General features: G+C 39.0%; 3 protein-coding genes across 5 annotated transcripts; all 3 read right to left on the bottom strand.

The window, feature by feature from the left end:
- Positions 1 to 1,121: 1,121 nt before the first annotated feature.
- LOC125411853 (uncharacterized) lies at positions 1,122 to 38,710 on the bottom strand. Its single transcript, XM_087896804.1, is given in 9 exon segments — positions 1,122 to 5,215; positions 5,218 to 6,201; positions 7,940 to 8,066; positions 10,564 to 10,655; positions 13,377 to 13,569; positions 31,810 to 32,801; positions 34,417 to 34,543; positions 34,657 to 34,752; positions 38,494 to 38,710. Coding segments are annotated over 8 exon segments (2,640 nt in total). The 5' UTR covers positions 34,687 to 34,752; positions 38,494 to 38,710; the 3' UTR covers positions 1,122 to 5,120.
- A 20,417-nt stretch (positions 38,711 to 59,127) lies between these two features.
- LOC125411828 (uncharacterized) lies at positions 59,128 to 73,647 on the bottom strand. Of its 3 annotated transcripts, XM_048452230.2 has the most exons (6): positions 73,415 to 73,551; positions 71,989 to 72,094; positions 71,527 to 71,617; positions 68,134 to 68,215; positions 62,911 to 63,037; positions 59,128 to 61,274 (listed from the first exon to the last, which is right to left on the bottom strand). In XM_048452230.2, the coding sequence occupies exons 4-6, from the start codon at positions 68,161 to 68,163 to the stop codon at positions 59,260 to 59,262; spliced, it is 2,172 nt and encodes a 723-aa protein (XP_048308187.1). In that variant the 5' UTR covers positions 68,164 to 68,215; positions 71,527 to 71,617; positions 71,989 to 72,094; positions 73,415 to 73,551; the 3' UTR covers positions 59,128 to 59,259. The 3 variants fall into 3 exon arrangements, with proteins under 3 accessions (XP_048308187.1, XP_048308188.1, XP_048308185.1); XM_048452231.3 differs by lacking the exon at positions 71,989 to 72,094 and having other exon boundaries at positions 73,415 to 73,572; XM_048452228.3 differs by lacking the exons at positions 71,527 to 71,617; positions 71,989 to 72,094 and having other exon boundaries at positions 73,415 to 73,647.
- Positions 73,648 to 90,404: 16,757 nt separating this feature from the next.
- On the bottom strand, positions 90,405 to 92,672 carry LOC125411854 (uncharacterized). The gene has a single exon (XM_085691232.2). It carries the CDS (start codon positions 92,604 to 92,606, stop codon positions 91,443 to 91,445), a length of 1,164 nt encoding a protein of 387 aa, XP_085547358.2. The 5' UTR covers positions 92,607 to 92,672; the 3' UTR covers positions 90,405 to 91,442.
- Between the last annotated feature and the right edge of the window lie 51,507 nt (positions 92,673 to 144,179).

Raw genomic sequence — 144,179 nt, forward strand, 5'->3', positions numbered from 1 at the left:
TCTTTTAATAGCCTGTTTTAAGGACTTCCTTACAAGAATGAAGGGTTTTTATCTCAGAGGAAGCTGATACACATTATCCACTTCTGGGAATGAACTCCAAGGACTTGCCATCTTACCAATGAATACTTGCCCAGCATGTTTTGTAGTGCTATTTCATTTGTATTATTTTTGTGTTTTGTTTTGTTTTTGAGACAGGGTTCTTCTGTATAACAGCCTACCTGTCCTGGATCTAACTCTTGGAGGACAGGTTGGCCTCAAACTCACAGAGATCTGCTTGTCTCTGCCTCCCAAGTGCTGGGATTAAATATGTGTGCCTCCACCACTCAGATCATTTGTGTTTTAATAAATAAAGCTTACCTGAAATTCAGAGAGTACAACAGCCACATTGATCAGCCTTACAGACCAGACAATGGTGATACATATCTTTAATCTCAATAGCCACACTAGTTTGCCATAGAAACCAGGCGATAGTGGTGGCCACCTTTATTCTCAACTGTAGAAAGGAATAAAAATGGAAGAGATAGCTCTCACTCACAATCTTATGCTGAGATTCCTGGAGGAGGAGGAGTGCCATGTTGGACTGAAATAGAGGAAAGAGGTCAGTGGCTGGCTGGCTGGTTTGCTCTCTAAACTTAAGGCAAGCTTTATTTATTAAAATACAAATAAAATATCACTATAATGTTCATTGCTGCTTTATTGACGTCTAGAAAACAGAATCAAGTTAGATTTCCATCACCTGACACATGGTTAAATGAAAATGTATGCCTTAGCTTCAAATTTTTGTTTTTCCATTCATGTAAGATTATATGTACAAGTCAGAAAGCCATCAATGGACCAGTAGTGGAGACATGCAGGAAGATGGCATGGATAGTAGAATAAAGGTGATATGAAATTAGAGTGCAATTCTGGGGGCAGAATGGCTCAAGTAAGTAGTGAAGTGACGAGGAGAATGGGCCGCGGAATGGTCAGTTCAAATGAGATTGCCATGAAGAAGCTACATAGGAACCTTCATTTTGAAACCAAGTTTTAAAAATATGAGAGGACAGTTATAATAGAATATAGTAGAACACAAATTATTGTTAGGGTCTGAGAGTCTGAAACAATGAAAACAGGTACAATAGTTCACGTAAAGCAAGATCTTTATTGAATTGAACAGCAAAAATTTTTGTCAAGTAGAAAAGTACAGACTCTGGAGCTGAGTGTGTTCCTGAACTTTCATTAAGGAAGTATTTAAACCCCCAAACCACAACATCTGGGCAAGTCACAGTTACAATTTACACCCACAAGGACATAGAAATTAGTGGTTTTCCCTATGTGCTTTATCATGATCAATGGACACAGAATGTAAGCTTTTCAGCCCAACCTATCAGATTCATTTGTTCTTTGTGTTGTTAGAAGCAATCTCAACATTTTAGAGAACCAAAGATATGTAAGCGATGATTTCTATGGTTTAAGGAGGAGATAGGTCAGCTATTGGAAAGTCCTAGCTCCTTTAGGGCTTGGACAGTTGAACTTTTTTTTTCCCCCCACCCTACAGGTAAAACAGATCCTGAAGTCAAAATATCAGTACTTAGTACAAGGTACTTTTACCTGTTAACCAACAATATAATATAGTGGGGAATTGGATAATATGTGCAAAAACTTGAATTTGGGATGGGGCAGGAATACAGAAGGAAGAGTGGGAGGATGTGATTATTTTAATAGGAATGGTCACCATAGACTCATATTTTGAATACTTGACTATAGGGAGTGGCACTATTAGGAGATGTGTTTAAGTCAGAGTTAAGCTTGTGCATATGTTTAGTAACATTATGCTATAAATGAATGGGACATTGGATAATGTATGCTAGATGTTAAACTGGGGATGGGGCAGGAATAAGTAAAGAAGAGTAAGGGGGTTAACCAAAAGGAAGGATGTATGAAGAAGTCTCTTGAAATCCCATTGTCTTACAGGTTAATAGTAAATATAATTTTAAAACTTTGAACGGAGGTGTCCCACATTTATAAATAATGCTGCTTGCAGATGCCAGGGCCATTAGAAGAAACTCCTTGTACCAGATACTGCTTATCTGCCTAGGAATTACTGGTCAGGGAGGCCTGAGAGACATCCGAAACAAAGCAGGTGCCAGTTCTTGCTTTGTCACCCGAAGTACATGGTGTTGCTGTAAACACCGAACACTTTGGCTTCATGATCAAGAAAGAGCAACTTGAACTTACCAGAAATTTCTCCAAACTGGCTCCCTTTCATAGAACTGTAAGGTCATGTGAGGGCTGATGGCAAAGAAAATAAGTTAATATTCTTACCCATGGACTGTACATCATACAATACCAAGCTATTGGGCAAAATGTGTATACTGGTGCAATACTGGCACAACTGTAAATTGGCATAACCCACCTCTCTCTCACTAGATTTAAGTCATGCTCCATAGAGATAAATTCATGCCTTTCACAAACCAAGACTTCGAAGTATAAGTCCAAAGACAGAAACTATTTATGTTTTATTAATGTTGATATTGTCAATCTGCCATCTAAATATTCATATCTATAATTATCATTTTTTCTACTCGCAACTTTGATGAAAGAAGTCTCCTCTTGCAGTATGTACTTGGTAATGCAGAGACTCATAACTGTTCAAGAAGTATTAAGAACAAGTAACTGTGTAAGATTAGGGCAATAAAAATTTCATCGCGACTGAAGGATGGTACCACAAGCCTCTTTTACCTCCATGGAGGTCTATTGACAGTAAATGAAAGCTATGTCATTTTATTATTTTGTGTTCAGCAAATACTTTTCTTCAGTAGTTCAAAATTCATGCCCTGAGGGATTTCTTTCTTTCTTCTTCTTCTTCTTTTTTTATTGCTTTGCTTTTTGAGATGGAATTTCTCTGTATAGTCCTCACCCTGTTGGGAATTGCACTGTGGACCAGGCTGAACTCAAGAGATCCACCTGCTTCTGACTCCACAGTGCTGAGATGAAAGTGATACACCACCAAGCCCAGAGTCTTGGAGATTTCTAAGCTGTTTTTGATAAGCCTATGATGTCACAGTCAGAGCCTATCTCTTTACAGTTTCTCACTTTCTTGCTATTTGTAAGGTTTCAGCTTAGTGTAAAGATTATTGAAAGTGAACAAAAGATGAAGACTGAATTAGAACATTGTCTTTCAAGCTGAAGTTGCATTGATGTTGGCAATTTCAGCACTAGGTAAAGGATTTATCAAATTCAATTTATTTGGTGTGTGTAATTTCCAATGAACAGAAGATATAGGGATTATATATGGTATCTCTTTACATGTTTTCTCAGAATTAAGAAATTTGTGGTATACTGGACAATTAGAGGTCTTTGCCACATTTTTTGAAAAAAATCAGCGGCATTTATTCCATTTATGTCATGCATTACTACCTCATTTCATTGCATTCATTCTTGCAATGAAAACCCTACACCCAATCAACAGTTATTTTCCTTTGTCTCTGTTCCCAGGCTCTGCCAAGTACTAACTTATTTTCCAACCCCACTTATTATAAATATTTTATATAAAAGAGAATAGAATACATGATGTATTGTTTCTGAATTTTCACTCAGCATGTCTTCAAGTTTTATTGATTTTATTACATATATTAAGATTTCATTTATTTTTCCTCTTTGGATAGTTATAATTCTGCTATGTATATTAACACACCCATTGTTTTTTGAATACTTGGAAGCATTCTTAGTAGTAGAATGCTAGGTCATATGGCAATTTGAAATTTTATTTTCTAAGAGACTTTCAATCTTTCTTATCATAACACTTTTATTTTGCAGGTTTAAGGATTCTAGTTCCTTGGCATTATCACTAATATTTGCTATTTTATATTTACTAATATGATTGCCCTTCTATTGAGTAGGTGATATCCCATTGCCATTCTGATTTATCCTTTTCTAATGACGTTGTTCATCTTCCATTTGTATTTTTTTAAAGTTACTAGATTTTGTCCTTATTATGATTTATTTTACTTTCTTCAAGACAGGTTTTATGTACACCTGGCAGTCCTGGATCTCACTATGTAGACCAGGATTGTCTTAGACTCATAGAAATCTTCTTACATCTGCCTCCTGAGTGCTGGGGAAAAAAAGTATGCACCACATAGTCCGTCTTTATTATGAATTCTTGAATGCAGAACATTTTTTTTGTTTTGTTCTTTGAGAAAAGATTTCACTATGTAACAGCCTTAGGTGTTGTGGAACTAGCTGTGTACACTAGGCTGGCCTTGAACTCACAGGTATCCACCTGTCTGTCTCCTGAATGCCAAGATTAAAGACGTGTGGCACCACAACACAGTAAAGATAAGTGACTTATTTACTGCATGTCTCAGGAGCTGGAGTCAAGGTAGTGCTTAAAGAGCACTGATGTCCTTCCAGAGGACTGGGATTCCATTCCTAACACACATAGAAGAGATCACAACTATCTGTAAATCCAGCTTTGTGTAATCTTATACCCTCTGCTGCATTCCTTGCCACCTGGCAAGCATGTAGTGTAGAGAAAGATCAGCAAAGGAACTCTTTACACATCTGGCAAAGCACCCATATATGTGAAAAAGGAATTCACATTGTTACTATTGCAAATTTTTTTAAAATACAAACTCTGTGATATCTCCTAAGATTTAAAACTTCATAACAGGTTTTCACAAGTTTCTTATCTCTATGTTTCTATTTATTGTAGTTTATCTTTTTGGTTGGACTTTCTTTGGACTGACAGCACCCAAACAATACTACAATGATGTATAATAAATTATGAAACCTTGACCTTTATGTTTGTTCCCAACTAGCTCTTATAATTTAAGTAACAGGTTTCTATTAACCTACATTTTGTCAACTGACTCTTTACCTCTCTTCCATTTTGTACATCTGATGCCTCCCATGTCTTTTTGGCATCTGCTGCCACACCAGATTCATCCCAAGTTCCTTTCTTTCCTGAGAAGTTCTGCCCATTTTCTCACACCTAGCCATTGGCTATTCAGCTCTTTATCAAACTAATCAGAAGGAACTTTGGCAGACACATCTTCACAGTATACAAAAAATTATCCCGTAACACATTATATATGCTGTTAGGTTTTATAGGCAGAGAACACCTATAAAATGCTATGTCACATTATGAGAATGGTATTTTTCTCTCCAATGTAAACTCTCTGATGTGCTTTAAGATTTGAAAGATAGATATAGGATATGCTAGTCATTGTATTTGTTGTTTCTCTCTAGTATGAATGTTCTGATGGGCTTTGAGGTGGGAGTACCTAGTAAAAGATTTGTCACATTCCTTACAACTGTATGGTCTCTCTCCAGTATGAATTCTCTGATGTGTTCTAAGATGTGACATGTCGATAAAGGATTTGTTACATTCCAGACATTTGTAAGGTCTCTCTCCAGTATGAACACTCTGATGTCTTCTTAGAGTAGAAATACGGAGAAAGGACATGTCACAGTGTTTGCATTTGTGAATTTTCTCTCCAGTATGAATTTTCTGATGTTTTCTGAGGTCTGAGCATGTAGTAAAACATTTGCCACACTCCTTACAAGTGTAAGGTCTTTCTCCAGTGTGGACTCTCTGATGTGTTCTAAGATATGAGTTATGGGTAAAGGATTTCTCACATTCCCTACATTTGTAAAGTTTCTCTCCAGTATGAATTTTCTGATGTGCTCTAAGAGTTGAAAGTCGGGTAAAATATTTGTCACATTCTTCACATCTGTAAGGCTTCTCTCCAGTTTGTATTCTCTGATGTACAGTGAGGCTTGAGGCAGCAGTGAAGTATTTCACACATTTCCTAGACTGGTGTGGTGTCTCTCCAGTGGAGAATTTTTGTTGCAAGAGACTGCAAGCAGAGGTGAAATAGTCATCATATTCTCCCTGCCTGTGTTCTGATCTTGCAACATAGAGTCTCTGATATTGAGTAATGTTGGGATACAAATTTAAGGATTTCTCACAGACTTTAGATTTGCAAGGTTCTTCTCCAATGTGCATGCTGTCATGTCTATCTGGGTTTGATGAGTCAACAGAGACATCCCCGTGATTATTGCATCTGTAGTTATTAGAGCTTTCTGTAGTTTCACTTGTTCTATAAAGTGCACATGAGGAGGGGTCATGAAGCATTTTTCCAAGGTCATTACACCGAAAAGACTCCTTTTCAGTCTTCACATGTTGATAGACAGGATCACATATGCAATAGTTTTCTGAAAATGAATACAATTCAGATTAATAGGGCTTGATCCAACACTAAACATGTGATAAATGGCTGTCTTCCTATGTTTTTTCTAAAGATAAGTGAATCAGAAACTAATTAGACATTTATCTTCCACCATAATTGAATGTATTCTCACAAAAACAGACAGAGAGGCTCCAAGGGTCTGAGATATAGCAGATACCTCATCCTTATCAAAAATGTCTAATGGCAGAAGATGGATCAGGAAAGTGAGGCATTAGCAATTAGCTGTGGGATGGAGCTCATTGACTGATTATATTAAGAATACATGTCTCTATTTTTAAATATTTCATGTCAGAAGATTCCTGAAGAATACTGTAAAGAAGGGCCAATTCCTTTAAATATTAAAGTCTTACTTAAAAATACCAAATGGTTTTTCTCTCTAGAAAAACATAATTCTTTCAAATAAATGAATGGAAAGCTAGTATTCTGCCAGACAGCAGAGGCTCAGATCATTTGAGGCAGGTTTGAAACGGGCAGCTATTGCTTATTTCTATCTTTCCCGGTGTTAGCTTCACATACTACTGTGTTTCCTAACTTTCTTCATGTGCTTATTTCCAAGTCTATTCAGCACACCGACTTCTGAGAAGGATGTCTGTGTATTCTCCGCTGGACAAAATATGTAATATGAAGATAGACATGCAAGGAAGGCAATTTCAGAATAATACTAATTCATGGATTCACATTAGGCTTATAATTTGTAAAATTATTCCAATCTGATATCAGCATAGTTAAATAAAATGCATTTTGTGCCCAGTGGTAACGGCGCACGCCTTTACCCCAGCACTTGGGAGGCAGAGGTAGGCGGATCTCTGTGAGTTGGAGGCTAGCCGATTTACAAGAGGTAGTTCTAGGATAGGCACCAAAGCTACAGAGAAACCCTGTCTCGAAATACAAAAATCAAAACAAACCAAAACCAAAACAAAACAAAAAATTACATTTTGTACTGGTATTAAGTCACCATAAATCAGGTGCAATAAGGCACAATACCTTGTAACAGTTACAACAGGCAGGATGCATCCTGGGACCAGAATATTCTACTAAGTTCAATGATGAGGCATTCTTTCAAATGGAATCGAATATAGCAAAAGCATTCCCAGCAATTGCTTTCTTTTTCACTGGAAGCCATTACTGTTGTCCTGCTTATTCACGAGCTCACCCTGGTTTTGACTACTCTCTCCTCTCCACATTCCAGGGCTATCTCATTTGCTCAGGACAGGTGACCAGGCCTATCTTGCATACAATAATCCACATGTTCTGTGAGGTAGCCAATGACCCATGCTAGAATTTTTAGAAAAAATAGAGACATCAAACAAAACACTGTGCTCAGTACATCAAGAGAACACAAAGTAGAAGAAACTAGGAATGATTTCTAATTGCTATTTCTTGCCAGAATCTTTTAGCATATTTAAGGAAAAATTTCAGATCGCCTATCCTGAGCTTTTTCTCACAAAACCATGAAAGTTACAATGATGGACTTGGAGTTTTAAGATATATATAGAAATATATATGGAATTTATTTTGGAAACACAGTAAGGTTTGCATGGTACCTTTAACATGGAAATGAAATGAGAGTCAAATTCCATGAAAAAGTTATTTCTAGTACCAAACTTTCCTGCCTTCCACTGTTTCTAGGACAGCTTAACAGAGTTTACAAGTCAGTATATACAAAGAATGATTTAGGAATTCTACAATAAAAATGCTCTCACCCACAAAGAGCAGGCTACTGTAATTCTCCAACATCACATCAATGTACAAAGCCCTCTGAGCAGAGTCTAGGCATTCCCACTCTTCCTGGGAGAAGTCCACAGTCACATCCCTGAATGTCAATGGACCCTGAAACACAAAGTACAGTTTGACCAGGTGATTCCAGAAAGAGGTTTTCCTTGAGATAAGGAGACTTGAGGAAATTAGGGATGTAGATAAGTGAAAACAATTACTCAAAGCGATGATTTCTGATATAGTCACGCATTATAATGAATGTTCCAAGTCCTTGAAATCAAGATGATGAAGTAGTTTCACAAGCACATCCATGAAAAGAGACACACATATAAAGTCTGGACACAGCTGTCTACCTGGTATGGATGTGGTGTTTATGACCCATAGTCTCACAGTATATATGTCTCAGAAGGAAAATAGTGATGAGGAAATATGTTTTAACTGCTGTACCTATAGATCATGCTAAAGTACTGACAGTGAATCAATCCTGTGCATTTTTCAGCCTCACATGATCGTATCCTAACATGCTCAGTTTGCATGTTTAAATTCCACTCCATCAACTCCATTCCATCCAAGAGAAAAGGAACGAATATGGAAGACAGAGTTCACAATCGAATCTATAGGTAAAGAGCTGTTTTTCGCCCGCAGTAACAATGAGTGTAACAGCAATGTATACTGTCAATTTTAACATTACAACATGAGATGAAGTAGTCTGTGGGATTACTTTTATAAAAATATCTGAGTTACCGGCAAACTGATAGAAAAATCTACAGCAGCCATATTTGATATAATCTAAAATTTTACTCAAGGATAGGCATAAGGCAACTTAAACAAATAATTTTAGAAGTTCTGGGGACTATTTCACCCCCAAAGAGTTATAAAAATTGGGGTAAGTCCAAAATAGTTTCTGAGTAGCAGCTAAGCATGGACACGTTAAGTATAGTAACTGTGGATACATTCAGAAGTGACATAGATTTCCGGTGAAAATGAATATATTAAATTCTTTGAGAATTACAGTCACTGTTCAGTGCTGTGCAAATATAACAGAACTCAAAGAATGGCTCAGGAGAAAACTTTAGCTACTGTATCTGAATTTTGTGGTTAGCAGCATGTTCCCTTTTAGTACTTATGCTGTATTGCCTATCATACTTTAGGTTAGTAGTGTTCATGATTCTTCCTTTATTTCTGTGAAAATGGAAAGTGTTAACATAACCTGTCAGAGTCATGAATGAGGAATAGAAATACAAACCAGAGCTCATTTCCTAAATCTCTATGTTAAAACACTGCAACTTCAAGGTAGGGGAGTAGAGCCATGACTCTCACAGGAACGGACTAGAGCAAGACAAGCACGGGGAAATGTTCTGCATCAAATATGATGGATTATGCACACCAATTAGTCAGTGCCCTCAATTCCTGATGAATTCCACATAATGCTACATAATGACTCCCAACCAAAAAGGCTGTATTTGTGTGTGTGTGTGTGTGTGTGTGTGTGTGTGTATGTGTGTGGTGGTGGTGGTGGGGGAGGTTAGAGAATAAAATATACTGATCTCTCAAGTTTGGGAAGTTACCCCTGAACATCCTAATCAAGTAGGTGATGTGATCAGTAATTCTCCTGAGACAAACAGTTATCAGGTGTCAACAAACACATGGGCATGTCATCACTGTTGTGATATTAAACACCAAAGAGAAATACAGGTAGAGTACAATCTGAATCTATGCTCAAGAATATCAGTTTCATGGCAACATCAATCCATGTTCTATACTGTCTAGTGTGCTTACATTTTTAGTAGTAAGATCCAAGTTTTACACTGCATTAAAAATCAAGATATGTCTCTTTTAATTCCACACATTGCTAAGATGTGACAGCTTTTCTTTGTGATTCAATACGTGCTTTTCATAACCATGATTCAAGGAAATGCAACAGACCTCACCAATGGAGCCTACATGCCACGGGAGTCCTACACACTAATATATAAAGATAAAGTTCAATGCTCTGTGGCAATTGGGCTTCAACACATATTTTGTTCATGCGTTAGAATGGATATATTTTCAAAATTAAAGATCAAAATTCATGTGTAATATTTATCCTCAAATAATTGGGGGAGAGTAAAATTGAGAGAAGTGCTACAGGAGATGTAGACATACTGAGTTACAGTGTACAGGTGTAGTCATAACAGAATACTATAGAGGATCCAGAAAGAATACTGTAAAGCCATGCCCACTAAATATTTAATAATGGAGACAAAAAGATAAATTAGAATAATATGTCCTTTTCACCAAATAGTGTAGGCAAAAGTGGATCCAAGTAGGTGAATGAAATTAGATTCTCATCTTTCATTCACAAGTTCACATAAATATATTCTATAATGTAAATACAAAATCCCTTGTGAGGCTGCAGAGGTTCTGATCCCAATGACTACTCTAACTGCATAACAGTACATTGAGTTGCATACTCTTTGGGTCTGATTAATTTCAGTGTGTAATTGTCTGCTTCTTTGTCAGCAACATTTTTCATAATAATGTTAAAAAATATAACCAGAAGCACAATTTAAAGGCTTCCAATGTCTGAAACAACATTTCTATAAAAAGGGAGGGGGATATGAGCACTGACCTGGGGCCTGTTTACTGGAGAATCAGCCATTTCTTTTTGTTTCTCTTTTTTGAGTTTCTCTTTCAGGAACAAAGAATAGATGGCTTGTTGACCTTTTATATAAGGAGGAAAAAAGAAAAGTTAATACTGAAAGCAGTTAAAGAAAAATGACAAACCACTTGAAACAACCCAAGAAACACTATATGACAAGGTGTTTTGTCAATGATTCCCAATTCAGGAGAGCAGGGAAGAACATTTGAAGCTTGCGGAGAAAAATCACTGTCAACCATATTGTTTTAGATAAAAATTCTACCTTAAAATTGATGGAGAGGTAAGTGCAGTTAATTACAAAGTAAAAGAATTAGAACTGTTATGAAGACATGACTAGTGATGTCAATGAAAAGGACAGCATCACTCACATGCACACTCAAATAAAATTTTACCTGACTCCATTTTCAATTCTTCTGTAGAACCAGTTCCTGTACCTATAATAGGACGATCCTGAGATCCTTCTCAGTGGACGTCTCCAGAATCATTTCTAGTGACACAGAATGTGGCACACTGATCTCATGTCCCACTCACACATTCACTTGAGTCCCTTGCAGTAATTACAATAGATTTAAAAATCAGTGGGAAGGAGGAACACCATACAATGGTGCTCACATAGGAGGTTTAGTGGAAGAAGTGAGACAAGGGGCAGAGAAGGGGAAAGAGAAGGGGGCAGAGACTGGTCCCTGGGGATTAGAGTGGAGGAAGAGAAAGAACGAGAGAGGAAGAGAGACAGAGAGAAAGAGAGAGAGAGAGAGAAAATAGAGGGGCAGAGAGAAAGAGAGAGGAAAAAGAGAAAGTGATAGTAAAAGGGAACATAGTGCATGGGCATAGGAGGTGTTCTTAGTGGCTGCAGCTGTGGACCTATCTTGTCAGGACATCAAGTACAGGCCAGTACATCTGAATACTAACAGGCACCCCTTCACCAATCCCTCCAAACACCTCGATCCTGAAATACTGTCTCATCACTCTTCACCTTCCTGGCCTCTTTGTTCTTAACAGGTGAGCAAGTTTGGGTGATCAGTTAACCCTGCACATGAGAAAGAGATTCCTCAGGAAGCACCTGGATTTCTAACATAGTACTGTGCTCAGTAGATGAAGAGAGGAATCTAGAAGTGTTTCCCCAATTGTCAGGCATGGTCAGAATACTGAAAACATTTAGGAATCATTTTCATTTAGTGTGACTTGAATCCACTTCCAGTCACAGGACAGTCAAATCTCAGCTGCAGAAATGAAACTGAAAGATTGGGATGAGACTATCACACACTAGTGACATCCTGAGTTTATCATAGACCCAATATGATAGAAGTCTCACACCTCTCAAAGGCACACATGCTTTCAGAGTAAGAGAAAGGCACTCTGAGGGAGAGCACTCTGAGGAGGAGCAAGGGAGACTACATGCAAACAATTCTCGCCCACAGAAATCAGACTACTACAATTCTGCAACATCCAGTCTCTGCACAAAGCCCCCAGAGCAGGGTCCAGGCACTGCCTCTCCTCCAGGGAGAAGTTCACAGTCACACCACTGGCTGTCTACTAGACGACAAAATAAAAAAAAAAAAAAACAACAGTTTGAACAGTTGTTTCAGTGAACAACTTTAATCTTAGCACTAGGGAGATAGAGGAGGGTGGAACTCTTGTGTTTTCCAGGCCATCTTGGTCTACTTGGTGAGTTTGTGCCAGACAGAGCAACCCATGAATTCAGGACTCAAACACAGCAAACACAGGAGTAATAAAAACAAAACAAAACAAAACAAAAAAAACCCCAAAAACAACCAGCTTGATTTTGAGCCCATGGACAGAGTGTTTTTCTTTGACCAGGAAGACATAAGATTTCTCTAGACATTTTTTTCTGATATAGATGAGTTATTGTAATTATTTGAAAGATGCTTTCTTTATTATGTTATACTATAATATTTTTTCATTGCTTTTTCTTTTTTCCCTCCTGATACAGGTTTAATCTCTGTAGATTCGGCTGTCCTTAAACTTCCTCAGTGGACCAGAGTAGGAAGAAATTCTCAGCTCCATCTGCCTGTCTCCCAAATGCTGGGATTAAATGGTTGTGCCAACACCACCACTACCACGTGGCGTATAACACCTTTTCTAGCTGTGGAAATACTGTGATCTAATAACATAAAATAGCATTCTGTCCTTTCCTGGCTATAAGTTGCACATTAAGAACTCAGTAGAAAAATACACATTTCTTTTTTTGAGACAGGGTCTCATCATGATACTCTGGCTGTCCTAGAACTCATTAGGTAGACTAGGCTGGCCTCAAACTCACTGAGAACCACCTGCCTCTGCCTCCCCAGCGGTGGGATTTATGGTGTATGTCATCAAATCTTTCAAAGATTCTTTTAAAAACAATCTATTTACATGACAAAGTGTCAGACGAAAATTTAATAATGGACAAAATGTTTTCTTTTAAATGTTAATGTTTTCAACCATATTCATGGAACTCGCAAAATAATATAATTTCTGATTAAATTACTTATCCTGACGTTCATTTCATAACAAATATATAAAAGGTTTCTGGGAGTCAAAATCCCTAGTTCTATGTCCCATTCTCTTTAATAGCTAAGAGATTTAGCAAGAAAGTTGGCGTGGAGGAATGTAAATTTGAAGAGTTTTTTTTTTCTTTCCAACACACAAAGAGAACCAACCGTCTTTGCAAACAAAACACATAAATTCAAATATTCTAGTAGGTCATTTTTATGAGATTATTTTGGTAGTCAGATCAATGAAAAAAATCAGGATCGTTCGAGTTTATGTGACCTAAAATTTACCGACGACGGTAAGACATCCACAGCCGACTTTCAGAGTCTTATGAGCAGCAGAGAAACTGCTTGCACCCCTGGTCCCTTCGCTCCTGGGTCCCAGCCCCGCGGCTCCTCTGAACCTCCTGAGAGATTCCAGGGTCGCCGCGCTGCTGTCCCAGGCCGCCTTGTGCTGCAACTGAGGCTCCGGAGATTTCAGATCCTGAAATACCTGCCAGGGTCTCCCTCACCCAGTTCCGGACCACGCAGCTTCCCACAGTGCAAGGCCCAGAGCACCAGCAGGGAAGCAGCACTAGGCACTTCCGGCTTTGACTCCTCAGTCCACTTCCGGGTCCTCTCCCTCACTAGTTTCCCAGATACTGTTTATGTCACTCCTCTAACTCCTCCCACTTGTCCATCATTCCACCTACACTCACCTAAATAATCTCTAGCACCCTCCCAACTGCTGTTTGTGCTAGAGTGTCTCCGCCCCATTGAACCGTCCCACCCACTCCGTCTCTGGCTGCCTTCCACACAGCTCCAGCTGTCAGGCTGCCCTGAACCCGATCTGCACAGCCTCCCCACATGCTCCCATGCTTCCTGCCAGAACTGGATCTAGGAAGACGTTGCACTCCGGTACCTGACCCCCATAGTGAGTTCTGAAACCTTCAGTTAAAAAAACAGGCAGCCTAACCTCGGCTTGTCTCCCAGCCTCCGATACTGAGCTCATTCTGAGCTGTACTGCTCTCACCACTAGATAATGGTTTTGTGATTTTGGTAACTCAGAAATACGTTAAGCTTCTGTGACACGAAAAGTGCTTTTTAGATAAAATATAGAAGTTTTATATTTATTCAAAAATGCAATGGTGAATTCAGAGAATATTGTGGTCTCTGATGCATAATAAAAGGAAGGTATTTGGTGCCAGCCCTACAAAAGTCAGTGGCTCTGGGAACACTGAGGAAGAGGAGTTGAAAGGGAATTATCAGGGAAAGAGGAGGAAGGGCTAAGACATGCCATTCTCTAGACTCCATACAGCTGTTGTAATCAGTAACCAACAGCAACTGTACTTACCTGCATTGACCTCACACTAGACCACAATCAGTCTAGGAAAGGGAAAGGCTCACAGGACCAACTCTTTACCTATCAAATGTTGGCTCTGTGTGGATTGTAGGAAAAGACTCACTGCCTTTAGTTGTCTGTAGTCCTCTGTTGAACCCACCAGACTCCAACACATCTCCAAACCCACAGTCCACAGTCTCACAGAAGTCCCTGGTTAATCACAGTTGGTCCCATACAAAATGAATAGAGAGAAACATAATAGGGAAATTCGTTGGAATTGCAGACCAGGATAGTGCAGAGGTAGGAGTGAGAATGGGCAGTGTTTGAGGTGTACACGCACAAACACAAACAAATGCAGAATGTGAGCATATACATACATCGGTGTGTGAGTATAAAAAAAGCTAATAATAGAATTTTTTTTTCAGCAGAGTTTCTCTGTGTAACCCTGGCAGTACTGGAAGTAGCTTGCTTCTTTCTCTTTTCTCGTTTTCTATCTTTCTTTCTTTCTTTCTTTCTTTCTTTCTTTCTTTCTTTCTTTCTTTTTTCTTTCTTTCCTTTTTTTTTTTTTTGTAAACTTCGTTGGCCTTGAAGTCCCAGAGATCAGCCAACCTCTTCATCAGGAGTACTGGTTTTAAAGATCAGTTGGTAGTTTGGTTTTGTTGTTGTTGTTTTTTCGAAACAAGTTTCTCTCTAGCTTTGGAGCCTTCCTAGAACTAGCTCTTGTAGACCAGGCTGGCCTGGAACTCACAGAGATCTGCTTGCCTCTGCCCCCCCACCCCGAGTGCTGGGATTAAAGGTGTGTGCCACCACTGCCTGGTGATCAGAATTTTTAAAAAATGGATGTATCAATCTGTAGTTTCTTTTTGGTGGTATCATTTACTGGTGGTTTTACGTATTAATTTATCTATCTATTTATTCATCGTTTTTTTCTCAAGATAGAGTTTCACTGTGTAACAGCCCTGGCTTGTCTGGAACTCACTTTGAGGTCAAGGCTGGCCTGGAACTCACTGAGATCCACCCACCTCTACAATACAGCAGGTACTATGATGCTCAGTTCATTATCTGGTTTAGCATCACCTAGTATTTAGAGTCAAGAACTTTTCCTATCTTGTGTCAAGAAGTATTTTGAGTAGCAGCTTTGCTGTTAGTTTTTCTTTGCAGTTCTGATAGAATCCTGTCAGTCTAGGCACAGGGTTGTTTAAAGGTGGCACTTTATAACTGCTTTATTTTCATTATTTCTTATAGTTATGTTTACCTTATTTCACGTTGTTTAAATTTGATATGTTAAAGTTTTTTATTTCAATTAGAGTTTCCAATTTAGTGTAACAGAAGTCTTTAAATTCAATAAACAAGAGATCCAGTTGATCACACACTTCTGTCAAGTAGACTGTGCAGTTACCTTGGGTAATTGTCAAGACATGGTAACAGGACAGGTCATAGTGACACCTTTTAATCCCAGCACTCAGGAGGCAGAGGCACAGACACATAGATCTATGTGAGTTTAAGACAAGCCTGGTCTACAGAATGAGTTCCAGGTCAGCAAAGATAACACAGCAGAGCCATGGTTCCAAAAACCACAAAAGAGAAAAACCTGATAAAGACAAGTTATGTAAAGTTTGGCAAGGTCAAGCAAGCCGTTTAACCAGAACTCAGGAGGCATGAGCAAAGGGAACTCGAGTTCAAGGCCAGCCAGATCTACATATTGAATCTCAGATGGCTATAAATAGAGACCTTGTCTCAAAATAATTAAATTGACCACTGAGTAAAACTCTAATGTGTATATGTTCCACACCTTTTTTAACCATTCTTCTATTGAGGGGCACCTAGGTTGTTTCCAGGTTCTGGCTATTACAAATAGTGCAGCTATGAACATAGTTGAACAAATGATTTTGTAGTATGCTAGGGAATCTATTGGGTATATTACCAAGAGTGGAATTGCTGGGTCCTGAGGGAGGTTGACTCCCAGTTTCCTGAGAAACCGCCACACTGATTTCCACAGTGGCTGCACAAGTTTGCATTCCCACCAACAATGGATGAGTGTTCCCCTCATTCCACATCCTCTCCAGCATAGGTTATCATTGGTGTTTTTGAGTTTGGCTATTCTGACAGGTGTAAGATGATATCTCAAAGACATCTTGAATTTTGCATGCAAATGGATGGAAATAGAAAACGCTTTACTGAGTGAGGTAACCCAGACCCAAAAAGAAGAACACGGTATGTATTCACTCATAAGTGGATTCTAACCATAATTAAAGGTCTTTGAGCCTATTATTCGTGATCCTAGAGAAGCTAAATAAGAAGGTGAACCTGATGAAGATTATTTAGCTATCCGCCAGGAGATAGGAAATAGACAAGAGTCCCAGGTAACCTCGGGTGCATGGGGGGGGGTGGGTGGGAGGGTTGTTGGAAGGGGAGAGGGTTAGAGAAAAGGGACTAGGGGAGGAATGGGGAAAGCTCGGTGGACTGGGATGGGGGGGAGGGAGGAAGGATGAATATGGGATCAGGGAAGAATATATTTCAACTAAGGGAGTCATTTTAGGGTTTACAGGAGACTTGATTATATATGGGATCCCAGGTCCAAGGAGAGATCCCCAGATTGTTCTCTGGACAGAGGAGAGGGTGCCTGAACCGGCTTTGGCCCATAACCATACTGATGAATATTTTGCTTATCACCATAGATCCTTCATCTGGCGATGGATGGAGATAGAGACAGAGACCCACATTGGAACACTGGACTTAACTCCCTAGGTCCAAACGAGAAGCAGAAGGAAAGAGAACGTGAGCAAAGAAGGCAAGACCAGAGGGAACCTTCATCCGACGATGGATGGCGATACAGACGGAGACCCCACATTGGAGCACCGGACTGAGCCCCCCAAGGTCCCAATGAGGAGCAGAAGGAGGAAGAAAATGAAAAAGTAAATCAGGACTGCGAGGGATGCGATCACCCACTGATACAAGGGGACTGATCTAATGAGAGTTTACCAAGGCCAGTTGGACTGGGACTGAACAAGGACGTGATCCAACCAGATCCTCTGAATGTGGCCGGATTCTCTGAATGTGGCTGGCCCCGAGTCTTTCTGAAAAGCCATTGACAATGACACTGGGACTTGTTTCCTCTGCATATACTGGATTTTGGGGATCCAGTCTGTTTGGATACTCACCTTCCTGGACCTGGAGGGAGGGGGGAGGAACTTGAACTTTCCACAGGGCAGGAAACCCTGACTGCTCTTAGGGATGTGAAGGCGTAAGTCACAGACAATCCCACACCAGTTTGGAATTATGATTAATATAATGGTTATTTATTCAAAGGGGAAAAAACTTACAGATTACCGTCCCAGACAACAGCCCCTCCGCGCGAACAGGAAAGGAGTCCAGGGGCCGGAAATGGAGCCGGAAGACAAAGAGAGAGTGGAGGACAGCCGCTGCTTTTTTTAAAGGGAGAGACCACGCCCCAATGGGCTGGTAACTCAGCGGCGATTGGCTGAAGGAGCTGAAGGAACTCCCACAGCAGGGATGGAGAGGGAGGAGGAGAGGGAGTGGGGGGAGTGGGAGGGTGGTGGGAGGAGGAGCAGAAATGGAAACTTTTATAATTTAATAAAATTACTTTCTCATAAAAAAATAAAAAATAATTAAATTGATTCCTGAGGAATAATTTTCATGATGCCAGAAGCACCATAGAAGCTTCCAAAGGAGGGAGTCAACAAACAGTCTTAGACAACTATGATGCCTATTGTGGAGGCCCAAAAATGTGAGCCTATTTCCACTTTGTCTGAAGGCCAGAGAGCTTTAGCTTGTTCAAAGTTTCTGGAAACAAGTATGGCTACATACCCTGACATACGGTGTTGTTACTTGATCTTTTTTACATTCAGATGGCCCAGTGAATCAGGTGGAGATTCACTCCACCCTGACCAATGGTCAGGAAATTCAAGCATACTTATGCTCCTTCTTTTGAAATAGGAGGTTTGACCTTGGGAATGGCTGTTTTCAGGATACTTGGTCTAGCATGGGTTCACTGCTTAAACAACAGAATGCTGATACTTGAGATGCTTCAAGTATTGAAGCAAGTCATTGTTCTAGTTGTCCTTTGTATCATGTTAAAGCTGTCTTTTGCCTTCTTTCCTCTGCCGGTTTGGGGTATAAAAGAGTATGGAAAATTAAACGCAAAGAGAGTTCAGTATTTATTGGAACTCTTTCCTAGTACTACCCTATGTTTTCTGTTTCATTTTCATCTGTGTCTTCTTGTCCTTTACCAACTCTTCTAATCCCCATGCTTTTACCCTGATAAGTGGTATTTTTATTGGAGCTGGTCTCTGACAGTCTATGAACCACATCAACTCTCATCCTAGCACAATAGTCCTAAGAATGTACCAGTGGCAAGCATACTGTGGTCAAAACGTCTCTTTCATTGTACTCAAGACCCTCTTAACAAATTTCAGACACCATGACTGTTGTTAGAAATTCAGTTTCCTACTGTTGCTGGTGAAGACATGAATCTTAGAGGATAACAACCACCACTTTACTAAACCATTATAATCCCTAACAAATAACTAAACATTTTCCTTGTACTTACAAGTAAGCTTAATCTTTGCCCCTCACCAAAGAAACATCTCATTTCAACAGAGATCACTGCAAAAATTAACAAATCATCAAAATGGAGAGGCCAGGCTCGATAATCATGTTTGAAAAGGGGCTATAAAGATTAAAGAAGCAGAAGATCAGGAAATTTGTTGTGAGATTGTATCTTCTAGTGTACTAGTCAGAGTTCTCTAGAGTAACAGCACTTATAAAATGAATATACATATATGTGTAAATATATAACTGTACATACATACACATACAAACACATATGTATATATAAAATGGAGATTTATTGGATGACTTACACGATGCTATCCAGGTCATCCAACAATGGGTGACTGTAGCAGAAAGTCCCAAAATCTAGTCGTTGCTTAGACTACAAGGCTGGATATCTTGGCTGGTCTTCACTATATGCTGGAATCCTAAAGAAAGAAGCTCCAATGCCAGTGAAGGAATGGCTGTGCTAGCAAGAAAATGAGACAACAAACAGGCAATGAACAAAATGATTCCTATCTTCATGTCATTATATAGACTTCCAACCAAAGTGGATCTGTGGTCCAGATTAAAGGTATATCTTCCAACCTCTCATTCCTGATCAAAGGTGTGCACCCTTCAGCCTCAAGTTTGGATTAATAGCATTTGTCTTCCTATCTCAAAGTTCTAGGCTATAAGAGGATTCAGTCACTTCAAAATAATCAAAAATTATCTTACAGGTCTTTCATCCATTTCTGGATTGTAGGTTATTCCAGAGGTAAGCCAGCTGACAGCCACGAATAACCATCACACCTAGTCATGCCAGAAGCTTTGTCTATAAAATCTTTTCAACACAACCTCCCAAACATGTGTTGGATAAAGATAAGAACAATGGGCATACCAAGGGGATAGGGAGAAATTCCCACAAGCCTTCAACCCTACACAAAGAACTACAGGCAACTGTAGGATGCGGGGAGCAGGAGAGTCTCCCCAAGGGAAGCATTCACCTACTGCTTCTTCAAAACCAAATAGTTAACATTGAAAATATGCATATAACCAACATATGTATTGAATATGTTATTTATAAACATATATGTATACATATAGACACATATGTTTGTAATAACACTTAAGAAAAAGATGCCATGAATTTGAAAGTTAGCAGGGAGGGTATATGGGAGGATTTAATTATAGGAAAGGCTTGGAGGCCCAAAAATGTGAGCCTATTCCACCTTGTCTGAAGGCTCAATTAAAGTTTAAGTGTTATTTCAGAGAAGAAGCAAAAGTTTTGGAACAACAGGGAAAAGCAAAAGGCCTTGAGACTTCCCCAGATCAAATTCTGGATGAAGGCACTTATTCTGACCCACAGGTTCAAGCTCTATATGAGGAACAAATCTTGTCCCTATGCCACAAAGCAGCCTTAAGTGCTTGGGACAGAATTCAAGAACTAAGAAAATGAATTGAGTTGTATGCCAAGGTTAAGCAGGGCCAGAGAGAACACTTTAGTGATTTTTACAAAGATTAACCAAGGCTGTACAAATAGGACTAATAGACCCAGATGCTAGATGAGTACTTATTGAATCTCTGGCTTTTGAAAATATCAACGTAGAATGCAAAAAGATGCTTGGGCCTTTAAAGGTTAGATCAGCACCTGTGGATCAATGGATCCTACATACAATGAACATTGAGACATTTGGCTATAATACTGAATCTTCGGTAGGAGAAGCAATTCCCAAAGGAATGAGGAGACATCAAAATGTCAAATGTTTAAATTGTAGTAGATTAGGACATCTGAGAAGGGATTGCAGAAAAGAAATTCCTAAGAATAATATCTCCTTTGGGCATGGCAAGAATGGGAGGATTCAGCCTTCAAGTATATGTAGAAGATGTGGCAAAGACTGACATTGGACCAATGAATGCAGATCAACAAAAGACAGACAAGGCAACCTGATACCATCAGGAAACTCCTTAAGGAGCCTCTCACAGGCCCTCATTGCCAAAAGAGGTCCAATCATTCTTAGTCACTGTGGAGGATATGTCTCACCAGGAAAATTAAAAAATCCAGACCCCTCTGTAAAAGACCATGCTGTTCTATACAATGGCATACGCATGGAGGATAAGGCAAAAATTCCAATAGGAAATAGGAAATGTATATTCTGGCAGACTTCTATAAATGATCAAAGATCAAGGCTAAGAGTACATATAAACGGCATTGTAATCATTGGTTTGATAGACACAGGTGCGAATGTGAGTATCATTATTCCAGAATCTTGGCATCCAAATTGGCCTCTTCAAAAGGTAGATGTTCAATTACTAGGAATTGGAACCATATCTCAAGTTAAAGCACGAGATGGGTTGGCTGCATTGGGCCAGAAGGTCAAAGAGGGAAACTGAGGCCATATGAGGTTAATAGAGCAGTAAATTTATTGGGTCGTGACCTGCTGCAACAATGGAATACCCAGATTTACATTCCTGCAGTCCCAGGAATTCATAATTCTGGGAAGGATATTATAAGATACTATACACAAAGGTCATCAGCCATTCAGGCTATACAAGAACATAAAGCAACTAGCAAATCTTTACAGGTACCAACAGCTTTACCTTTAAAATGGTTAACTGAGAAACAAATATGGATTAGGCAGTGACCTCTAGCTTATGAAAAGTTTTTTTTATTGATTATTATTATTTATTTATTTATTAAAAATTTCCACCTCCTCCCTACCTCATCCTCCCTCTCTAGTCCTAAGAGCAGTCAGGGTTCCCTGCCCCGAATGAAGTCCAAGGTCTTCCCACCTCCATCCAGGTCTGTAAAGGTGAGAATCCAAACAAACCAGGCTCCCACAAAGTCAGTCCACACAGTAGAATCAAAACACAGTGTTATTGTCCTTAGCTTCTCAGTCAGCCTTCATTGCCATCCACATTCAGAGTGCTCAATTTGATCACATGCTCCATCATTCCCAGACCAGCTGGCCTTGGTGAGCTCCCATTAGATAAGTCCCACCGTCTCAGTGGATGGACTCACCCCTCATGGTCCTGACTTCGTTGCTCATGTTCTCCCTCCTTCTGCTCCTCATTTGGACCTTGGGAGCTCAGTCCAGTGCTCCAATGTGGGTCTCTGTCTCTATCTCCATCCATCACCAGATGAAGGTTCTATGGTGATATGCAAGATATTCATCAGTGTGGCTCTGGGACAAGGCCAGTTCAGGCACCCTCTCCTCTGATGCCCAAGGAACAAGCTGGGGACCTCTCCTTGTACCTGGGAACACCTCTAGAGTCAAGTCTCTTGCAAACCCTAAAATGGCTCCCTTAATTAAGATATATTACTTCCCTGCTCCCATATCCACCCTTCCTCCATCCCACCCATCTTATTCCCCCAAGCTCTCCTGAATCTTCCCCTTCTCCCTTCTCTCTACCCATCTCCCCTTACATTCACCCCCACCCCTGTGCATCCAAGTTTTGCCTGGCAATCTTGTCTACTTCTAATATCCAGGAGGATAACTATATGATTTTCTTTGGGTTCACCTTCTTATTTAGCTTCTCTAGGATCACGAATTATAGGCTCAATATCCTTTAATTATGGATAGAATCCACTTATGCATGAGTACATACCATATTCCTCTTTTTGGGTTTTTGGGTCTGGGTTACCTTACTCAGTAAAGCATTTTCTATTTCCATCCATTTGCATGCAAAATTCAAGATGTCATTGTTTTTTACCGCTGAGTAAAACTCTAATGTGTATATGTTCCACACCTTCTTTAACCATTCGTCTGTTGAGGGGCACCTAGGTTATTTCCAGGTTCTGGCTATTACAAATAGTGCTGCTATGAACATAGCTGAACAAATGCTTTTGTAGTATGATAGGGCATCTCTTGGGTATATTCCCAAGAGTGGAACTGCTGGGTCCTGAGGTAGGTAGATCCTAAATTTCCTGAGAAACCGCCACACTGATTTCCAAAGTGGCTGCACAAGTTTGCATCCCCACCAACAATGGATGAGTGTTCCCCTTACTCCACATCCTCTCCAGCAAAAGCTATCATTGGTATTTTTGATTTTAGCTATTCTAACAGGTGTGAGATGGTGCCTCAAAGTTGTTTTGATTTGAATTTCCCTGATTGCTAAGGAGGTTGAGCATGACCTTAAATGTCTTTTGGCCATTTGAACTTCTTCTGTTGAGAATTCTCTGTTCAGTTCAGTATCCCATTTTTTAATTGGGTTAATTAGAGTTTTAGTGTCTTGTTTCTTGAGTTCTTTGTATATTTTGGAGATCAGACCTTTGTCTGATGAGGGGTTGGTGAAGATCTCCCAATCAGTAGGTTGCCTTTTTGTCTTAATGACATTGTCTTTTGCCTTACATAAGCTTCTCAGTTTCAGGAGGCCCCATTTATTCACTGTTGCTCTTATTGTCTGTGCTACTGGGGTTCTACCTAGGAAGTGGTCTCCTGTGCCCATGTCTTGTAGACTACTTCCCACCTTCTCTTCTATCAGGTTCAATGTGGTCAGATTAATATTGAGGTCCTTAATCCATTTGGACTTGAGTTTTGTGTATGGTGATAGATATGTATCTATTTCCATTCATCTACAGGTTGACATCCAGTTATGCTAGCACCATTTGTTAAAGATGCTTTCTTTCTTTCATTGTATAATTTTCGCTCTTTTGTCAAAAATCAGGTGTTCATAGGTTTGTGGATTAATATCTGGGTCTTTGATTTGATTCCATTGGTCAACATCTCTTTTTTTGTGACAATACCAAGCATCTTTTCATTACTGTAGCTCTGTAATAGAGTTTGAAATTAGGGATGGTAATGCCTCCAGATGTACTTTTATTGTATAGGATTGTTTTGGCTATCGTGGGTTTTTGTTTTTCCATATAAACTTGATTATTGTTCTCTCAAGGTCTGTGAAGAATTTTGTTGGGATTTTGATGGGGATTGCATTGAATCTATAGATTCCTTTTTGTAGAACTGCCATTTTTACTATGTTGATCCTCCCAATCCAAGAGCAAGGGAGATTCTTCCATTTTCTGGTATCCTCTTCAATTTCTTTCTTCAAAACCTTAAAGTTCTTGTCAAATAGATCTTTCACTTCCTTGGTTAGAGTGACCCCAATATACTTTATGCTATTTGTGGTTTTCGTGAAAGGTGATATTTCTCTGATTTCCCTCTCTGCTTCTTTGTCCTTTGTGTATAGGAGGGCAACTGATTTTTTTGAATTGATCTTGTATCCTGCCACAGTACTAAAGGTGTTGATCAGCTGTAGGAGTTCTCTGGTAGAGTTTTTGGGGTCGCTTATGTATAATATCATATCATCTGCAAATAATGAAAGTTTGACTTCTTCCTTTCCAATTCAAATCCCCTAATCTCTTTATGCTGTCTCATTGCTATTGCTAGAACTTCAAACACTATATTGAAGAGTTATGGAAAGAGTGGATAGCCTTGTCTTGTTCCTGATTTTTGTGGGATGGCTTTGAGTTTCTCTCCATTTAATTTAATGTTAGCTGTCGGCTTGCTGTATATTGCTTTTATTATATTTAAGAATGAACCTTGTATCCCCAATCTCTCCAAGACCTTTATCATAAATAGGTGTTGAATTTTGTCAAATGCTTTTTCAGCATCTAATGAAATGATCATATGTTTTTTTTCTTTCAGTTTATTTATATGATGGATTACGTTGATAGAATTTTATCTGTTGAACCAGCCCTGCCTCTCTGGGATGAAGCCTACTTGATCATAATGTATAATTGTTTGGATGTGTTCTTGGATTCTGTTTGCCAGTATTTTATTGAGAATTTTTGCATCAATGTTCATTAGTGAGACTGGTCTTTAGTTCTCTTTCTTGGTTAAGTCTTTGTGTGGTTTTGGTATCAGGGTGACTGTAGCTTCATAAAAGCAGTTAGGCAATGACCCTTCTGTTTCTCCAGACCTTTGAAGGGGTTAAAGAGTACCTATCTATGCAGAAAATAATCTTTACATATCTAAAGCACCTGATTAGTCTTCCTATAACAAACATGAATGACTATTGATCTATAATACTTAATACTTCTATAACTTCAAGACAAAGACTTCCTGTCAGAACATTAAATAATCTTTAAACAACTGTGCAGTAAATGATAGTGACCTCAAAATGTAAACAATGTTTAAGTATCTTGAGCAGAGATAGAAACATATAATGCAATATAATATATACCAAAAATTGTATCAATATACACAATGTCTTAAACAGAGAGAGAAACATGCATGCATAAAATCTGACAAAATAACTTTGCATAGGCGTACAAATATTTTAAACAGAAATAGGAGCATATTCAAAATAGCAAATATAATTTGGACTTGTAATAATATACAAAATCTATACCAGTGAAAATTGTCAACAAATAATAGCTCACAAGTATTTACTCTATTTCATATATATATATATATATATATATATATATATATATATATATGACCTCATAAGTCATTTTTTTCTTTGCTTGGTAATCCTTTCTGGATAGTTCTTGTTTCCTCTTTAGGCATGCAAATGTCCAGGATCTCTTGACTTTTTGAAGATGTGTATTTTCCTGTAACAACAAGAACAGAACCCTTCCCCAACTCTTATGAGGTTTTCTTACAACCTGTATAGTTGTCACCTCTGTGGATGAACTGTCATTTCTCTTTTTCAAGGTTTCTCTTTTACAAACTGAATTTTTATCAGTTTTGATAGTATCTAAAGCTCTTCTTATCCTGTAGAAACAAGAGCTAAACCCCTTTTCCAGTGTAGCACATCTCCTGGTTTCCATTCTGATATCACACATCCTTGAATTATACTGACTAATTTAAATCAGAAGTTTTTTTTTATTATCCAATATCTCTCAGCTAATGTTCCATTCTCATTAGCTGAGAAAATGTAAGGTTAATAAAGTACTATGCAATCATTTCTGGGAGTATTTTTTATCCCTTCCTCTTTGTTTAACATATCCTTTATAGTTCAATTTGATCTTTCTATAACTGCCTGACCTGAAGGATTGTTTGATATAGCTATAATATGCTTTATATTATAATAAGCAAAAAATCTGTTTCATTTTCTTAGATACATATGCTGGACCAATGTCTGTCTTTATTTGTGCAGGTAAAGCCATGATGGCTATAACTTCTATTAAATGCATGATTACCAAATCAGCCTTTTCTGAGCTTAAGGCAATTATCCATTAAAAACCTGAATAAGTGTCAATGATGTGGTGTATGTATCTTATTTTCTAAATTCTGTAAAGTAGAATAAATCCATCTGCTAGATTTCATTCCATTGAGTACCTTTTGGGTTACTCCCTTCAGATAATGGTATTTGGTTATAGAAAGAGCAAGTAGGACATCTCTTTATAATCTCCTTATCTTGTTGCCATGTAACAGGAAACTCTTTCTTTAAACCTTTGCTATTGATATGATGATCTTTATAAAACTATGAGGCCTTTAGTGGTGTGGGACAATGGTCTGTATTCTGTCAATTATATTTTAAATAAACGCTGTTTGGCCAGTACCCAGGCAGGAAGTATAGGCGGGACAACCAGACAGGAAGTAGAGATGGGTCAATGAGAATAGGAGAATACTGGGAAGGAGGAAGCCCATTCCTCTGCAGTCCTAGCTCAGCCACATTAGAAGCAAGATGTGACTGCCTTGCTGAAAAAAGTACTGAGCCATGTGGCTAACGCAGATAAGAATAATGGGCTAATATAAGAGTATATTATAATGTAAGAGTTAATAAGAAGCCTGAGATACTAGGCCAATCAGTTTATAACTAATATAGACCTCTGTGTCATTTCTTTTGGACTAAATGATTGCGGGACCTGGGCAGGACAGAAAAACCTCAGACAACACTTTAGCATACTTCCAATCAATAATCAAGCAATTTCTGCATTAACTTGTGCTAGAGGACCTGGCAGACCAGTTATGTTATCGGATGTGTATTATGTATATAGAACAAAGCCTATTCCTGATTATGTCTTGAACCTGAATGAATAATGAAGTCAATTCTGTATCATCTGGTAAAAATTCAGCAGTTTGGATAGGCAAAACAACTCTTTCTGCATATTGTGAATGGATAACTGTATTGATAAATTCTTTTAAATCCCTTAGTATCATCATAATAGTATATAACTAACTCTGCCTTTTGGACAGAAATATAAGGACTTTGTTTCACCTTACTTAGTTCTTTTGATTTGTAACCTTCCTTTCCTGATTTATTTGTATCAGCACAAACTGTACCATCTCCATTCATTGATGTGCCACATACAATTCAGGGAAGAATCCAAGTAGTTCTCATTATAAGGTTAATTCTATCACTTTTGGGATAATTGCTATTAATTTCGTCCAAAGATTTAGCATAATTTTTTTGCCATGGTTTATTGTCTTCCCATAATTGTTTAATTTCATCAGTAGTAAAATCAGTAGTATAATCTCTGCTGGGTCTATACCTGCTAGTTAATGAAGTCTCAATTTTCCTTTTATAATTAATTCAGAGACTTTTCCCCATAAATTTTCAACAGTTTATTTGGTTTATATGGTCTATATGGATCTTAGAAGATCCTTTCTAAGCACATATCTTCCCTCTGCATTAAAATTCCTGTAGTGGAAATTTTGGAAGGCAACATGGCTAGAATACAATTAAGATTTGGATTCACCCTCCTGTAATGTCTCTTTAATAATCATCAATCCATTTTTCACTTCAGCTATTAATTCTCTGGGACCAATTAAGTCTTTGTCAACATGTAAGGTTTTGTTTCAATGAATTATTATATCAGGTATTATCCCAACAGTCTGTTGTAGACTGGAAATGTCTCCTAACATTCTTTGAAAGTCATTAAGAGTCTGCAATTATTTCCTAATTTGTACCCTTTGTGTTCTAATTTTCTGTAAACCTATTTTGTAACCTAGGTAATTGACAGAATCTCCTCTTTGTATTATTCAGGAGCAATTTGTAATCTTCATTTAGGTAAAACTGTCTTTACTTCTTCTAAAGTATCTGCATTTGAATGAAATAACAAAATGTCATCCATGTAAATTATAGACTTAGGAAATTGTCTACATATTATTTCCACAGCTGACTTACAAAGTCACAGAGTTGGACAATTAAGCATTCTGTGTGGGAGGACTGTCCATTGATATCTCCTAGTAGGTTGAGAATTATTGTAAGTAGGCACTGTGAAGGCAAATTATTCTCTGTCCTTTTCTTGTAAAGGTATAGTGATGAAACAATCTTTTAAATCAATAAGTATAAGAGGCCATCTGTTTGGTACTAGAGAAGGCAGAGGAATTCCAGAGTGTAGTGGGCTCATAGGTTGAATTATCTTGTTGACAGCTCTTAGATCTATCACTATTATCCATATTCCAGATTTCATTTTAACAAATACAGGAGAATTCCAAGGGTTGATTGATTCTTCAATATGGCAAGCATCTAGTTTCTCCTGTACCAACTGTTGTAGTCTTTAATTTCTCTACTGTTAAAGGGCATTTTTTTCTCCCATATTAGATTCTTAGGTAATCATTTTACAGCCAGGGCCATTTGTATCTCTGAAGGTTTGCTAATTTCTTTGTGTTCTTAAATATGGTGAATGGCTGATGACCTTTGTGTATAATATCTTATAATATCCTTCCCAGAAACATGAATTTTTTTGGAGTGCAAAAATGTTAATCTTGGCAATCCTTTACTGCAACCCCATAAATTCATTTCTATATTAACTACATATGATCTCAACTTTTCTTTCTGTCTTTCTGGCCCTATGCATTCAACCCATCTCATGCTTTGTTTCACATGAGATAGGGTTCCAATTCCTGAGACTTGAATATTTAACTCTTGAAGAGTCCAATTTGTATGCCAAGATTCTTGAGTTAATGATTTTCATGTCCACACCTGTACCTATTAATCCATCAATTACAATGTCATTTATACACACTCTTAGATTTAGTCTTTGATCATTTATAGAAGTCTGCCAAAATATATGCTTCCTACTTTCTACTGGAGTTTTTTTATACATCCTCCATGCCTATACTATCATCCACAACATTATGGTTTTTTACAGTAGGCTCTGGATTTTTAAAATTTTCCTGGTGAGACATGTTCTCCACAGTGACTGGGAATGATTGGACCACGTTTGACATGGGGGACTGCAAGAGACCCCCCCCCCCAAGGAGTTTTCCTTGGTATCAGGTTGCCTTATCTGTCTTTTGTCAATTGACATTCATTGGTACAATCTTGGTCTTTGCCATACCTCCTACATGTACCAGAAGGCTGAGACCTAGAATGCATATTTTTGCCATTCTTAGAGGAAGCATCATCCCTAGGAATTCCTTGTCTACAATCCCTTCTCAGATGTCCTATTCTACCACAATTAAAACATTTGGCATTTTGGTGTCTCCTTATACCATTGGAAGTCTCTTCTCCTACACAAGCCTCAGTACTGTAGTCAAATATCTCAACATTCATTGTATATAAGATCCATTCATCTATTGGTGATAATCTAACCTTTAAAGACCCAAGGATCTTTTCCCATCCTAAATTGGCATTTTCAAAAGCCAAAGATTCAATAAGTACACATCTAGCTTCTGGTCTGATATTCCTATTTGTACAGCCTCAGTTAGTTTTTGTAAAAAGCCACTCAAGGGTTCTCTCTGGACCTATTTAGTCTTAATATATTATTCAATTCTCTTTCCTAGTTCCTGATCCTGCCCCAAGCATTTAAAGCTGCTGTGCTACACAGGGACAAAGTGTGTTTGTTGTAGAGAGCTTGGTCCTGAGGTAATGTCCCTCGCCAAGAATTTGATCTTGGGAAGTCTCAAATCCTTTTGCTTTCCCCTGTTCTTAAATTGCCTCTTTTCTCCAGTAACACTTCCAAAGCAGCTGAGGTTTGTCTTCTAGGAACACTGTAATCAATTGAAACTACTAATGTGGGGTAGCCTTATTACTTGAAACAGATGTTTTCACCATTTCTCAAACAAATGGCGAATGTAGTCCATAAGCTACTATTGCTTGTTTAATATCTTTTAGATCACTCATATGTATTGGTTCACATGTATATTCTTTGACTACCATAGGGTACTTTGTGGTAATTGTTTTTCAGAGCGAATTACTGGATAGGCAGTTTAGACTCTGGGTAAGTCATCCCAGGGTATGGCACCTACTGATGAGGCTAAATTCTGTCCTTGGACCTTCTCTCCATGCTTCAATTTACAAACATTTCTCAATCTTTTCAAATCTTTTTACCACTGCCTTTTGTAAAGTCTGAATCTGCTGTCCAGTGTTCTGTTCTAATATCCTCATTGAGGATTCAAAGGTATGAAATTTCTTCAGTAAAGATAACATCTCATCCTTGAACATAATTTTGATGCTGTGGATATAACCTTCCTGGAGAGATCCCTTATCTGTTAATCTATCATAACTTTTCAACATATTCTGATTATTAAATTCAGCAGCACAAAATCTCTCAAATAATGTCTCAGCATCCTTCAACACTGACTGCATTTTGTCTGTCAAACTGATGATATCCATCTCCAAAATGTTGATTTCCCCAACTAGCTGTTCATTATTAGTCTGTAAAGACTACATAATTTCCAAAAGTGTCTCATTCTTGGCTGTGTTACCAAACCATTTTTAATGTGATAATATGAAAATCAAATCTAATCTTTAGATTCAAATAAAGGGATATATCAAGAAAATCACATAAGCATTGCAGAAGACCATCCATAGCATATGCAAAATAATTACTGAACTCTTGGATAGGTATGTTATTGGTAATTTTTGTAGCTTTTCAGATCTTACCTGTCATGAGACAATTACAGGGGAGTATGTGTAATAATCACTATTGGCCAGCAGGTGTTGCAGTTGCAGTCACATGACCAAGGAATGCAAGCAGCAGTGGACTATCCCGGTTTTTGGTTTTGTGCATGTTAGATACTGTAAAAATGCTTTGTTTAACAAGTTAAGAGGAGTTATTATGGTGATCAAAGTGATTCTGAGAGTTGGTGACCATGATAAAAAGAAAACCTAAAGCTTTCTGTGTGTTTCGTGGACTCCGCGTGCCACGGGGATCATAGGCAGCAGTATGTGGGCCAGTGTGTAATGTACTGAGCAGCAGTGTATGGGTCATGAGCAGAGGAGTGCTGAACAGCAGTGTGCTGTGTCTCTAAGTGCCAGCTGGAGCTGTGGGCGGGGAGAGTCAGTGCCCAATGCACCACGCGGCTAGTACCAAAAAGGATAGACTGGTCCCCATGGTTGGGGGCCAGATGAAGATGGACACTAAAAAGAAATTCCACACTAGCTCAGAATTGAATATAATAAAGGGTTATTTATTTAGAGGTAGACTCATATATCACAGTTCCTCTGGGGAACAGGAACTGAATCCAGCAGCCGGAAGAGAGAAAGTGTGTGCTTTACCTCAGCATTTACAGTATAAGAGAAGGAGTTCCTACAGCACCAATTAGCTCATATAACTTACAGTATTAGATTTCTATTAACCTACATTTTGCCAACTGGCTCTTTACCTCTCCTCCATTCTGTACACCTGACTCTTCCCAAGACTTGTTGTCATCTGCTGCCACACCAGATTCATCCCAAGTTCCTCTCTCTTCTGAGAAGTTCTGCCCATTTTCTCAAGCCTAGTTATCTATCAGCCACTCAGCTCTTTATTCAACCAATCAGAGGAAAATTTGGCAAAGACCCATCATCACAATATACAAAAATTATCCTGTAGCATATTATATATGCTGATGGAATTTATAAGAAGAAAATACCAAAAAATGTACATTATGAGAATGGCATTTTTCTCCCCAGTGTAAACTTTCTGATGTATTCTACGATTTGAAAGATGGATATAGGATATATTAGTCATTGCATTTGTTGTTTCTCTCTAGTATGAATGTTCTGATGGGCTTTGAGGTGGGAGTACCTAATAAAAGACTTGACACATTCCTTACAACTGTAAGGTCTCTCTCCAGTATGATTTCTCTGATGTGTTCTAAGATGTGACATGTCGATAAAAGACTTATCACACTCCAGACATTTGTAAGGTCTCTCTCCAGTGTGAACACTCTGATGTCTTCTAAGAGTTGAAATTCGGAGAAAAGACATGTCACAGTGTTTGCATTTGTGAATTTTCTCTCCAGAATGAATTTTCTGATGTGTTCTGAGGTCCGAGCATGTAGTAAAAGATTTGCCACATTCCTTACAACTGTAAGGTCTCTCTCCTGTATGAATTCTCTGATGCGTTTTAAGAGTTGAATGCCGGATAAAGGATTTGTCACATTCTTCACACTTGTAAGGCCTCTCTCCAGTATGAATTTTCTGATGTGCTCTAAGAGTTGAAAGTCGGGTAAAACATTTGTCACATTCTTCACATCTGTAAGGCCTCTCTTCAGTATGTATTCTCTGATGTACAGTGAGGCTTGAGGCAGCACTGAAGTATTTCCCACATTTCCCACACTGGTGTGGTGTCTCTCCAATGGGGAATTTTTGTTGCAAAAGTCTGTATGTAGAGTCATAGCAGTCATCATATTCTCCTTGCCTGTGTTCTGATCTTGCAGTATAGAGTCTCTGATACTGAGTATTGTTGGGATATAAGTTTAATGATTTCTCACAGACTTTAGAATTGCAAGTTTTTTCTCCAGTTTGCATGCTTTCATGTCTATTTGTGTTTGATGAGTCAACAGAGGCATCCCTGTTATTATTGCATGTGTAGTTATTAAAGTTTTCTGTAGTTTCACTTGTTCTATAAAGTACACATGTGGAGGGGTCTTGAAGCACGTTGTCAAGCTCATTACACAGAGAGGACTCCTTTGCAGTTTTTACATGTTGACAGACAGGATCACATATGCAATAGTTCTCTGAAAATAAGTATAATTCAGATTAATAGGGCTTGATCCAAAACTAAAAATTTAATAAATGACTGTCTCCCTGAGTTCTTTCTAAAGATAATCTAATAAACAACTTCTTAGATATTTTCTTTTCACCGTAATTGAATGTATTCTCACAAAAACAGACAGGTTTAAAGGGTCTGAGATATAGCAGATACATCAACCTTATCAAAAATGTCTAATGGCAGAAGATGGATCAGGAAAGTGAGACATTGGCAATTAGCTGTGGGATGGAGCTCACTGATTGATTATATTAAGAATACATGTCTCTATTTTTAAATATTTCTTCTCAGAGATTGATGAAGTATAGTTTAATACAATACCAGGTTCAGAGAATTTATATTGACTAAGTGATAGGCACTTAGTATTGTTCAGGAGACCCAATACCTTTAAAGATTAAAGTTTTAATTAAAAGCATCAAATGGTTTCTCTCTAGAAAAACATATTAGATTCTTCCAAATTAATGGATGGAAAGCTAGTATTCTGCCAGATACCAAAGGATCAGATCATCTGAAGTAGAGCTGAAATGGGCAACTACTGTTTATTTCTATCCTCCACTATATGAACTCCGCACACTGCTGTATTTCCTAAATTTCTTCATTTGGCTGTTCTCAAGTTGGCACACGACAGACTCCTAAGAATATTTTCCAGAAGCATGTCTGTGTATTTGCCACTGGGACAAAATATGTAATATGAAGACGAAATTGCAAGGAAGGCAATTTCAGAATAGTCCTACTTCATGGATTGACGTTAGACTTAAAGTTTGTAAAATTATTCCAATCTGATATCAGCATAGTTAAATAAAATTGCATTTTATACTATTATTAAGTCACTATAATTCAGGTATAATATGACAATGCCTTCTAACAGTTACAATAGGCAGGTTGCATCCTGGGACCAGAGCCACTCTACTAATAATCAGGCATCCTATCAAGTGAAATCGAATATAACAAAAACATTTCCAGTTCTTGTTTTCTCTTTCACTGGAAGCCATCACTGTTGTCCTGCTCATTCAAGGGCTCACCCTAGTTATAGCTACTCACTCCTCTCCACATTCCAGGGCAATCTCATTTGCTCAGGACAGGTGACCAGGCCTATGTTGCACACAATAATCCACATGTTCTGTAAGGTAGCCCATGATCCATGTTAGAATACAGAAAGAATATAGACACCTAACAAAAAATGTGCTCCATACATGAAGAGAACACAAAGTACAAGAATCTAGGAATTATTTCCAATTGCTATTTCCGTTCAGAGTCTTTTAGCATATTAAAGAAAAATTTTTAGATTACCTATCTTGTGTTTGTTTTCTCACAAAACCATGAAAATTACAATGTGGACATGGTTTTTAAGGTATGTATGGAAATATTATATGCCACTGGGTTTCTGAATTCATTTTGGAGGCAAAGTGAGGGGTGCATGATACATTTAACATGGAAATGAAATGAGAGTCAAATTCCATGAAAAAGTTATTTCTAGTACCAAACTTTCCTGCCTTCCACTGTTTCTAGGACAGCTTAACAGAGTTTACAAGTTAGTATATACAAAGAATGATTTAGGAATTCTACAATAAAAATGCTCTCACCCACAAAGAGCAGGCTACTGTAATTCTCCAACATCACATCAATGTACAAAGCCCTCTGAGCAGAGTCTAGGCATTCCCACTCTTCCTGGGAGAAGTCCACAGTCACATCCCTGAATGTCAATGGACCCTGAAACACAAAGTACAGTTTGACCAAGTCATCCCATTTCTATCATAAACAAACAAACAAATAAATAAAATAAAGTAAAATAAAATAAAATAAAAAGGGACATAACCACTGACCTGGGACAAATCAACTGGAGAATCGGCCATTTCGTTTGTTTCTCTTCTTTGAGTTTCTCTTTCCAGGAACAGTGAATAGATAGATGGCTTGCTGCCCTTTCATATAATGGGCAAAAGAGATAAAGGAAAAATTAATACTGAAAGCAGTTAAAGAAAAATGTCAAAACATCTGAAAAGACCCAAGGAACAGACTACAACCAGCATTCTAGTCAATGATCCCAAATCCAGGATGGCATGGAATGACATTTGAAGCTTGGGGGGAAAATTCACTGTCAATAATACTGTTGCATCCAGAAAATTTCTACCTTAGAATTGATGGAGATAAAAGTACAGTTCAAGACAAAATACAAAGTATAGTACAAAGTAAAGCAATTCATTTCAACAAAGCAAAACCGCAGACAATACACCAGCGGCAAAAATTGTACAGATGAGTCAGAGGACTCATCCATAAGAACATGGGAAAATATAAATTTCATGTGAAGAATAGATAAAAACAGGAGAAACGGGAAGTAATCATCCATGTTTGTTTGAAAAATGGGGAGTTTTCTGATTATACAGACCCTAGAGAAATAAATGTATGGTTTTGAGAGAAAACTTTGAAGAAAAGGAAGGGGTCATGGCATGACAGGTGAGCCCCAGTAAGAAGAGCCTTCCTTGCGCCCCATGGATTGTGCCAATTGGGAAGATTCTGAGCAACTTTTTAACTCAGCTTTGAATACAAGAATGTCAAAAGTATATTCATTGCCCTATATACTGGAGTCTATACAGAGGAAATAGGAATAGTGTAGGTTGATGAAAAAGGAATGAAATGCCAGGGTCTTCCTTTCTGGAAGTGTATGAAAAGTACAGGCCTCTACTATAGAACTTAGGAATAGAAAAATATTATAATCGGCCAGTTAAATGCTTATTATGAAATATTTTGAACATCAAATGATTCTACATGCAACATAGTTAAGGTAAAAATTACTTCAGACTGTTTAACATAACTGTACGAGCAGCTAGCCTACACACAAGCTGCACAAGTAGAGAGAGAACAAGAGAGCTGCTGAACCTTCAGATGTGCATTCATCCCTTTCTTTCCCCCTTGACTCCACACCTCCCTCTTTGGGAACTGAACTCCACTGAAGCTTTTCTTTGGGAATGTTGAGAAGACTTGACATCCTACTTCACAGATCCTTGCTCACCCATGTTCATTGCTGTTCTACTCACAATAGCTATAAAAGGGAAACAACCTAAATGCCCTTCACTTGACAAAGGGATGGTGAAAATGGGGGTACCTATACAATATGCAATTTACCTGTAAAGAAAATTTAAATCACGAGCTTTGCAGGTAAATGGATAGACCTAGAAAAGATCTATTCTTTGAATAGGTATTCAAAATTACCTATTGAATGAGGTAATGCAGACCCAAAGACAGGCATTACATGATCTCTCTCATAGGAAATTCCTAGCTCCAAACCTTCAGATGAGAGTCCACAACCTGGAGTGAATGCAGTAACAAGAAAAGAGAAAAAGAGATTACAGCGAGATGTAGGGGAGCAATAGAGACAGGAATAACAGGGCACCAGTGATCTGAAGGGGGAAGTGGAAAACGGGGGAAGGGATTTAATTATGGAAAAGGAACAGGCATAAAGAAAAGGAGGGCAACATAACAGTAAGGATGTCTAAACAGTCATAAGAAATTTTAGTACCATTGATCTACCCCAAATAGCCCATAATACATATATGTCTGTGTAAACACATACTTTGACATTGTAAATGAAGAGTTTCCATCTGGGCTGATAATGATCCCCACAAGAGCCATAGATTGTCTAACAAAACCACCGAAAGTCACAAGAAGCCTACTTAGAAGTTGTTGGTCACAGTTGTCCAAGATACACCAAAAATATTATAGGCTATTGATGTTGTCCATGGTGGACTCCCAGAGGTTGAAGGTGAGATCCTACTGTGATGAATGCATGCACTTCAGACATAAAACCTAGAGAATTACAGATGGATATGACCTGAAAGCTTCCTGTCTGAGGATTGGCTTTCATGGTACCAGAAGGCAACATGCAGCCTTCCAAAGGAGGGAGCCACCGAACAGTCCTACCCAGCTATGACACTTATGAACCACACACTGGTCTACACTGCATGCTAGTGCTAAGGGAGCAAGAGTGGCACACAAACCTTGGTGGTGACCACAGCTTCTAATTGGACTGAAGACCCTCTCGACAGGAGGGAAAATCATGCCTGGTACTGGAAAACTGGCCAGTTTCCTCAGGGCTAGTGAAGTCAGGGTTCGTGGAGGAGACCGACTTCATTAAATTAGCATAATCGCTAACTGAATTCTAAAAATTTTACTTATTCACAGAGGTAAATGTTGTCCTCACCCCAACCGTAGAAAGTTCTTTTTGAACACATGGAGATTATTACAGAAAACCGCAACCAGTCAAAATGCAGACTTGTGATGCTCAGTCCCCACTGAAACATAACCAACACAACTCCTTTACCTCAGGCTCAGGGATCACTGAGAAAGCGGTGGGAACATTGTAAGAGACAGAGAAACAGGACATTTGCCATGAGACTGTGTCTCCTAGAAATGTCAGAGAAGCTACAAGCATCAAATCTTACAAAATGGCTGCTGTAATATGAGCTCAACAAGGACAACACTAAGAGACATGCTAACATGGAAAGGAGAAAGCTCACTAGGCCTCAGCCCTAAGTCAAACATGATGGAATTCTGAGAGCTGGAGAAACAGTCTTCTGCAGAGAAGAGTGCACCATATGGTTATCCAACACCAAATGTTCATCCCTGGAAACATACAGACTGAGTAGGTTGTATGTTTATGTTTAGGAATTCACACAAACATATAACAAAAATGAAAGAGAAATTTACTAAGAAATAATAAAGTCAAAATTTGAGATGTTTTATATAAAAAGATTTATAGTATTTTCTATTACTGTTCTTCACATAATTAAACTTAATAGGGGACTGGTTAAGTTTCTCAATGCTTCTCTAAAAGCTTCTTCTTTCTAAAGCTCTCAATGCTTCAGAGCACCTGTTGTTCTCTTAAAGACCCTTTATCAAAAACCTGAATAGCAAATAAAAAATTAGTAAAGAGGGTGAAAACAAAATTAAAAATCCTTGTACTAACTGGAACATGGAAAGATGTTTCACACAGCTGAAAGTGAACATAATATCGTGAAACATGCAATATTTCTGGAAATGGTTTGTGTGACCAGTTCAAACTCCATGACATTTAACACATTATTTCATATAAAAAGAGAAACCTAGAATTCATATTGACACAAATTCCCTGGGTACAGAGCAACCCTAGGGAAAAGTTGCTATCCTACTGTGATTACAAATGACACTGCAGACTAGGCGGTGGTGGCTCAGGCCTTTAATTCCAGCATTCAGGAGGCAGAGGCAGGCGGATCTCTGTGAGTTCGAGGCTAGCCTTGTCTACAAGGGCTAGTTCCAGGACAGGCTCCAAAGCTACAGAGAAACCCTGTGTCGAAAAACCAACCAACCAACCAACCAACCAACCAAACAAAAACCAAACCAAAAAACCAAACTAAAACAAATGGCATTGAAAAGCCACATAAACAACAGCATCATGGGAGTAGGAGAAAACTGACAAAACAGCCTAAAGTACAACAGTAGCAGATGCAGAACCTGGCCAATAGCAACGACCACGTGAATGTCATCAAAATACCACAAACAGGTGTTTCAGACAAGGGTAAGACATTCACACCAGAACTTCATAGCCTACTTCCTTCTGAACAGCAGAGAAACTGCTTGCACCCCTTTGTGCCTTCCCTCCTGGGTCGCAGCCCCGCAGCGCTTCTGACCTGGGAGGTTCCAGGGCCACCCGGCTGCGGTTCCCGCCGCTGCGCTGCTGACTTTCCCAGGCCGCCCAGCGCCGCCACTTCGGCTCCGGGGAGTATTCGCGTCCCCGCGACACTCGCCGACTCCTCCGCACCCAGGTCTGCACCACAGGATTCCCCTAGAGAAACAGGGAATGCTGGAATTTCTGTCACTTCAGCTTGATTCCTCCCAGCTACTCCTCCCGTCCCCGCCCAAAATACCTCCGCTTCCGGTTACCTGTTTCCCCCCTCCGCCCCCCAAACCCGCCTACCACGGGGCTCACTTTTAATTTTCCAGTTGCACCACATTCTTTTCAACTAATCTTCTCTGATTGACGGGTGTTCCGTCCCATTAGAGACCTGTAAAACCCAAGCCTTCTCAGGCTGCCTTCCACACAGCTTCAGCTGTCAGGCTGCCCTGGACCCGCTCTGCACAGCCTCCTCACATGCTTGCTGTCTGCCTAGATCAGAAGTGACCTAGGAGGACGCTGCATCCAGGTGTCTGACCCCACAGTGAGTTCTGAACCCTCCAGATAAAAGACAGACAGCCTAACCTCGACTTTAGTAGTAGGCTCTTGGTCAACAACATGCTTACACCTGAAGCGCGACCCAAATTACTAACGCCAGATATCTGGAGTGAACGTTGAAGGACCAGAGAAGCTGAGCAGCCAACCACCAGAAAGTTCTTACCTCTAGGAATCCTCAGACCGAATGGCACCGAGATCTTATGTCCTTCTGCCTTATATTCCCGTCATCACCTCCCTCGTGCTGGGATTAAAGGCGTGCACCACCATTGCCCAGCTGTTTTCGTGTGGCCCAGGGTGTCGATGAACTACTGATCTCCCTGCTTTCTTCTTCCAAGAGTTGGTATTAATGGTGGGTACCACCTCTGTTTGTCCTCTATACCTAGGTTGGCCCTCAGATCTCCACACAAACCTTATTTATCAGAACACAAACAAAATATCACTCAGCATAACACCAAACCTTAACAGGCTAAATTCAGATTCTAGCGTTCCATCGCGAATATACAAACACGAGAAGCCGAAACCAAATACTTCAATTGTGCCTTGGAGAGAGACATTACATGAACTTGAATTTTGAAAAGAATTTGGTGTCTCAAGAAGTCTAGAAGTCAGTTCATTGCTAACATCCCTGGGTTGAGTTTATCCTGAGCTGTATTGATCTCACCCCTAGATAGTGGCTTTGTCATTTTACTAACTCAGAAACAAGTTAGGGTGATTCATGCTAAAGGTGATTTATGATAAAATATAGAAAGATTCTTTGGAGAAAAAAAATGCAATGGCGAATGCAGAGATTCTTGCTTGTCCCAGTTGCAGAAAATAAGTAAGGAATGTGGTTCCAGCCCTGAAAACATCAGTTACACCATCCTGTCTATGGCTCTGGGAACATTGATGAAGAGATCTAGGAAAGAAAATGAGAAGAAAAAGAGGAGGAAGAGATAAGACTTGTCATTCTCTATACTCCATTCAACTGTTGTAATCAGTAACCAACAGCAATTCTATTTACCTGCATTGACCACACATTAGACCACAATCAGTGTATGAAGCATGACCCTAATTAGTATTATCAATAAATACCTGGAGTCAAATACCGAAGTAAATGCTGAAAGGTCAGAGACGCAAAGGAGCAGTCACCAGTGTCTTTTGACTTCTTCCGATCCTCTGATTGAATGGGGACTAGAATCCTGTCTCCACTTGCTTTGTATTCCTGTCTCCACCTCCTGAGTGCTGGGATTAAAGGCACGAGCATCCCAAGTGCTGGGTTTAAAGGTGTGATCTTCCGCTAGCTGATTTCTATAGTTAACTAGTGGCTAACTCCACCCTCTCATCTCCAGGCAAGCTTAATTTATCAGAACACAAGCAAAATATCATATAACAAGTGTAGGAAATGGAAGGATGATAGGGCCCAAATGTTAGCTATGGATGGATTGAAGGAGAAGAATCACTGCATTTAGCTGTAGATCTCCTCTGCTGAGCCCAACCAGGCTCCAACACACAGATCCAGACTCACAGTCTTACAGATGTCTCTGATCAGTTTCAGTGGATCCCAAGAAAAATGAGTAGTGATGAACACAATAGAGAGATTAGTTGGAATTATAGACCAAGACAGTAGAGAAGTAGAAGGTGAGAGTGGACAGTGTTTGAGATGCGAACACACAAACATATACAGAGTGTACTTGTATTATACATATATGAGGTTGTGAGTGTAAAATAGGTTTTTTGTTTGTTTGTTTGTATTTCGAGATAGGGTTTCTCTAGAGCTTTAGAACCTTTCCTGGAACTAGCTCTTGTAGACAAGGCTGACCTTGAACTCACATAGACCCGCCTGCCTCAGCCTCCCCACTACTGGGATTAAAGGCGTGTGTCACCACCACCTGGCAGTAATAGATTTTTTTGAGACAGGGATTCTATCTGTAATCCTATGTATTTTGAAACTAGCTTTATAGAACAAGCTATCCTCGAAATCTCTGAGATCCCTCTGCCTGAAAAGAGTTGCGTTTAAAGGCGTGCCCCAACCTGCATTGCTCAGAGAAAATTTTAAATAACCACAGCAGACTGTAATTTCTTTCAGGTGTTAGCATTATCTGTTGGTTTTTGTTTGTTTTGTTTTGTTGGTTTTTTAAAATGTTTTCTTTGTGTAATTCTGGTTGTCCTGGAACTCCCTTGGCAGACCAGCGTGGCGTTGAACTCACTGAGAGTCATCTTGTAAGACTTTAAGACAATTCTGAAGCCATTTCTGACAATTCCAAACCCTCTCAGCCTCCGTGCCTTAGTGCTTCCCCTCCTCCCCTGGGAACCAAGGAACCTAAGAGCTACACATGCGCGTACTCAGTTCCTGAACAATTACCCATACACGTATATTTTGACTCAGTCCCCTGGGAAACGGGGTCAAAATGACCTCTTACCTCATCTGATCTGACAATAGCTCTCCAGCCAATTATTGGTATTAGCCCTTTTCGAATAATCCAATCACAATGGTCAAGGAATAACCCCTCTTGTTTCTATGGGGCCTTCTCCTTTAAAAGTAGACTGTACCAGCTATTCGAGGTCTCTCGGCTTCCCGAATGCTGAGGGACCCTGTCATGACAGAATTAATAAAATCCTCATGCTTTTGCATCAGCTGTGGTATATGAGGTGGTCTCTGGGGGGCGACTCCTTCTCGGTTTGAACACTAGAGTCCAACAATCTACTTCTGTCTCTATAATGTGGCATGTGCCATCATGCCCAGCTTATCTGGATTAATATCAGGTAATACTAAGAGTCGGGAAATATTTCTTTTTCGCGTCAAATAGCGTTTTAGTTGGCTTTGCTGTCGGTTCTTTGGAGTTCTAATGGAATCCTGTCAATCTGGTCCTAATGTTTATTTAAGGGGGCATTTTATTCTTGCTTCAGTCTCATTGCTACTTGTACTTCTGTTCACATGATTTATTTCATGTTTGGAAATTGGGTATGTTATATGCACCTGCAAACTCATCTCTTTCAGTTAGAGTTGTCAGTTTAGTGCAATAGAAGTCTTTAATGTGAACGAACAAGATATCCAGGTGGTTATTCTTTTCTGCCAAGTAAGCTGTTTAGTTACCTTGGGTAACTGTCAGGTTGGGTAGTAGTGACACACTCCTTTAATCCCAGCACTATTGAGGCAGAGACAGTTGGATTTCCTGTCCAACCTGTGATACAGAGTAGGTTCCAGGTCAGCCAAGGCTACACAGCAAAACCCTGTCTCAAAAAACAAAGCTAAACACTAAGATACAATAACAAAAGTAATATATAGTTGGGAAAGGCCATGTCAGCCTTTTAACCCAACCCTCAGGAGGCGTGGGCAAGAAGAACTCTGAGTTCAAGGCCAGTCAGCTCTACATAGTGACTCTTGAACAGCTGAACATAGAGACTTTGTCTCAAAGTAAATTGCTCCCCAAGGAATAGTATTCATGGGAGCACTATGCAAGGTTTGAAAGAAGAGAAACAACCAGCAGTTCTAGCCAGCTATGCCTATGAGCCACAGCAGTTGTCATCCCAGCACAATAGTCCTAAGGATGCAATAGTGGCAAGCACGCCTTGGTGGTAGCCAACCTCTCTTTCATTGGATTTAACCAATCCAAGAGTTTGGTTAACTCTCTTAACCAAAGTTCAGACACCATGAATGGTACTGAAATTCTAGCTACCTTCTTGTGCTGTTGAAGACATGAATCTTGGAGGAATTACTTTACTAAACCAGCATAATCTCTTAAAAAATCTAAACATTTCTCCTTTTGCCCAGAGGTAAGCTTAGTCTTCACCCTTCATTCAGGAGACATCTCTTTTCATCAGTTGGAGACAAGTACAAAAATCCACAAGTAATAAAAATGTAGAGTTTTGCAGCCCAGGCCCCCTGGATATATCTGTAAACACTTCTACACCTTAGGCTAAAGGATCATTTTTGAAGAGGGTGTGTAAAGATTACAAGAGGCAGTATAAAGATTAAAAGAGGTGAAGGGCCTGGGACTTTGGAGGGCGAGTATGTCTCATGGCGTATTAATCAGTGTTCTCTAGAGTAATAGAATACATAAAACATATATATTGGTATGATTATAGGCTGCTGTCTAGGTAATGCAACAATGGATGCCTGTAAACATCCAATGGATGTTCAAACATCCATTAGATGCTCTGTCCACAAGGTTGGATATCTCCAGTGGTCTTCAGTATCTCTTTATCAGCAGGCATTTGAGTCCAGGCATTGAGCATCCCACTTGAAATATTCACAGATCTCCAAAGACATAGAATTACTACCTGTCCAAGCTGCTTCTCTGGTTTTACCCCACAACACCCACAATCAGATGAGTTGAGAACAGCATAGCCCAGAACTGATAATTTAGAGGCCTGGGTCACTTCTTCACTTAGAACAGTAAGTCTAACTCCAGACCTAGGCCCGTAGAAACTACAGTGTCTGGTGTATGTGCTTAATGGTGATTAAGTGTCATCAGCTTCCCCTAGGTTGCCTAGTTATCTCACAGCCTCTATGCATACTGGGAGAAAAGAATTGGCACACTGATTTAAAATACAATCTGTGCCCTATTCACAATTTTACTGAAAATAAACCTTTTAGCTCTTTTATCTATCACCTAATAATGTAGCACCCTAACCTACCTTCCCTCCCCTGCACCTGCAAGAATCCCCTGATGATTTAATTCCTTTATTAACTAATTTTCTTCATTAAGGAGTTCACCAGACATCATGTACTAGCCACTCCCACAGATCTCTCTCTCTCTCTCTCTCTCTCTCTCTCTCTCTCTCTCTGTGTGTGTGTGTGTGTGTGTGTGAAAACCCTTATCTGATTTTCTAGAGTGCAAAAGAATTCCAGTCCTAGAACCTGGTAGGGCTGGGGACTTGCTGGTTTTATATATGACTGGGAACATTTGTAATGGATCAAGCAAGGTACAGTATAGAACAACGTAGAAGAAAGAGCAAGAGAGAGCAAGGGAGAATTGATGGAAATAAGAGAGAAGAAAGAAGAATAAAGAAATATGGATGGATGATTCCTGGTGTGAGTAGAATTGTTACCCCTCAAATCTTTACTGTCAGATTTGTAGTCTCCCCCCCACCCTTTAGCTATTTGTGGCATCTTTAAATGAACCATGGAAGGAAGTCTTAAAGGCCAAAAACCTTTAAGGCTCTCTAAAGTGGAAGTAACAACAAGTATAACATCCCCGCAATGCTACTACCCACAAACTTCATTGTCTGTATCAGCAATAGCTAAATCAGCCACATAGTGTGGAGCTGCTTGGTCTCTCTGTTTGACCTGCTTGAAACTGCACAAACCTGCAGCTGAGTTTATGGCATCTGGTGCCCGGCTCCATCTTGCAGGCAACATGTCACTGCGCTGCTGTTGGCATGGGACTGTGAAACTAGGAAGCCCAGTGTGGCTTTGTGTCTGTGCATTCAGAAACTTTCTTTTTCTTAGTTTTCTTGGGCATGATGGAAATTCAAAAGCCTCAGGTTTTCATGCCAGTTTTAACTAGAGGTTTCTTTCCTGTCTACCAGTTCCTGAATATACACTCTGAGACTTATTAATTATAAAAATTTGGCCAGGCGCACGCCTTTAATCCCAGCACTCGGGATTACTACTAAGTAGCTCTTGCTTCTTCCTTCCTTCCTTCCTTCCTTTCTTTTTTTTTCTTTTCTTTACTTTTTTTGATTTTCCAAGACATGGTTTCTTTGTGTGACTTTAGTGTTGTTCTTACTTTTAAATTACCCAGTTCTATTATTTTATTGTACAATTTTGCCATGAGGCTTATGGCTTGTTACCTCACATCTTGCTTGTCTGGCAGCTGCTGGCATCTCCCAGACTCCACCTCCTTTTTTCTTTTATCTTTGCTTGGATTTCCCACCTAGCTATATTCTTTCCTGCTATAGGCCAAAACAGCTTCTTTATTAACCAATAGTAATAAAACATATTTTACAGAAGGGAATTAACACTGTTGCTCAACTTTAACTGAAATTCCAAAGACCATGTCAATCATCCACTGGAAACATCATCGTTATTTATGTTTTGGAAACATATAGTACAGATTTTGACCATAGCTAGCTAACTAATATTTAAACATAGCTTCATAAAATATGATCACAATATTTTATTAAACAAACAAAATATGAATAATATGTAAAGCTCTTGTTCTCCCTTAAACATTTTGGGGCAATACAAATATGTGTGAGTGTGTGTGTATGTGTGTGCATGTGCGTGCATGTGTGTGAGCACTAATGTGTGCAGAGAGACGGAGAATGCATGGGAGATACTTCAAAATCCTTGAATTTCAAAATGCATGATTTAGCTTCTACAGTGTTTTTAATAACCACATTGAGATAGATTGAACATTTTCTTGAAAGTGTAATGTAACTAATAAAGGCAATTTACAGGAAGCCGACAGCCAACATCAAACTAAATGGAGAGAAACTCCCAGCAATTCCACTGAACTCAGGAACAAGACAAGGTTGTCCACTCTTTCCATATCTATTCAATATTCTTGAGGTGCTAGCTAGAGCAATAAGACATCAAAAGGAGATCAAGGGGACACAAATTGGAAAAGAAGAAGTCAAACTCTCACTGTTTACATAAGCAATCCCAAAAATTCTACCAAGGAACTTCTACAACTCATTAATAATTTCAATAATGTAGCAGAATACAAGACTAACTCAAAAAGATCAGTAGCCCTCCTGTGCACAGATGATAAAAGGGCTGGGGAAAAAATCAGAGAATCAACACCCTTCAAAATAGCCACAACTCGGATAAAATATCTCAGAGTAACTCTAACCAAACAAGTGAAAGACTTGTATGACAAGAACTTTAAATCTTTGAAGAAAGAAATTGAAGACTTCAGAAAGTAGAGGGTAGGCAGAATCAACATAGTAAAATGGCAATCTTAGGCCGGGCGGTGGTGGTGCATGCTGTTAATTCCAGCACTCAGGAAGCAGAGGCAAGCGGATCTCCGTGAGTTTGAGGTCAGCCTGGTCTACAAGAGCTAGCTCCAGGACAGGCTCCAAAGCTACGGAGAAACCTTGTCTTGAAAAACCACAAAAAAATGGGTGATCGCACCCCTTGCGGTCCTGATTTCCTTTTTCATGTTCTTCCTCCTTCTGCTCCTCTTTTTGACCTTGGGGGACTCCGTCCAGTGCTCCAATGTGGGTCTCCGTCTGTATCGCCATCCATTGTCGGATGAAGGTTCCCTCTGATCTTGCCTTCCTTGCTTACGTTGAGAGGGAGGAGGGAAGGGAGTGGGGGAAGTGGGAGGGGGTTGGGAGGAGGGGCGGAAATGGAGACTTTTGTATTTTAATAAACTTTGAGAAAAAAAAATGGGAATCTTACCAAAAGCAATCTACAGATTCAACGCAATACCCATCAAAATCCCAATAAAATTCTTCAAACACCTCAAAAGAATGGTACTCAACTTCATATGGAAAAGCAAAAAAACCCAAGATGGCCAAAACAATCCTGTACAATGAAAGAACTTCTGGAGGCATCACAATCCCTGACTTCAAACTCTACTACATAGCTACAGTACTGAAAACAGCCTGGTATTGGCATAAGAACAGACAGGAGGACCAATGGAATCAAATAGAAGACCCAGATATGAATCCACACATCTTTGAACACCTGATTTTTGACAAGGAAGAAAAAAGTATAAAATGGAAGAAATAAAGCATATTTGACAAATGGTACTGGCATACTCAATATCAAAATGTAGAAGAATGAAAATAGACCCATATCTATCACCATGTAGGAAACTCAAATCCAAATAAATGAAAGACCTCAACATAAAGTCAGCCACACTGAACCTTAGAGAAGAGAAAGTGGGAAATACACTTGGATGCATTGGCACAGGAGACCACTTCCTAAATATAACTCCAGAAGCACAGACACTGAGAGAAACAATTAATAAATGTGATATCCTGAAACTGAAAAGCTTCTGTAAAGCTAAGGACACAGTCAACAAGACAAAACGACAGCCTACAGAATTAGAAAAGATCTTCACTAACCCCACATCAGACAGAGGTCTAATCTCCAAAATACACAAAGAACTCAACAAATTGGTCCTAAAAGAACACATAATTCAATTAAAAAATGGAGTGCAGACCTAAACAGAGAACTCCCAATGGAAGAATCTAAACTGGCTGAAAGATACTTAAGAAAATGTACACCATCCTTAGTTATCAGAGAAATGCAAATCAAAACAACTCTGAGATTCCACCTTATACCTGTAAGAATGGCCAAGATCAAAAACACTGATGACAACTTATTCTGGACAGGAAGTGGTATAAAGGGAACACTCTTGCATCACGTGTGGGAATGCAAGCTGATACAACACCTTTGGATGTCAGTGTGGCAATTTCTCAGAAAATTAGGAAGCAACTTTCCTCAATTCCCAGCAATACCACTTTTGGGTAAATATCCAAAGCATGCTCAATCGTGCCACAAGGACGTGTGCTCAACTATGTTCATATCAGCTTTGTTTGTCATAGCCAGAACATGGAAACAGCCTAAATGTCCCTTGACCAAAGAATGATAAGGAAAATGTACATTTACACAATGGAGTACTACACAACAGAAAAAAATAATGACAGCTTGAATTTTTCAGGAAAATGGATAGAGCTAGAAAACATTATTTTGAGCGAGGTAACCCAGACACAGAAAGACAATTATCACATGTACACACTTATAGGTGGTTTTAAACATAAGGCAAAGAAAACCAGCAATCCTAGAGATCTCAGACAACAACGAGGACACTAAGAGAGACTTCCATAGATCTTATCTGCATGGGAAATAGAAAAAGACAAGATCTCTTGTGTAAATTGGGAGCATGGGGTCCTTGGGGATCTTTGGTAGGATTGAAGTGGGGAGAGGAGAGGTAGGGAGGGAGCAGAGAAAAATTAGAGGTCAATAAAAATAAAAGCTTCCCCAAAATAAAAATAAAGTCACTAATTATAAAAATAAAAAGAAGCCTGAGCTACTAGGCCAATCAGTTTATGATTAATGTCGATCTCTGTGTGATTTCCATGCGAATGAATAACTGAAGGACCAGGTGGGACAGAAATCTCTGTCAACAAGTCATTATCTTTCCCCATATTTGTTTTAAAAGCATCTCTTTTAATGTATGATTAGATTTTTCAACAATTGCTTGTCCTGTAGTATATTATGAGAGTACCTGTAATGTTTTATCATATATTATGTAAAAATTATGTCATTTTATTAGAAACATGAACAGATGCATTATCAGTTTTAATTTGTAATGGTATTTTAATAAGTCATCATTTATGATAAATGTATAATTATAAAATGTGCCTTTTCAGAGCTTAAGGCAGTTGTCAACTTTCACCCAGGCTAAGTATCAATTTTATGATGTATATATTTTAGCTTTCCAAATTCTGTTTTGAGAAAATTCATATTCCAAATTTAATTTCTTTGTTCAGTTTTATGATTACTGACTACAGGTAAAGGAATCTGATTATATAAGAAACAGATAGGACAATTTTTAAAGTTCTCAAGCTTTTTGCCATGCCACTTAGAAATGTTTTTAAAGCTTTTACTGTTAATGTGATGTATTTCATGAAATTTCAGTGCTTCTAACACATTTACTATTCATAAGGTATTTAATCATTACCTTATGTCAGGACCTTATGCCAGTGGTCCTGAATATCTATTATGAGAGTGAATATGACTTTCATACAATATGTGATTTCTGTCTCTAATTGTCTATTGTATTGTGAACAAGTTCAGCAGTTTCTACATATAAACAACTCTTTCTACATATTGAGAATCAGTAATTATATTGTGAACTTCAGGAAAATTTAATAATATTCAAAGAACTGCTTGAAATTCTAATTTTTGAACAGATGATGAAATTTGAACTACTTTAATCCTGATGTATAAGGAGCCATTCTTAATTTATTTGCATAAGTATGGAATGGAGGAGGCCCCAGAAAGAGGTCCTCTTTTCACTCCTGGGACGAATCCATTTACTTCTTTTTATGAACTAAAGTCTTTTTCTTTGGGTGTATTTGGTGTGGGAGAATTGTCTGTATTCTGTCAATCATGTTTTAAATAAACACTGATTCACCAAGCAGGAAGTATAGGTGGGTAAATCAGACAGGAAGTAGAACAGGAGAATGCTGGAAAGGAAGAAGCCCAGTCCTCACCAGTTCTGCCCAGACCACCAGACAGGCAAGGTATAAGCTGCCCCACTGAAAAAGGTACTGAGTCATGTGGCTAACATAAATAAAAATAATGGGCTAACATAAGTTATAAGAGCTAATAAGTAGCCTGAGCTAATGGGCCAATCAGTTTATAATCTTATGGAGTTCTCTGTGTGATTTTCTTTGGGACTTGCTGGCTGTGGGGTATAGGGTGGGACAGAAACACCAAAAAGCAAGCCCCTCATGCTAGAGATGGCACCCAATGTGGATAACTGCATCCACAGAAAGCCCGAGAAAGTTTGGAAAAGAATAGAGTAAAGCATGTTTTCTTGGTAGCAGCAATTTCTCCGGTCTGCTCTGCTAGCTGAAGACAAGCAAGTACTCTCATCTAAGAGAGGCTTCCTGTCTCAGCTTTAACTGCAAAACCCTGTAGCTCTTTTAAGAGGTCCTGCCACAAAACACTTACATAGTGTTGAGGAAAAGCTGACCGCATGCTTCTCAGTTTTCAGCCATAGCAAGAAAAAAAAAAGCTGCGCAGTTTTAAAATGCTGGCTTTCTGGGTCGTCCTGCCAGGGCAATCTCTGACTCTTTCATGCAGGCAGTCCGACTGAGTGTGGTCTGTGAGCAGAATGCTGCAGCTTGCTTGCTCGCAGGGACCTTGAAACACCATAGAGTTGTGGCAATAAACATGGCTACAGCTGGTACCTCTGCCATGAGGCTGGAAAGCTAAGGAATGGGCTGGATCCAGCTGTCAAAGCCATGACTTTAATCCTCTCCATAAAGACTCATGTAGTCAGAAAAAGAGAGATATACAGTAAAGAGAGATTCAAAGATGAAGAAAACCTTTAAATGGTTTACAGTGTGTTAAAAATATATGCAGGATAAATGTTAAAGTTCTTAAAGCTGTGCAGTTCGATCATCTAGAGATATGGCACTAATACCCTTGGGTGACTCCACCATAATTTTAACAATGCCTGTATAGTCTGGATCAATTATTCTGGGATAAACCCATAGGTCTCTCAAAGTAGTAGATGACCTGCCTATCAATAACCCTAATGTGCCTGGTTGGAGAGGGCCTTGAAAGTCAGAGTCTATCGTTTGAATTCTCATTTGAGGGGTTAATATGAGCCTGATGGTGGCACGGAGGTTCAATCCTGCTGAACCCTCAGTGACTCTCCGCGGTTCTGTGGGTGTCTGAATGTCGGCCATTGCTCCAGTTTCCCTTCCTGTACTTACTCCTCCATTGCCCCATATATTTGAGGGCCCTGAGGCTGAGGGCCCCGCTGTCCATTTTTTGACCTAGCATTAGGTTCGAGGGGTCATCTGTTGATATCCTTGATGGATCTGCACTCATTGGCCCAATGCTTTCCTTTCTTGCATTTGGGGCATATCCCTGGATTTGGATTCTGGCTAATTCCTGGTCTCTGGGTATTCCCCTGCCGAGCATTTCCTCCTTGAGGGCAGTTGTGCTTAATGTGGCCTGGCTTACCACATCGAAAGTAAGTTCGTGCATTGCCCCCATTTTTGCTCAATCTAAGTACTGCGGCTGCCAGTCCGGTATTGGTTAATGGACCTCCTAATTCTCTACATGCTCTCATCCAGACGTCTAATCCTCTATTTTTATATGGGGTGATAGCCACTCTGCACTCCTGGGTTCATTGTTCATACACTAGCTGCTTGACAAATGGCATAGCGGTGTCCGGGTCACTAAAGATCTTTCCTGCCACTTCTATCATCCTAGCCACATAATCAGAAAAAGGCTCCATAGATCCTTGAAGGATCTTAGTCAAATTACCAATTACCTCCCCTTTATTAGGTAAGGTCTTCCATGCTCTTGTGGCAATGTTATTAATCTGATCATACACTTGAGGAGGGTATCCATTTTGCTGGTTGGCAAACCTGTCTTGTCCAACCAACATATCTGTGTCCCAGACTGCTTGTGCCCCTCCAGCTGCTAGATTTATTGCAGCCTGAGCATTGGCCAATTCAATTAAAAGAGCTTTCCAATCTAGATACTGGTCAGGGGACAAACATGCTCGTGCTAGGTTCATCCAATCAGCTGGAGTCATGGCGTATCTATGTAGAGCTTTCACTTGGGCCACCATAAAGGTGGCTGTAGTGCCATAAGTCCGGACAGATTCTGCCAATGTCTTGATGACCTTAAAATCCAAAGGCTCATGGAATCGATTGCCTTGTGGATCCTGAAATACAGGAAATGCTGAGGCCATCATCATTTCTGCCCTGACTTCTCTCCATACCTTAGGATTGAAAGAAATCCCTCCCTCTGCTCCTATAACCTCCAGATACGGGGGCGGAGCTGAAGGGGGTTACAGTCCTGTGCATGCCTTTAGATGTCTTATTTTTCTCTCCGTTTCCCTTTTTCTTGGAGATTTTCATTCTTTTTAATGCTTTTCTAAGGGTTTCTCTATCTTCATCCATTTCTGTCTCTGGGTCTGGTGTCTCTGGGTCTGGCCCTGTCTCTGAGCTCGAGGAGACAGAAGAGTCTGATTCCTCCAATTCTGACAGGCTAGGATATAATCGACCCTTTTGCTTTTCCTGGGCCCTTCTTCCCTCTACCTGAATCTGTATCAGATGCCACATCAGACTTTGCCTCATTAGAGGCTGCCGTTTCTGAAGCTGCCCTCTCTGAATGTTCCTCCTGTAATATCTCTAAGGCTGCTTGGCCATTTTCCACTGCTTCACTGCATTTTCGATCCTCGAGGCAGCTTTTCACTAATTTCCCCCCTTAGTAGAGTCAGTTCTCTACACGTTTGAATTTGCAATTCAATGTGATTATCACCTTAAGGCTTGGTAAAAAGATAGGTCTTACTCCAGCCTGAAGCATTCCCTGTTCTGCAGCAAACTCAAGGTCTCTACCTATCTTTTCCCTTGACGGAGTCGTAAGCTTCCCGGAGACTGCAAACCAAGGTGCAGTGGTATCACATTCCTCCATGAACCTCCCTAAGGTACTTTTCATAAGTTTTAGATTTTTTGAACGAAGCAGCTCGTTCAAAGCCAGAAAAATTGGGTGAGAAGAATTCCCTATGTCTATTCACTGAGGATTCTCAATACACTCCCTACGGCAATAAGTAAAAATGATGAACCAGAACACTGTATTCAAGAGTACCCAAGCTGCTAAGGGCAAGTAGTAATCCATCAACAGTATCCAGCAATTTTACTTTCAGTTCATCGGGCTAGTGAACTGAATGTGCTCTACAGACTTGTAGCCCATCCGCTGTAGTAGGCTTTGCTTTCACTTTCGATTTGTCCGCTCTAGTCGCGGCTCTACTTCCCCCACTCTCCCTTTGTTTACAGGCAAGAGCAAATAACATGCTTTGGTCGCGGATCCCCAATCTTACCTTGAGGACTTACCGGTGCACCCCCTGACTGCTGCAAGTTCTGGGCTCCAGGGAGAGGAGAGGAGATTCCCTGTAAGGGCCACCACTTGTCACGACCACCTCGACCAGCAAGGAAGATGCAACACCGGAGCTCTTCCTGCAAGCAGTTTACTCAGGACCTTGTTACAATAGTTTCTCTCCCCGGGCAAGCTCCTCCCAGCCCTTAAGTAGCCCTGGGCAGCCAATCCTGGATCGCCACATGGACACTGTCCATAGGTCCACTTATACGCAAGCAGCTTACGATCATCACGTGATCCTGGCCTTAGCCAAATAAGGTGCTGTTTACCACTGAGAGCACTCGCTTTTGGGATCGCGGAAGGCGGAAGCTGGCTCCATCTTTTAGGTGCGGCTCCATGCAGTTCTCTACACACAAGATTATCAGCGCCCCCAAACAGCAGGAAGTAGCCTGGAATACTACGCCCACATTCCCAAAAATGAACTATGGGTATTTTCCTTTGTTTTTTTTTTTTCCTTAAAAAAGAGGGTTAAGTGGTGTGGGAGAATTGTCTATATTCTGTCAATCATGTTTTAAATAAACACTGATTCACCAGGCAAGAAGTATAGGTGGGTAACCCAGACAGGAAGTAGAACAGGAGAATGCTGGGAAGGAAGAAGCCCAGTCCTCACCAGTTCTGCCCAGACCACCAGAGAGGCAATGTGTAAGCTGCCCCGCTGAAAAAGGTACTGAGCCATGTGGCTAACATAGATAAAAATAATGTGCTAACATAAATTATAAGAGCTAATAAGTAGCCTGAGCTAATGGGCCAATCAGTTTATAATCTTATGGAGTTCTCTGTGTGATTTTTTTTTGGGTTGATGGCTGTGGGGTATAGGGCAGGATAGAAATCCCAACAAGCAAGCCCTTCATGTTACAGGTATTTATTGTTGATATTTCCTAAAGAGTTACTAAAGGCTCTTTTTTTCAGTAAGAAATTAATTTTTATGAACTTTTACCTTACTAATGACATTATTTAATAAGTTATAACCTACTGTCTTAGGTGTTACATTTTTATAGAACTTAAGCAATAATTTCCAGAAAGGAACTTAAAGAGCAGAACCATATTCTTAGTAATAATAAACAAATAAGAGCATACCCAATATTATAGTTTTAAATCATGAATTTTGTTTTAAGTTCTGTTGGGTCCATGGGGGTCACACAAAGATGGGGACAGACCACCAAAGTCTAATAAACCAGAAGTCAACTTTATTCCAGAAACCAGATTTCAGGAAAACCAGAAGCAAACTTAAAAATAAAAATAAAAAATTACTGTGGGGTACATCAGTTTATCAGCTAGCTGACACCACTGCCAGAGATAGTGTTTGTTAGGCTGTGGCAGAGGCTGGTTTCTGAACCCATCCTTTTATAGTAGGGGCACCAAGTATTAGATCTGAACAAAGGAATTTACAATCTCAAAGTAAAATTTAGATACAGAGGGCCTTAGTTTTTTACATTAATCATAAGCTAATTGGCCCATTAGCTAAGGCTTCTTATTAACTCTTATACATTAGCCCATTATTTTTATCTGTTAGCCACATGGCTTAGTACCTTTTTCAGCAAAGTAGTCACATCTTGCTTCTTCTGTGTCTAGACAGGACTGCAGAGGTGGCTTCCCTCTTCCCAGAATTCTTATGTTCTCATTGACCCACCTCCACTTCCTTTCTAGTAGCCCTGCCTATACTTCCTGGATACTGGCCAATCAGTATTTATTTAAAACATAATTGACAGAATACAGACCACTGTCCACCACTTCCCCGTCTTTTTTTTTTTTTTAACCAAAGAAAAATATCCATAGTCTATGTTTTGGAAATGTGGGTATAGTTTTCCAGACTACTTTCTGCTGGTTGGGTGTGCTGATAATCTTATGGGGGCCTAAAGAAAATTTAGAATTATGATCAAGTCCTAACTGGAGTATCCTGTGCGGCTTCATCATCTCAGGTAGCATCTTGAATCTGTTCTGGATGTAGAACTCAGACATCTGGGCCATTTGTTCCTACTGAAGATTTCTCAGGTGATCTTCCTTGATCAAACATGATTTTCCTGAACTCAGAATGAATTTACAGCTTCTCATTTCCTGTGGAAACAAAAACAAATCCTCTTCTCCAAATATCATATCTTTTGACTTTAATTTTGAAGTCAAGTTATTTTTTAAAAAAACCTATCTTGGATTAATTCAGCAGCAGTCATAAGTAAATATCTTTTAGCAGTTGTTGCTCCTTCCTCAGCATTCAAACAATTTCAACAGAGCATAATAACATATAGTATCCAAACTCTCTGTATATATATTTTATCTTCACATGGCTTTATTTTAACCTCTACTTCTTTTATTTTCACTTTTTACTTTTGGCTTTTTGAAACTGGTTCTGTGTGTATCTTTGGCTGTCCTGGATCTCCCTCTGTAGACCCTCTGTCTTTGAATTTACAGAGATCTACCTGCTTCTGCCTCCCATTTGCTGAGATTAAAGGTGTGTGCCACCAAACCTTGAATTTATAGAGATCTGACTGCCTTTGTCTCTCAAGCATTGGGATTAAAGGCTTGTAATACCACTCCTTGAATTCACAGAGGTCTGCCTTCTTCTGTTTCCCACGTTGGGATTGAAGTCATTTGTCACCACACCCAACTACTCTTTTTTTATTTTAAGGATTTTAATCTCTTTCTTTACTTTCCCAAGCTTGTATGTATTTTTAACACACTGTAAAACATTTAGAGGTTTTCTTTGTCTTTGAATCTCTCTTTACTGTATATCTCTTCTTTTCTCTGACCACATGAGTCTTTAATTTGCTAAGCAATATGCGTAGGATTAAAGCTGTGGCTTTGACGGCTGGATCCAGCCCATTTCTTTGCTTTCTGAGATTCCAGCCTCAAGACTGAGGTACCTGCCAGAGCCATGTTTATTGCCATGACTCTATGGCATTTCAAGATTCCTGCCACCAACAGAAAGCATGCGGTCAGCTTTTCATCAACACCATTTAAGTGTTCTGTGGCAGAACCTCTTTAAAGAGCTGCAAGGTTTTGCAGCTAAAGCTGAGTCAGGAAGCCTTTCTTAAATGAGAGCACTTGCCTCTAGCAAGCAGAGCCCACCAGAGAAAATGCTGCTATCAATAAGCCATGCTTTACTCTATTCTTTTCTTTCTAGAATGACTTCCCAAGCTCTTTCAGGCTTTATGTGGATGCAGTTGTTCACACGTTGGGCACTATTTTTTGACTGAGGTTTCCTGTCCTACCTGGTTCCCGCAGTTGTTAACTCCCAAAGAAATCACAAAGAGGTCTGCATTAATCATAAACTGATTGGCCCATTAGCTCAGGCTTCTTATTAACTCTTATAACTTACATTAGCCCATTATTCTTATCTGTGTTAGCCACATGGCTCAGTACCTTTTTCAGCAATGTACTCACATCTTGCTTTTTCTGTGTCTGGATAGGACTGCCAAGATTGACTCATTTTACAATCTCTATTAACAGAGTATTTTAGTTAAATTAGAGTTTGCACTTAATCTATTGTCTTCCCTGGTACTTTTAGGTGATGTTTACTGAAGCCCTGTGGTCTTTCCTTTGATGCTGCCAGTTTCACATAGCAGGGAAAATGCATAACCCAGAGGTCATATATCTATTTCCTAAAAGTTGACTCAGCTCATATCTGTAGGCTAGCTCTCAGTTTGCAGAGAGATGCTTTGGCCTTGTAAATAGAGCTATGGGTTGTAACATGAAATAACCCACAGTTGTTAATAGTTAATCCTCAAGCTGCTGAGAAAGCAACCGACAGTCTGTTCTTATTCTCCTAGGCTTACAACTTTATATTTCTTTATTTCTACATTCCTATTTCTGGAATCTACATTTTTATTTTCTTATTCTTGGACTCTTCAGTTAATTTATTATAAATAGTAATCATTCATTAGACAATTAAGAGAAGAGAATATCCTCCATACAACCAGTGACTAACACCTCTGGTAATTCAAACAGCATTGACTTCGTACTTTATGTCTTATGTATAATCATTTTTTTACTAGAAGTTGGGCTTGTTTTAATTTTTTCTTTCTATCATGAAGGGACCATTGATGAGTTATTCTTATTACTAGAGAAAAACAAAAAACATTTCCCATTAAGGAATCTTTAATATTGAGTTATTCTCACTCTTAAGGGAAAAACAAAAAATATTTTAACCAAAATTAAGATTATAAAAAAGACAATTCTAAGCTTGCTCAGGGTTCAGCAGGGAAGTTCTGCCAGTTATTTTTTGTAATTCAGATGCCCCTGCTCTCTGCTGGCAGGCTGATCCTGAAATGACAGACAGAATGCAGCCGGAGAGCTGAGAGTCAAAAATTCTTAATTTATTTCTCTATTTCTACTGGGAAGGGGCTTTGTTCCCTTTTTTATTTTTTGTTATGGGGGTCTTTTCTTTTCTAGGACTCGATGCCACATTTTTCCTTTTCTATTGGGAAAAATGAGTCATTTCTCCTTTTTTCATTAATTTTCTTTTTTATTTTCTTTCCTTCACCTTTCTCTATTGTGGAGATACCTTTTTAAAACTTCCCTTCCCCCCCCCCCCATTACTCTACTGGAAAGATTCTCTTTCCTGCTTTTATCCTTTGTCTCAAGACCCATATTATTTGTTGCTGCTCCTGAGATGGAGATTTTAAGTTCTACATGTTCTAGCCCTACCCTGGATTCTTGCCTACTACTTTGGGCATATGTTATCTCCAGTCTTGAAGTGCCCAAACCATTCTTTTCTCATGCCCCATATCGTTGTTCACAAAATGCCAGGGTGCACCAAATAGTTGAAGGGAGAATGCATTCCAAGATGAAATTTAAGGGCAGTTTGGTAGCAGGAAGGTCCAGCTTCTTCTGATGGATCGAACCTAAAACAGCTGTACAAAAGTGTATTTATTGAAAGTTACACAAAGTATTTCCTTATATCAAGGTTCCTAATATAATTTACATGCCCCAAGACTCTACTCCACTTTATTATGTATTCTTTGCAATGCACAATAATACAAGAGCCTCAGTTGTACCCGAGGCATCTTGTGACCAAAGTCATGGGATAGCTACAAGGTCCCTCCAGCAAACAATCACTGTTTTCCTCAAGGATTCTTCAAGGTCAGGGTGCTTCTAGAAAACAGCTCTTCATTCCAGTATTTACCCCATATAGTGATTCTGCTAAATTTCAACAAAGGCAGGCACCACCATCAAGAGTGCTTGGGATTTCTGTTTGTGTCATGCCTGTAATGTCACATGCACAGCTTCTCTCTTTATAGTTTCTATCTTCTGCTATTTGTAAAGTGTGACACCAGGATGAAGAATTTTGAAAATGAACAAAAAAATGAGACTTTATTAGAGCATTTTGTGTTTTCTTTTGTGGATATAGGACTTTACAAATTCAATGCATTTCGTGACTGTAATTTCCAATGAACAATAAGACATAGGGATTATATATGGTATACTTTTTTATGGTTTCTCAGTGTAATGGTCTGTTCTCTCTTAAGAAGCAAGTCCTGCCTACTCCCTCTCCCTTTCTGTTTTTTTTTTCTTGTCCCCATTCTCCTTCCCTTTCCCCCTCCCTTCCATAACTCACTAAATAAAGATCTAACTTCACTCTGTATGGTGTGCCTATCTATGTCTCTGTTTCTTACATGCTGTGTGGCTCCCTGCCCAGAACTGGCTGCCTTTGGGACCTCCTGCCCACTGCCTGCTGCCACTCAGGGACCTGAAGCATGGCCTTATGGCCCTCTGCCCACTGCCACCACTCAGGGACCTGCAGCATTTCTGTCACTGTGCCCCTCAGGGACAAGGAAGCATTCTTATTTTTACCATTACCCTCAGAACTATGAATTTTGTGATGTACAGTACATTTAGAAGGAAAACTAAAGACTATGTCACATTTCTTTTACATTAGTAATTTCATCATCATTATTATTGATACAGGGTCTATGTAGTTCTGGCAGTCCAGGAACTCACTATGTAGCCCAGGATGACCTCAGACTCAGAGATCTTCATTCCTATGCCTCCTGAGTGCTACAATTAAAGACATGCACCGTGATTGGTATTATTATCAATTTTTGGAGTTTTGAAAAAGGTAAATGTTTTTACAGCTATTCCCAGGGACTAGAGAAATAGTTTGGAGGGTAAGAAGACTGCTTTGTGTCCAGAGCATTGTGTTCAATACACACAATTCCTCACAACTGTCTGAAACTTCAGTTTCAGGGAATCTGATGCCCTCTTCTGGCCTCCATAGGCATCAGATGAACATGTAGTACACAGAAAGTCTTGTAGGCAAAGCAACCACTGACATTAAAAATAATTCATAGCCTTGATGGTAGATGCTGGCAGGATTTGCTGAAGGGTGTGGAGGGAGGAGGATCATGTGTTTGAGGCCAGCTTAGGCTACACATTTTTTTAAATCTGGGTGTTGGTGGCACATGTCTTTAATCCCATTACTTGGGAGGCAGATGCAGAGCCCGGTATACGGAGTGAGTTCCAGGACAGGCCCCAAAGCTACAGAGAAACCCTGTCTCAAAACAACAAATCAAACAAAAACTCAGACAGTTACTATTGCAGAATTTTATTTGTGATATTTTATAAGATTTAAGACTTCATTAAAGGCTTTCACAAATTTCTTGTCTTTGTTTTTATAATGTATATTCTTCAGATTTGTAAGTAAACAATACCATATAAAAGCTATGTCACATGATTTACAACAGTATTTTCCTCTCCAGTATGAATTCTCTGATGTCTTCTAAGATTTGAAAGGTGGGTATAGGTTATGCCACAGTCTTTGCACTTGTGAAGTTTCTCCCCAGTATGAATTTTCTGATGTGCTCTAAGATATGAGCAACCAGTAAAAGATTTGTTACATTCCTTACATCTGTAATGTCTCTCTCCAGTGTGAACTATCTGATGTGTTCTAAGATTAGACATGTAGGTAAAGGTTTTGTCACATTCCAGACATTTGTAAGGTCTCTCTCCAGCATGAAGCTTCTGATGTGTTCTAAGATCTGAAATCTGATTAAAAAATATGTCACATTCTTTGCATTTATAACGTTTCTCTCCAGTATGAATTTTTTGATGTATTTTAAGACTAAAATTTTGGAGAAAGGACATGTCACAGTCTTTGCATTTGTAGATATTCTCTCCGGTATGAATTTTCTGATGTGCTCTAAGATATGAGCACGTGGTAAAAGATTTGTCACATTCCTTACAACTATAAGGTCTCTCTCCAGTATGAACTCTCTGATGTGTTCTAAGCTGTGAGTTATGGGTAAAGAATTTATCACATTCCATACATTTGTAAAGTTTCTCTCCAGTATGAATTTTCTGATGTTCTCTAAGAGTTGACCGTGTAGTTAAATATTTGCCACATTCCTTACATCTGTAAGGTTTCTCTCCAGTATGTACTCTCTGATGTGTTCTAAGATTTGAACGTTGGATAAAGGACATGTCACATTCTCCACATTTGTAAGGTTTTTCTCCAGTATGAATTTTCTGATGTTCTCTAAGATATGTGCATGTAGTAAAAGATTTGTCACATTCTTTACAACTGTAAGGTCGCTCTCCAGTATGAACACTCTGATGTCTTCTAAGATGTGAGTCCCGGGTAAAGGATTTGTCACATTCCATACATTTGTAAGATTTTTCTCCAGTATGAATTTTCTGATGTGTTCTAAGAGTTGAATTCACAGTAAAGGATTTGTCACATACCTCACATTTATAAGGCTTCTCACCAGTATGGATTCTGTAATGTCTGTTAAGATGTGATATTTCAAGAAAGGACTTACCACATTCTTTGCATTTGTAAAATGTCTCTAGAGAATGAGTTTTCTGATGCCATCTAAGTGATGAATAGTGGGGAAAGGATCTGTCACACTCATTGCATTTGTAAGGCTTCTCTCCACTATGGAGTCTGTAATGGCTTTTAAGATGTGATAGCTGATGAAAGACCTTGCCACATTCTTGACAACTGCAATGTTCCTCATCAGTATGGATTTTCTGATGTCTCCTGAAACTGGAACAATGGGCAAAGGATTTGTCACATTCCATACATTTATAAGGCTTCTCTCCTGTATGCGTTTTCTGATGGCTTTTAAGTGCTGAGAACTGAGGAAATGACTTTCCACATTCTTTGCATTTGCAAAGTTTCTCCCCAGTATGAAGTCTTTGATGTGTTTTAAGATTTGCCCACTGGTTATAGGATTTGTCACAATTGTTGCACTTGTAGGGTTTCTTTCCAGTATGTATTCTCTGATGTACAGAGAGGTGTGAGGCGGTTCTGAAGGATTTTCCACATTTCTCACACTGGTATGGTGTCTCTCCAATGTAGATTGGTTGTTGCAAAAGACTGCATGTAGAGCTGAAATAGTCAATGTATTCTCCTTGCTTGTGTTCTTTGCTTGCAGTGTAGAGTCTCTGATCTTGAGTAATGCTGGAACACAAATTTTGAGATTTCTCACAGTCTTTAGATTTGTAAGGTTCTTCTCCAGTGTGGATGCTTTCATGTCTATCTAGGTTTGATGAGTCAATAGAAGAATCCCTGGGGTTATTGCAAGTGCAGTTATTGGAGTTTTCTGTGGTTTCACTTGTTTTATAAAATGCACTTGTGGAGGGGTCATGAAGCACTTTGCCAAGGTCATTACACTCAAAAGACTCCTTTTCAGTCTTCACATGTTGATGGGCAGGATCACATATGTAATAGTTCTCTGAAAATGAGTACAGTTCCGATTATAGGACTTGTTTCAAGATTAAACATTTGATAAATGATTAAGTTCTCTCTTAAGTCAACCAGCAACTCCTTAAATATTTTTCTTTCACTATAATTTTATGTATTGTCACAAAAGCAGTCAGACAGGCTTCAATGGCATATAATTAATAATAGATATCCCATCCTTATAGAAAATGTCTAATGGGACAAGATGGATCAAGAACTTAGAAATCATTGATTAGCTTTGAGATAGAGCTCACTGACTAATTATATTTAGAATATATGACTCTATGTTTAAATGTTTCTTCTTAGAAATGGATGAAGAAGAGTTTAATCCAATCCCAGGTTCAGAGTATTTACATACATTTACTAAGTGACAGACAATAAGGAGTACTGTTCCAAAGATCCAATTCCTTTAAAGAATAAAGTCTTATTTAAAAGCATGACAGGGTTTATTTATATCTTGAGAAAAATAAAAGCATTATTCTTCAAAAGTAATGGATGCAAAAACAGTATTCTGACAGACATAAGAGGCTCAGATTGTTTGAGGCAGTGCTGTCATGGGCAACTATTGCTTATTTCTATCCTCTACTGCCTGAGCCCCACACACTGCTGTGTTTCTTAAATTTCCTCACAGGATTATTCTCAGGTCTACTCTGTACACTAACTCCTGATATTATTTCCTAGAAAGGTGTCTGTGTATTTTCCACTGGCAATAAAATGAAGGATGTAACATGGAGATAAGAATACAAGGATGGCAATTAAAGAATAATCCTACTTAATGGACTCCCATTTGATTAAAAATTTTGTAAAATTATTCCAATCTGATGTCAGCATGGTCAAATAAAATTGCATTTTGTATTAGTATTATCACCAAAATTCAGGTGCAATACCTTTTAACAGTTATTACAACAGATGGGCTGCATCCTGGGACACTATACTAAGTTAAATGACCAGGAATCCTTTTAAAAGGAATTGAACAGTGTAAAAACATTCTTAGCTCTTGCTTTCCCTTTCACTGGAAGTCATCACTGTTGTCCTGCTCATTCACTAGCCCATTCTAATTGTGGCTACTCTCTCCTCTCCACATTCTAGGGCCATTTCATTTGCTCCAGAGGGGTGACTAGATCTTGCATACAATAATCATGTTCTGTGAGTCAGCCTATGACTCATGCTAGAATTTTTAGAAAAACTATAAAAGTCTAACACAATACTGTGCTTAGTACATGAAGAAAACACAAAGTAGAGGAATCCAAGAATGACCTTCAATTGCTGTTTCCTGTCACGATCGTCAGTGTATTTAAGGAGAACATTCAGTTTGCATATCTCACCTTTTTCTCACAAGTAAAACCATGTCAGCTATAACTATGGACATGGAACTTTAAGATATGAGTATAAACTTTATACCACACTAAGTTTCTGAATGCATTGTGGAACCAACTGAGGGGTGGTGCATGACACGGCTAACATGGAAAATGGAAAGAAAAAGTTAAATAGCATGAAAAAGTTCGTTCCTACTACCAAACACTCCCTGGTCTCCTGTTATTTCCACGAGTTTAACAAAGAGTTTATAACCTACAAAGTGGGTACATACAAAGGACGAGTTGTGAATTCTAGAAGCAAAATGTTCTCACCCACAGAGACCAGGTTGCTATAATTCTCTAACATCACATCAATGTACAAAGCCCTCTGAGCAGAGTCCAGGCATTCCCACTCCTCCTGAGGGAAGTCCACAGTCACATCCCTGAAAGTCAACAGACCCTGAAACAAAAAAGAACAGTTTGACCATGTGATCCTGGACAGAGTGCTTTCCTAGACTTAAGGAAACTTGAGGAAATTCGGGATGAAGATGCATGAAGACAATTCCTCAGAAAGATGACTTCTAATAGAGTCACTTTCTATAATGAATGTTCTAATTCTGTGAAAACAGGATGACATAGTAGTCTCACAAGCATATACTTGCAATAAGACACACAAGATCTAGACATGGTTGTCTATCTGTTATGCATCCTGTGTTATATTGCAGAGGATCAAAGTGTACAAATCTCAGAAGGAAAATTTGTAAGGAAGACATATGTTTTAAATGCTGGACCTGTAGACCATGCTAAAAATACTGACATGAATCAATTCTCTCTGTACTTGGGCCTTACATGACTATATTCTAACAGGCTCAGTTGGGATGTTTAAACTCTAGGTCCAGTTTCATCTTATGACAGAGAAAAGGAGTATGTATGGAAGACAGAATTTATGATTGACTTTATAGGTAAAAAAATTTGTTTTTTTTTTCATATTACAGAGTGTAACAACACTGCCCACCGTCAATTTTAATATCAAAATGTTGAGTAGTCTATGGGATTATTTTTATAAGAATATTTGAGCCACTAGCCAGTAGACAGAAAAATCCACATCAGCCACATTTGATATAATCTAAAATTTTCTTAAGAAATTGGCCTGAGGAGCTGGACTGTGGTGGTACACATCTTTAATTCCAGCACTTGGGAGGTGGCAGCAGATGAATCTCTGTGAATTCAAGGCCAGCCTGTCTTCAAAGGGAGTTCCAGGACAGTCTCAAAACATACAGAGAAGCCCTGTCTTGAAAAACACACAGACACACACACAAACACAGACACACACACAAAAGAAAGAAAGAAAGAAAGAAAAAGAAATAGACCTCAGTCAACTTAGACAACTAACAATTTCAGAGGATTTGAAGAGTATTTCACTCTAGAAGTGTTGTAAAAATTGAGGGAAGTCCAAAAACATATCAAATAATATTTAAGTTGCAGCTCAGCATGTACATGTAAGTGTAGTAACTGTGTATGCAATCAGAAGTGACATCAATTTCCTGTAAGTTAATGAAAATATTAAATTCTATGAGAATTATTGTCACCTTTCAGTGTTCTGCAAATGTAATGGCTCACGAGAAAATCTGAGCTGCTGTATCTGAATTTTGTAGTCCTCAATGTGATCTTGTTATTACTTATGCTGTATTGTCTAACAGATTTTAGGTTATTAGTGTTCATGGTTCTTCCTTTATTTCTCTGGAAATGGAAAGTGGTGGTATATTCTGTTTGAGCCACGATTCAGAAATAGAAAAGCAAACCCGAGGGTCATAGCCCATTTCTGAAATCTCCACTTTAAAACATTGCAGCTTCAGGGTGGGGGAACACAGCCATTGCTCTCAGAGAAACCAATTAGGTCAAAGTAATCATGAAGAATCTGGTTCTTTCTGCACCAGATGTGATAGATTATACACATCAGTCAGTCAAAGCCCTAAGACATTATTCCTGATGAATTCCACATAATGCTTCATAATGAGTTCCAGCCAGAAAGGGCTGCACAGTGGGATCTTGTTTGGAGCAAAAAATAAAAATAAAAATAAAAAATCCTGATCTCAAGCTAGGTACATGCCTTTAATCCCAGCACTTGGCAGCAGAGGGAAACCTCTGTGAGTTTGAGGCCAGCCTGGTCTACAGTGCTAGTTCTAGAAACAGCCAGAGCTACACAAAAAAACTGTGTCTCAAAATGACAAAAAAAAAAAAAAAAACTTCTAGTTTGGGAAGTTACCATTGAGCATCCCAACCAAGTGAGTGATGTGAGCAGCTATTCTCCTGAGATAAGCAGATGGCAATTGCCAACAAACACATGGTGATATTAAACACCAAAGAGAAATGCAAGCAGACTACAATCTTAATCTACACCCAAGAACGTCATTTTTATGGTACAACCAAGTCACACGTGTAAGTCATGTTTTTGTACTTTCTAGTGCACTTAATTTTTAGTATTAGAATCCAAGTATATTTAGCATTAAAAACCAAGCTTTATCTCTTGATTGCACATATTGCTAAGCTGTTGCACATGACAGTTGCACATGACAACTATCCCATGTGTTTCAGTATGTTCCCTTTATACCCAATGTTCAAGGAAGTGAGACAGCTCCCACAAATAGAGCCTACATGTCACAGGAGTCCTCACTAACTAATAAAGATATAGTTAACCTTCTACAGCAATCAGGCATCAACATATGTTTTGTTCATGTGTTAAAGTGGCAATATTTTCAAAATTACAGGTTCCAAGTTTATGTGAGATATTTGCCCTTGGGAAAAAGTAAGTTATATGGGAAGGATAGAATGGAGAAAAGTACTATAGGTGTAGATTTATGGAATTATATTGTATAGCTGTAGTCATAGAGACAGTCAGGTTTAGTTATACAAATAGATTGGAGAATAACATAATATAATAGAGATCCCAGAAAGAATACCATAAAGCTATGCAAAAAGTTTTGACAATGGAGGCAAAATGATACATTACAAAAATATGGCCTTTTCCATGTCTGGGTCCATGGTCCTGCTGTAGTTGAGGTCTGTGTAGATGTCCATGACATATGTTACTACAGGGGCCCATGCAAACCGTGCCTGTTGAAGTTCAAGGGCTGTGCTAAGCCAGCAATGCCCCTCACTGGCCCTGTTCTTCACAGGCCCTGGAATAGAGTCCTAAGGAACATGGCTCCACCACTCATAGTGGAGACCCCCCAAACAATTGGGGAAGCTGGCCCCACCCATTACCTGAGAGGGATGGTACCAGAAGTCTGGAGTGAGAACAGAGCTACCTCCCAGGCACACATCTAGTGCTTTGAGTTGGCACACCCAACATCTACCCTCTATGCTTTGCTGGAATGAGTGAAGGGGTGGTCCTGACAAACCATAAACTCAGGATCACCATGACGTCGGACAGTGTTTTGGTGAAGGTCCAGTACCGATGGTGTACCAGAATAAATATGACCAACAATCCAATACAGAATGAACAACTGTAAGTAAAGCTGTTTGGACAAAAGGGTCTACTAAGTGCCACAGCACAGCTCCCAATGCCACAAGACAAATAAAGAGATGATGGAGAGGTGGGAAAGATGGAAAACCAAAGTGTTCTTTTCTGTTTGTTTGTTTTTGTGCTATTATTATCATTACTATTGCTTTTTGTTTTGTTTTTCGAGACAGGGTTTCTCCGTAGCTTTGGCGTCAGTTCTGGAACTTGCTCTGTTGACCAGGAGAGACTTGAAATCACAGAGAGTAATCTATCTCTGCCTCCTGAGTGTGCCACCACTGCCTGGCTGTTATTATTGCTTTTTTTAAAAATTTTTTTACTTTTTGTATTTTTTATTTCTTTCTAAATTTTCCTTTGTGGGTGATGTTACAAGGGTGAAAGGTGGATACAGAGGGATTGGGTTGCATGGTGTGAAATTCACAATGAATCAATAAAAAATTATTTTCTCTCTCTCTCTCTCTCTCTCTTTCTCTCTCTCTTTTAAGACAGGGTTTCTCTGTAGCTTTGAAGCCTATCCTGGAAGTAGCTCTTGTAGACCAGGTTGACCTCGAACTCACAGAGATCCATCTGCCTCTGTCACCCAAATGCTGGGATTAAAAGTGTGCGTCACCACCGCCCGGCTAAAAACTTATTTTCAAGAAAAAATATTGCCCTTTCAACATCTGGTACTAGCAAAACTGAATTGAGAAGGAGAATAAAATTAGATTCTGATCTCTCTTTTATATAAAAATCCATTCAAAATGTATCAAAACCCTTATTTAAAACCAGAAACACACAGAAACCTAGAAAACATAAGGAATACCCATGAGAAAAATGGGATGGGCAAGGACTTATTGATTACAATGAACACCAACAGCACAGGAACTGATCCAAGTGTCAATAGATGGGACAACATGAAAAGCAAGAGTTTCTGTACATCAAAAGGAACAATCAGCAGAGCATACAGACACCCACAGAGCAGGTAAGAATATCTGTGACACTTTGGATAGGTGCTCATATAAATAATTTAGAAACAATAACAGAAATTAAATATCAAGGAAATGTAAGTGTCAATAAACAATTGGGCAAATGAACTGAAAGACAAATTTCAAAGGCCAATAAATACTGCAAAGTGTTCAGGATCCCTAAAATGCCATCATGGAAATACAAACTAAAAGTACATTGAAACACGGCATCACTCCAGGCAGAGAATGGCTGTCATGAACCACTCTGACAAATGTTAGCAAGGATGAGGAGAGAAAGGAAGCCTCATAAACTGTTGGTGTATGTGGGGGAATGTAAATTAATACAGTCATTATGGAAATCAGTTTGTACATTATTGAAAACCTTGAAGAGAGAACTAATATATGACCCAGCAACATCACTCCTGGGAACATAACTGGGGAACTCTACACCCCAATATAGAGATATTTACACCCATGTTCACTGCTTCTGCATTCACCACAGCAAAGTATTAGAAGCTACCTAATTATCAACAGATAAATGGATAATGAAAATTGTATTCATATAAAATGGAATATTATCTAGCTAAAGAGAAACATGTAATAAAAATTTGCAGGAAAATGGATGAACTTCGAATGTGTAATATTAAATGAGGCCATACAGCGTCAGATAGAAGAAACCACATTTTTTCTCATATGAAGAATCTAGCCAATATTATGTGGAGGTAGGACTGAGTGCAGGTAATGATCACATGTTATGAAAAAAGGATATAAAGCTAATTGCCTTTCTAGCTCTAATTCTGCCACAGATTTTTTTTCACGGTAGATAAATTCATAAAAATATATTCAATAACAAAAATATAAAATCCCACGTTAGGCTGCAGAGCTTCAGTTCCCAATGACTACTCTAACTATATAAAAGTACATCGAGTTGCCTATTCTTTAGGTCTGGCTAATTGCAGTGTGTGATTTTGTTGTTGTTTCTTTCAATATTTTTCATAATAAAATTTAAAAATTATCAGGAGCAAAAAATTAAAAAGTTGGAATATCTGAATATATAACATTTCTATTAAAAAAGTGGATAGGATCACTGACCTGGGACATGCATACTGGAGAATCAGCCATTTCTTTCTGTTGAGTTTTTCTTTCAGGAACAAGGAATAGACGGCTTGCTGCCCTTTTATATAAGGGATCAAAAAGAAAGTGCAAAAATTAATACTGAAAATTGTTACAGAAGAGTGACAAACTACTTGAAAAGACCCAAGCAACAGAATACGACCAAGTGTTCAGACAATGATTCCAAACCCACAAGAGCATGCAACGACACTTGAAGCTTGAAGAGAAAACCACCACAAACAATATTGTTGCATCCAGGAAGTTATCTTATAATTGATGGAGACATTAACTGCATTTCAAGTTATTTTCAAGTTAACATGTTTGATTTCACTAAGCTTTGCAGACAATAAATAGAGGCAAAATGTATACAGGAGAATCAGTGGACTTATCCATGAGACTATGGGAAATAAGAAATTTCATGTGAAGAATAGATAAATACAGGAGACCTAGGAAGTAATCATTCATGGGCAAAATAACAAATCACTAATTCTCACAAACCAGAGAAATAATACTATTAAACCAACCAACAACAATACCAAAAATAAAAACATAAAGAATAAAAACCACATTCCCAACAAATGAACTATGGGTATTTTCCTTTGTTTAAAAAAAAAAAAAGAGGGAAATGATGCAGGAGAATTGTCTGTATTCTGTCAATCATATTTTAATAAAACGCTGATTGGCCAGGCAAACAGTATAGGCGGGAAAACCAGACAGGAAGTAGAGGTGATGCAATGAGAACAGGAGAATTCTGGGAAGCAGGGAGGTTCCTCTGCCACTCCTGCGCAGACCACCGAAGAGGCAGCATGTAACATGCCCAGCTGAGAAAGGTATGGAGCCATTATGGTTAACATAGATGAGAATAATGGGTTAATATAAGTTATAAGAGTTAACAAGAAGCCTGACCTAATGGGCCGATCAGCTTTATAACTTATAGAGATCTCTGTATGGTTGATTTTCTTTGGGAGTTGCCAGCTGTGGGATACTGGGTGGGACAGAAACCCCAACAAGCCGGCCCCTCATGTTACACTAGCAATAAAATATCTAGCCACCCTGGAAATCATCATGGAGAATCTATAATTAAATAATATTTCCTCAAGTTAAGCAAGTCAAACACATGACCCAGCTGTTTCTACTCCTTGGCATATGCTCTAAGGACTCAACATCCTACTCCACAGATACGTGTTCAGTCACGTTCATTGCTGTTCTACTCACAATAGCTACAAAATGGAAGAAGCTAAATGTCTTTCATCTGACAAATGGATAGTGAAAATGTGGTACATATACACTATGGAATACTATTCAGCTGTTCAGAAAATTGAAATCATGAGCTTTGCAGGGAAATAGATGGACTTCTTAAAGATCATATTGAGTGAGGTAACCTGGACCCAGAAAGACAGACATTGCATGTTCTCTTTCATAGGAAGTTCCTAGCTCCAAATCTTCAGATGTCAGTATACAACCTGGAATGACTGTAGTAACAAGAAAAGTAAAAGGAGGTCAGGAGTGGTGGCTCATGCCTTTAATCCCAGCACTTGGGAGGCATAGGCAGGCAGATCTCTGTGAGTTGGAGGCCAGCCTCATTTACAAACTGAGTTCCAACACAGCCAAAGATATATGGAGAAGCCCTGTCTTGAAAAAAAAACCCTCAAAACAAACAAGCAAACAATGTAGAAAGAGAGTGCTGTGGTATGTGGGTGAGTAATAGAGAGGGGAATAACAGGGAACAAGTGATGTAAAAAAGCAATGGAAAAACAGGGAGGGATTTAATTATGGAGATGGGAAAGATATAAACAGAGAAGTAGGGTAAAATAACAGTAAGGATGTTTAAAAAGTCATGAAAAATCATATTATTATTTATTATTCATCCACCAAATATGACTACATGTAAATCTGTGTAAGCATATACATTTAGAATGTAAAGGAAAATTTCCCATCTGAGCTAATAATGTTCTCATAAGTATCATAGATTTTCTAACAAACCACCAACATCAGTCATGAGAAGTCTATTTTGAAATTGTTGGTCAGATCTGTCCAAGAGACTCCCAAAACATTATAGGTTACTGCACTTGTTTATGGTTGCTTCCCAGAAGTAGAAGGTGAGTGAAAGAAGCCATGCACTTCAGTCTCAGAACCCAGAGGACTCAAGATGGATCAGAATTTGTGGCTTCCTGCCTGAGGACTATCTTTCATGGTATCGGAAGTCAACATGCACACTTTCAAAGGAGGGAGTCAACTGACAGTCCTATCCAGCTACAATACTTAGGAACCACAACAAAGATCTGCACTGCACAATAGACCTAAGGATGCAAGAGTGGTACACATATCTAGGTAGTAAGCAACAGCTTACTAGTTGAACTTAAGACACTTCCAAGAAGAGGGAAATGATGCCTAGCCAGTCTTAGCAGGGTTAGTGGAGTAATAGATCTTAGAGAAGAACCTATAACCACTCACAGGCAGAGTCAATTCCTCTGAAGAAAGTATTCTCATGCCCATATTGGGCACCATTTTGTAGGCTGAAGATGGATGCTGCAACATACAGAAGAACTTTGGGTAACTGTCCAGGCAGTTAATTCTCTGTCAATTCTAGTGTTTTGGAAGTTGCTTACAATGCACTTCCTATTTACTTAGGTAATATTAAATTCTTCTGGAGTCTTTGACGAAGTTTAGGAAAGATAGTTATAATTATAAAAGATAGATTAGATATAAAACTTTAGACTCAGAAAGATAGGATAGAAAATAGAGTATTTTCCTTAATTTGACAAATATAAATGGACTAAATATTATAACTATAATTCTTGCTGATAACTATTTTGTTATATGTAATTTTACTATGTTAAAGTTAAAACCTTCCTTTTTATTTAGAGAAAAGGGGAGGTGATGTGGGATTTCCCTCTGTATGATGTGAATGTGTTTTGTTACCACTGATTAATAAAGAAGCTCCTTTGACCTATGGCACGGCAGAATAGAGCAAGGCAGGAATTTCAAGCAGACATAGAGGAGAAAAGAAGGAGTCAGAGAGATGCCATTTAGCTGCCAAAGGAGACAGATGCTAGAGACCCTCATGGAGATACATAGATTAATAGAAATGGGTTAATATTAATATAAGATGTTAAGAGTTAGCTAGAAATATGCACGAGCTAATTGGCCAATCAGTGTTGTAATTAATATAGTTTCTGTGTGATTATATTTGGGTCTGGGCACCTGAGAAACTAATGAGCAGTCTCTGCCTACACAGTAGGGCAATTCTGAGATCTTTCTCAGTCTCTGGAATTTTTTCTAGTGAAACAGAATGAGGCAAACTGATTGTATGTCCCACTTACACATTATCTTGAGCCCCTTTCCATCCCTTCATCAATCTCTGCACCATACCTGGATCCTTAGCTACTCTCTCCTTCTTCTTCACCTTTCAGGCCTCTTTGTTCTGCTCCACAGGTGAGCAGGTCTGAGTGATCAATGAGTCCTGCACATGAGAAAGATTCTTCAGAAAGCACAAAGATTTCTCATGCAGAACTGCTCTGTGGTTAAAGAGAAAACTAAATAAAGGATTCTATAAATGATTCCCCAGTTGTCCTGCAGGGTCAGAACACTCAAAATATTTAGAAAGCATTTTCAGTTAATGTCACTTGAATGCCACTTCTAGTCATGGATCAGTCAAATCTCAGGGACAGAAATGGAACTGAATGACTGGTATGAGATTTTTATAAACTAGTGATGTTCTCAATTTATCATGGACCCAATAAGATGGAAGCCTCACACCTCTCAAAGGGACACACACTTGCTGAGTAGTTTGTCAAGGAGGAATAAGAGAGATTACAAGCAAACTATTCTCACCCACAAAAATCAGATTGCTGTAACTCTGCAACATCCAGTCTCTGTACAAAGACCTTGAGCAGGGTCCAGGTATTACCCTCCTCCTGGGAGAAGTCCAGTCACACCACTGGTGTCAGCAGACCACAAAATAAAATACAACAGTTAGAAAGGTTGTGTTGGTGCACACCTTTAATGCCAGTCATGAGGAGCCAAAGGTGGGTAGAACTATGACCTCCAGTCTAACCTGGTCTTCACTGTCAGTTTTGAGCCAGACAATGAATTCAGACTTCAAATATAAGAATCAGAAAAAAGAAAAGAAGAAGAAGAAGAAGAAAGAACAGAAGAACAGTAGTTTGGTCATCTGTCTAGGGACAGAGTGCTTTTCTTTGAATAAGGAGAGGAGAGAAAAGACTATTGTAGACATTTTTTTCTGATATAGATGAGTGATTATAATTATTTAGGAGATGCATTTAGTACTATCCTAAACAATAATATCTTTTCATTTTTTTTTTTCTCAGATGCATCCAACATAGGGTTCCTCTGTGCAGCCCCAGCTATCCTTAACCTTGCTCTGTAGACCAGGCTGGCAAGAAACACCAAGATCCACCTGTCTCTGTTTCCCAGATGCTGGAATTAAAGGCATTGCCACCACCACCATGTGGCTTTTAATGCCTTTTCTAACTGTTAAAATATGGTGACTTAATACCATAAATCACGTTCTAAGTTGCACATTATCTTTTTTTTTCTTTCTTTCTTTTTTTGGACATAGGGTCTCACTATGAAGCTCTGACTGTCCTGGAACTCAATATGGAAACCATGCTGGCCTCCAACTAACTGTGGTCTCTGGCTGTCTTTGCCTGTCTCTGCCTCCCCGGTGGTGGGACTAAAGGTGTGTGCCTCCAAGCATGTCAAAAACATTTTTCAGAAAGCTGTATTTACATTAGAGTCCTTACATCTCAGATGAAAAAATAATGGTGGATAAAAAGTTTTCTGTTATATGTTTACAGTCATAACTATGGAAATTGCAAAAAACTATACTTTCCGATTCAATTACATTCGCAGGCGTTCTTTCCTTGACGAATATATAAAAGCGCTCCAGGAATCAAAGTCCCTAATTCTATGCCATTCTGTTGAATAGGGAAGTGGTTTAACATGGAAGTTAGCCGGGATAAATACAAATTTTAAAAGCCTGGCCTTTTCCACCTTAGCAAAGAGAACCGTGTTTGCAAATATCAACACTCTACTACATTACTTTTAAAGTAATATTTTGGGAATAAAGATCAATAAAAAAGAATCAGGACCGGCCCAGTCTTATTATGTAAAATTTATCGACAAGGGAAGACATCCACAGCAGAATTTCAGAGCCGGCTTCCTTATGAACAGCAGAGAAACAGCTCGCACCCCTGATCCCTTCCCTCCTGGGTCCCAGTCCCGCAGTTCCTCTGACCTGGGAGGTTCCAGGGCCGCTGGGCTTCGGTTCCCCCACTGCGCTGCTGACTTTCCCAGGCCGCCCCGCGGCGACTGCGGCTCCGGGGAGTTTTCGCGTCTCTGTGACACCCGCTGCGTCCTCCGCATTCAGGTATGCACCACGCGGTTCCACAAAGTGCAGGCCCCCTGGTAACGACACTGAAAGGACACTCGACACTTCCGACTTTGACGCCTCGGTCCACTTCCGGGTCCTCTTAGACTGTTTCCCAGCTTCCGTTTACGTCACTACTCTAATTCCTCCCACTTCTCCATCTCCATTGTTCTCCAACACTCAAGTCCAACACACCCTCCCAAATGCTTTTCCAGTAAGTAGAGAGTCTGGGTCCCACTGAGACCCGCCCCTCTCACTCCGCCTCAGGTCGCCTTCCACACAACTCCAGCTGTCAGGCTGCCCTGGACCTCCTCTGCACAGCCTCCCCACATGCTTGCTGCCAGCCTAGACCAGAAGTGATCTAGGAGACGCTGCATCCCGGTGTCTGACCCCACAGTGAGTTCTGAACCCTACAAATAAAAGACAGGCCGCCTAACCTCGGACTACCAGACTCCCGGGTTACATACTTAACCAAACGATAACACGCTAAATTAAGATGCCAGCTTCCCATCGCCAACACAAACATAACAAACCCAGACCAAATTCTGACATTTTGATTTTGGGAGACTCATTTCAGGAACTTGGATTTCGAAAAGAGATAGGTGTCTTATGTTCGTGGTGAGCCTATTCCTAAGAGCCCACCGGTGAGTTCCTCCCGCGCTGTACTCACCACTAGATGGTGGTCTTGTCATTTTACTTACTCAAACAAGTTTGTCTTCTGTGATGCATGTTAAGGATGCTTTGAGATAAAAGATTTTTTTTAAGGCGGTGGTGAATGCAGAAATTCCTGCTGTGCCAGATGCAGAAAATAATTAAGGTTTGTGGTTCCTGGCCTAAAAACATCAGTCACACCCTCCCATGTATGGCTCTGGGAACACTGAGAAAAATGAGGAGGACAGGGAATGAGAAGGGAAAGAGGAGGAAGAGCTAAGACACAACATTCTCTAGACTCCATACAGTTGTTGTAATCAGAAACCTACAGCAACTGTACTTACCTGCGTTGACCTCACACTAGACCACAATCAGTCTAGGAAAGGGAAAGGCTCACAGGGCCCCACCATCTACCACTCAAATGTTGTCCCTGAATGGATTGTGGAAGAAGCATTGCCTTTAGCTGTAGCCCTCTGCTGGGCTCAGTATGCTCCGACACATAGCTCCAAATCCACAGTATCACAGATGGGCCTGCTTAATTTCAGGGGATCCCAAGCAAAATCAATAGAGATGAACACAACAGAGACATTTGTTGGAATTGTAGACTAAGATGTGTAGGAAGTGAAAGTAAATAGTATTTGAGGCATATGCAAACACACACACACACATACTTAGGTGCATATGCAAACATATATATGTATGTGAATGAGAAATAGTTAATAATAGAGAAAAATTACTTTTGTTTTTCCAGTTGAGTTTTCTCTTTGTAACTCTTGCTTTCCTTGAACTCCCTTTGTAGATCAGGCTGGCTTCAGAATCTCAGAAATTTTCCTGCCTCTGCCTCGGGTATGCTAGGATTAAGTTGCGACCCATCTTGCCCTGTTCAGAATTTTTTTAAAATGACCATATCAGTTAGTAAATTTTTTTTGCTTGTATCAATATTTGTTGGGGTTAATTTTTTATTTTTTCAGGACTAGGTGTCTCTGTGTAACAGCACTGACTCTCCCAGAAGTCCCTTTATACACAATGATGGCCTCAAATTTACTGAGATCCACCTATATCTGCCTCCATTATGCTGGAATTAATGGAGAATGCCACAGAGGTCTGCTTATAATTTGGTTAATATTAAGTAATACTAAGAGTCAGGGGAAATCTTTTTTTGTGTGTCAAGATTCTTTTTAATCTATTTTATTTGTGACAACATTTCACTGACTGTCCTGGAACTGCAAATACCAGGCTGGCTTTGAACTCTCAAGTACTGAGATTAAAGGTATATGCCACCACCAACTGAATGTCAAGAAGTATTTTTAGTAACTTTGATGTTAATTTTTCTCTGAAATTCTGTTATAATCCTGTCAATCTGGTTATGGAGTTGTATTAAGGGTGGCGTTTCATATCTGCTTCAGTCACATTGCTACTGATGTTCTGTCTACATTTTTATTTCATGTTGTTGAAATTTAGTGTGTTATATTCACCTGGAAATTCATCTATTTCATTTAAAATTTCAATGTAGTATAATAGAAATTTTTAAACAAGAGATTCAGTGGATCTCTCATTTCTATCATGTAGGCTGTTCAGTTACCTTGGGTAACTGTCAAGACATGATAACGTGCAAAGTGGTAGAGACACACACCTTTAATCCCAGCACCCACGAGGCATAACTACGTAGATCTCCGTGAGTCTCAGGACAGACTGCTCTACAGAGTGAGTTCCAGGTCATTAAAGGGTGCACAGAAAACCCTATCTCAACAAAACAAAACAAAAGGCATAACAACACAAAGTTATGTATAGTTGACAAGATCAGGCAAACCTTTTAACCCAGCACTCAGGAGACATTGCTAAGGGAAACTCTGAATTCAATGTCAGCAAACTCTACATAGTGAGTCTCAGACAGCTGGAATATTGGAGACCTTGTCTCAAAATAAAGTAAATTGCTCCCCGAGGAGTAGTGTTCATGGTTCCAGAAGTACCTTGCAAGATTCCAAAGGAGGAAGCCAACCAACAGCCCTAGCCAACTATGATGCTTATGAACCATATCAACTGTCATTCTGGCACAATAGACATAAGGATGTAATAGTGGCACGCATATATTGGTGGTAACCAACAACTCTTTCATTGGACTTAATACTGTCTTGACAAAAGAGAAATCATGACTGGTACTGGAAATCTAGCTTCTGACTAGTGCTGGTAAAGACATGAATCTTGGAGGACAACAAACAACCACCAGTTTACTAATCCACTATAATCACTAACAAGTCACTAAACATTTTTCTTTGAATCCACAGGTAAGCTTATTCTTCACTCCTCATCAAGGAAACATCTCTTTTCAACAGAAACCACTAAAAACAATTCACAACTAATCAAAATGCAGAGATGTGCAGCCCAGTCCCACTGAGTACATCTCAAAAACACTCCTGTATCATTTTTGAAGAGCGGCTATAAAGATGAAAAAAGGCAGAGGACCAGGAAGTTTGGTGTGAGACTGTGTCCCTAGTATACTAGTCAGTGTTCCTTAGAGCAACAGACCTTATAGAATGAACACACACACACACACACACACACTCACACACACATCTATGAATGACTTACAGGCTGCTGTGCAGATGATCCAACAATGGCTGGCTGTAACAGAAAGTCCAAAAATCCAGTTAGTTGCTTAGTTTACAAGGCTGGATATCTTGGCTGGTCTTCTATATATGCAGGAATCCCAAAGGAGTAGGGTCCAATGCCAGTGAAGAAATGAATGTGCTACTAAGAAAATGAGCCAACAAACAGGTAATGAGCAAAATGATTCCTTTTTCCATGTCCTTATATAGGCTTCCAGAAGAAGGTGTGGCCTAGGTTAAAGATGTATCATGGAGCCTCTATATTCTGACCAAAGGTGTGTGTCCTTCAGTTTCAAGATGTGGGTTAATGGCATTTATCTTCATATCTCAATGTTCCAAACTAGAAGTGGATTCAGTTAATTCAAAAGAAACAAAAATATCCTCACAAGTGTGCCCTCCATTTCTGAATTGTAGTTCATTTAAGATGTAGTCAAGTTGACAACCCAGAATAACCATCACACCTAGCAATGCTAGAACCTTTGTCGATAAAATCTTATCAACACAACTTTCCAAATGTAAGCTGAACAAAGACAAGAACAATGAACCTTCAAAAGTGGATGGGGAGGATTCCACAATGCCTCAACCCTACCCAGAGAATTATAGCAACTGGGGGATGCTTGGAGAAGGAGAAATAATATCCCCCAGGAAAGAGCACACTAATTGGTTATTCAATACAAAATGGTCAGCACTGAAAACACAAATCCTATTGACGTTATATGGACTGAGCATTTTATTTACAATTATGAATGTATACACATAGACATATATGTATACAGTAAACATTAATGAAAAAGATACCATGAATTTGAATGCAAGCATAGATGGTATAGGAAAATTTTGTAGAAAGAACAGTAGGAAGAGAAATGTCCTAATTATATAATAAGTTCAAAATTATAAATCTAAAAAAGTGAAACTAAAACAAAACAAATGAACAAACAATTACAAACCCAAACTAAAACCAAATAAACAAACAAATATATACCTATCAGGTAAATGCAGACTAGGACTCCTTTAAGTTTCCTTGCTGCCCTAGCTACAGTGACAATAATCAAGAACAGAAATGATAAACTACTGTTGGTATAAATGTTGGGAAAGGATATCAAACACTGAGAATTAGAACAATTAGAGAATGAACTTATGAAGTCAGTCTGGTGTTCTCAAAATAATGACTAAATGAAAGAAGGAAACTCGTTTGCTCTCTGATTGCTGCATTGATGTGTGACAAACAGTGGCAAACATCTACTAAAAGAGATAGGGAAACATTGAAATCCAAAGTTTGGAACCAATAATGTCTGTCGTGGTGAACCAGTGAGATTCTGTTTGTTTTCTCTATTAGGGGTGTTTTGTCTGCATGTATATCTGTGCACCACGTGTGCCCCTAGTGCTAGCAGACCCAGAAGAGGGCATTGCATACCCTAGAGATAAGAATGAAGATTGAGTGCCCATGTGAGGGTACTGGGAATTCAAAGTGAGTTTTCTGAAAGAGCAGACAGTGCTCTTATAACCACTGAGCCACTTCTAAAGTCAAATGAACCAATGAATTTTATTGGGGTGACTTTATTGGGTGTGGATGAGGGTTTACTTACAGAAGCAGAAAGGACTCAATGTCAGCTGTGTCATCCTGTGAGGGTGATGGCTAATGAAGCTGGAAACCTGGGGATCACAGCATGGCTTGTAGGCAGCTCAAGGGAGGTTGGAAGTGTCTTTCAAGCCACTCATTACCTCCTTCAGGTGTAACATGGATAATAAAAACCAAGAGACAGGTATTGGGGTTCAGAAAATCAGAAGCAGCCATCCAGTAGAGAGCTCCTACCTCTATAGAAACTTCAGACTGAAAAGAGAGTGAGTTCATGTCTCATCCCACCTTATATTCCTCACTAGTACTGGTATTAAAGGTATGCACCACCACTGCCAGGCCTATATGGATAACTATTGTGACTGCTGGGATTAAAGGTGTGTGCCATCACTGCCTGCTCTATAAGGCTGACTAGTGTGCCTACCTTTGCACGCTGATCTTCAGGCAAGCTTTATTTATTAAAATAAAAATAAAACATCACTATATTTCCCCTTTTTGTCTAAAATTAAAGAGTATTATTAATATAATAAAAAGTATGTACAGTAAGTACAATAACTATATTCAATATATACAGGTAATAAATATATTATCAATGCCTAATCCATTAGACAAATTTAGAAAAAATACTCCATTATCTATCCTATCATGATAATTCCAAAATGTTGTATCTAATTCAATTTCTGTTATAATTTCCATTATCAAATAATATTACAATGTCTCTCAACCTTTTACGTTTTACACCTCTTTAGTGACTTTCTTTTCTGAGTCTTGTAAACAAAGAAAACTGTAACTATAGCTATCTAATCTTCAACGACCTCAGAGACTTTAGAAGACAATAATATTAACTGAGTAAACAGGATATGTAAGCAAGTGATTTCCATAATATGTGAGAAATAACAGAAAAAGCTGGTTTCCTCTGCAATGTTGGTACATCCATCTTCAGCCTAAAGGTCTAGGATATTTGACAGGCTTTTCTATTAAAACAGGATTTTTGAAAGACGGCTGCACCTTGTCTTGGCAAGGTTTGGCAGTCACTCTCTTTTGTGTCCTGCTTGTCCAATTAGGACAGCATACTGTCAGTAGTCAAGGCAAGGGAAGTTTCTTACCTAGGGGCTAGCTTTTGCCACAAAAAGTAAATTCCATATGGAGTTCCCTTGGTGCCCATCATCTTTCTTTGTAGATAGGTGCTACCAGGAACAGACATGTCTCATTGTCATAAAATGAACCTATGTTATTAAAAAATATCTTAAATGCCATATTCTGTAGATCTCTGAATTGTTTGAATATGTCTTGTCTACCTAAAATACATCTCTCATTGACCTTGAAAATATACCTAATATGACTACAAGTTTAATTGTAACAGGTTACTAATTTAATAACCTACATTTTCTTATTACTCTAAAGAGTTGGTAATAATAACTTTAAAGAACTAGAAATTTGTATTACATTGTTAAATAAGCTGTATAGGTACGATTTTTTGAACAAGATTAGAAACATATTACAGTATGCTTTAACAAAATTAATCTCAAATTTGTATCAATATACTAAGTTTGTATACAATATACAAAGTCCAATCCAATTTTTAATACTAATAGTTCCTTTTAAAAAGTAGATTCAATAAGCTACCTTTCTATCTTATAATATTTATATCTTCCCATTTTTCAGAGTAGATTCAATAATCTACCCTTTAATTCTATCCTATCTATATCCCCTTTGTTATTTTCAAAACAAGAACTCTGAATCTAATTTCCCTTGTTCAACTTTCCTCCCTACTTTAACCAATACAATTCATAACCAACCCTGCTAAACAATTACAAATATGCATAACCCATTGAATACCACTCTCCCTACCGCTTGTGAACGTGAACTTCATATTCTGAAATTTACTTACTGATGTATGGGGGAAATGGCATCTTTAGGAAATCTTGAAAAGAAAACTTTGGGCTAATTGTCAAGTCCTGGGAGAGATAGTTTTGTCATTTTTTTGTCCAGTCTGTGTGTAATGGGAAAGTGCAAGACTTGTATCAAGTCCCACCAGAGTAGTCTGTGAGGCTGGATCATCTCAAACTAGTCACTTTGAAATCATTCTGAGTAGTTTTTAGAACAAAAGCCAATCTTTAGGTGGTGGTTTTCAGGTTAGTAATGTTAATATAGTCCTGGAGGAATTGCAATTGTGGGGTCCCATCCTCCTTATGGAAACTACAACATTCTCTGATAGGCATGGTCATGGCTCATGTCAGAAAATTATTGACAGAGATTCAAACCTGAAATAATGTACATGAAGGTAGATGAGATTTTTTTTCTAGAATTAGTTAGTATACTATGTGAATTTTAATATCACAACAAAAGTTTAAATATATTTATTAGTTATATAACTTATAAAATATTTACACATTAAGAAAAGTGGTTAAAAGTCAATATATAATCAAAGTTTTATGAGAATAGTGTCTATAAAATGGCCCTTAAATACTTGTTTTTTTTCTGTCCCATATCAGGTGACTCTTCTGATATGACACAGAGATTTTGAATTACACTTTAATAAGCATTCTTGGGTTTAGAGAAGAAAAAAGCCACCCTCCAATTTAAAAACCAGCTTTGATCTTTAACTAGGCTGGGACAACAAGAGACCAGTTGCATTATATGTCTGTAGAGAATAGCAGAAACAAACATTTAGGAAGACTTATGAAATTTTATTCTATTAGAAACATGATATACCAACAGGCCAATTTACCCTTTTACTTGAGACATTTTTTCTTGACGATTTGTCCTTTCCCTTCAGATGCCTCCTTTGTCCAGTGGTCTTCGAATTCCTTAGTTGGATGCCTTTATTCTCTGAAAATACACTAACAAAAACCTTACTTAACCCTAATTTTGGGAAGACCAAGTATATCTGATCAAATAGGAAGCATTTTTTATTTTTGTAGGTTATTTTAGATTTAGCAGACATGTTATTTGATGAACTATCATCTCTTCTAATTAAGGGGTCTCTCTTGTTCAAATAGAATCTTTATCAATTTTGATGGGATCCATAACTTTTCTTCTCCTGTGGAAACAAAAGCAAAACCTCTTCTACAATGTAACACATTTTCTGGTTTCCATTCTGAGATCTTAAAAGTATAGTATATTTCCATCTTTAAAGTATACCCAGGTGGCTTGAGTTAAGGCCCTGGAACCCACATGGTGTGAAGAAATCTAGCTTCTGAAACTTGTCTATTCTCTGACCTCCACATGCACATGAGGAGTTGAGCATGTGTGTATGTGTACACACAAAGAAGAAGTAAATAAATTTTATTTTTTAAAAATCTGGTAATGTTTACAGTTGACATTACACAAATCCCATCTACATTATGCATCCTCTAATTTAATCATTCCATTTTTAAACAGTCTAGCATATTATTGCACAGGGACCCAAGTCCCTCCATTCTAATGGTTTCCCCCATATTTTAATGTTAGAAAAAACTATTGTAAAACTTTAAGACAATTCTGAGGACAATTCTGAGCCCTCTCAGTCTCAGCAGTAGTGCTCCCTCCCAGGAACCAAGGGCCTAAAAGCTACATATGCATGTACTGAGATGTTGGGAACTTTTCATCTCTGTGAACAGGGGCAAGATAACCCTTAGGTGTTGACTCAGTTACTGATGTTTTGACTCAGGCCCTGGGAAAGGGGCAAAGTGACCCTCAGATGTTTTCTCTTACCTCATTTGATCTGGCAACCACTCTCCAGCCAATTATGGGTAATAGCCCTTCTGAATAAGCCAGTCATAATAGTTAAAGAACAACCCCCAGATACCCCCTTGCTTCTGTGGTTTTTTTCCTTTAAAAGTAGCCTGTACCAGCTATTAAGGGTCTTTCAGGCCTCTAATGCTGAAAGACTCTGTCATGACAGAATTAATAAAATCCTCATGCTTTTACATCAGCTGTGGTGTGAGAGATGGTCTCTTGGGGGTGACTCCTCCTCAGTGATTGGACTTTAGGGTTCAACACTATCTTTTTAAACTATTTCCTCTCTTTTATAAATTCCCAATTGTCTTACCAAATCTGCTGACGATGTTAATGAAGATGTGAGGCTTATTGTTGCTGTGTAGAACAGTAAAAACCTGACTAGATTTCAAGGAACTTCCTGGCTCATCCTGCCTCACATTCCTCTCTACTGCTGGGATTAAAGGTGTGCACCAAGATCGCTGGCCTCTGTGGCTAATGAGTGTGGCTGCTGGAGTTAAAGGTGTGTGCAACCACTGCCTGGCCTGTTTGACTGACTAGTGTGACTGCTTTTTACTGATGCTCAGGCAAGCTTTATTTATTAAAAACACAAGTAATATACCACTATCGTCAGACACTAAAATATTCTTACCTTTATCAAATCTCATACCGAATGGCAGGGGTGGGTGTGGGAATCCTGACTCTTTGAATCCTCAGACTGAATAGGCCTGAAATTCTGTCTCCACCCATCTTATATTCTCGTCTCCACTTCCCTAGTGCTGGGATTAAAGGTATGAGCCATCACTACCTCACTCTTTCTTTTTTAGACTGATTCTCTCTTGTAGTCCAGGGTGGCCTTAAACTCCTGATCTTCCTGCTTCTTTCTCCCAAGTGCTAGGATTAAAGGTGTTTGCCATCAGTGGATGGCCTCGATAATTAACTAGTGGTTAGTTCTGCCCTCTGATCTCCTGGCAAGTTTTATTTCTCACAACATAAACAACATATCATTCAAGAGTAACCAACACCTCTCTCATTGTACTTAAGGCCCTCTTAACAAAAGAGAAGCCATGAGCGTAACTGAAAATCTAGCTTTCTATTGATGCTGGTGGAGACACAAATCTTGGAGAACAACAAGCAACTACCACTCTACTTTTTTGTCTAAATTGACAATTGTGATAATTATGACCACCTTGCCTCTGGCAGTTAAATGTTGCTACCTGGCCCATGGTACCTCGAGACCCCATTAAACCCATTGCATTTAATTCATCCAATTGAGCAGCAATATCTCCAACACTAAGTAGGAAACAACGACAAGCTTGACAACAAAGCATTTCAAATATGCTGGGGCCCTTGCCACCATTTTGTGTCTTATAGGAAGGGCATGTCTTCTGGATCTTCCTATTTAGAAGGATAGTGTTTTACACAGCATATCCATTCTAGAATTGTAATTTCCTCAAGCTTTAAAATCCCTTCATCAACATTAAACAAAATATGTCAGTCATCAATAACTCCTTTTCAATAGGCCAGTTTTTGATAAATGCTTCAGTCAACCATTCAAATTAGCATTTCACATTTTTTTTAACTGTGTGAGCGTCCATATTAAACCCAGAATCTCCACTCAGAAGGCACAAATCAATAAACTCAGTCTGGTCTAGTTTTATATTCTTTACACCATTATTCCACACAATTAAAATATATTCCAACACATAGTCCCCAGAGTTTTGTTTGAACAAATTAGCAAACTCATTAATTTTCTAAGCAGTATAGCCTACTTCCTCATGGGCTACATTTTCTAACCTCCCCTCTAGAAGCCTGCTTTGCCTTGAGTCAGGATTTATGTCCAGTGGCAAGTATTGGTGGGTCTTGAGGGACTTCAGTATTATCTTGCCGGACATTCCTTCAGAGAAAACCATTTTTGTATGAAGAGATACTAAAGTATTAATTTCCTCAATGAAAGGTAAAAAGGGAAATATTTCAAAAGGTGAAGTTGAGAGTACTACTTCTTCAGGTGAGATAAGCCATCGAGCATCTGAGGATTCAAAATTCTCAGCTTCACTGGTGTCCTCCGTCCACATGCCAAGTTATAGAATCCCCTTCTTTACTAATGAAGGCCCTTCCATTAACCACTCACAATCTTTGAGAATGAGATTTGAATTTTTACTGTAGTTCACCACACCTTTATAATGAGGGCTTCAATTTGTTATTCTGCAAGTCAAGTTCTGTGATTGTTGGAGAGAGGATTCTCTTCCTGGGAATACTTAGAAAACCTTAGATTGTTTGTAGGCATCTGGATCTGATCAATTTTTATAATTAACTTTGTTGCTATTCTTCATTGTTTGCTGAAGTTGGTTGAGTTCGTCTTGGAGTTTATTCCTATCCTTTATTAATTTATCCAGAGATATTAAGAGAAAGCGGTCAGCAGTATCATTTTTCCAAAATTTTCCCCTGAACTGTCAAAAGTTTTATATATAGGAACATTAAATCCATTGCCAGTCACTATTGATGAGCCAAAATAATCAAAGGCATTTATCTCTTTAGGTTTGAAATATAGTTTGTAATTTTGAATTTAAGGACACGTTGAGCTCCCAGGAGAGAAAGTGACTGGAGAGGCTTCAGAAGCTAAAGGTGTTGGTGAATTTGAAGGTGCTAGTGAATTAACAAACTTATTGCAGATACTTAAAAGATTAATCCTTATACTTTCATTTCTCTAGAACCACTCTCGTACCAAAGTATGCATTAGTTAGGGTTCTCGAGTCACAGAATGTATAGAGTGAATTTGTCGCTCTCTCACACACATAATTTCTCTATATAAGTATATATATATATAAGTATTGAGATATATACTTTTATATATGTAGTATATATATTATATATATGCGTATATAGTCTATATATCACATATAGACTATGTATGTATTGAAATGACTTATAGACTGCAGTCCAAAAATGGTTAGTTGTGAATGGAAAGTTCAATAATCTAGGAGTTGCTTAGTACCATGAGACTGGGTGTCTCAGGTGGTCTTCTGTATGAACAGAAATCCCAAAGATGTAGGCTTCAATGCCAGTGAAGGGATAGACTTACTGTTAAGGCCGGGGTAAGTGAATGAAAGATTAAAAGACATACCATTCCATCTTCCCTTAGCCTCATGTAGACTGCCAGCCGAAGGTATGGCCAAGATTAGAGGTGTATCTTTCAGCCTCAAGGTCTGGATCAATAGTATGAGTCATGATGCCTCAAGATCCATATCAAAGCCATGATATCTTTTTACCTCAAGATCTGGATCTCAAATGGGCCTTCCATTTCTGGAGTAGAGTTCTTTCTAAATTATAGTCATATTGACAACCAAGAATAGACATTACAGTTTACAAAGGTATATATTGCACATTAACAATTAGTGAAAAAGAGGCCATAGATTTTAAATCAAGAAGGTAGTGTATATGGGAGAATTTGTTGGGAGTAGAATAGAAATGTTCTAATCATTTAGTAAATTCAAAACTAAAAATGTAAAAATAAGCAAAACAAAAACAAAACAAACCAACAAACAATAAAAAAATCCAAATAAACCAAAGCAAAAGTCCAAAAGTTATATACCTGTTAGAAGTGCAGAGTAGGATTCTTTCAATTATCAGGAATAGAAATGATAACTAACGCTAGCATACCTGTGAGGAATGGAGGTCAAACACAGCTGTGGGAATTAGAACTAGAGAATCCACTTTTGAAATCAGTGTAGTGTTCTCAGAACACTGCATATTTAAAAGAAAGACAATTACTGTGCTACACACATTTACAGCACTGTTGTGTCACACTATTCCTGTGGAAACAATGACAATCATCTATTTAGCACAGATAAGGAACATATGACCAACAAAAATTGGGAAACTAAGAAAATTTCATGGGTTAACCAGTAAGGATTCTTTTTGTTTTCTTATTTATTTCTTATTTAGAGCTGTTGTAGCTGCATGTATATCTGTGTACCATGTATGTTCCTAGAGCTTGCAGAGTCCAGAAGAAGGCATTGGATGCCTGGAGTTGAGGATACAAATTGAGTGCCCAGTGAGTGTGCTGGGAATTCAAAGGGAGTCTTCTGAAAAGGCAGAAGGTGGTCTTAACCACTGAGTTATCCCTAATGCTAAGAGGACTCATGAGTTTTATTGGGGTCACCTAAAAATGTGTGGGCGAGGTTTACTGATAGAAGCAGAAAGGACTTGATGACAGTTGCATCATCCTGTGAGGATGATGGCTAATGAAGTTGGAAACCTAGGGATCTCTGCACAGCTTTCAGTCAGCTAAAGAGATGTTGGAAGTTTCTTTCAAGGCATTTACTACCTCCTCCAGGCAGCTTGTCTTGTCTTGTCTGGTCTGGTCCAGTCAGTTTAACTGGTGTCTGTTTCATGGCTGATCTGAGCATTATTTGTGTATCTCAGCACACCTTACTGATTATATATGCTTTAGGCAAGAGGGTACTAGTAAAATCTTACCAGTTTCTGTGACTTCTTAGATCTAATATGTTTTCTGTTTCTGAGTTTCTGGAGTTTCTCTGCAGGATGGAATATTTCACCTTTCTCCAGAGTAGTGACATTCAACTCTTGTGTCAGGACCTCTTTAGTGTCACATATAAAATACCCTGCATATAAGACATTTACATTATAATTTATAATAGTAGTAAAATTATACTTATAAATTAGAATAAAAATAATTTTACATGAGGAACATTATCAAAGTATCACAACATTAGGAAGGTTGAGACCTACTATCTTGGAGTATCGTATTCCTATCTATATCTATATCTATCTATATATATCTATATCTATCTTTCTATATCTATATCTATCTGTATATCTATCTATCTATCTATCTATCTATCTATCTATCTATCTATCTATCTATCTATCTATCTATCTATCTATCTATCTATCATCCTACAAGATGAGTGGTTTTAATCACCGAGAAAATTGATGCACACTAAACACTCTTGGGCATGAACTTCAAGGCCTTGTCATCTTACCAATGAGAACTTGTCCATCATGCTCACTGTTGCTTTATATGATTCTGTATGAGAGTATCTAGCATATAGAATCAACTTTGATGTTCTTCACCTTTACACATGGGTAAATCAGAATGTGGGCCCTATCTTTAAACTTGTTGTTTTTTGTGTTCAAGCAGCACTATGTGTAGACACCAAGAATCCAGAAATGGACCTTTGGTGGGGAAATGCAAGAAGAGAGGATGGGAAGTAGAATATAGATGATATGAAATTAGAGACTGAGCAGAATCTTTCAAATGTGTCATGCAGGAATGGAGAAGAGAGGGGACTGCTATAAGATCAACCCAAATGTACTGTCTGGAAGAAAGTACTTGAGAACCTATTACTTTGCAACCCAAGTAAAAAATACAATAAGGGATGACAGTAGAACACAAGTGCTGTAAAAGTATGGGGCATTGACTAATATTTGCTTGATGTTCAACTGGAGATGAGGCAGGAGGAAAAGAGGTGGAGTGGATGGGTTAACTGAAAGGAAGGATGCAGGAAGCAGCCTCATAAAATCCCACTGTCTAACAAGCTGATAGGAAGTATAATTTTTAAACATTGAACAGTGGTATCCCACATGGGTAAATAATGCTCCTCCAAGTCATGGTGGTATTAAATGGAACTTTCTGTACCACATACTGGTTATCTGCCTAGGACTTATTAATCAGGGATGCCTGAGAGTCATCCCAAACAAAGCATGTCATTTCCAGGGCTCCTGCTTGAACACTCTACGTACATGGTCTTGCTAAAGACATCAAACTCTTGGTGTGTGTGTGTGTGTGTGTGTGTGTGTGTGTGTGTGAGAGAGAGAGAGAGAGAGAGAGAGAGAGAGAGAGAGAGAGAGAGAGAGAGAGAGGACAGTGCTGAATATTCCTGCAAACTCAAACTCTCCCTCCTGGCTCCCTTTCGTAGCCTGCTGGAAAAGAAAAGGTATCAGTGGTCTTACTTGTCTTTGTATCCTATATTATTCAATACTAGCCTACTTCACAAGTTGCTTGTACTGGTGCAATACTTGCATGACTGCTTATGGGCATAACCAAGGTCTTTCCAGATTGCATTAGAACCCTGATTAACAAAACAACTCTGAGATACCGTCTTACACCTGTCAGAATAGCCAAAATCAAAACACCAATGATAGCTTATGCTGGAGAGGATGTGGAGTGAGGGGAACACTCATCCATTGTTGGTGGGAATGCAAACTTGTGCAGCCACTGTGGAAATCAGTGTGCCGATTTCTCAGGAAACTGGGAGTCAACCTCCCTCAGGACCCAGCAATTCCACTCTTGGGAATATACCCAAGAGATGACCTATTATACTACAAAGCATTTGTTCAACTATGTTCATAGCTGCACTATTTGTAATAGCCAGAACCTGGAAGCAACCTAGCTGCCCCTCAGTAGAAGAATGGTTAAAGAAGGTGTGGAACATATACACATTAGAGTTTTACTCAGCGATAAAAAACAATGACATCTTGAATTTTGCATGCAAATGGATGGAAATAGAAAACGCTTTGCTGAGTGAGGTAACCCAGACCCAAAAAGAGGAATATGATATGTACTCACTCAAAAGTGGAATCTAGCCATAATTAAAGGACTTTGAGCCTATAATTCGTGACCCTAGAGAATGAGCCTAAAGAAAATCATATAGTTATCCTTTTGGATATTGGAAGTAGACAAGATTGCCAGGCAAAACCTGGGTGCACAGGGGTGTGAGGGGTGGATATAAGGGGAGATGGGTAGAGAGAAGGGAGAAGCGGAGGATTCAGGAGAGCTTTGGGGAATGGGATGGGTGGGATGGGGGAAGGGTAGATAGGTGAGCAGGGAAGTAAGTATCTTAATTAAGGGAGCCATTTTAGGGTTTTGCAAGAGACTTGATTCTAGAGGATTTCCCAGGTACAAGGAGAGGTCCCCAGCTTGTTCCTTGGGCAGCAGAGGAGAGTGTGCCCGAACTGGCCTTGTCCCAGAGCCACACTGATGAATATCTTGCATATCACCATAGAACCTTCATCTGGTGATGGATGGAGATAGAGACAGAGACCCACATTGGAGCACTGGACTGAGCTCCCAAGGCCCAAATGAGGAGAAGGAGGGAAAACATGAGTAAGGAAGTCAGGATCCCGAGGGGTGCGTCCCCCCACTGAGACGGTGGGACTGATCTAATGGGAGCTCACCAAGGCCAGCTGGACTGGAACTGATGGAGCATGTGATTAAATCGGACTCTCTTAATGTGGCTGACCGTGGAGGCTGACTGAGAAGCCAAGGACAATGGCATTGGGCTTTGATTCTACTGTATGGACGGACGGGCTTTGTGGGAGCCTTATCTGTTTGGATGCTTACCTTACTGGACCTGGGGGGGAGTGGGGAGGACCTTGGACTTCCCATAGGGTAGGAAACCCTGACTGCTCTTTGTCCTGCAGAAGGAGGGGGAATGGGGGAAGGGGAGGGAAGTGGGAAGAGGGAAGGAGGTGGAAATTTTTAATAAAAAAAGAATCCTGATTAATAGAGAAAAAAATTATGCTATGGTCAAAAACTCAATATTGCGAGTTATAAATCCAAGGAGAGAACCTACTGATGTTTTGTAAATGCTCTTTTTGTTAATCTGTCCTCTAAATATTTATGTTATATTTATGAATGGTACTCCACTCAAGTTGAGTTAAAGAAGTCTTCTTTAGCAGTTGGTAGTGATTAATGCATAGATTCATAACTATTCAGAAGGTACTAAGTAAAGCAACTGTTAGACTGTGGCAATTACCATTTCTCATCATGGCTGAGGGAGAGTCTCATGAGTCTCTTTGATCTCTATGAGAATCTCCCGGAAGTTAATGAGAGCTATATGATTTATTATTTTGTTAGAGTAAATACTTTCCATTTACCTTCCATATGTCAAAATGAAATCATGCCCTCAAGTATTTCTTTAATTTTTTATTGCTTTCATTTTTGAGATGGAGTTTCTCTGTGGAGCCATTTATATTGGATTTTGGACTATGGATCATGCTCAACTAACAGAAATCCACCAGTTTCTATTTCCAGAGTGCTGAGATTATGCCCCACGGAGACCAAAGAAAGACCTTGGGGATTTTAAAGCTATTTGTGAGCATACCTGTGATATTAAATGCTGGGGTTTAAGACATTTATCACTTTGCATGATATTATTATCAATAATTGAATGTTGAACAAGGTAAATGGTTTATCACAATTATTTTTAGGGGCTGGGAAGATGATTAATGGGCAAAGCACTTGTTGTTCCAGAGGACAAGCATTAAATTCTCGACATGCACACAACTGTTCACACTTGTTTTTATTTTACTTACAGCTTCAAGGACCTGAAGCCCCCTTCTGTTCTAAACAGACATCAGACCAACAAATAGTTCACATAAAGTCTTATAGACAAAGCACCATGCACATAAAGAATAATTCACATAGTTCATATTGAAGGATTTTATCTGAATATAAGTTCTGTGATATTTTATAAGATTTAACACTTCATTAAAGGCTTTCACAAGTTCCTTATCTTTTTTGTTTCTACTGTGTATACTTGGAATTTGTAAGTCAAGAATACCATGTAAATGCTATGTCACTTGATGTACAATGGTGTTTTCTGTGCAGTATGAAGTCTCTAATGTCTTCTAACATTTGGAGGGTGGACAGAGGATATTCCAAAGTCAACACATTTATGAAGTTTCTCTCCAGTATGAATTTTCTGATGTGCTCTAAGATATGAGCAGCCAGTAAAAGATGTGTCACATCCTGTACATCTGTAATGTCTCTCTTCAGTGAGAATTCTCTGATGTGTTATAAGGTTTTTCAAGCACATAAAGATTTGTCACATGTCAGACATTTACAAGGTTTCTCTCCAATATGAAGTTTCTGATATCTTCTAAGATATGAAATATGGTTAAAGAATAGGTCACAGTCTTTGCTTACATAAGGTTTCTCTTCAGTATGACATTTTCTGATGTTGTCTAAGATATGAGCATATATTAAAAGATTTTTCACATTCCCTACACAGTATCTCTTCAGTATGTATTTTCTGAAAATGTTTCCTAAAAGTTGAATGTGTATACAAAGATTCGCCCCACTCCTTACATCTGCAATATCTCTCTCCAGTATGAACTCTCTGTTGTCTTCAAAATACGAATTCTGGATAAAGGACCTGTCACATTCTCCACATTTGTAAGCTTTCTTGCCAGTATGATTTTTTCTGGTGTTTTCTGAGATCTGAGCCTGTAAAAAAGTCTTGTCATTTTCCTTACATTTATAAGATTTTTCACCAGCGTGGATTCTGTAATGGTTTTTAACATGTATTATTTCAAAAAAGGACTTTCCACATTCCTTTCATTTGTAAGATTTCTCCCCAGTATGAAGTCTTTGATGTGTTTTAAGACTTGAACGCTGGGTAAAGAATTTTTTACAGACATTGCACTTGAAGGGTTTCTCTCCAGTATGGATTCTCTGATGCTTTGTAAGAGTTGACTTCACAGAAAAGGATTTGTGACATTCTTGACATGTGTAAGGCTTCTCTCCAGTATGGATTCTCTGATGCTTTGTGAGTGTCGACTTCAGTGTAAAAGATTTGTCACATTCCTTACATATATAAGGTCTCTGTCCAGTATGAACTCTCTGATGGCTTCTAAGATAAGAGTTTAGGGTAAAGAATTTGTCACATACTTCACATTTGTAAGGTTTTTCATCAGTGTGGATTCTGTAATGGTTTTTAAGATGTGATATCTCAAGAAAGGACTTATCACATTCTTTGCATTTGTAAGATTTCTCTTTAGTATGAAGTATTTGATGCCCTTTAAGAGTTGAGAACCGGGTAAAGGATTTTTCACAAACTTTGCACTTGTAGGGTTTCTCTCCAGTATGATATCTCTGATGCTTGGTAAGATCTGACTTTACATAAAAGGATCTGTCACACTCTTTACATTTGTAAGGCTTCTCTCCAGTATGAATTCTGTGATGCAGTGTAAGAGTTGATTTCAGATTAAAGGATTTGTCACATTGCTCACAGGTATAAGGCTTTTCTCCAGTATGAATTCTCTGATGCCTTATAAGATTTGACTTCACATTAAAGGATTTGTCACATACTTTGCATTTATAAGGCTTCTCCCCGGTATGAATTCTCTGATGTACAGTGAGACTTGAGGCAGTACTGAAGCACTTCCTGCATTTCCCACACTGGTGTGTTTTCTCTCCAATGTAGACTGGTTGTTGCGAAAGACTGTCTGTAGTGTCAAAATAGTCATCATATTCTCCCTGTCTGTGCTCTTTTTTTGCAGTGTAGAGTCTGTGATCTGGGGTAATGTTGGTGCACAAATTTAAGGATGCCTCAGACTCTTTAGAATTGCAAGGTTCTTCTCCAGTGTGCATACTTTCATGTGTTTCTGGGTTTGATGATTCAATAGAGGCATCCCTGTACCTGTTGCATCTATAGTTATTAGAGTTGTCTATAGTTTCACTTGTTCTATAAAGTGCACATGTGGAGGGGTCATGAAACATTTTGCCAAGCTCCTCACACTGACAATTCTGCTTCTCAGTTTTCGCATGTTGTTGGGTATGATCATATAGGTAATAGTTCTCTGGAAAATAAGTACGATCATATTAATGGGGCTTGTTACTTGATTAAATATTTGGTCAATGATTGTCTCACTAAGTTCTGGGTTAAAATAAGTCAACCAGCAACTACTGAGATATTTCCCTTTCACTGAAACTGAATGTATTCTCACAAAACCCTGAGAGCCTTCAAAGATCTTTGAATCATAATAGATATCAGTACCTTTTAAAAAATACCTTACACATAAGATAGATCAGGAAATTGAGAAATCAAAAATTAGCTTTAGGATTAAGCTCATTGATTGATTCAATTCTTAATAAATCAATTCTTAATCTGTCTCTCTATGTTTAAATATTTCTTCTCAGAAATTGGTGAGTACAGTTTAATCCAGTCCCAAATTCACAGTATTTAACTTAACTATGTAACAGGCATTAAAGATTACTGTTCAGAAGACCCCAATCCATTAAACATTAAATTATTACTTAGATGCATCACAGCACACATCTAGAGAGAAAAATAAATGAGAATTTTCAAAAGGAATGGAGGCAAACCAAGTATTTTTCCAGACACAAGAGGCTCAGTTCATTTGAGGCATGGCTGTCATGGGCAGCTATTGCTTATTTCTATCCTTCACTGTCTGAGGTTCACACACTGCTGTTCTTAACTTTCCACATGTGGTTATTCTCAAGTCTAGTCTGTACACCAATGCCTGAGAGTATTTTCCAGAGGAATGTCTGTTTATCTTCCTCTGGGAAGAAATTGACGGATGGAATGTAAAAATAGGCATAAAGGATGTTGGTTAAAAAATAATCCTACACCATGTACCCACATTATTCATAAAATTAATCAAATCTGATGTCAGGATAGTCAAATAAAATGCATTTTGTACTAATATTGACATCATAATTCTGGTGTAATAAGTACCTGTTCTAATCATTGAAACAAACAGGATACATTCTGGGATCAGGAAACTACACTAAGTTATATAATTAAGAATCCTTTCTAGTGGAATTGAATATCGCAAAAATGTTCTCAGTTCTTGCTTTCTCTTTCACCCAAAGCCATCACTGTCATCTTGTTCATTCCCTAGCCCTCCTTACTGTACCTTCTTCTCTCTACATTCCAGGGGAATTTCATTTGCTCCAGAGTTACCATGCCTACAATTCATGTGTCCTGTGAGGTGGCCCATGATCCATGATAGAATTTTTTGGAAAAATACAGAAGTCAGTATATGAAGATAGTGCAAAGTAGAAGAATGTAGGAATGATTTCCATCTGGTATTTCCTGTCAGAATCTTCAGCATATTTAGGGAAATTTTAAAGTTTCACATTTTGAGATTTTTCTCACAATTAAAATCATGTCAAATTCAGGCTGGGCAGTGATGGCACGCACCTTTAATCCCAGCATCAGGAGGCAGAGGAAGGTGGATCTCTCTGAGTTCGAGGCCAGCCTGGTCTACAGAGCAAGTTTTAGTACAGTCACCAAAGATATAGAGAAACCCTGTCTCTGGAAAAAACAAACAAACAAAAGACCAAAAGAAAACAAACAAAAAAACATGTCAAATTCAACAGTGAATATGGAACTTTAAGATTTGGATGTAGATAATATATGACTAAGTTTCTGAATGCATTGAGGAACTAAAATGAGGAGTGTTCGACATGACTAACATGGAAAATGAGAAGAAAAAAATCAAATAGCATGAAAACATTTTTTCTTTACTACCAAACTTTGCCTAGTATCCTGTTTTTTCCAATACAGATTAACAGAGGGTTTACAACCTATAACGCCAGTATATACAAGGGATTAGTTAAGAGTTCTACAAGCAAAATGTTCTTACCCACAGAGACCAGGTTGTTGTAATTCTCCAACATCACACTAAGGTACAATGTCCTCTGAGAAGTGTCCAGGCATTCCCATTCCTCTTGGGAGAAGTATATAGTTACATCCTTGAATGTCAACAGACCCTGAAACAAAACAGTTGTTTGACAATGTGTTACCAGACAGAGTGCTTTCCTTGAGGTTAGTAGGCTTGAGGAAATACTTAAGCAGATGATTTTAATACAGTTATATTTTATAATGTATTATCTAACTCTATGAAAAACAGTATGACACAACAGGCTTACAAGCAATATCCACAAAACATACATTTAAAGTCTGTACACAGTTTCCTATGTATTTTGAGTGCTGTGATTATGACCCTCGGGATTCTAATGTACATGTTTCAGAAGGAAAATTCTTTATGATGAAATGTGCTTTAGTTCCTGTACCTGTAGATCATGGTAAAACACTGCCACTCAATCAATTCTGTGGATTCTATTGCCTTACATGATTCTATTCTAAAATTCTCAGTTTGTGTGTTTGAAACCTAGGACCTATGCCATCCCATTACATAGTTAAATGGTAGAATATGGAAAGTAGGGATTTCATTGTTGAGTTTATAGGCAACAAATTTTCATTTTTTCACAGTAACAATGAATTTAATAACACTACATACTATCATTTTACCATTAACTTATAAGAACAGGCAATTTATAGGATTTCTTTTGTAAGCATTTTTGAGCCACTACTAAGCATATAGAAAAATCCACAATCATATTTTAGATATTCTAAAAATTCCAAAATAAACAGGAATATGCCAACTTAGAACGAAATATCAATTTCAGAAATTTTGAAGAATAATTCATTTCTGAAGAATTAAAAATTGACAGAAGTCCTGTTGCAGGATATTTGTTTATACTGCATGAAGATCTGCCTAAGGTACCTGATTGGTTTAATAAAAAGCTGAATGAGCAATAGCTAGGCAGGAGTTCTAGGGAAAGAGATGAACTCAAGAAGAATCTGGTATGGAGGGAGACTGTTGATAGAGGTTTCTTTCCTTCTCAGTCTCACAGTTGGTCTGTCCCAAGGAAATGTACAGAGGTTTACATTGATCATTAACTGGTTGGCCTTTTAGCTCAGGCTTTTTATTAGCTCTTACATTCTACATTAACCTATAATTCTTGTCTGTGTCAGCCATATGGCTTGGTACCTTTTATCAGTGTAGCATTCTCATCTTGCTTCCTCTGTATTGAGGTGAAGACTAACCCTTTCCTCTTCCCAGAATTCTCCTGTTCTGGTCACTCCACCTATACTTCCTGCCTTGTCACCCTGACTATACTTCCTTCCTGGCTACTGGCCAATCAGCATTTTATTAAACCAGTACAACTGACAAACCTTTACAGTGTACAAGACCATTGTCCCACAGCAGGGGACACCAAAGAGTCACAGAGCAGATTTGAAGGAAAGAAGAAAAGAAAGGTAGAAATTCACATGACAAAATGTAGATTAATTAAACAGGTTAATTTGAATTATAAGAGTTATTTGAAACAAAGCCTAAGCTAAGATCTCAGCTTTCATAATCAATAATAATTCTCAGTGTCATTACTGAAGAGCTGGAGGTCCCAAAAAAGAAAGTTCAACTACAATGTCCAAAAACACAAGAAATGATATTTAAGTTGTAGCTAGCATGTACACCTAAGGTAGCAATTGTGGATACATTCAAAGTATCATAGATTTCCTGTCAGTAAAGGAAATGCTATAAATATGTAAATATGAAATCCTGTAAAAAATGTTATCACTTTTCAATGTGTTTCAAATATAATAGACCTCAAAACAGACTAGGGGAATATTTGAGCTTTTTTGCATCTGAAGTTTAAAGTTTTCAATGTGTTACTTTTTAGTACTTATGCTATATTGTCTAAGAGATTTCAGGTTAGGAGTGTTTATGATTCTTCCTTTATTTCCCTGGAAATGCATAGTCGTGACATATTTTATCTGAGTCACGAGTCAGGAGTAAGTACAAACCTGTGGTCAGTGCTCATTCCTCAGGTCTCCACTTTCAAACACTGGAGTTTAAGGGTAGAGGAGTAGAGCCATGACTGCCACAGGTACTGACTAGAGCAAAGTAATCATATGGAATGTTCTTTCTGCATCAATTGTGATGGCTTATGTACATCAATCAGTAAATTCCAAGACAATATGCCTGATGCATTCCACATGATGCCACATAATGTGTCCTTGCCAGAAAGGGCTACACAGTGGGATCTTGTTTTGGGGAAAAAGAGAAAGAGAAATAAAAAATATTGGTTTCAGACCAGGTATGGTGATATGTGTCTTTAACCCCAGCAGTTTGGAGGTAGAAGCATGTGGATATCTGTGGGTTTAAGACCAGCCTGGCCTACAGTGCTACTTCTAGGACAGCCAGGGCTAAACAGAGAAACCTTGTCTCAAAACACAAAATAAAACCAAAAACCCCAAAACAATGATCTGTCCCGCGCTCGGCCTCGCCAGCAAGAACGACGCGGGACACTTAGGATTCTTCTGCAGTAAAGCTTTATGCGTCTTGAGAGGGAGAGCATAAGCTTACATGGCGGAGACCCAGAATGAGGGGAACCCAGCCCTTATAAAGGAAACAGTCCTCACTTCTGACGTGTCACTCTTGGATTGGTCCGCTGCCCATTATCCCAGATGATGCCTCGGGAGTAGGCAGGGACGCAGCAGTAGAGAGTTACCAAGCACATGCGCTGGGATTAAAGGCGTGTGCTACATCACCTTAAACTCACAGAGATCTGCCTGTCTCTGCCTCCCAGGCATAGGGGCCAAAGGCGTGTACTACCACGCCTTGAGGTCACAGAGGTCAATCTGCCTCTGCCGCCCAGGCATCAGGACTAAAGGCGTGTACCGCCACACCTTGGGGTCACAGAGGTCAATCTCTACCTTTGTTCCTTGAAGCAATGGAGAATGTGGTCCGGCCCTCCACAATGATCCCTCTAGTTTAGGAAGTTACAATTGAACATTCTAACCACGTGAGTGATGTGAGCTCCAAATATCCTGAGACAAACAGATGGCAACTGTCAACAAACACTTGGATGCATCACAGTGATATTAATCACCAAAGAGAAATACAAGTAGACTACTGTGGAGTTTGAATGCAATTGGCCCCCACTGGCAATGGTACTTTTAGGAGGTGTGGCTTTGTTGCAGTAGGCATGACCTTACTGAGTGTGTCACAGTGGGGGAGATTTTGACTTTTTAAAAGTTCATTCAGTGTGACACTCAGTTGACTTCCTGCTGCCTGCATGCATAGGACTGTCAGCTACTACTCCAGATTGTCTTCCTGTATGACACCATGATGATAATGGGCCGAACCCCTGAAACTCCAACTTGCCACTTCAATTAAATGTTTTCCTTTAGTAGTGGTACCATAACCTTAAGGTCTCTTCAGAGCAATAGAAATCTTAACTAAGACAATTTGCAATCTGTATCTACACTCAGGACCATCATTTTCATGGTAGGATGAAGGCACATGTGTAAGCCATCTTCTGCACTATATAGTGTGCTTAAATTTGTAGTATTAGGAAGAAATTATTACTTAGTATTAAACACCTAGCTTGGTCTCTTAATTGTACATGTTGCTAATATGTTGTGACAACTATCCCATGTGCTTCAATATGTGCTTCGTATAAACAATATTTAAGGAAATGAACAGTTTTCACATAGAGTTCCTATATGATACAGGAACCCTCATTCACTAATATATAATGTTCATCTTTTCCAATAATTAGGTATCACATCAACATATTTTCTGTTCATGAGTTAAAATGGAAATAGTTTCAAAATTACAGATCATAAGTTCATGTGACTTATTTGCCTTCTGGGAAAGAATGATCTGAGACAGATAGAATGGAGAAATTTACTACACGTGTGTTATTTTTGGTATTATATCTTATAGCTATAGTCATATATACAGCCTGGTATACACATAAAAAACAGATGAGGATACAAGAATATGGTAGCGGACCCAGGAAGGAAACCAGAAAGCTAAGCATACATAATATTTGACAAAGGATGCAAAAAGATACAGTACAAAAATGTGGTCTTTTCAACAATTGGTGCTGGCAAACAATCCAACACAAAAATTTAATTGGATTCTTATCTCTAATTTCTTCAAAAATCCATTCAAAATGGATCAAAATAGTTTTTTTTAAAAAAACTAAAACCACATAGAAATCTAGAGAATATGGGAAATATCCATCAGGATATTGGGATGGGCAAGGACTGATTGATCAGAAAGAATGCCAACAGCACAGGAACAGAACAGATAGTACTACATGAATGCAAATTGTTTCTGTATGAAAAAATTAGCAGTAGACACAGATAACAAACTGATGGTAGAGAATCTATACCATCAAAAATTCAGGTAGGGGCTTGTACCAAGAGTTTACCAAGAATCACAGAAATTAAATAACAAGCAACAAAAACTGCCAATTAACATGTGGGCAAATGAGCTGAATAAACACTTTTTTAAAAAGACAAATACACATAGTCAATAAATACTGCAAAAGTGTTCAGGATCCCAAAAATTCTATCATGGAAACACAAACTAAAACTGCTTTGAAATATGATTGTCATCAACTAACCAGAAGACAAATGTAAGAGGATTAGGAGAGAATGGAAGTGTATACACTGAGAAGGAAGGGGAAGGGGCAAATTAATAAAGCCATTGTGAAAATCAGTTTAAAGATTATTGAAAAATTGAAGCTAGAATTAATGTAATCCCCAGTAATGTCATTCCTGGGACATAACCTGAGAAGTCCACACCCAGATATAGAGACATTTACAACGTATGTTCACTGCTACTGCATTCACCATAGCAAAGTATCAGAATCATCCCTATTTGCTATCAAAGGATGAATGTATAATGAAAATGGTATACATATAAAATGGAATACCATTTACCTGCAGAGAAAATTGCAATAAAATGCAAAAAAATGGTTGGACTTAGAATGTGTAGTATTGAGGTCACACAGTGTCAGAAATAAGAAACCATATTTTCTCTCAAATACAGAAACTAGCCAATAACGTGTTTCTATGAGAACATATTATTGGGCACAGCAGAATATGGAGAAAAGAGAACAAGAATGGTTAAATACCAGGGTTGAGATGGGACTGAATACAGGTAATAAACACCAGTTATGAAAATGATATAAATCTAAGTGCTTTTCTAGCTCTAGTTCTATCAGAGTTATTTTTCTTTTCTCTCATGTGTAAGTTGGTAAAAAATATATCCCATAACAAAAATGTAATATGCCTTTTGTAGTACCTTTTTTGTGGTAATAGATCTTCTGTGGGAGGGTGAGTGGGGGAGTGGGGAGTGAGAGGATGACAGGAAGTGGAAATTTTGAATGGTATTTATAAAGCAATAAAAAAATAGATCTTCTGTCGCCAGTGACTATGCTGCCCACATAAAAGTACACTGACTTATACAATATTTGGGTCTACTTAATATCAGTGCATGGATTTTTTGTCGTTTGTTAACAATTCTCATAATAAAATTTAAAATATTATCAGTAATGGATAGTTAAAGGCTTGCATTATCTGACAACAAAACATTTCCAGAAAAGGACATGATCACCGACCTGAGACATTCTTACTGGAGAATCAGCCATTTCTTTCTATATTTTTTCTTTGAGTATCTCTTGCTGTCCTTTCATACAAAAAGTCAAAAAGAAAAAGGAAAACATTAGTACTGAAAGCTGTAAGAGAACAATGTCAGATCACATGAAAAGACTAAAGAAACAGAATATGTCCAGGTCCAGACAATGTTCCCAAATCCAGGAAAGCATGGAATGACATTTAAATCTGGAAGAGACAGTATCAACCATATTGTTGAATCCAGAATGGAAATCTTATCTTCAAAGTGATGAAAATATAAGTGCATTTCAAGATAGTCTTGACTTGACATGATCTATTTCATTAAACAGCTTTGAGGACAATAATTAGAGACAAAATTTATACAGGAGAATTAGAGGGTTTTTCCCATGAGAATAGGGAAATAATAAATTTCATGTGAAGAATAGTAAAGTCTGGCTTGGCCAGCAAGTGGCCCTGCTCTTGTACCAGAAGATCCATCCGGAGGGAATCTTCATCTGGTGATGGATGGAGATAGAGACAGAGAGCCACATCAGAGCACTGGACTGAGCTCCCAAGGTCCAGATGAAGAGCAGAAAGAGGGAGAAGATGAGCAAGGAAGTCAGGACCGCGAAGGGTTGGTCAACCCACTGAGACAGTGTACCTGATCTAATGGGAGCACATCAAATCTAGCTGGACTGGGACCGAACAAGCATGTGATCAAACCGGACTCTCTGAATGTGGCTGACAATGGGGGCTGACTGAGAAGCCATTGCTAAAGGCACTGAGACTTGTTTCTACTGCATGTACTAGCTTTTTGGGAGCCTAGTCTATTTGGATGCTCACCTTCCTAGGCCTGGATGGATGGGCGGGGTGTTGGACTTCCCACAGGGCAGGGTACCCTGCACTCTCTTAAGGCTGGAGGGGGAGGGAGGAGAGTCAGTGGGGGAGTGGGACGGGGGTGGGAGGAGGGGAGGAAGTGGAAATTTTTGAATGGACAAAAATGGCATTTAATTGGAAAAAAAGTCTGGAAACCTGGAAAGTAATCGTCCATGGGCAAGACAGCAAATCACTAATTGTCATAGAGAAGGCATAAAACTATTACAAATAACCCAGCCAGCAACAACGTCCAAAACAAAAGCAATGTGAGTAAAAAACGTCATGAATAAAAATCTAGCCACTCTATGAATTGATATGGAGAATCCTCAATTAAATAAATAGATCCTCAAGTAAAATAAGTCTAGCACATTGACCCAGTTCTACTTCACAGATGATTGATCAGTCACATTCATTGACACTCTACACTCAATAGCTACAAGTGGAATCAACCTAAATGTTCCTCAATTGTCAGATGAAAATGTGGTATATACTGAAAATGTGGTATATATACACTGTGGAATACTGTTCAGCTGAAAAGGAAATTGAAACCACGAGCTGTTCAGGTAAATAAATGGATCTAGAAAAGATTGTATCGAGTGAGGTAACCCAGAAAGACAGACATTGCTTGTTCCTTCTCCTAGTAAGTTTCTAACTTCAAATGCTCGGATGTGACCACACAACCTGGAATAACTGAAAATAACCCAAAAAGTAAAAAGAGACCACTCTGGGGTGTGGGAGGAGTGATCAACAGGGAAATTCCAGTGAACAGTGATCTAAAAAAGGGGTAACTGGAAAACTCTTGGGTGTGTGCTAATTATGGAGAATGGACAGACATATACAAAGGAGGGTAAAATAATAGCAAGAATTTCTTAAAAATCATAAGGAAATTTTCTTTTGTCATCTACTAATTTTGTCTACAATACAAATAAGTCTCTGGAAGCATATACAGTTAGAGTATTGATAAAAATTTTCCATCTCAGCTGAAGTTGCTCTTCATAAGAGCCTTAGATTTTCTAACTAACCACCCCACCCACCTGCTTGGAAATTGTTGGTCACAGATGTCCTTGAGATTCCCAAAACTATACAGGCTGCTGTGGCTGCCTATGTTTGTTTGCCTCATAGAGGTAGAAAGTGAGTCTTTGTTATTGAAGAAGCCATGTGCTTCTGTCACAGCCAAAGGACTTGAGATGGACCATTTTAAAAGTTTTCTCCCTGGGGCCTAGCTTTAGTGGTATCAGAAGTCAACATTCTTGCTTTTAAAGGAGGGATCTAGCCAACAGAGTTACCCATCTATGACCATTATGAACCACAACATTTTCTCCTTAACACTATAGACATATGGGTATAAGAGTGGCCCACATACATTCTTGGTAACCAACCATTTCTAATTAGACTTAAGACCTCTTCAACTAGAGGAAAATCATCCCTGACTTGGAAACCTAGCCTGTTTCTGAGCATTACTGAAGGCTGAATCTTGGAGGAGAACCTAAATCCACTATGCATCACTCACATGCATAGTCATAAGATTATTTTTGCCTCCTATTCTCCACTCTTCTGTAGAAAGTCTTCTCAGCTGCAACAGGATAAACCTGAGATCTTTCCCAATGGAAATCTCCAGAATTATTCCTACTGAAACAGAATGTGACAAAACTGAATTCTTATCCTACAGATCCTCATCTCCTCCCTCTCAACATTCCAGGGCTCAATAGGTGAGCAGGACTGCGTGATCAGTGCATCCAGCACATGATAAAGAAATTGTTCAGAAAGCAACTGGATTTCTAATGAAGTTCTGTGCTCAGTAGTTAAAGATACAGAATTCTACAAGTGATTCCCCACTTGTCAGGTGGTGCGGGAGAAGAAAACTTGAGAAATCTTGGAAAAGAATAGAGTAAAGCATGTTTTCTTGGTAGCAGCAATTTCTTGGGTCTGCTCTGCTTGTTAGAGGCAAGCAAACACTCTCATCTAAAAGAGGCTTCCTGACTCAGCTTTAGCTGCAAAACTTTGCAGCTCTTTTAAGAGGTCCTGCCACTAAACACTTAAACTGTGTTGAGGAAAAGCTGAACACATGCTTTTCGGTTTTCAACCATAGCAGGAAAAAAGCTGCGCTGTTTTAAAATGCCGGCTTTCTGGGCTGTCCTGCCAGGGCAAACTCTGACTCTTTCAGGCAGGCAGCCTGAAGAACTTGAGTGTGGTCTGTGAGTAGAGTGCTGCAGCTTGCTTGCTGGCAGGGACCTTGAAATGCCATAGAGTTGTGACAATAAAATGACTACAGCCGGTACCTCCGCCAAGAGGTTGGAAATCTAAGGAATGGGCTGGTAGCCCATTCCTCTCCTTAAAGACTCATGCAGTCAGAAAAAGAGAGATATACAGCAAAAAGAGATTCAAAAGAAAAAAACTCTAAATGATTTGCAGTGTGTTAAAAATATTTGCAGGCTAAAGGTTAAAGTTCTTAATGTGGAAAAAAGAAAGAAAGAGAGTAGTTGAGGGTGGTGGTACACAGCTTTAATCCCAATGCCTGGGAGACAGAGGTAGATTGACCTCTGTGACTTCAAAGGGCAGAGGTAGGTTGACCTCTGTGACTTCAAGGTGTTGTAGCACACACCTTTAATACCATCGCTGGGGAAGCAGAGACTGACAGATCTTTGTGAGTTCAAGGCCAGCCTGGTCTACAGAGTTACTCCAGGACAAAGATATACAGAAAACCTGTCTCAAAAACTAAAAGTAAAAAATAAACGAAATAGAGGTTAAAATAAAGCTGCGCAAAGATGGAAAATACACAGAGAATCTTGATACTGTATGCTATTATGCTCTCTTTGAATTGTTTGAATGCTGAGGAAGGAGCAACAGCTGCTAAAAGATATTTGTTTATAAATGCTGCTGAATTAATCCAAGCTAGGTATTTTGAAAATACCTTGGCTTCAAAAATGAAGTCAAAAAGTATGTTACTTTGGAGAAGATATTTTGCTTTTGTTGCCACAGAAAATGAGAGGCTATGAATTCATTCTGAGTTATGAAAAATCCAGTTTGATCAAGGAAGACCACCTGAGAAATCCCCAGTAGGAACAGATGGCCCAGATGTCTGAGTTCTACATCCAGAATGGATTCAAGATGCTGCCTGAGATTATCAGGTCTCAAAGGATACTCGTCAGGACTTGATGATAACCGTAAATTTTCTTTAGGTTCCCATAAGATTATCAGCACCCTGAACCAGCCTGAAGTGGCCTGGAATACTACACCCACATTCCCAATAAATGGACTATGGATATTTTCCTTTTTTTAAAAAAAAAAGAGGGGGAAGTGGTGCGGGAGAATTGTCTGTATTCTGTCAATCATGTATTTTAATAAAATGCTGATTAGCCAGGCATGAAGTATAGGTGGGAAAACCAGACAGGAAGTAGAGGTGGGGCAATGAGAACAGGAGAAGGCTAAGAAGGAGGAAGCTCCCTCCACCATTCCTGCCCAGACCACTGAAGAAGCAACATGTGAGTTGACAGCTGAAAAAGGTACCAAGGCATATGGCTAACGTAGATAAGGATAATGGTTATAATAAGTTATAAGAGCTAATAAGTAGCCTGACCTAAAGGGCCAATCAGTTTATAACCTAATGTAGACTCCGTGTGGTTTTCTTTGGGGCTTGCCGGTTGTGGGGTACCCCGGGTGGGACAGAAATCCCAACAAGCCAGCCCTTCATGTTACATTCAGGCAGGGCCATAATACTGAAAACATTTAGAAAGCATTTTCAGCTAGTTCCACTTGAATGCCACTTCCAGTCACAGCTCAGTCAAATCTCGAAGCTGAAATAGAATGGAATAATTTAGATCACAAAAGCGTACAAAAATGAGATGGAGGAAGGGTGGATATGCGAGCAGGGAAGAAGATATCTTAACTAAGGGAGTGATTTTAGGGTTGGATAGAGTCTTGGCTCTAGAGGGATTCCCAGTTGTCCAAGGAGATTTCCCCAACTAGGTCTGTGGCCAGCAGAGGAGAGGGTGCCTGAACTGGCCTTGTCCCATAGACACACTGATGAATATCTTGCATATCACCATAGAACCTTCATCTAGCGAGGGATGGAGATGGAGAAAGAGATCCACATTGGAACACTGGACTGAGCTCCCAAAGCCTAGATGAAGAGCAGAAGAAGGAAGAACATAAGGAAGAAAGGCAGGACCGTGAGGGGTGCATCCACCCACGGAGACTGTGGAACTGATCTAGTGGGAGCTCACCAAGGCCAGCTGGACTGAGTCTAAACAAGCATGTGATCAAACCAGACTCTCTGAATGTGGCTGACAATGAGGGCGGACTGAGAAGCCAATGATAATGACACTGGATTTTGATTCTACTGCATGGACTGGTTTTTTGGGAACCTGGTCTGTTTGGATGCACACCTTCCTAGAATGGATGGAGGGCCTTGGACTTCTCACAGGGCAGGGCACCCTGACTTCTCTTAGGACTGGAGAGTGAGAGGGAGGGGGGAGTGGGGAGAGTGGGAGAGAAATGGGAGGATGGGAGGAGGTGGAAATTTTAAATAAATTAATTAATTTAAAAAATGAACTAGCAAATTTACCATGGAACAAATTTGATGAAAGTCGCTTTGTCTCCCAGGTCCTGGGAAGACCAGCTAGCCCTGTTGCACTGCTGAGGAGCTCTTCCCAGAGAGGTGAGTGGGTGTTCGCCTGGGCAGCCTGCCTGTCCGGGAAGAGAGCACAGCCCCTCCCCCCTCAGCTTCTGCGGCAGGGTCTTCTGTGTTCCAAGGGACCCCTCCCTCCCCCCACTGCTGCGGGCCCTTTGTCTCCCTGGTCCTGGGAAGACCAGCTAGCCCTGTTGCACTGCTGAGGAGCTCTTCCCAGAGAGTGCTGAGGAGCTCTATCCAGAGAGTGCTGAGAAGTCCTACCCAGAGAGTGTTGAGGAGTTCTATCCAGAAAGTGCTGAGGAGTTTCATCCAGAGTGGAGGAGATGGGCAGGCGCCAATGCAAGAATTCCTCCAACAACCTGAAAGGCAACATGACATCTCCAGAATCCAGGGAGCTCGAAACTAGAAGAATTGAACACCCTACTCCAGAAGAAATAGAAGAAATCGACTCTAAGCAGATCTTTATGAAAATAATAGAGGAACTTAAACAGGAGGTGAAAATCTGCTGTAAAGAAATGGAAGATAGCACACAAGGCCGGTTAGGGAACACACAATACTCCCGCCACCCTTATCTCCCTGACTACTCCAAAGGGGCAGCTTCCCCAGCTAATCCCTCTCTCCTGCAACGCCATCCCAGCTTTCTGCCTGGAACCCATACCCTCCCCTCTCCTTTTTTCGGGGCTTAAATTCCTCCATCTCAGCCGGGGTGGGCACCGCGGGCCAGGTTAGGCGGTGAGTGCAAAGGGACTGGAGTCCCTTTGTTCCAAAAGCCGGCCTGCAGCAAGCCAAGACTGCAGGCAGGGGCACCTCTGACCAGCGAGGGGCTCGGATCCTGTGGAGGGGTAAGTGTATTGTTCCTGACCGCCACACAAGGCCGGTTAGGGAACACACAATACTCCCGCCACCCTTATCTCCCTGACTACTCCAAAGGGGCAGCTTCCCCAGCTATTCCCTCTCTCCTGCAACGCCATCCCAGCTTTCTGCCTGGAACCCATACCCTCCCCTCTCCTTTTTTCGGGGCTTAAATTCCTCCATCTCAGCCGGGGTGGGCACCACGGGCCAGGTTAGGCGGTGAGTGCAAAGGGACTGGAGTCCCTTTGTTCCAAAAGCCGGCCTGCAGCAAGCCAAGACTGCAGGCAGGGGCACCTCTGACCAGCGAGGGGCTCGGATCCTGTGGAGGGGTAAGTGTATTGTTCCTGACCGCCACACAAGGCCGGTTAGGGAACACACAATACTCCCGCCACCCTTATCTCCCTGACTACTCCAAAGGGGCAGCTTCCCCAGCTATTCCCTCTCTCCTGCAACGCCATCCCAGCTTTCTGCCTGGAACCCATACCCTCCCCTCTCCTTTTTTCGGGGCTTAAATTCCTCCATCTCAGCCGGGGTGGGCACCGCGGGCCAGGTTAGGCGGTGAGTGCAAAGGGACTGGAGTCCCTTTGTTCCAAAAGCCGGCCTGCAGCAAGCCAAGACTGCAGGCAGGGGCACCTCTGACCAGCGAGGGGCTCGGATCCTGTGGAGGGGTAAGTGTATTGTTCCTGACCGCCACACAAGGCCGGTTAGGGAACACACAATACTCCCGCCACCCTTATCTCCCTGACTACTCCAAAGGGGCAGCTTCCCCAGCTATTCCCTCTCTCCTGCAACGCCATCCCAGCTTTCTGCCTGGAACCCATACCCTCCCCTCTCCTTTTTTCGGGGCTTAAATTCCTCCATCTCAGCCGGGGTGGGCACCGCGGGCCAGGTTAGGCGGTGAGTGCAAAGGGACTGGAGTCCCTTTGTTCCAAAAGCCGGCCTGCAGCAAGCCAAGACTGCAGGCAGGGGCACCTCTGACCAGCGAGGGGCTCGGATCCTGTGGAGGGGTAAGTGTATTGTTCCTGACCGCCACACAAGGCCGGTTAGGGAACACACAATACTCCCGCCACCCTTATCTCCCTGACTACTCCAAAGGGGCAGCTTCCCCAGCTATTCCCTCTCTCCTGCAACGCCATCCCAGCTTTCTGCCTGGAACCCATACCCTCCCCTCTCCTTTTTTCGGGGCTTAAATTCCTCCATCTCAGCCGGGGTGGGCACCGCTGGACGTACAGGCGGTGAGTGCAACGGGACGGAAAACCCTTTGTTCTAATTGCCGGCCTGCAGCAACCTAAGGCTGCAGGCAAAGTGATTCCTGGATAGCAAGGGGCATTAATCCAGTAGCAAAAGACCCAGCGGAGGGAAGAGCCATTGGAGAGCATCTGAAGGAAGAGATGGGCAGGCGCCAAGGCAAGAATTCCTCCAACAATCTGAAAAACAACACGAAAACACCAGATCCCAGCGATCTTATGACAGAAGGACTTGAACACCCTATACTGGAAGAAGTGGAAAACAGTGTCATTATAAAAGCAATAGAGTCTCTTAAACAGGGTATGAATAACTCACTTAAAGAAATAGAAGAGAAATTTACCAAAAAGATGGAAGAAATGAGTAAAGAAATGGAAGACAAATATAACAAAAAGTTTGAAGAAATAAGTAAATTCATAAATGATACCCTGGGAAACCAAGAAAAAACAATCAAACAGGTAATGGAATCAGTTCAAGAATTGAAAACTGAAATGGAGGCAGTGAAGAAATCACAAACCGAGGACCGGCTGGATATGGAAAATCTAGGTAAACAAACAGAGACTTCAGGAACAAGCATAACCAATAGAATACAAGAGATAGAAGAACGAATCTCAGATTATGAAGACACCATAGAGAAAATAAATGCCCTGACCAAAGAAAACAGCAAATCCAACAAATTCTCATCACAAAACATTCAGGAAATATGGGACATAATAAAAAAACCAAATCTAAGAATAATAGGAGTAGAAGAAGGAGAAGAATTGCAGACCAAAGGTCCAGAAAATATATTCAACAAAATTATAGAAGAAAACTTTCCCATCCTAAAGAGTGATATTCCTATGAAGGTGCAAGAAGCATACAGAACACCGAATAGACTGGATCAGAAAAAAACATCCCCTTGCCATATAATAATCAAAACACAAAGCATTCAGATTAAAGAAAGGATATTAAGAGCTGCAAAGGAAAAAGGTCAAGTAACTTATAAAGGTAAACCTATCAGACTTACACCAGACTTCTCTATAGAAACCATGAAAGCCAGAAGGTCCTGGATAGAGGTACTGCAGAAACTAAGGGACCATGGATGCAAGCCCAGATTAATATACCCAGCCAAGCTTTCATTCACTATCAACGGAGAAAACAAAATATTCCAGGATAAAAACAAATTTAAACAATACGTAACTACTAACCCATCCTTACAGAGAATATTAGAAGGAAAATTACATCCCAAGGAATCCAACATTGCCAACACTGCCTACAATAACTCAGACATCTAGCGACCCTTCACTAGCACAACCCAAAGAAGGAAAACACATACACTCTACTACCCAAAAAAAAAAAAAAATGACTCGAGTCAACAACCACTGGTCATTAATATCTCTTAATATCAATGGACTCAATTCACCTATAAAGAGGCACAGACTTAGAGATTGGATACGAAAACAGGATCCAACATTCTGCTGTTTACAAGAAACACACCTCAACCACAAAGACAGACACCTACTCAGAGTAAAGGGTTGGGAAAAGGTTTTCCAAGCAAATGGACCTAAGAAACAAGCGGGTGTGGCCATTCTAATATCTAACAAAATCGACTTCAAACTAAAATCAATCAGAAGAGATGGAGATGGACATTTCATACTCATAACAGGAACAACTCATCAGGAAGAAGTCTCAATCCTGAATATCTATGCCCCTAATATAAAGGCACCCACTTATGTAAAAGAAACTCTTCTAGAACTCAAGGCAGTCATCAAACCACACACGCTAATAGTAGGAGACTTCAACACTCCTCTCTCACCAATGGACAGGTCAATCAGACAGAAACCTAACAGAGAATTAAGAGATTTATTGGAGGTATTGAATCAAATGGACTTAACAGACATCTATAGAACACTCCACCCAAATAGGAAAGAATATACCTTCTTCTCTGCAGTTCATGGAACCTTCTCAAAAATTGACCACATACTTGGTAACAAAGCAAACTTCCACAGATACAAAAAAATATTAGTAACCACCTGTGTCTTGTCAGATCACCATGGATTAAAATTAGAATTCAACAACAATGGTACCCCTAGGAAGCCAACAAACTCATGGAAGTTGAACAGTCAACTACTAAATCACCCCTGGGTCAAGGACGAAATTAAGAAAGAAATTAAAGACTTCCTTGAATTTAATGAAAACAAAGACACAACATACTCAAACCTATGGGACACTATGAAAGCAGTGCTAAGAGGAAAGTTCATAGCAATAGGCGCCCAAATAAAGAAAACGGAGAAAGCACACATTGGAGACCTAACAGCACACTTGAAAGCTCTAGAAAAAAAAGAAGCTGATTCACCTAGGAGGAGTAGAAGACTGGAAATAATCAAACTGAGGGCTGAAATCAACAAAATAGAAACAGAGAAAACAATCCAAAGAATCAATGAATCAAAAAGCTGGTTCTTGGAGAAAATCAACAAGATTGACAAACCCCTATCCAAACTAACCAAACGGCAGAGAGAGAACATGCAAATTAATAGGATCAGAAATGAAAAGGGGGACATAACCACAGACACAGAGGAAATTCAGAGAATCATTAGATCTTACTACGAAAGTTTATATGCCACAAAGTTGGAAAATGTAAAAGAAATGGACATTTTTTTAGATAAGTACCATATACCAAAGTTGAACCAAGAACAGGTGAACAATCTAAATAGACCTGTTAGTCGCGAAGAATTAGAAGCTGTTATCAAAAATCTCCCTACCAAAAAAAGCCCAGGACCAGATGGTTTCAATGCAGAATTTTACCAGAACTTCCAGGAAGAGCTAATACCTATACTCCTTAACGTATTCCACAATATAGAAACAGAAGAGTCATTGCCTAACTCCTTTTATGAAGCTACAGTTACCCTAATACCAAAACCACACAAAGACACAACCAAGAAAGAGAATTACAGGCCAATCTCACTCATGAACATTGACGCGAAAATTCTCAATAAAATACTGGCAAACCGTATCCAAGAGCACATTAGAAAAATTATCCATTATGATCAAGTCGGCTTCATTCCAGAGATGCAGGGCTGGTTCAACATACGCAAATCTATCAATGTAACCCATCATATAAATAAACTGAAAGAAAAAAACCATATGATCATCTCACTAGATGCTGAAAAAGCATTTGACAAAATTCAACACCCATTTATGATAAAGGTGTTGGAGAGACTGGGGATACAAGGATCATACCTAAATATAACAAAAGCAATATACAGCAAGCCGACAGCTAACATCAAACTGAATGGAGAGAAACTCAAAGCCTTTCCACTAAAATCAGGAACGCGACAAGGCTGTCCACTCTCTCCATACCTCTTCAATATAGTGCTTGAAGTTCTAGCAATAGCAATAAGACAACATAAGGAGATCAAGGGGATTCGTATTGGAAAGGATGAAGTCAAACTTTCGTTATTTGCTGACGATATGATAGTTTACATAAGTGACCCCAAAAACTCTACCAAAGAACTCCTACAGCTGATAAACACCTTTAGTAACGTGGCAGGATACAAGATCAACTCCAAAAAATCAGTGGCCTTCCTATACACAAAGGATAAAGAAGCAGAGAGGGAAATCAGAGAAACATCACCTTTCATGATAGCCACAAATAGCATAAAATATCTTGGGGTTACTCTAACCAAGGAAGTGAAAGACCTATTTGACAAAAACTTTAAGTCTTTGAAGAAAGAAATTGAGGAGGATACCAGAAAATGGAAAGACCTCCCCTGCTCTTGGATTGGGAGAATCAACATAGTAAAAATGGCAATTCTACCAAAAGCAATCTATAGATTCAATGCAATCCCCATCAAAATCCCATCAAACTTCTTCACAGACCTTGAGAGAACAATAATCAAGTTTATATGGCAAAACAAAAAACCCAGGATAGCCAAAACAATCTTATACAATAAAGGAACTTCAGGAGGCATTACCATCCCTGACTTCAAACTCTATTATAGAGCTACAGTATTGAAAACAGCTTGGTATTGGCATAAGAACAGAGAAATCGACCTTTGGAATCGAATAGAAGACCCGGATATTAACCCACAAACCTATGAGCACCTAATTTTTGACAAGGGAGCTAAAGGTATACAATGGAAGAAGGAAAGCATCTTTAACAAATGGTGCTGGCATAACTGGATGTCATCCTGTAAAAAAATGAAAGTAGATCCATATCTATCACCATGCACAAAAATCAAGTCCAAATGGATTAAAGACATCAACATTAATCCGTCCACTTTGAACCTGATAGAAGAGAAAGTGGGAAGTAGTCTACAAGATATAGGCACAGGAGCCCTCTTCCTAAGTAGGACCCCAGCAGCACAGACAATAAGAGAAACAATGAATAAATGGGATCTACTGAAACTGAGAAGCTTCTGTAAAGCAAAGGACACTGTCAGTAAGACAAAAAGGCTGCCTTCTGACTGGGAGAAGATCTTCGCCAGCCCCTCATCAGACAAAAGTCTGATCTCCAGAATATACAAAGAACTCAAGAAACTAGACACTAAAACTCTAATTAACCCAATTAAAAAATGGGGGTACTGATCTGAACAGAGAATTCACAACAGATGAACTTCGAATGGCCAGAAGACACTTAAGGTCATGTTCAACATCCTTAGCGATCAGGGAAATGCAAATCAAAACCACTTTGAGATACCATCTTACACCTGTCAGAATAGCTAAAGTTAAAAACACCAATGATAGCCTATGCTGGAGGGGATGTGGAATGAGGGGAACACTCATCCATTGTTGGTGGGAATGCAAACTTGTGCAGCCACTTTGGAAATCAGTGTGGCGGTTTCTCAGGAAACTGGGAGTCAACCTCCCTCAGGACCCAGCAATTCCTCTCTTGGGAATATACCCTAGAGATGCCCAAACATACTACAAAAGCGTTTGTTCAACTATGTTCATAGCAGCACTATTTGTAATAGCCAGAACCTGGAAACAGCCTAGGTGCCCCTCAATAGAAGAATGGTTAAAAAAGGTGTGGAACATATACACATTAGAGTTTTACTCAGCGGTAAAAAATAATGACATCTTGAATTTTGCATGCAAATGGATGGACATAGAAAACGCTTTACTGAGTGAGGTAAGCCAGACCCAAAAAGAGGAACACGGTATGTATTCACTCATAAGTGGATTCTAACCATAATTAAAGGTCTTTGAGCCTATTATTCGTGATCCTAGAGAAGCTAAATAAGAAGACGAACCTGATGAAGATTATTTACCTATCCGCCAGGAGGTAGGAAATAGTCAAGAGTCCCAGGTAATCTTGGGTGCATGGGGGGGGTGGGAGGGTTGTTGGAAGGGGAGAGGGTTAGAGAGAAGGGAGTAGGGGAGAAATGGAGAAAGCTCGGTTGACCGGGATGGGGGGAAGGGAGGAAGGATGAATGTGGGATCAGGGAAGAATATATTTCAACTAAGGGAGTCATATTAGAGTTTACAGGAAACTTGATTATATATGGGATCCCAGGTCCAAGGAGAGATCCCCAGATTGTTCTCTGGACAGAGGAGGGGGTGCCTGAACCGGCCTTGGCCCGTGACCATACTGATGAATATTTTGCTTATCACCATAGATCCCTCATCTGGCGTTGGATGACGAAACAGATGGAGGCCCGCGTTGGAGCACCGAACTGAGCCCCCCAAGATCCAAACGAGGAGCAAAAGGAGGAAGAAAATGATGACGGACTGCGAGGGATACTATCACCCACTGATACAAGGGGTCGGATCTAATGAGAGTTTACCAAGGCCAGATGGACCGTGACTGAACGAGCATGTGATCCAACCAGATTCTCTGAATGTGGCTGGTTTTTCTGAATGTGGCTGGCCTGCAGTCTTTCCGAGAAGCCATTGACAATGACACTGGGACTGGTTTCCTCTGCATATACTGGATTTTTGGGATCCAGTCTGTTTGGATGCTCACCTTCCTGGACCTGGAGTGAGGGGGGAGGAACTTGGACTTCCCACAGGGCAGGAGACCCTGACTTCCCTTGGGGACAAAGAGGGAGGAGGAGAGGGAGGGGGGAGTGGGAGGGTGTTGGGAGGAGGGGCGTAAATGGAAACTTTTTATAATTTAATAAAATTACAAAAAAAAGAATAAAACCAATGCAAGCATAAAAAAAAGAAATGGAAGATAAGTATAACAAAAAGATTGAGGAAATGAGTAAAGAAATAGAAGAGAAATATACCAAAAAGTTTGAAGAAATGAGTCAATCCGTAAATGAAATTCTGGGAAACCAAGAAAAAACAATCAAACAGGTAATAGAAACAGTTCAAGATTTGAAAACTGAAATGGAGTCAATGAAGAAATCACAAACCGAGGGCCGGCTGGCTATGGAAAATCTAGGTAAACGAACAGAGACTTCAGAAACAAGCATAACAAACAGAATACAAGAGATAGAAGAAAGAATCTCAGACTCTGAGGACACCATAGAGAAATTAAACACTCTGACCAAAGAAAACAGCAAATCCAACAAATTCTCATGACAAAACATTCAGGAACTGTGGGACACAATAAAAAAAAAAACCAAATCTAAGAATAATAGGAGTAGAAGAAGGAGAAGAATTTCATTTCAAAGGTCCAGAAAATATACTCAACAAAATTATAGAAGAAAACTTTCCCATCCTAAAGAATGATATTCCTATGAAGGTTCAAGAAGCATACAGAACACCGAATAGACTGGATCAGAAAAAAACATCCCCTCGCCATATAATAATCAAAACACAAAGCATTCAGACTAAAGAAAGGATATTGAGAGCTGCAAAGGAAAAAGGTCAAGTAACTTATAAAGGTAAACCTATCAGACTTACACCAGACTTCTCTATGGAAACCATGAAAGCCAGAAGGTCCTGGATAGAGGTACTGCAGAAACTAAGAGACCATGGACGCAAGCCCAGACTACTTTACCCAGCCAAGCTATTGTTAACTATCAATGGAGAAAACAAAATATTCCACGATAAAAACAAATTTAAACAATGCGTAGCTACTAATCCAGCCTTACAGAGAATATTAGAAGGAAAATCACAACCCAAGGAATCCAACATTTCCAACACTGTCTACATTAACTCAGACATCTAGCGACCCTTCACAAGCACAACTCAAAGAAAGAAAACACATACACTCTACTACCCAAAAAAATGACTGGAGTCATCAATCACTGGTCATTAATATTACTTAATATCAATGGACTCCACTCACCTATAAAGAGGCACAGACTTAGAGATTGGATACGAAAACAGGATCCAACATTCTGCTGTTTACAAGAAACACACCTCAACCACAAAGACAGACACCTACTCAGAGTAAAGGGTTGGGAAAAGGTTTTCCAAGCAAATGGACCTAAGAAACAAGCGGGTGTGGCCATTCTAATATCTAACAAAATCGACTTCAAACTAAAATCAATCAGAAGAGATGGAGATGGACATTTCATACTCATAACAGGAACAATTCATCAGGAAAAAGTCTCAATCTTGAATATCTATGCCCCTAATATAAAGGCACCTACATATGTAAAAGAAACTTTTCTAGAACTCAAGGCAGTCATCAAACCACACACACTAATAGTAGGAGACTTCAACACTCCTCTCTCACCAATGGACAGGTCAATCAGACAGAAACCTAACAGAGAAATAAGAGATTTATTGGAGTTACTGAATCAAATGGACTTAACAGACATCTATAGAACACTCCACCCAAATAGGAAAGAATATACCTTTTTCTCTGCAGCTCATGGAACCTTCTCAAAAATTGACCACATACTTGGTAACAAAGCAAACTTCCACAGATACAAAAAAATATTAGTAACCACCTGTGTCTTGTCAGATCACCATGGATTAAAATTAGAATTCAACAACAATGGTACCCCTAGGAAGCCAACAAACTCATGGAAGTTGAACAGTCAACTACTAAATCACCCCTGGGTCAAGGAAGAAATAAAGAAAGAAATTAAACTCTTCCTAGAATTTAATGAAAACAAAGACACAACGTATTCAAACCTATGGGACACTATGAAAGCAGTGCTAAGAGGAAAGTTCATAGCACTAAGTGCCCACTTAAAGAAAATGGAGAAAGCACACATTGGAGACTTAACAGCACACTTGAAAGCTCTAGAAAAAAAAGAAGCTGATTACCCAGGAGGAGTAGAAGACTGGAAATAATCAAACTGAGGGCTGAAATCAACAAAATAGAAACACAGAAAACAATCCAAAGAATCAATGAAGCAAAAAGCTGGTTCTTGGAGAAAATCAACAAGATTGACAAACCCCTATCCAAACTAATCAAACGGCAGAGAGAGAACTTACAAATTAATAGGATCAGAAATGAAAAGGGGGACATAACCACAGACAGAGGAAATTCAGAGAATCATTAGATCTTACTACGAAAGTTTATATGCCACAAAGTTGGAAAATGTAAAAGAAATGGACATTTTTTTAGATAAGTACCACATACCAAAGTTGAACCAAGACCAGGTGAACAATCTAAATAGACCTGTTAGTCGTGAAGAATTAGAAGCTGTTATCAAAAATCTCCCTACCAAAAAAAGCCCAGGACCAGATGGTTTCAATGCAGAATTCTACCAGAACTTCCAGGAAGAGCTAATACCTATACTCCTTAATGTATTCCACAATATAGAAACAGAAGAGTCACTGCCAAACTCCTTTTATGAAGCTAGAGTCACCCTAATACCAAAACCACACAAAGACACAACCAAGAAAGAGAATTACAGGCCAATCTCACTCATGAACATCGATGCGAAAATACTCAATAAAATACTGGCACACCGAATCCAAGAACACCTTTGAAAAATTATCCATTATGATCAAGTAGGCTTCATCCCAGAGATGCAGGGCTGGTTCAACATACGCAAATCTATCAATGTAGTCCATCACATAAATAAACTGAAAGAAAAAAACCATATGATCATTTCATTGGATGCTGAAAAAGCATTTGACAAAATTCAACACCCCTTTATGATAAAGGTGTTGGAGAGATTGGGTATACGAGGATCATACCTAAATATATTAAAAGCAATATATAGTAAGCCGACAGCTAACATCAAACTGAATGGAGAGAAACTCAAAGCCGTTCCACTAAAATCAGGAACATGACAAGGTTGTCCACTCTCTCCATACCTCTTCAATATAGTGCTTGAAATTCTAGCAATAGCAATAAGACAACATAAGGAGATCAAGGGGATTCAAATTGGAAAGGATGAAGTTAAACCTCCGTTATTTGCTGATGATATGATAGTGTACATAAGAGACCCCAAAAACTCTACCAAAGAACTCCTACAGCTGATAAACACCTTTAGTAACGTGGCAGGATACAAGATCAACTCCAAAAAATCAGTGGCCCTCCTATACACAAAGGATAAAGAAGCGAAGAGGGAAATCAGAGAAACATCACCTTTCACGATAGCCACAAATAGCATAAAATATCTTGGGGTTACTCTAACCAAGGAAGTGAAAGACCTATTTGACAAGAACTTTAAGCCTTTGAAAAGAGAAATTGAGGAGGATACCAGAAAATGGAAAGACCTCCCCTGCTCTTGGATTGGGAGAATCAACATAGTAAAAATGGCAATTCTACCAAAAGCAATCTATAGATTCAATGCAATCCCCATCAAAATCCTCTCACAGACCTTGAGAGAACAATAATCAAGTTTATATGGCAAAACAAAAAACCCAGGATAGCCAAAACAATCTTATACAATAAAGGAACTTCTGGGGGCATTACCATCCCTGACTTCAAACTCTATTACAGAGCTACAGTATTGAAAAAAGCTTGGTATTGGCATAAGAACAGAGAAGTCGACCTATGGAATCGAATAGAAGACCCGGATACTAACCCTCAAACCTATGAACACCTAATTTTTGACAAGGGAGCTAAAGGTATACAATGGAAGAAGTAAAGTGTCTTTAACAAATGGTGCTGGCATAACTGGATGTCAACCTGTAGAAGAATGAAAATAGATCCATATCTATCACCATGCACAAAACTCAAGTCCAAATGGATTAAAGACATCAACATCAATCTGTCCACTTTGAACCCGATAGAAGAGAAAGTGGGAAGTAGTCTACAAGATATAGGCACAGGAGGCCACTTCCTAAGTAGGACCCCAGTAGCATAGACAATAAGAGAAACAATAAATAAATGGGACCTGCTGAAACTGAGAAGCTTCTGTAAAGCAAAGGACACTGTCAGTAAGACAAAAAGGCTGCCTTCTGACTGGGAGAAGATCTTCACCAACCCCTCATCAGACAAAAATCTGATCTCCAGAATATACAAAGAACTCAAGAAACTAGACACTAAAACTCTAATTAACCCAATTAAAAAATGGGGTACTGAACTGAACAGAGAATTCACAACAGATGAACTTCGAATGGCCAGAAGACACTTAAGGTCATGTTCAACCTCCTTAGCGATCAGGGAAATGCAAATCAAAACAACTTTGAGAAACCATCTTACACTTGTCAGAATAGCTAAAATCAAAAACACCAATGATAGCCTATGCTGGAGAGGATGTGGAATGAGGGGAACACTCATCCATTTTTGGTGGGAATGCAAACTTGTGCAGCCACTGTGGAAATCAGTGTGGCGGTTTCTCAGGAAACTGGGAGTCAACCTCCCTCAGGACCCAGCAATTCCACTCTTGGGAATATACCCAAGAGATGCCCTATCATACTACAAAAGTATTTGCTCAACTATGTTCATAGCTGCACTATTTGTAATAGCCAGAACCTGGAAACAACCTAGGTGCCCCTCAATAGAAGAATGGTTAAAGAAGGTGTGGAACATATATACATTAGAGTTTTACTCAGCGGTAAAGAAAAATGACATCTTGAATTTTGCATGCAAATGGATGGAAATAGAAAACGCTTTACTGAGTGAGGTAACCCAGACCCAAAAAGAGGAATATGGTATGTACTCACTCATAAGTGGATTCTAGCCATAGTTAAAGGTCTTTGGGTCTATAATTTGTGATACTAGAGAAGCTAGATAAGAAGGTGAACCTGAAGAAAATGTATATAGTTATCCTCCTGGATAATAGAACTAGGCAAGATTGCCAAGCAAAGTCGGGTGCATGGGGGGTGGAGGGGTGGAAGTAAGGGAAGATGGTTAGGGAGAGGGGAGAGGGCGAGAATTGGGGATGGCTTGGGGGAATGGGAGGGGGGGAGGGAGGAAGGATGGTTATGGGAGCATTGAAGCTTATATCGCAACTAAGAGAGCCATTGTAGGGTTTGCAAGAGACTTGATTCTTGAGGGGTTCCCAGTAAAAATTAAAATAAATAAATAAATAAATAAAAAGAAACATAAAAAAAAGAAAAAGAAAACGCTTTACTGAGTCAGGTAAGCCAGACCCAAAAAGAGTAATAAGGTATGTATTCATTCATAAGTGGATTCTAGCCATAATTAAAGGTCTTGGAGCCTATTATTCGTGATCCTAGAGAAGCTAAATAAGAAGGTGATCCTGAAGAAAATTCAGGTAGTTTTCCTCCTGGAGATTGGAAATAGAGAAGAGTTCCAGGTAACTAAGGGTGCATGGGGGGTTGGGAGGGTAGTTGGAAGGGGAGGAGGTTAGAGAGAAGGGAGCAGGGGAGGAATGGGAAATGCTCGGGGGACTGGGAGTGGGGAGGAAGGAAGGATAGATATGGGTTCAGGGAAGAATATATCTCAACTATGGAAGTCAGTTTAGGGTTTACTAGAGACTTGACTGTAAATGGGATTCCAGGTCCAAGGAGAGATCCCCAGATTGTTCTCTGGACAGAGGAGAGGGTGCCTGAACTGGCCTTGGCCCATAACCATACTGATGAATATTTTGCTTATCACCATAGATCCTTCATCTGGCAATAGATGGAGATAGAGACGGGGACCCACGTTGGAACACTGGACTTAAATCCCTAGGTCCAACCGAGAAGCAGAAGGAAGAAGAACGTGAGCAGGGAGGGCAAGAACAGAGGGAACCTTCATCCGGCGATGGATGGCGATGCAGACGGAGACCCACATTGGAGCACCAGACTGAGCCCCCCAAGATCCAAGGGAGGAGCAGAAGGAGGAAGAACATGAAAAAGGAAATCAGAACCGCAAGGGGAGCGATCACCCACTGATACAAGGCGACTGATCTAATGAGAGTTCACCAAGGCCAGTTGACTGGGACTGAAGGAGCGCTTGATCCAACCAGATTCTCTGGAGGAGGCTGGATTCTCTGAATGTGGCTGGCCCGAAGTCTTCCTAAAAAGCCATTGACAATGACTCTGGGACTTGTTTCCTCTGCATATTCTGGATTTTTGGGGATCCAGTCTGATTGGATACTCACCTTCCTGGTCCTGGAGGGAGCGGGGAGGAACTTGAACTACCCACAGGGCAGGAAACCCTGACTGCTCTTAGGGATGGAGTGGGAAGAGGAGAGGGAGTGGGGGGAGTGGGAGGGTGTTGGGAGGAGGGGCGAAAATGGAAACTTTTATATTTTAATAAACTTTAAAAAAAATTTGATTAAAGTCTTAAATCTGGCAAAGGAAAAATGTTTGAGTAATTTTGCAAAAAAGAAAAAAAACCTGAGAAGGTGAAGTGAAACAGCAAGGAAACTATTCTTGTGCACAGAATTCAGACTGCTACAAATGTAGTCAAAGCTCTCTGCATAGTCGTCACCCATTGTGAACCCTCCTATCCATAGACATATCACTGGCTCTCAACAGACCACAAAATAAATCCCAGTAGTTTTTTTCATTTAGCACACATTCAAATTGGTTTTAATAACCCCCTAGTCAGATATTAGAGTAAATGCTGAAAAATCAGAGAAGTCAAGAATCCAGCCTTGAGTGTAGCCTCTTACCTCTACTGAATCCTTAGGCCAAAATGGTGAGATCCTGTCTCTAGGAATCCTCAGACTGAGTGGACTTACCTCCCATTTCCTCCAGCCTTATATTCCTCTCCCCTCCAATGTCTGCCCCTCCCTAATGCTGGGATTAAAGGTGTGTGACTCTAAATCCTAAAATTAAAGGTGTGAGCTCTATTTCTCTTTTAGACTAGCTAAATCTCACTTAGCTCAGGATGGCCTTGAACTGATCTTACCGTTTCTTTATCCCAAGTTTCTGGGATTTTAGTTTTGTGCTACCAAAGCATGGTCTCTATGGCTAACCAGTGGCTAACTCTACACAGTGATCTTCAGGTAAGCTTTATTTGTTCAAGCATAAACAAATTATCACCACCAGTTGTTAGTTTTGTTAGTATACACCATTCATTCTAGCACTTGTGGGTGGAACTCTGTGAATTTCAGTTCAACTTGGTGTACATGATGAAGTCGGGTCCAGGCAGAGCAACACTGTTAGTTCACATCTCAAACACAGCTAACGCAAGAACCAAAAATAACAATTTGATCATGTGTCCATGATCAAAGTGCTTATCTTTGACCAAGGACACAAAAGATTATTGTAGACATTTGAGTGATGTAGTTGAGCTAATATAATTCTTGAAATGTTGCTTTCTAACATTATCCTATACCATAATACCTTTTTTAGTTTTTGCCTTCTTCCCCACCCCAAGGCCAGTGTTTCTCTGTGTAGTCTCAGCTATTCTTTAACTTGCTCTGTGAACAAGTCTCGCAGGGAACTCTGAGATTCACCTGTCTCTGCTTTTGAAATGCTGGAAATAAAGGTGCCTGCCCTGCTCAGATTTTTTTTAATTTAATTTAATTTATTTAATTTTGTTTTTTTTTTTTTTTTTTTGCGACAGGGTTTCTCTATTTTGCTTTGGCACCTGTCCTGGAACTAGCTCTTGTAGACCAGGCTGGCCTTAACCTCACAGAGATTTGCCTGTCTCTGAATCCCAAGGAATTAAAGGCATGTGCCACCACCACCTGGCCAAAAAGTTTTTTTTTCATGATTGTATCAGTTTGTATTTTCTTTTTGGTTGTATACTGTTCTTTCTTTCTTTCTTTCTTTCTTTCTTTCTTTCTTTCTTTCTTCCTTCCTTCCTTCCTTCCTTCCTTCCTTCCTTCTTTCTTTCTTTCTTTCTTTCTTTCTTTCTTTCTTTCTTTCTTTCTTTCTTTCTGAGACAGTGTTTTTCTGATTAACAGCACAAGAGTTCCTGTCTTGAAACTACCTTCATAGAAAATGATGACCTTGAACTCACTAAGATCCACTTCCACTTGATCTGGATTGCTGGATTAATTGAGTACACCAGCATACCCTGAACTTTATCTGGTTTAATATCATGTAGAACTCAGAGCCATGTGGAATCCTCTATTTTTGTGTGTTAATTATTTTTTGTCTGCTTGTTTTTGGTTGTTTTGTTTTCATTTTTTTTAAAAGAGCATTTCACTGTGTAGTGTTGATTGTCCTGAAACTCTACAACAGGTTTGTTTTTACTCTGGAATACTCATATTAAAGGCATTTGCCACCACCACCCAGATGTCAAAAGGTTTTTTAAATACCTTTTCCGATAGATTTCCTCTGGAGTTCTGATAGAATCCTGTCAGATTCGACCACAGGGTTGTTGTAAGGGTGACATTTTATACCAACTTCAGTCACATTGCTACTGATGTTTCATTTACATCTTTATTTCATGTTGTTTAAATTTGATGTGTTATATTTATCTTTCAATTAGTTTCCAATTCAGTGTAACAGAAGTCTTTAAAGTCAGTTAACAAGAGATCAACTTGATCACTCATTTCCATCATGCAGACTGTGCAGTTACCTTGCATAATTGACAAGACATGGAAAGAAAATGGATGTTATTGACAAACACCTTTAATCCCAACACTAAGTAAGCAGAGGCAGGTAGATCTCTGTGATTTCAAGACCAGACTGGCCTACAGAGTGAGTTCTAGGTCAGCAAAGACTACAGAGTAAACAGCAACAACAAGAACAAACAAAATAGTATAAATATCAGCGAGGACATGAAAGCCTTTTAAACCAGCACTAAGGGGCATAAACTGGGGAACTCAAGAGTTCAGGGCCAGTGACACCTATATAGTGAGTTTAGAAAGACAGAAAAACACAGAGACATTGTCTCAAAATAATGCAAACTGCTCTATTAGAAATAGCTTTTATGGAACAAGAAGCACCATGTAAGCTTCCAAAGGAAGGAGTCAAGCAAAAGTCCTATGATCCCTATGAACCACATCATGTGTCATCCTGGCACAAGAGCCCAAAGAATATAGTAATGAAAAGCATAACTTGGTGGTATCATGAAGCACGATCCTAATTAGTCTTATTAATGAAAACTTGGAGTCAACTCTTGAGGGTAAAAACTGAAAGATGAGAGAAAAGGAGCACCCAGTCAGCAGAGAATTCTTATCTTTACAAAATCTCAGATCCAGTGGTTGGGGGATGCTCTCTCTCTGAGTCCTCTGACTGACTGGGCTCATGATCTGTCTCTAAGAGTCCTCATACTGAATTGGGGAGATCCTCTACAAATCCTCAGACTGAATGGGCCTGAGATCCTGTCCCCACCTACCTTATATTTTTGTCTCCACTTCACTAGTGCTGGGATTAAAGGTGTGAGCCTCCACCACCTGGCTCTGTTTGTCTTATAGACTGATTCAATCTCATGTAACCCAGGACTTTGAACTTCTGATCTTCTTACTTCCTTCTCCCAAGGGCTGGGATTAACAGTGTGTGGCACCACTACCTGGCCTCTATGCTTAAGTAGTGGCTAGCTCTGACTATTTATCTGCAGGCAAGCTTTATTCATCAGAACACAAATAAAATATCACACAACAGTAAATAAGAACTCTCTCATTACACGTAATATCCTCTTAACAAAGGAGAAACCATGACTGTACTAGAAATCCAGCTGGTGCTCGTAAAGACATGAATCTTGGAGGACAACAAATAGCCACCACTTTACTAAACCATCATGATCCCTAGCAAATAACTAAACATTTATCCTTGTGTCCACAGGTAAGGTTAATTTTTGTCCTCATCAAAGAAACATCTTTCCTTTTATTGTCCTTACTGTTTTTCTTCTTTTTTTATTGAGCTCTACACTTTTCTCTGCTCCCTTTCCTGCCTCTCCCTTCACACTTTAAACCCTCCCTCCAAGGTCCCCATGCTCCCAATTTACTCAGAAGATCTTGTCTTTTTCTGCTTTCTACTTCCCATGGAGATTAGATCTATGTAAGTCTCTCTTAGTGTCTTCATTGTTGTCTAAATTTTCTGGAATTGAGGTTTGTAGGCTGGTTTTCTTTGCTTTATGTTTAAAAAAGCATAATAATTGTCTTTCTGTGTCTAGGTTACCTCATTCAAAATAATGTTTTCTAGCTCCATCCATTTGCCTGCAAAATTCAAAACATCGTTATTTTTTTTCTGCTGTGTAGTAATCCATTGTGTAAATGTACCACATTTTCCTTATCCATTCTTTGGTCAAGGGGCATTTATGTTGTTTCCAGGTTCTGGCTATGATCAACAAAGCTGTTATGAACATAGTTGAGCATATGTACTTGTGGCATGATTGAACATCCTTTGGATATATACCCAAAAGTGGTATTATTGGGTCTTGAGGAAGGTTGTTTCCTAATTTTCTGAGAAATCACCACATTGACATCCAAAGGGGCTGTACCAGTTTACACTTCCACTAGCAATGGAGGAGTGTTCCCTTTACCCCTCAACCTTTTCAGCATATGCTGTCATCAGTGTTTTAAATCTTGGCCATTCTTACAAGTGTAAGATGGAATCTCAGAGTTGTCTTGATTTGCATTTCTCTGATGACTAAGGATGTTGAACATTTCTTTAAGTGTCTTTCAGCCACTTTAGATTCCTCTGTTGAGAGTTCTCTGTTTAGGTCTGTACTCCTTTTTTTTTATTGGATTATGTGTTCTTTTGGTGTTCAATTTCTTGAGTTCTTTGTATATTTTGGAGAATAGACCTCTGTCTGATGTGGGGTTAGTGAAGGTCTTTCCCCATTCTGTAGGCTGTCGTTTTGTCTTGTTGACTGTATCCTTTGCTTTACAGAAGCTTTTCAGTTTCAGGAGGTCCCATTTATTAATAGAAACATCTCTTTTCATCAGAGACCACTGCAAAAATCCACAATTAACCAAAAGACAGAGTTATGGAGACCAGGCTCCCTGGATACATCTGCCAAACACTCTTTCTCCTAAGGTTTAAGCATCATTTTTTAGGGGGGGGAAAATGATTAAAAGAGGCAGAGAACCTTGGGGTTTGTTGTTATTCTTTTGGTCTGGTCCCTTTAAGGGGCAAGCCACGCCCACTCCCAGCGACATCTGACCTCTCTTCTGACTTCTCGTCACCATCTTAACTCTCCTTCTGTTCCCTCTCTTGGCATGTGCACACGTGTGTCCCCCCTTTCTATTTCTGCCTTTCTTTTTCTCCCTCTTCTTTAAGTAATAAATGTTCATCTTTATGTTTAGCCTTATGCCTACTTACTATGACTTGTAAGCCTTTTATCCACCACCTGGTCACCTGCCCACTTGGATGACTCTCCCGGCCGCATGGCAGTACCAGCCTGTCCAGGACACGCTCCCGCCTGCTTTGCCGCTTGCCGCAGGGAATCCGCATCGCTCTAGCTGTCTCTGCCTGGACTAGAGGCTGCAGTCACACCATCATTATATTTTTTTAAAGAAGAAAAGTTGTGAGATTGTGTCTCCTAGTGTAGTTAGGGTGCTCTAGTTTAAGAGAACTTATAGAATGATTATGATATACATATACATACTTATATACATACACAAATAAATGCAAACATACATATATACATGCATAGACACTCTCCAGCCTGCTGTCCAGCTAATCCAACAATGGCTGACTGTAAGAGAAATTCCAAAAATCTTGTACTTTCTTGTTCCACAAGGATGGATGTCTCAGCTGATCTTCAGTATATGCTGAAATCCTGAAGAAATAGGCTCCAATGCCAATGAAGGATTGGATGAACTAACAAAGAAATGAGCCCACAAATGGTGAACAAAATGATTCCTATTTATATGTCCTTATAGTCTTTCAACAGCTGTTGTGCTTCCACCTCTCTATCCTGATCAAAGGTGTGTGTTCTTCAGCTTAAAGTTATTTGTTAATGGTATTGGTCTTCCTATATCTAAGTTCCAGACTAGAAGTGGATTACTGAATATGACTCTTATAACTAGCAAAAATAATGTCTCTCATGTATGTCCTCCACTTCTGGAATTGAAGTTCATTCCAGTTGTAATCAAGTTAAAAATCAAGAATAATCATCACACCTAGTAATGCCAGAAGTTTTTTTATAAAAATCTCACCAACACGACTTCCCACAAAAGTTGGACAAAGAAGAGAACAATGGACAGGCCAACGTGCATGGGAAATAATCACAGGATGCGATCAGGGATTTACTAGACCTACTGTGAGTCAGACAACAGTCAAAACTCCCTTAATCACTTGGACTCCTTTTGTCCCTACTTGAACTGGGGTGACCACAATGTTTCATGGGATCTCCTGATATCAGCATCAATTCCGAACCAGTATCGAACAGTCCCCAGAAAGTCTTACTGTTTTCTTCCCACAGTGTGGAGTTACCCTTGTAAACGCTCAAAGGTTCTTTGAGGGAAGAATTGGAGAAAGGCTAACTACAAACTTTTCTGGGTTCTCTCAATATCTTTCCTCAGGGAAACCTGTCTACCCCTCCATTCAAGTGATTCTGGGTCTGCAAATTTAATCAAGTCTGGAAATCGACTCACTGGCCAAGATTATCTCTTGCCATTATACTATGTAACCTTTCTTTCATTTGTTTGGTAATTTTTCTGCTCATACAGATCAAACAGAAGTGCAGTAGTATTCTTATATATTTCATGCATGGTAATCCATATGATTCATGCCACTGTAAAGTTCACCCTGATTGTGCTGACCATGACAGCTTAGGCCATTATGAACATTGTTTTGTCTAAGTTGACCATTATGATAACTATGATGAGTTCATGCTGTTACCTGGTCCCTGCTACCTCAGGATCCGATCAAAGTCATAGCATTTAATGTGTCCAGTTGAGCAAAAGCAGCTCCAACACTAGGGTTTAGCTTAGGGATCAGGGTGAGAAGAAAATATTTCAAACTTGCTGGTGCCCCTCTCACCATTTTGCATTTTATAGAACTTATGACACACATATCTTCTGGGTCTTCTGATTATGGGGGATTGGGTTTTACACAGAATACTCACTCTAGCATTGCAGTTTCCCTGAGACTTAAAATCCCTTCATCAACACTAAGATAAGCGATATTCGAAAATCAACAACTCCTTTTTAGTAAGCTAGCTTTTGATCAATGAATATGAACTCATTGTAATGACTTACAGGCTACAGTCCAAAATGGCTAGTTGTGAATGAAAACACCAAAATCTAGTAGCTTCTTAGTTTTATAAAGATTGGTGTCTCAGTTACTCTTTTGTATATACTGGAGTTGCAAAGAAGTAGGCTCCAATGCCAATGAAGAAATAGATATGGAGGCAAGGCCGGGTCAGGCAAGCAAAGAATGAACATACACCCATCAGTCTTCCCTTGACTTTATGAAGGCTTCCAGCAGATGTTGTGGCCCATATTAAAGGTGATTCCTAGAGCCTCAAGGTCATGATCAAAAGCATGGGTCAAAAAGACTCAAAATCTGTATCAAAGCCATGTTGTATTACTGCCTCAAGATATGGAACACAGGTGTGTTCTCTATTTCTGGATTATAGTTCATTCCAATCATAGTTAAGTTGCCAGCCAAGAAACCATCACAATGTACATAGACATGTATTATACAATAACAATTAATGAATAAGAAGCCATGGATTTTAAATCAAGCATATTTATGATATATGGGAGAATTTGTCAAGAGAAAAGTAACATCTAAAATGTTTTAATTATATAAAAATTCAATTTTGAAAATATAAAAAAGCAAAACAGAAATAAAACCAACCAACAAACAACAACAACAAATCCAAAATAAACCAAAAGAAACAATCAAAAGTTATATACCTGTTAGAGAAGTGCAGTATAGGACTCCTTTAAGTTTCCATGTTGCCCTACCTTTAATGTCAGTTATCAGGAATAAAAGTGATAACTAATGCTGGCATACTTGTGAATAAAGGAGGTTGAACAGTGTTATGAGAGTCACAACTAGAATATCAATGTTTGAAATCAGTGTAGTGTTCTCAAAACAGTACATATTTGAAAAAAAGAAAATCACTGTGCAACTGATGTCTGACACTATTCCTGTGGAAATGATGACAAACATCTATTTAATGAGATTCAGAAACAAAGACCAACAAATTTTGTAAATCAAGAATATCTATGTACCATGTGTATTTCTAGTGCTATAAGTGCCCAGAAGAAGGCATTAGATGCCCTGGAGTGAGGTTCATGTTGAGTGCCCATGTGACAGTGCTGAAAATTCAAAGTGAGTCTTCTGAAAGAGCATCTTCTGTGCAGCTCAGCTTGTCTGACAGTGTCAACAGTTCTTACCAGTTATATATGCTTGAGGCAGGAGGGTACTATTGAATCGTATCAGGTTCTGTGACTTCTAAGAGATATTAAGTTTTCTATTTCTGAATGCCAGAGATTCTTTCCAGGATGTAATATTCATCTTCCTTCAAGAAATGGCACTCAACCCTTGTGTCAGGACCTTTTTGGGATCACTTAAAAGATATCCCACATATCAGATGTTTATTTTATTATTCATAACACTAGCAAGATTTGTTATAAAGTAGAACAACAATAATTTTACATTGGGGGAAACTACAACATGAAGAACAATATCAAAGTGTCAAAACTTTAGCAAAGTTGAGAAATACTACCTTGTAACATCCTATATCCTTATGTCTCTTTTAAAATCCTGATATTTAAGAAGCATCATACAAGATGAAAGGGGAAAATCTAACATGAATTGATACACAATAAACACTAATGGGCATGAACTAGAAGGATTTGCCCTCTTACCAATGAGAACTGACACATCATATCCACTGCTGCTTTATTGTCAGTATCTATGATTTAGAACAAATTTACTTGCCCATCAACTGACACATGAGGAAATGAGAATATGAGTGCTAGCTTCAAACTTGTTGTTTTTTTGCATTCAAGTATCACTGTTAGTAGAAGTCAGCAAGTCAGAAATGAACCTTTACTAGGGAGATTCAGGAAGAGAGGTTGCATAATAATATAGGTAATATGAAGTTAGAGACTACAAGGCTTAACAAAGACCTTCCAGTAAATAAGGATACCTCCTTAGAAGTGGGAGTGACAGGATGCTCATGAGTTTCCTGGGGAAGCTTAGAAGCAGTACTCTTGGAAGAAATCATAAGTGATTTATAAGAAATTTCCCATAAACCCAATATTCCCATGTTGTAAATATGTGAACATCTCCAAGAATGCAAGATGAAGATAGCAAAGCCTCACATGTGATGGTGGGCATAATGTGGCTCAGCTTTGCTGGATCTTTGTCAAGATGCTTTTCTGGCTTTATGTGTTTTACCATTCCCATCAGAAATGATTGCACCAACATAGACAGTTTCTCTGCTTACACTTTCTCTTCTTCTATTTTAAGGTTTATCGCTAGTATGAAGATTTTGAAAGTGGAAAAATTATGAGTCTTTAATTGATCCATTTTTATGTTTTCTTTCATTTTGAAATTGTTTAATGTCAGTAATTTGAACACTAGGTAAAGGTAAATGTGTTTGGTAGCTGTAATTTCTAATGGACAACAAGACATAGGAATTAAGTGTGGTATATCTTTTTGTGGTTTCTCAGAAGTATAAGTTTTATGATGTACAGCACAATGAGAGGTCTTTGTTTTTATTATTATTATTGCTATTATTGAGACATGGTTTTTGTAGTCCTTTGTAGTCCTGTTAGTCCTAGAATTCACTATGTAGACTAGAATGTACTCATAGAAACTCATAGAGATCTCTTGTCCTGTGCTTCCTAAGTGCCAGTAATGAAGACATTTACTCTTTGTATGACATCATTATCAGTTATCGAATATTGAACAGTATAAATGGTTTTATTAGTGAATATTTGGTACAGGACAATTGTCTGTGTTCTGTCAATCATATTTTAAATAAATGCTGATTGGCCAGGCAGGAAGTATAGGTGGGAAAACCAGATAGGAAGTAGAGGTGGAGCAAGGGGAACAGAGGTATTCTGGGAAGCAGGGAGTTCCCTTGCCAGTCCAGGCCAGACCACCGAAGAAGCAACACGTGACCTGCCCTGCTGTGAAAGATACCGAGTCATCTGGCTAGCACAGATAAGAACAATGGGTTAATATAAGCTACAAGAGCAAAAAAGAAGACTGAGATAATGGGCCAATCAGTCTTATAACTTATGGAGATCTCTGTGTGATTTTCTTTGGGACTTGCTGACTATGGGATACCGGGCAGGACAGAAACCCCAACAAACTGGACCTCATGTTACAGAAAATGGAGTAGGTGGGCCTTCTGTCTATGTGTTAAATAAACAAGCTGCCTTGGCCTTTTTATAGGCCAGTCTTTAGGTGGGTGGAGTATACAGAACAGGATGCTGGGAGAAAGAAGAGTCAGGTAGATGCCATGACTCTTCTTTCCAAGACGAATGCTGGTAAGATTCATGCCAGTAAGTCACAGTCAAGTGGTGATACAGATTATTAGAAATGGGTTGAATCAATATGTAAGAGTTAGCCAATAATAGGTTTGAACTAATGGGCTAGGCAGTGTTTAAAAGAATACAGTTTCCATGTAATTATTTTGGGTAAAGCTAGCTAGGCAGCGGGAAGTGGCCCACCTCTCCTTTTACAAAAAATATTGCCAGTTTCTGTTACTGCTTAGAGCTATTAAATTTTCTGTTTCTGAGCTTCAGAAGATTCTCTGTTAGGATGGAATATTTTACCTTCCCCCAGATCAGTAGCACTCAACTCTTATGTCAAAATTCCTTTGGGGTCACATATAAAATATCCTTCATTCCAGATATTAGAATTATGTTTCACAACAGTAACAAAATTACAGTTATAAGGTTGAACAAAAATAATTTTATAGTTGGGGAACACTGCAATATGAGCAACATTATTAAAGGGTCACAACTTTAGGAAGGTTGTGAACTACTGCCTTGAAGCATCCTACTTCCATATGTCTCTGTTAATATCCTGAGCTTGAAGGAGCTTTCTACAATAGAAAATGTCTTAATCTCACAGAAAATAGATACACAGTAAACACTCTTGGGCAAAAACTTTATGGACTTGCCATCTTATCAAAGAGAACTTGTCTATCATGCTCATCACTGCTATATTGATAGTATCTAGGATATAGAATCAATTTACACACCCATCAACTGACACATAAATAAAAGAGAATGTGGATCCTAACTTCAAACTAGTTGCTTTTTGTGTTCAAGTAGGACTATGTGTAGAAGCCAGGAGTCCAGTAATGGATTTATAGTGTGGAGATTCATGAAGAGAGTACAGATAGTATAATATGGGTGATATGAAATTAGAGATTGTGCAAAATATTTCAAATATGTAGTGCACGGATGGGGAAGAATAAGGGATCCTGTATGGCCAACCCAAATAAGCTGTCCATGAAGAAAGGACATGGGAACCTATTATTATGAAACCCAAGTAAAATATACAATAAGAGAGCATAGTAGCACACAAGTGTTATGAAGTATGGTGAACTGACTTATTTATGTTTGATGTTCAATTTGGGATGGGGCAGGAAGAAAGTAGGAGGGATGGGTTTGTTAACCAAAATAATGTATGAATAAGCTTTATGATCCTACTGTCTTATAAGTTAATAGGAAATACAATTTTAAATCATTGAACAGAAGTATCCCACATGGGTAAATAATGCTTCCCCCAGTGACAGGGGTATTAAATAGAACTCTCTGTATCAAGTACTGGCTATCTGTCTAGGACTTACTGGTCAGGGAGACCAAAGGTCATTCCAAACAAAACAGGTAATGTCTAGTGCTCTTGCTTTTAACTCCCTAAATGCATAATGTTGCTAAAGATACCAAACACTTGGTGTGTGCAACACTGGCATGACTGGTTATGGGCAATACCATAATGGTAATTATCATATGGTAATAATCTTCAGATTGGATTAGAAACCTGATTCATAGAAAGAAATTTATGCCATGGTCAAAAACTCAAGCTTGGGAATTTTATCCCAATAATAGAATGTTCCAAGATTTTATTAATGATATTTTTGTTATTCTATACTCTAAAAATTCATGTTTACAATTATCGATATGTACTAACTATTCATCAAAGAAGTCTCCTCTTGCAGTTGGTATTTGATAAGGAAGAGACTCAGAACTGTACAAAAAGTACTATGAATAAGCAACTGTTTGACTGGGTCAATTATAATTTCATCATGGCTGAAGGAGGGTGTTCCATGAGTCTCCTTTACCTCAATGAGTGTCTACTGGCAGTCAATAAAAGCTTTACCATTTAGTAATTTGGGTGGAGGAAATACTTCTCCATTCTTTCAGTTTACAGCAAAATGATATGTATTTTTTGTTTCTTTATTGTTTAGGTTTTTGAGATGGGGTATCTCTGTACATTCCTAGTTGTTTGGAATTTGTAATGATGTAGGAGGCCATCTGTCTATGTGTTACTATCATTGGTTAATAAAGAAACTGCCTTGGCTTTTTGATAGAGCAGGATTTAGATAGGTGGAGTAGACTGAACAGAATGCTGGGAGAAAGAAGCAGAGTCAGGCAGATGCCATGATTCCCCTTCCCAAGACAGACACTGGCTAGACTCATGCATGTAAGCCACGACCTCGTGGTGGCATACAGATTATTAGAAATGGGTTAAAAGAATATGTAAGAGTTAGCCAACAAGAGGCTAGAACTAATGGGCCAGGCAGTGTTTAAATGAATACAGTTTCTGTGTAATTATTTCAGGTGTAAACTAGCCAGGGAGCCAGGATCCCAGTGTGAACACAGCCCGCCACTCCTTTTGCAACATTGTACTATGAATGAGGCTGAACTTACAGAGATCTACCTGCTTCTGTCATCAGAGTGGTGAGATTATGCACCACTGACTCACAAGGCCTTGGGGATTTCAAAGCTATTTGTGAGCATACCTGCAATGTTAAATGCTACAGGGAGTGTGCAGCCCCATTGAAAAACAGGGTACAAGAGCAAGGGGAAGGTGAAAGAGGATTAAGTCAGACTTGGTGCTTATTTGTTTATATAGAATTCAGTAAAAATGGATAGGTTCCTGATATTCTAAAAGACTTAGGTCATTTTTGTTTTGTGTCTTGTGTTTAACTTTCTTATGTATCATATTGTCATTACTGGTAAACTAAAAATAGAGTTATCTTTTATAGTCATTTTTACTCACCAATCTGATAACCCAACTCTTAGGAATCTAGAGGCATTTGATAGCCCATTCTTAGGCTGGTAGTTCTGTGGCTTCAAGAACACTAGACAGAAAAAAAAAACTCAAATCAGTCTAGGCAGTTGTCATTTTCAGAGCAGTGTATATTTATATTTTTCATGATCAGCATGAACACAGAAATACTTCAGGCCAAAGCTGCTTCAGTTATTACTCAATTTCTGTCATAATACAGTGTTCATATCTTATATCTTTATAAAATTTATTTATATGTCTAATCCTGATATCTTTGTTCCTTGGTCATAAGACAATACAGTGGCACTGGACAAGTTAACTTTTTAAAGAATGGGAGGTCCTGACACCTCATTCTTTTGTTAGTTTTTCAACATTCTTTACCCATCAATGTAAGTCCCTGAGCAGGGCAGAGACAACTGAAACCAATCTAACTTTGTTGTTGGGTATGGCATATAACTTCCTGAATATGTAGTAGGAAGACTCTCATACTTTTCTCTGATTATCTTGTTTCTGAGTAAGTTGAGGGGTAATTGTTTCAAGAATATCCCAGAGCATCAACAAAAGACCTCTGTATGCTTTATGTTCATCACAACCCATAAATCCTAAGGGAGAACTTTAAGTAAATGAGGATATCTTCCTAAAAATGAGAGTGGCAGTATGCTCATGATTTTTCTGGGGAAGCTTAGATGCAGTTAAAGTCATAAGTGATTCATAAGAAATTTCCCATCAATCTAATATCTCCAGGTTGTACAAATATGAACACCTCAAAGCATGCAAGATGCTGAGATCAAAGCCTATTGTGGCACAGTGGTCATCATGGGCTCAGCTTTGTTGTATCTTAATCAAGCAGCTCTACTGGCTTTATGACTTTCACCATTCCCATCAGAAATGATTGCACCAACATGGACAATTTCTCTCTTGTGAGTCTCTCACCTTCTTTCTATTTTAAGGTTTAACTTTAGTATAAAGACTTTGAAAGTGTATAAATGATGAACTTCATTAGAACATTTTTATTTCTTTTGGTTTATGTTTGCTTTTATGTCAGCAAATTGAGCACCAGGTAAAGTATTTGTGAAATTGCATACATTTGTTGACTGCAATATATAATGGACAACAAGACATAACGATTATATGTGGTATACCTTTATGTGGTTTCTCAGAAATATGTTTTATGATGTACAGCACAATTAGAGGTCTTGGCCTTTTATGTATAAATAGTATATTATATTAAGTTTCAGAATGCATTAAGAAATCAAAATGAGGGATGCCTGACACATCTAACAAAAATGGAAATAAAAACCAAATACTATGAAAACATTTTTTCTACTACCAAATATTACATAGTCTCCTGCTGTTTCTAAGACAACAAGGGTTTAAAAACCTATGATGCCGGTACATACAATGTATTAGTTAAAAATTCTACAAGCAAAATGTTCTTACCCAAAGAGACTAGGTACTGTAATTCTCCAACCTCAATCACATCAATGTGCAAGACCCTATGTGCACAGTACAGGAATTCTCACTCCTCTTGGGAGATGTCCAAAATCACATCCTTGAATGTTAACAGACCTTGAAACAAAAGAGTTGTTTGACCACATGCTTCCAGATAGAGTGTTTTCTTTGAGATAAGTAGACTTGAGGAAAATGGGGATGTAAATGATGAAGACAATTATTTAAGTAGATGATTTTAATATGGTCACAATCTATAATGGATTTCTTACCTCTGAGAAAACAATGTGACACAACAGGCTCACAAACAATATTCACAAGACAATACACATTTAAGGTCTGAACACGGTTATCTATTTGTAGGAATTTAGTGCCTGTCATCTTCCAACTAAGAGGTCTCTTTTAATTTGAACCTCTATCAAATTTGATAGTATCTGTAGCTTTTCTTATCCCATGGAAACTAAAGAGAAATCTCTTCCCAACTTCACAGGTGTCCTTATTTCCACCTTGTGGTCAACACATCTTTAAAGTATATCAGCTGATTTAATTTGATAATGTCTTCTATTATCCAATGTCTATCCACAGCTGTTATTCCCCTTTCATTAGCCTTTAGAAAATTCAAAGTTACAAAAAAATTATACAATCTATTTCTGAGGGTCCTTCTTATCCCTTTCTGTTTAATTGGCCTACCCTATAGAGTTTGATTTGATCTTTCTATAACTGTTTGCCCTGTAGGATTGTTAGGTATATATATAATATGCTTTATATTATGATAAGCAAACAACTTTGTTATTTTACTAGAGACATATTTTGGAGCATTTTTCTGTCTTTATTTGTACAAATATACCCATGACGAACATAACTTCTAGCAAAAGTGTGATTACTGAACCAGCTTTTTCCAAACTCAAAACAGTTTCCCATTGAAAACCTGAATAGGTATCAATGGTGTTGTGTATAAATTTAGTTTTCCAAATCTACAAAATGGAATGTATCCATATGCAAGATTTCATTTCTTTTAGTACTGTTTGGGTTATTTCCCACAAGTAGTGGAAAATAGTTCCTAATTTTCACATTTCATGATCTAATTTATTGTAAACCTAATTTATAACCTAAATAATTAAGTGGAATCTCCTCTCTATAATTTTTCAGGAGCAATTTGTAATCCAAAAAAAGATAAAATGTTCTTTTAAATATTTTTTCTAAAGAATCTATGTTTAAATCAAATAGCAAAATGTCAATCATGTAATGATAAACTATGGATTCAGGAAACTGTTCATATATCATTTCCAAAACATTAGAACAATGTTGGATTATTTAACATTCCCTGTTTTAGAATTTTCCCTTGACTTTCTTTTTTTTCAGTCAAGAAGATATATTTTTATTAATTGTTATTTTTAATTACCAGAGAACATTTATCATTCTTGACTAAAGAATATATGAACTTTTAAAGTCTGAGTCTCTATGCAATTGAGGACAAGAATGATACACTTTGAAGCAGCTATTATATCTATTCATCATTATGCAATCCCTAGACATTTATTAAACAACTATTATATGTTAGGAGTATTAACGGTGGAACTAGTTGCTTCTTGACAAGTTATATAAGCACCCAAGACAGTTAGAAATAACCTTTTGCCTTATGTGAAGCTGCATATGAAGAGGGACATGATCTTACCTTCTCCAACTCACATTATGTGAAATAAACAGAGGAAAACACACACACACACACACACACACACACACACACACACACACACACAGAAATTTTTAGCCCATGGACTGTATTAAAGATACTGGAAACAGTTTTGTGTGAGTGTTATCTTAGTTTGGTGCAGCTTTGCATTTGCCTTTGCATTCACTTTAAAGAATAGGATTTATTAAAAATTGATTTATTTATTTTTAAGTGCATGGGTGTTTTGCCCACATATATGCCTGTGCACATACATGTCTAAGCATGGACCTCTTGTCCTTTTTTGCATTTATCCTTTTTTCTATTTTTATTTTATTGAAAATAAAGCAAAAAACTACCTTTTTTCATTTTACATATCAATCACAGTCTCTACTCACTCCTCTCCTCCCGTTCCCTCCAACTTCCCTCTTCATCCCACCCCTTATCCACTCCTCAGAGAGGGTAAGGTTTTGAGGAAGGACCAAGGATATCCCTACTATATCTAGACTGAGCAAGGTATCTTTCCAAAGAGTATGGGTTCTAAAAATCAGTACAAACAGTAGAGATAAGTCTTTCCCCAACTGCCAGTGACCCAGTCTGCCCAGCCATACAACAATCACTCACATTCCAATGGCATAGTTTATTTCTATGCTGGTTCATTCCCTGTTCAATCAGAGTTGGTGATCTCCCAATACCTCAGATAAGGTGTTTCTGTGGGTATCCCCATCATGGTATTGACCTCTTTGCTCATTGTGGATTCCCAAAAATGTGATCCTGTTTCCACCTTCACCAAAGGTCAGAGAGTTGGAATTTACCTCTATTCCTTCAAAGTTATTGTGTTTCTACTTCAAACAAAGGTCCTACCTTGTAGAAGGAGCAGCGGGCTGTGTCCCACCATCTGGCTCCTGGCTAGCTTTACCCAAAATAACAACACACAAATTGTATTCATTTAAACACTGTCTGACCCGTTAGTTCTAGCCTCTTATTGACTAATTCTCACATCTTGATTAACCCATTTCTAATAATCTGTATGTCACCATGAGGTGGTGGCTTACTGGGAAAGATTCAGCATGTCTGACCTGGCGGCTGGTTCCATGGAATCTGCCTGACTCTGCTTCTTTCTCCCAGCATCCTGTTCTGTCTACTCCACCTATCTAAGCTGCTGTCCTATCAAAATCCAAGGCAGTTTCTTTATTAACCAATGAAAGTAACACATAGACATATGGCCCTCCTACATTACTACCTAGATTTAGATCAGAGAGTTCTGCTCTCTCAAGGTTATTGTCAACAGTTTTGAATGATATTCAGACCTTGTATTTCTGGAATAGAGAAGATATGTTTCTCCCTCAAACAAAAGTCTAAGGGTCCAACTCTGGTCTCTGTTACCTTAAGGTGATAACATTGGATTCCACCCAGGGAGTGGTTTGCCTACAGAATGCTTTGGTCTAGGGTGTGAGTGTGACTTGTTTTGTTCTAGCAACAGAATGTGTAACTATAAATCTAGCCTACAACTTTCAACTAGTTTGTTCATTTCCCTTTATCATGTTAATGCAGGTTTTTAAAATCGTACTCCTACCTCTTGGGGTTGGGGTATTTTAAGCAACTAGAAATCAAATGTGGGTAATTTCAGAATTCATTGGAACTCCCTTCTGGTACTATTATATGTTTCTGTTTTATTATTTTTACATGCATCTCCATATTCTTTATGTAGTAAGAGGCCACTTGTTTGTTTCCTGGCCACCCAGACTCCCAAAATAACCACACAGAAACTATATTAATTAAATCATTTCTTGGCCTATTAGCTCTAACTACTTATCGGTTAGCTTTTACATCTTAATTTAACCCATTTCCATTATTTTATATTTGATCATGAGAATTGTGGCCTACCAGCAAGGTTCCAGCATATCTGCTTCTGGCAGCAGCTCCATGGCTTCTCCCTGACTCCACCTCCTTCCTCCCAACATTTAGTTTAGTTTTCCCCACCTACCTCTATTCTGTTCTGCCTCTATTCTGCTCTGCACAGGCCCAAGACAGTTTCTTTATTAACCAATGGTAGTCACAGTATACAGATGGGAATCTCATGTCATCCTTACCTATATTTCTAACCCCCATACTCCTATCCTGACATATGGTATTTTTGTCAAAGCTGGTTCCCAACAGTTTATATTCTCACTTCAACTGGACATTGGGAGCTCAGTGCAGTTCTTCACTGTGGCTCTTTGCCTCTGCTTTCATAAGGTGCTGGATGAAGCTTCTATGGTGCCATTTAGAAACCATTTGTACAATGCAAACAGGTTTGTCCATCAACCATTTTAATGGTAAGGTGGTATGGAAGGTCCATCTGTATGTGTGCTGCTTTTATTGGTTAATTAATAGAGAACTTCTTTGAGCCTATGGCAAGGAAGAAGAGAACTAGGCAGGGAAAGCTAGGCTGTATGCTGGAAAAAAGGGTGCAGTTAGAGAGAAGCCATTGAGCCACCAGAGACTGATGCTGGGAACCTTACCCGGTAAGCCACAGTCACGTAAACAATACACAGATTAATATAAATGGGTTAAATTACTATGTAAGAGTTAACCAATAAGAAGCTAGAGCAATGGGCCAAGGAGTGATTCAATTTATACAGTTTCTGTGTGATTATTTTAAGTCTAAGCTAGCCAGGAGGCCAGGAACCAACAAGCAGCTTCTCACAATTTGGTGCCAACATGGATGACTAAAAATCCACTTAAATCCTGAGAGGTCCTGAAAAGAAATTCTAGAAACAAAAATCAGAGCATAACACAACTTCTTGCTATTTACTGGTGGCATGCTGCAGCTCCTTTAAGAGAAGTTTTCCTGTATTATCAGCATCAGAAAAAAAAATGTTGCACCTAAATGCAGGCTTTCTGAGCCTTTCTGCCAGAGAAACCTCTGGCTCTTTCAGGAGATCAAATATTTGGATGGAGTTTCTGAGCAACGTACCGCATCTTGCTTGATGGCAATGTGGACCAGCAGTGTGCCTGAAAGTGGGGCAGTGAACTTGGCTCTCAGAAGTAGCAAGCAACTCTTCCCTTTTGAAATGGGCAAGGCAAGCAGGAAGTACTGAATATACCCTAGCAATTTCACAGCTTAGGTATTTAAGCACATAGCATATAAGAAATGCTAGTTACAAAATAATTACAGATATGCAATAAGGGCAAATCCAGATAAAAAAGACCTATAAATGGGTCAAAATGTTAGATAGATGCATGTAGGCTTGGGAGAGGGAAGTAAAAGAATATAGACAGTTATAAAAAGAAGTAAATGATTTTCAAAAAAGGTAAAGCCTTTAAAGAGACAGAGAAATAGAATAAAAAAATAATAAGCAATGTAAAGATGGGAAATTCACAGAGTCTGGATTATGTATATTATTGTGTTTTCTTTTAATTTTTTTTGACTGTAAAGGATCTAAGTACAGAGAGACATTTTATTTTATGGGCTGCTAAACTAAACCAGCATATATGTTCTACAGGTATCATGATTTCCAAATTTTTGTCTAAGGATATGTTGCTTTGGAAAAGCGGTTTTTCTTTTGTTTCCACAGGGGACAAGACCCTGTGGATTGTTTCTAGACTAATATGGTTTAATAGACCAAAAACCTCCAAAAGGTTGCTGTAAACACTCCCCCCAAAAATACTGCACCCAATAAACAGCAGGAAGTAGTTTAAAAAAACAAACTCATATTCCCAAATATTTTTATAAATGTTTATTTATATTTGAAGGGGAATATGCTACAGTTATTCAATGCATTGGTATGGGTCTTGGTTTATTGATACAAATTTAAGGTCAGTTTTGTTATATGTATATTTATGCTCTTAAATAAGGTATTGTGTTTGTCCAGCTCACTCAAAATTGTAATGTATAATTAAGAAATATAGGTGAATAGAGAGTAATCTACAGTAGTCAAGCTTCTAGTCATATTAGGTTTTCTAGATATATAGAGTTATATTTCAGGTATTCTTCAAATCTTTCAGAGACCTTCAGAATATGGCATTTAAATGTTTTAAGAAATTAGAACTTTTCATGACAGTGAGACACATCTGCTCCTGGCAGCACCAATCATATCAAGAGGAAGATGGGCATAAAAAGGCTATTTACAGAGTTGACTAGCCATTTGGGCATAAAACTGCTCTTGCCTGTACTTCTTGATAAACTGGACATGCAGGATCCACAGAGAAATGACTGCTGAACTTTCCTAAATGTGAGACCTCTGCCCTTTGGGGTTCCTGCTTCATGAAAGAACAAAGAGTCTGCTAGGCATCCTGAAGGACACATTAGAAAACGACTGACAAACTGCCAGTATAGCCTAAACTTTGACATTTCCTGCTTCATGGAAAGTCTGTTGGATACTATGGGCCTATGGGTTGAAGATGATGCCCCAACAGTACAGAAGAACTTTGGTGATTGTACAGGTAGCCAGAAGTCTCTGTCAATTCTAGAGTTTTGGAAGTTGCTTACAATGCACCTCCTGTTTACTTAGGTAATATTATATCCTTCTGGAGTCCTTGATGGAGTTAAGAATAGATAGTTATAGTTTTCCTTAGTTAAGGTAAAAGAAAAAATAATTAGAAATATTGTAATTCTTGCTTGATAACTGTTTTGTTATATGTAATTTTACTATGTTAAAGCCTTCATTTTTGTTTAAACAGAAAAGGGAAAATGGTGTTGAAGATCATTCTTTCTGTGTGTTGCTTTTATTGATTAATAAATAAGAAACTGCTTTGGGCCTATGGCAAGGAAGAACAGAACTAGGTGGGGAAAGTTAGACTGTATGCTGGGAGAAAGAAGGGTGGAGTAGAGAGAAGCAATGCAACCACTGGAGACAGATATGTGGAACTTTACCTGGTAAGGTACAGCCACGTGGTGATACACAGATTAATAGAAATTGGCTAAATTAATATATAAGAGTTACCAATAAGTAGGAAGAGCTAATTGGTCAAGCAGTGATTTAATTAATACAGTTTCTGTGTGATTATTTCAAGTCATAAACTAGCTGGGCAGCTGGGAACCAACAAGGAGTCCCCCACAACAATAAGGTTTTTAGTGCCATTGAAAGATCAGCAGCTATTGAACCCTGTTCTTATACAACTTGAATGATTAGTGAATGTTAATTATAATATCTTGTAAGATTTTTCCCATAAACTAATGTTAATTTATGGTTTGTTTCTAAGACTGGGGGAATTTTAATCTGAGTATTCCATTGCTATAACAAATTATGTTCCCACAAATTCTTTCCTATGTTAGCTACATGTGTCTTTAATTTTCCTCTCTACCCTTCTGTACCTATATATTTGACCAATCTCATAATCTGTCTTACCTGTGATAATGTTCCAATCTTTGAAAACTGAACATTTTCCTCCTGAAAATTCTAATTTGGATGCTAAGATTCTGTTGGAATTATTGTTACATTTACATCTCTGTCTACCAGACTTTCAACAACAATGTCATTTAGGTTAATTTTTAATTTTGATCTCTAATGGAAGTTTGGCAAAATACTCACTATAGTGTTTTCCATGAATTTTTTTGTTCTCTCTTCTATTGCTGTTCTATTTTTCCAGAGCAGTATGTATCAGGAGCTACTGAGCCTTAGCGTTCCCTTAGGGTTTGAACAAGATTTCTATGACAAGGGAAAACTGGCTTGAGAATGGGATCTTTGAGGTACAACAAACTGACTGACTTAGGCACATTTTTCCTGCATGTATCTTTATTTCTTAAGGAAGATGAAAGAAGAGAATAGAAGAAGTATAGGGGCATAAGGTTTAAAGTATAAGGGCAAGGCATCAGACATAAGGGTAAGGAATAAGGGTAAAAAGAGGGCATAGGGTAACAGGCATAAGGCACAATAGGTGTGATATCTACAAAGCTTTCAACTTATATAGGCATACAGACAAATTAACAATCTCCTAGATGGTAACAATGGTATCAAACATGCATTTCCACAGAGTCACAACAAAGGAGACACCTTATCTATCAGAGAGGGCATGGCTGTGAAGTTCCCTGTGACTGGGAACACAGCTTGGTAACTATACTGACCTTTGGGTTTTATTTGCATTAGCATCTAGCTGGTTGAGTTAAAAGAAATCTCTCTGGAAGCCTTGCTTTTGACTTCAGCAGGGTGACCAGGTGAGAATTTTACTCTGAAGTTAGTTTGAGTGACTCAGGCCTTTTTCCTGTTGAAACAGTTAATTTCCTGGATATGATCACATGTTAGTTGAAACCAAGATAAAGGATAATACAGAATATTAGTAGCTTGTTAAGTCAGAGTAGTAAACCAGGAGATTACACCTTCCTCAGTTTGCTATTAGAGTATGGTGTGGGAAGTCCTTTTGTATATGTATTGCTTTTATTGGTTAATGAATAAAGAAGCTACCTTGGCCTGTGATAGGGCAGAGTAGAGCTAGGCAGAGGATCGGGGGAACTAAACTGAATGCTGAAAGGAAGATGGTGGAGTCACAAGACACCATGTAGCTGCTGTCAGAGACAGGCATGTTAGAAACTTGCCAGTAAGCCACAGCTATGTGGCAATACACAGATTAATGGAGATGGGTTCGTTTATGATGTAAGAGCTAGCCAATAAGACACTAGAGCTAATAGGCCAAGCAGTAATTTAATTAATACAGTTACTGTGTGGTTATTTCAGTTCTGGGCAGCCAGGAATGACCAAGTGGCCTCCCCCTATTAGAGCAGGCTTATTACATCCTGTACAAAGCTTCTTTCTTATCAGTGAGTATTGCCAATAAAAAGGTTTATGTGTGTGGGGGGGTATATTTATGAAAATTTTGGCTATGTAGGCAAGGACTTGACTATATCCTTTCAAGACCGTGACTTCATGGTATGAGGGTACGTATCCAGTTGCCCTACAGAAAGAAGTTAGGTTTATACACTGCTGGAATACTATGGAAGGGAGGAATGCCATGATTTCAAAAGATTTTTAAAGAATTGATAGTGAGTTATCTAAAGGACAAGTGAGCCCATATTTCTGCAAAAATGGGTTCTCAAGGTGAAATGTATATATATATATACATATATATATATATGTATACATATATATATATATATATATATATATATATATATATATATATATATATATATATAGTTCCCCATAGACTAGTTCAATAGCTCGGTCAGCTGTGCATTTACTGTATAATACTTGTGTGATCACCACAAGTATAATTTCTTCCAATAGGCATTAGATTCTTTAATTGCATAATCATACATACACCTAACTTTCTCTATCGTAACTGTGTTTCCCATTCTTTAATTTGGAGAAAACTCTCTTTTACCTAATTCTTCCCTTTCAATAGTCTCAGTTTTCACCAAATCTGGTCAAGATCAAAAACAATGATGACAGCTTGCGCTGGAGAGGATGTGGGGTAAAGAGAACACTCCTCCATTGCTAGTAAGAGTGCCAACTGGTAAAGCCACTTTGGAAATCATTATGGCTATAACTTAGAAAATTAGGAAACAACTTACCTCAAAATCCAGCAATACCACTTTTGGGTTTATACTCAAAGGATACTCAATCATACCATAAGGACATGCACTCAACTATGCTCATAGCAACATTTTTTGTAATAGCCAGAACCTGGAAACAACCTAAATGCCCCTTGACTGAAGAATGGATCAAGAAAATATGGTACTAGCTAAGCCGGCTTGCACGCTGGGACTAGGCTGGAAGTGCAACCCAGCAGGAGGGAGTTCCTTTGTTTCCATAGCCTGCTGGTGAAAAGGTAGGCCCCTTATCAACTCAGCAAGATTCCTGGACAGCAAGAGGCACTGATCCTCTAGCAGAAGATTCATCAGAGGGGGGAACCTGACCCAGTACCAGAATATTCATTAGAGAACATTTGAAGGAAGAGATGGGCAGATGCCAAGGCAGGAATTCCTGCAACAATCTGAAAAACAACATGAAAATATCAGATTCCAGCGACCCTACAACAGAGGGACTTGAACACCCTAATCCAGAAGAAGTGGAAAATAGTGCCATTATGAAAGCAATAGAGTCTCTTAAAAAGGATATGAAT

Source organism: Myodes glareolus, chromosome 1 (genome assembly GCF_982192425.1).
Source record: "Myodes glareolus chromosome 1, mMyoGla1.1, whole genome shotgun sequence".
Taxonomy (NCBI): domain Eukaryota; kingdom Metazoa; phylum Chordata; class Mammalia; order Rodentia; family Cricetidae; genus Myodes; species Myodes glareolus.

What these genes read in the sequence shown, in the direction of transcription:
- LOC125411854 (XM_085691232.2), bottom strand. Translation starts at nt 92,606, where the DNA reads ATGTTTCATGACCCCTCCACATGTGCACTTTATAGAACAAGTGAAACT.
- LOC125411828 (XM_048452228.3), bottom strand. Translation starts at nt 73,542, where the DNA reads ATGCGGAGGACGCAGCGGGTGTCACAGAGACGCGAAAACTCCCCGGAG. An exon ending in CTCCAGTATGCATGTCCCAG is followed by an intron (nt 63,038 to 68,133) that starts GTCAGTGATCCT and finishes TTTTTGTTTCAG; the next exon opens with GGTCTGTTGACTTTCAGGGA. An exon ending in TAGCAACCTGGTCTCTGTGG is followed by an intron (nt 61,275 to 62,910) that starts GTGAGAACATTT and finishes ACTCATTTTCAG; the next exon opens with AGAACTATTACATATGTGAT.